Consider the following 143,771-nt stretch of genomic DNA (forward strand, 5'->3'; position numbering starts at 1 on the left):
TCCTTTAGACCTTAAAAAAATCAAGGCTCACTTCTAATTGTTGTTGCGCTTTTTCCTGGGTGGTTGTTCTTTTTGCAGTGAAATAACAGCTAAGTGGGCTGCCCAGCACGGGTTAAAGCAGACTCGTTTTAAACGCGTTGTTACCTAGTGTGTATAATCTTGTTTATCTGGACTGTCAACTTAGGGTTCTTTTTCCCCCACAGAGAGGCAGAAACTTTCCCGATGTCTTCCGACGATGTCCAGATTTTTGTGCCAATGTCGCAAAAAAACAGCAACGGCCTCCCTGGGACAGCCACCAACGACCTGAAGACACCGAATGAGGGAGCCGTGTTAAGTTTTCATAACATCCGCTATCGAGTAAAAGTCAAGAGTGGCTTTCTGCTGTGTCGAAAAACAGTCGAGAAGGAAATCCTGTCAGACATCAAGTATGTACATGGGCTTTCTATGAGATGCTTTGTCGATCTGTGATGAGCCTTTATAGTTTCGCCCTTTACCAATAAGTCTGCTGCGAACATTTATGCACAGGTCTTTGTGCAGATACTCACACACATGCTTTCATTTCTTCAGGCTAGACTGGGATGAAATGATATTGGGTCACGTGTTTGGCTTCTGTTTAATTTTCAGAGGATCTGCCAAATTTTTTTAAAAAGCTTTATTTTATTTATTTGAAAGAGTTATGGAACAGTAGAGACAGAGAAAGAGAGAGAGAGAGAGAGAGAGAGAAAGGTCTTCATCTGCTGCTTCACTCCCCAGATGGCCCCAACAGCCAGAGCTGAGCTGATCTGAAGCCAGGAGCCAGCAGCTTCTTCCTGGTCTCCCATGTGGGTGCAGGGGCCCAAGGACTTGGGCCATCCTCTGCTGCATTAGCAGGGAGCTGGATTGGAAGTGGAGCAGCTGAGACTTGAACTGGCACCCATATGGGATGCTGGTGCTGCAGGCCAGCGCTTTAACCTTTTATGCCACTGCACCAGCCCCAAATTGTTTTTAGAAGTGTTATACCATGTACATCATCTTTTGCTTGGGCAACTGAACAATTAATGTGTCATTTGCTTTTTCCTGAATAAATCTTCAATTTTGATGGAAAGAGGCTGGCTGTTTGATTTACTGCTTTCTTTTAATAGTAAAAATAATTTTTTTACTTATTTATTTTAAAATTGTATTTATTCACTGGAGAGGTAGAGAGGCAGAGAAAGAGAGCACTCCCATTTGCTGGTTGACTCCACAAGTAACCACAGTAACTGGGGCCAGCCCAGGTAGAACCTGGAAGCTAGGAACTCTATGTCACGTGAGTAGCAGGGCCACAGGTTCTTGAGCCATCATTGCTACTGTCCATGGATGCATTATCAGGAAGCTGGAGTCAGGAGCCAGAGAGAGGAATCAAACCTAGGTACTCTGATGTGGAATGTGTGCTTTTAACCACTAGGCTAAACGTGTGCTCCGAGTGAAAATCATTTTAAACTCTCAGCTTCGGTTTTCTAATCTGTGAAATAGAAGTCTTTCTGATTTACTTTGTAAGTGAGGTGCTTTTTAGGTACTTGAACACTTTATGTCTTTTATGTTCTTGAAGCAAGGAGGTAGAAATGACAGTATACTGAGCAAGTACTTTGATTTTCTTTTTTTTTTTAAATTATTTTTTCCCAAAGAAATCTTTTATTTAAGGAATACAAACTGCATGCATTTCATAAGTAGAACTTTAGGAATATAGTTCATACCCGCCCTCCCACTCACACCTCCCCCACTTCCTCCCTCTCCCATTCCCAGTCCCATTCTCCGCTAAGATCCATTTTCAATTATCTTTATCACAGAAGACTAACTCTATACAAGGAAGAAAAGAATATATTTTGTGGGTGTATGTTTTACTTTATTAGTTGGATTAAGACCCCTCTCCCCTTTAATTTGAGGTTAAGAACTGTGTTGATATTTTCTTTTTTCTTCTGAAGTGTCTTATTCTTGTTTTTGGATTTCTTATTTTTTTAAATAATTTACTTATTTCAAAGGCAGAGTTACAGTGAGGGAGGGAAGGAGGGAGGGAAGGAGAAAGAGAGAGAGAGTGAGAGAGTGCTGGTTCACTCCCCAAATGGCTGCAATGGCCTGGGCTAGGTCAGGCAAAAGCAGGAGCCAAGAGTTTCTTCCGGGTCTCCCACATGGGTGCAGGGACCACTTTCTGTCACTTTAGCAGGGAGCTGGATCGGAAGTGGAGTGGTTGGAACTTGAACTGGCACTCATATTGGATGCTGGCTTTGCAGATGATAGCTTAACCTGTTATGCCATAATGCTAGCCCCTCACTTTTGGATCTCTATTTAAGATGTGGGTTTTTTGTTGTTGTTGTTCTTGTTGTTTGATTTTAGCAGTGCAAACACTGCTAATGGTATTCTACAATTCAGTGATTAATTAATTGTATAGAACTTGACTAGGTTGCAAGTGAGGTGGCCTGAAGAGGTTGATAGTGAAATAGTACTCAGAAGCTGTTCCGTCCTGATTCTGTGATAATAAGAGTACGTATAACAGAGATACTTCACAAGAAGGTTACTTTTTCTGGGCTGGCTTTGTGATGTAGTGGGTTAAGCTGTTTGCTTCAATGCCAGCATCCCATATGGGTGCCAGTTTGTGTCCCAGCTGTTCTACTTCCAATCAAGCTTCTTGCTAATGTGTCTGGAAGTAGCTGTTCTACTTCCAGTCAAGCTTCTTGCCAATGTGTCTGGGGAAGCAATGGAGGGTGGACTACATACTGGGGCCCCTGCACCCACAGGGGAGACCTGGATGAAGCACCTGGCTTCAGCCTAGCCTAGTCCAGCCATTGCAGCCATTTGGGGAGTGAACCAGCAGATGGAAGATCTTTCTCTCTGTCTCTCCCTCTCTGATTATAACTCTGTTTTTTTTTTTTTTTCTTAAAAGGTACTTTTCAAGGAATTGTGAATGTTGGATATCTCACTTTGTAAAAGCTATAAGAGGTTTGGAGAATAAATGAAAGGACTTTAGAGGACCAGAGTCACTTTCTTACTGTGATAAACATACTTTGTACGCTAGACTTCTGTTCACATCTTTTGTCTTTAAGAGTTGGTTGTGCTTGTTTTCTGTCTATAATCTCATTGAACTTCATTGAATATATTCAGCGTTCAGTGGAAAAGTAAATGAGTATGCTTTTGTGTTTACAGTGGGATCATGAAGCCTGGCCTCAATGCCATCCTGGGACCCACAGGTGGAGGCAAATCTTCGTGAGTATTAAAGAGTACAAGCAGGCGTCTGCTGTGCACTTGTCGTATGCTTTCCAGAATCACTTTCATGGGAGTTGGTTGTGCATTTGCTGTGTGCCCAGTCAGTTTCTAGGTGCTGTGGACACCGTGCAGTTGTGTTAATTTGTTGTTCTGTCCCAAGGAACAGGAGGTCTTACTAGGTCAGTGTTACTAATGAGACAGGATAAGTTGATTGGCAGAGGTTGGCCATATTAAGAGCTAATGGGTTGGAGGAGAGAGAAGAGGATCACATTGAAAGTCAGAGGACAGAGCCGAAGGCCTAAGTGAGCCTGAGCCTGAGCCAAAGGAACGCATTTCCTCTGTTGGGACCAACGAGGCCGGACAGCTGGCAGAGTCACTGGGGGGCTCTGTGCCAGATCAGTCGTGGTGTCTTGTTTTTATGTTTTGGGGCATTATTTTAGTGTATCATGAGAAAAGGAAGGTGAGAATTTAAATATACAAGTGGAGTTGACTGTGATCAACTTAGGGGTCGGGGGCTCTGACACTCTGCACAATTGGAAAGCTGTATGTAACTTTTGACTCCCTGCAGTAGCAATAGGAAATGTCTGCACATTTATTCCAGTTGTTTGTCTAACTTGCGCAGAGTTAGGATTCAGGTTTTGGTACATAGCCTGTGCTGGAGAGGAAGAGACCCCAACATCTGTGTCCTTTGATAGGTTGTTGGATGTCTTGGCTGCCAGGAAAGATCCACACGGGTTGACTGGAGATGTTTTGATAAACGGAGCACCACAGCCTGCCAATTTCAAGTGTAATTCGGGTTATGTGGTACAAGTAAGTATTCCTGGGTTGGCATTTCTCTATGGGCAAGCATCTTGGCTGCTAGTGGGGTGTGCATCCAGTCGATCATAAGTGTGCTTGTGGAAACAGCGTTTGTGATGCCAGATTTTCATGATCTTCCATAGGCTGGAGGGTGTGTTCCATGGAAAGGTGGGGGGACCTGGGGTGTGTCCCTCAGCAGGGCGGTGATGTCAATTCTGGTTATTGGGTCCATCCTACAGGGTACCACAGTTGTCCTCTTTGGTCCTGCCTTCACCCTTCCTCCTGGCCCCTGCTTAGAGAGATGTTTTGGCAAACCCTTGTGTAGGGCAGTCTGGAAATGGGTGCTGTGGTGGTGAGCATTCCTTTGTTCTACTTGGCCGTGCAGGGGAGGGGATGGACACGGTTCCCTGAGGCCTGCAGCTGCCTCTGCACACAGTTATCAGTGCCTTCCCGAAAGGGAAAGGACTTCACTTTAGGTGTGTTATTTCTGTGCATTAGTTACACACACCGGAGCGTGATGACCTTGGAAAAGACTCGCTAGGTCTCATTCAGACGCCATTTTCCCTTCAGGATGACGTCGTGATGGGCACTCTGACGGTGAGAGAAAACTTGCAGTTCTCCGCAGCGCTTCGGCTTCCAACCACTATGTTGAACCATGAAAAAAATGAACGGATTAACAAGGTCATTCAGGAGCTGGGTCTGGAAAAAGTGGCAGATTCCAAGGTAATGCGAAGGAAACGCGTGGGGTCAGAGCCAGCACGTTGGATCTCCCCTGAGTGGGCGACGGCACTCTGATTCAGAGCTTGCTATAATGTGTGTGGGCAAAGGTGGCTCATTCCAGGATGGGAAGGTTCCTGCACAGAACTCTTAACAATGGATGCATCCTGGAAATGGGGCGTGGCCCAGAGGGGAAAGGCTTTCTGGAGCTCTGCCACCCTCACTGGGGAGGTCAGGTGCACTGGTAGCTCTGCACCAACTTGTCCTCTCCTTGTTTGTCTCTTCCCTCGTTCACTGTTCTTTTCCCTGTCTTCCTTCGGGGACTGTGTTCCATGGCTTTTTGGAGGAATATTTCTGGAATTGATAAACTGCAAGAACCTCAGGATTCTTGGTCCGAATGCTTAATGTGGCTATAATTGGCTTGCAAAATTATATTTGGTCAAATAAGGATTTATTTCTGGTCTGTGTAGTGGCCAAGTTATTTTTCTGCAGCCTTCCTCTTGGCATTTTTGTCTCCCATCATCTCCTTCCGTTCTTTTCTTCTAACAATTTATATGTATAGACTGTTATATACCAAGCTGTCGTTGAGGCTTAAGAGATACAGTTGTGGGTAGGATTAAGAAAGAGTGAACAAAGTACCTTTTTTTGTGAGTTGTGCAGGACTAGGAAGAAAAAAAATAAGTGAACTATACAGTTCATTAATAGGTATGGAATTTTTGCTGAAAATCCACCTGATGCTTTGGGTGAAAATCAGCTTTTTATTTATTTTTCTTTTTTAAATTTGAGAGGCAGAGAGAGATGTTGTTACTGATAGGTTAATAGATCGGTAGACAGATGGATAAAAGCCGAAAGAAACAGAGACAGAAGGAGCTTCCGTTCACTGGTTCGCTTGCCAGATGCCTGCAACAGCTGGGGCCGAGTCAAGTTCAGTTAAGGTCTCCCACATGGGTGGTGGGAGCCTAATGACTTGGATCATCACCTGCTGCCTACCAGGGCCTAGGTTAGGAATCAGGAATCAGAGCTGGGAATCTAATCCAGACAGGCACTCTAATGTGGAACACAGGTGGCCTCAGTGCCGGACTAAACACCTGCTCCATTAAAACAACTGATTTGATTTGAGTTGTGGTTGGGGGGAGAAGGAGAGGGAGCAAGAGAAGTGAACTTCTGGAGTGTGGTGGCTATGGTTCAATCCCTGTGAGAACCCTCACTCAATGGCAGTGAAGCATGGGACACTTGGCTGGCTGCTGCTTCCTATGACACTGACCATGTTTTGCTGGATTTTGTTTGGAAGAGTAACTGAGAGGCCCCCATTTAGTCCTTATTTTTGTTTTCTGAGCTAGTTTTGCTTTGGCTTTGTATATTTTCAGTAAAGTCCTTTCTTCTACTCTGTTCTTTACCACTAGGCAGTCGTTACCCTAAGTTACTTGGATTCGAGGGGAAAATACACAGAGGCAGTTGGTGACGTCTTAGAATTCACGTGGTCGCATTGATTGAAATAACACATTTTAGATTTTTTTTACTTTTCATGGAATTTTAAACAGAAATGTAGAGAACATTGATTGCTGTATTAGTTACATGATTATTAGGTAATTAATACGAGTATGATTACTAATACTGTTCACCTAGATTTCTCAGTTGTTAACATCTTAGTCCATAATGACTTCAGGTTTTTTCTCACTGAAATAGTTTAAAGAAAGTCATACTTAACCCCTGCATACTCACTATGCATCTGTAATAAAGTGAGGACATTTGCCTACATTACCACAACACCATTATCAACAAAAGGAACAGTTTCTTCATAGCATCCACCGTGTCACACCTGCATGCATTCACATTTCCCAGATTGTCTCCAGGTGACTTTTGTAGCTTGGCTGATACTAGGATCCAGGGCACAAGGGCCGAGGTAGCATTCCATTCTCTCTTTGGAGACTCTTTTTTTAAAAATAACTTTTAAGAGGCCGGTGCTGTGGCATAGCGAGTAAAGCTGCCGCCTGCAGTGCCAGCATCCCATATGGGCACTGGTTCGAGTGTTGGCTGCTCCCCTTCTGATCCAGCTCCCTACTATGGCCTGGGAAAGCAGTAGAAGATGGCCTAAGTGCGTGGGTCCCTGTACCCATGTGGGAGACCTGGAAGAAGCTCCTGGGTGCTGGCTTCGGATCAGCACAGCACTGGCTGTTGCAGCTAATTGAGGAGGATGGAAGACCCCTCTCTCTCTCTCTCTCTCTCTCTCTCTCTGCCTCTCCTTCTCTCTGTGTAACTCTGACTTTCAAATGAATAAATAAATCTTAAAAAATAACTTTTAAAAGATTTATTTATTTCATTTTATTTGAAAGGAGGAGAAATAGAACGACAGAGAGAACGGTCTTCCATCCTCTCGATCTCTCCCCAAATGCCTGCAACCATTGGGGCTGGGCCAGGCTAAAGTCGGGAGCCTGGAACTCCACCCAGGTCACTCACATAGGTGGCAGGGACGCAGGTACGAAGCCATTGCCTGCTGCCTCCCAGGGTGCGCATTAGCGTGGGACTGGATGGGAAGCCGAGGAGCAGGACTCGAAGCAGCCACTCGAGTATGGGAAGCCGGCTTCCTGAGTGCTGGCTTAACTGCCGTGCCAGCTGCCCACCCCGTCTCTGGAGATTCTTAATGTAACAGTTGATTCCTACTTCCTGTCGCCCCAAAGTCATCTTCTGCTTTTCACTACCAAAGTGACATCCTCTGGCTGAAAAAGTGGAACCTATTGCCCTGTAGAATATCCTGCCTTCTGGATTTGTCTGAAACAGTGGACCAGGGTTAATTCTGCGGCGAGGCAGGGTGTGCACAGGGTCAGCCTGGGGCGCCTCGGTGCTAATAGAGTGTGGGAGAGAGTGAGCTTTCCTGGCTGCCCGCCGTCCAGTCTCCGTCCACCTGGCGACTGCTGATGTGAGGGAGGTTGATAAAAGACCTATCCATTCCTCTCCCATCTCTGTCTTCCTTTCTAGACTGTGATCCCACTGTATCAGCACCACGTTTGAGCATTCTAACCTGACTTAAAACTAGCTGACTTGGTAATGAACACTGTGAACTGTTAAACCTGGGCATCGTCAGCAGCTCTGACCTGAGCTGTAGTTCACACAGCAAACAAACCTTCCTCCTCCCAGGCTTCATGGTTTGCTGTTTGTATTGAATGAGCACAGTGAGATGGAAAGTCTCCTAAGCGGTGGTGATGCTGGGAGGTCCCGGTGAGAGTGACTGTGGTGGTTGTTTTGACAATGTTGATAAATTTGTGTTTTAGGTTGGCACTCAGTTTGTCCGTGGGGTGTCTGGAGGGGAGAGGAAAAGGACCAGTATAGGAATGGAGCTCATTACTGATCCTTCCATCTTGTTCCTGGATGAGCCCACCACCGGCTTAGACTCAAGCACAGCAAATGCAGTCCTTCTGCTCCTGAAAAGGTAAACTCTGTGAGGACATTGTTCTCTGTAAAAATTGTTTATTCATGTGGCCACCTCAGGGCTGGCAGGCCAAAGCCAGGAGCATAGAACTCCCTCTGGGTCCCCTACGTTGATGCCTGGTCCCAAGCATTTGGACCATCCTCCACTGCCTTCCCAGGTGCATTAGCAGGGAGTTGGATCAATCCAGGGCGTTAACTTGTTGCGCCTGAGCACCGGCCCCTCTAGTTACTTTTCAACATTGAATTGAAATTATTGATTGCCTGCCCTGATCCTCAGTGAGGCAGAATATAGTTGTGCACGTTGCTGACCTGTAGTAGGTGCTTAAAAATGCTAACATTGAAGTGATTCTTCTCATAAAATCCTTTGAGTAATACTTTTGAATAGTGATTTTGGCCTTTGTTTCTTATAAGTGCTAACTCTGCTGAAAAGGTAGCTTAGACCTGTCTCTGACATGGAGTTAGACCAGAGATCAAATCTAAGCCTTGCACCCTACTATACCAGGACACCTTGGCCAGTTTTGACCCTTTTGACCTTTTCTGTAAAATGAAAGTGGTAATAACAGTGGAACTCCCTTATAAGAGTCCTGTGAAAATTGAAATGAAGTTATCTCTAAGGCATTTAGCAAAGATACTCCATGTACTTGGTGATGTTAATCAAATCAGCTGTGAGAACTGGGCATACCACCATTGCGTTGATGCTAGTGTATAACTACTTGTCACACTGGAGCATACTCAGACAACCTGGAGTGCTGGTTAAAATTAAACAGGACTCCCTAGACCCATCTCCAGAGATTCTAATCCAGCGACTGGGAAGACTGCCCAGGATTCTGCAGTTTTAGTAAATGTTATAGTTGATTCTATACTCTCTATGCAGCACACTGTAAGAAACCCTCATCTTTTTTTTTTTTTTTAGACTTATTTATTTATTTGAAAGGCAGAGTTACAGAGAGAGAGAGAGAGAGAGAGAGAGAGAGAGAGGAAGAGACATGTAGGAGACCTGGATGCATGGTTCCAAGCACTTGGGCCATCTTCTGCTGCTTTCCCAAGCACATTAGCAAGGAGCTGGATCATAAGTGGAGCAACTGAGACTTGAACTGGTAGGATTCCGGCATTGCAAGTGGTGGCATAACACTGTGCCACGACACTGGCCTCCCTCACCTTTATTAATAATAGCATTGAAACCAGCTCTCTGCTGTGGCCTGGGAAAACAGTAAAGATGGCCCAAGTCCTTGGGTCCCTGCACCCATGTGGGAGACCTGGAAGAAGCTCTTGGCTCCTGGCTTCAGATCGGCGCAGCTCCAGCCATTGTGGACAATTGGGGCGTGAACCAGCAGATGGAAGACACCTCTCTCTCTCTTTCTCCCTCTCTCTCTCTCTCTCTGCCTCTCCTCTCTCTGTATAACTCTTTTGAGTAAATAAATAAATCTTTTAAAAAAATAATAGCATTGAATGTAGATTTCCTATCTATCGGGTAGGTAATATAAGATGAGAGGTTAGAGAAAAATCAAATTGAAGCAGGATCACATGTTCCAAAGCAGTACTAAATTATGTTACTAAGAAGTACACGTTTCAGCTACTGAATGACTTCTTTTCTGTCTTTTAACTTAGAATGTCTAAGCAGGGCCGAACCATCATCTTCTCCATTCACCAGCCTCGGTATTCCATTTTCAAGTTGTTTGATAGCCTCACCTTACTGGCCTCAGGAAAACTCATGTTCCATGGACCGGCTCAGCAGGCTTTGGAGTACTTCGCATCAGCTGGTATGGTTGACCTTTCCATGCAGGAAGACCCTGCATTCCCAGAATCCTGACAAGAACGAGAGGGGTCCATAGGAGTGCTGTCTGGTCTATGGGTGGACGCACCATGAGTTCCAGCCCTCGAGACCTCTGTGGCCAGTTGGTGCTTGCTAGGATTGTTCCTCATTCTGCAGCACTTGCTTATTGCTTGGGTTGCTTTGTTTTTCCTGTTCTATTTGAGTATGCATTCATGTGTGTGTCTGTGTGGTTTTTTTTTTTTTTTTCCTTCAAGATTTATTTATTTGAAAGGCAGAGTTACAGAGAGAAGGAGAGAGAGACACACACAGAGAAAGAGAAAGAGAGAGAGTTCTTTCATCCTCTGGCTCATTCCCCAAAGGGCTGCAGGGACTGAAGCCAGGAGTTGGAACTCCATCTGGGTCTTCCAAAAGGGTGTCAGGGGCCTATGTACTTGGGCCATCTTCTGCTGCTCTCCCACGTGCATTAGCAGGGAGCTGGGTTGTGTTTTTCTGTTGGGCCTATATCTCTGACCATTCCCTGAAAATTCAATAATTAACATACCTGGGGGGGAGGTATTATGGCATAGTGAGTAAAGCCACCACCTGCGACACCTGGCATCCCACATGGGGATTGATTCAAGTCCTGGCTGCTCCACTTCTAATCCAGTTCCCTGCTAATGTACCTGGGAAAGCGGTGGAGAACACCCCTTGTGGGAGACCTGGATGAAGCTCCTGGCTCTGGCCTGGCCTAGTCCTGGCCATTGTGGCTATTTGGGGAGTAAACCTGCAGATGGAAGATCTCTCCCTCTCCCTCTCTTTCTCCCCCCCCCCCCCCCCACACACACACTTTGTAACTCTAGCTTTCAGGTAAATAAGTGAATCTTTTTTTTTTTTTCTTTTATTTGACAGATAGAGTTAGACAGTGAGAGAGAGAGAGAGAGACAGAGAGACAGGTCTTCCTTCCGTTGGTTCACCCCCCAAATGGCTGCTATGGCTAGAACTATGCCGATCCAAAGCCAGGAGCCAGGTGCTTCTTTCTGGTCTCCCACGCAAGTACAGGTGCTCAAGCACTTGGACCATCCTCCACTTCTTTCCGGGCCACAGCAGAGAGCTAGACTGGAAGAAGAGCAACTGGGACTAGAACCTGGTGCCCATATGGGATCCTGGCGCTGGAGGCAAAGGATTAACCAAGTGAGCCTCGGCACCAGGCCCAATAAGTGAATCTTTAAAAAAATAAAATTTGACATATTGGACTCACAGCCAATTATTCTGTTTGTTGCACACTTTTGGAAAGGCCTAATATCACTGTCTTTTTGACCACATAATAGATTAGGTTTTATCACTTGTCCTCCTGTGTCTTAATAAGGACTCATAGAGATGCTACTTAATCTCCTAATAAGAGCAGATCACAGATTTAAGCCTTGAAAGGGTGTGAGTGACCCATCAGTTAACATGAAGGCTAGTCCTAAATTTGATGTTGATGGACCAACATTTTTCATAATTCAAGACTGTCTGGTTCTTTACATTTCAGATTAATTATGTGAGTTACTAAATGGTTCCTGTGATCTGCTCCAGTTGGATAATTTAGATATGATTATTGATGATTTTTCATAACTCCAAATAAAGTTTTAAATATTCAGTCTTTCTTAACTCATTTTAAAAATCTCTAACATTTAAAGTAATCAAGCATATGATGTTTATAAAAGTTTATAAAGATGGAATTAAGAGGTTTATTTGGGTACAAAAACAGTGCATAGTTTTTTTCATCATTTGCATTTTCCATAGACTTCTTGGAAATCCCTTGTATATGAGCCTGGCAGTCTAGGGCAGGCGAATCTAAGAGTCAGACTCTAGGCCCAGCTGAGTTCAGGTGATCGTGCCCTAAGAAGGTGTGAGGTCAGAGTTCAGATATGCTGTTTGCACACATCCTGACAACGCTGCCCTGTAGGCTAGTTCTCTCCTTGGCATTCCGGCAGCGTGGCCAATGGTGATGTGGACGTCTGCGTTCAGGAGAGGAGACGTCGTCTCTCTTCTCTGCCACCTCAGCCTTCCCAGACAGGAGGATGCACCTGGGCTGTTACTGTTTCTTTCCTGGGACCGACATTTAGCCTTTGGAAGAAGTACAGATAAGCAGCAGGACATATTGGCAGCTGTTTCTGTGAGTTAAGGTAGGGAAGGACTCACCGAAGATGCGGACCAGTCCAAGAGAGGTTTGGAACATACGTGTTCATGTGCACCGGAGACAGAGAATTTACTGAAATGTTGTGTGGCTGCATATGTGAAAGGAAAGGATGATTTAATGAAGGCAGTGGGCGACGTTGTTAGTTCTTGGCTCCCCTCTGAAGAGAATCCTCTCTTTTCCAAGGTCATCTTTGTGCTCTTGGGGTTGCCTTCTTTTGTAGGTTACCGCTGTGAGCCCTACAACAACCCTGCGGACTTCTTCCTGGATGTCATCAATGGAGACTCCTCTGCTGTGCTGTTAAGCAGAGAGGAAGAGGGCAGTGAAGGTAAGTGAGTCTAAGGGATTTTTGCCTGATTGATTGACTGAAGTTTAGCAATGGAATGACTCATTAGCCTGGGGGAGGGAGTGATGTACCTGGGGGTGGTGTGGATGCCTGGGTTTGCTGTCTGGCTCCAGCCTCCAATTCCAGTTCCTCGAATGCATTCTGGGAGGCAGCACTGGTGACACAGTCATTGGGTTCCTGCCACCGAGGTGAGAGGCCTGGGTAGAATTCCTGGCTCTGGCCCTGGTCCAGTGCTGGCTGTTGTGGGCATTTGGGAAGTGAACTGGTGGATGACAGAGTGCTCTCTCTGGCCTCTCAAATAAAACAAAAATTAAAACATGATTGATTTGCCAGTGGTATGTTAATGAATTTCCTGATGCCAGTTAACACATAAATTTTGTTGTCCATGAATGCTGTGGGTGTTTTTTATTTAATTTATGAAAGAGCATTTATATGATAGTGTCTATTCTAAGGGAAGAGTCCATTAAAATACTGTTTACATTGTATTTAAAATGAGAAACTTGGCAATTTATGCATTTGTGCATTGGAGAAAGCATCTTTTTTAAAGATTTATTTATTAATTTCAGATACACAGTTACCGAGGGAGGAGGGGCAGAGATAAAGGTCTACCATCTGCTGGTCCACTCCCCAAATGGCTGTATTGGCTGGAGCTGAACTTATTGGAAGCCAGGAGCCAGGAGCTTCTTCTCTGTCTCCCACATGGGTGCAGGGACCCAAGGACTTGGGCCATAGCAGAGAGCTGGATTGGAAGGGGAACAGCTGGGACTAGAATTGGCACCCATATAGGATGCTAGGATGCTGGTGCCACAGGTGGAGGCTTAGCCTACTACACCACAATGCTGGCCCCAAGGACTTCATTTTTATATTAGGAAATATCTGTGGATTGGCATTTGGCACAGGGGTTAAGGTGCTGCCTGCAGTACCTACATCGCTTAGCAGAGTGCCTGGGTTCAAGTCCCAGCTCTGTTTGTGATTTCAGCTTCCTGCTGATGTGTACCACGGGAGGCATCAGGTGGTGGTTCAGGTACTTGGGTCCCTGCTGCCCAAGTGGGAGACCTGTGTTGAGTTCTGCCCAACCCTAGCCCTAGCTGTTGAATGGAAAGCCAGCATATGGAAGATCTCTCTCTGTCTCTGCTTTTCAAATAAAGAAAAATAAAGTTTAAAGAAATGATTATATCTCTGTATGGTAAGCCATCTATTTTAAAAGAATGAGGTTCCAAATAATTGGAGCAAGGTCAGTTACGTTTGCTGCACGCCCAAGATTGTGGCATTAGTCAGGTCAAGGAGCTGTGTTTTGCTAACGTCTAGAGCAGTGACAGAGCCAGAAATGTTTTATACTCAAGCTTTAGAATTCGGATGTTTTGAGAATCCGAGAGAGGGGTGGCAGGGAGATGAGCCAAGTCAGCTGTTAGTTTGTCAGTAATGGTTCCCTTCCTTGTCTCCTTTTATTCCCAAGCCAACAGGACTGAAGAGCCTTCTAAGAGAGAGAAGCCACTCATAGACACGTTAGCCGAGTTTTATACCATGTCCTCCTTCTACAGAGAAACAAAAGCGGAACTAGACCAACTCGCAGGGGCTCAGAAAAAGAAGAGCATGGCCTTTAAGGAGATCACCTATGTCACCTCCTTCTGTCATCAGTTCTGCTGGATCTTCAGGCGTTCATTCAAAAATTTACTGGGCAATCCCCAGGCCTCCATTGCTCAGGTACCCACACGTCTGTTTGTTACTCCTACACCCTTGGGGATGTAAAACAAGTAAAACACAGTTATGTTTCTATTCTTGGGAATTTTGGTGGTTTTTTTTAGGATTTCTGTATTTATTTGAAAGTGTTACGGTGAGATAGAGAGATCTTCCATCCACTGGTTCACTCCCCAAATGCCTGCAAGAGCCAGACCTGGGACAGTTCTTATTCAGATTTATAAATACTGGAATGTTAGCTTATGAGGAAGTAAACCTTTTTTGGTAATAGGCCAGGTAAATGTAGGTTTTGTGGGTAATGTGGTATCAGGTTGTCATTCCTGCCACTTTAGCCTGAAAACAGCAGAGCTAATACCTAAATGAATGAACATGCAGTATTCCAGTAAAACCTTATTCATGGACACTGAAATTTTAGTTTTTGTATAAAGTTTGTATTGCAAAAAAATACTATTTTTTTTTTTTTTTACAGGCAGAGTGGACAGTGAGAGAGAGAGAGAGAGAGAGAAAGGTCTTCCTTTTTGCCGTTGGGTCACCCTCCAATGGCCGCTGCGGCCGGCGCATCGTGCTGATCCGAAGCCAGGAGCCAGGTGCTTCTCCTGGTCTCCCATGCGGGTGCAGGGCCCAAGGACTTGGGCCATCCTCCACTGCCTTCCCGGGCCATAGCAGAGAGTTGGCCTGGAAGAGGGCAGCCGGGATAGAATCCGGCACCCCGACCGGGACTAGAACCTGGTGTGCCGGCGCCGCTAGGCATAGGATTAGCCTGTTAAGCCACAGCGCTGGCCAAGAAATACTATTTTTATATACTCCCCACCCCCATCATTACAAAAAAATGTGAAAACCATCCTCAGTTAGTGGGCTGAACAAAAAATAGGTGGCCTGCTCTATTTGACTTATGGCTTGTTTTTCATCTTGTGTACTTTTTGCTTCTCAAAGTTTTTGAATATGGAGTTGTTAGAATGTTTAATGGCTTCCTGCTGATAAGGCTTGTGTCTTTTGTCTTACAGCTGTACTTTGGTTAGGATTAGTTATTTATTGATAGAACTCAGACTTGGCCTCTAACTAAAGGTTGTATTTGGAAGATCTTGCATTGAGATCTTTATTTTTACTTGAAAGGTAGAGAGACAGAGAAAGAGAGAGAGAATGGTCCCTTAATACTTGGAAGGTTTCCTGATCCAATCAGTTTGGAAGACATTCCCATAATCTCTTGGAGACACATTGTTTCTATGAGCATATTAAACATTTGACTATGGATAAATTTCCTTCTTCTTTTTTTTTTTTTTTTAGTGACAGTCAGAAACATCTCTCAGAACATACCTTGAGAAATGTCGGTTGAGCACATTTGAACATTTGTAGCCTTGTGTTTAAAACAAGCCAGGGATCAGAGATCTGATACACAGAAGTCACGGACAAGGTCACGTGCTCCATTGTATAATTTTTAGTTTGCCTGTTTGTTTTCTTTTCCTTCATGTAAGAAAGAATAACAAGCGCACACCTTGTAAATACGTGACACAATTAAATACTTTTACTACTTTGAAACCGTTAGGAAACCTCCTAATGATAATACTCACAGTGTTAGTATAAGATATCAAGTTTTGTGTGCAAAAGAAACAAAGTAATGTGAGTGGCCAGTTTGAAAAGCCCAAATATTATTTATTTATTTTTTTGGTAAGCAGAGTTTGACAGTGAGAGAGAGAGAGAGACAGAGAGAAAGGTCTTCCTTTTTCCATTGGTTCACCCCACAAATGGCTGCTAGGGCTGGCACGCTGTGCCAATCCGAAGCCAGGAGCCAGGTGCTTCCTCCTGGTCTCCCATGTGGGTGCAGGGCCCAAACACTTGGGCCATCCTCCACTGCCTTACTGGGCCACAGCAAAAAGCTGGACTGGAAGAGGAGCAACTGGAATAGAATCCGCCGCTCCAACCGGGACTAGAACCTGGAATGCCGGCGCTGCAGGCGGAGGATTAGCCTAGTGAGCCTCGGCGCCTGCCCAGCCCAAATATTCTTAAAAGTTATACTTAAGATGCCATTTGGGTTGCCCACATCCTCTACAGCTGTGCCTGGGTTCAGTCACAGCTGTGCTCTCCATTCCCGCATCCTGCAAATGGGCGCCCTGGGAGGCAGCAAGTGTCAGCTCAAGTCCTTGGGTCCCTGCCATCCATGTGGGAGACAGGCACTGAGTTCCAGGTTCTGGGCTTTGGCCTGGACCAGCCCTGGCTATGGCGGTGGTTGAGGAACGAACCATTAAATGGGAGATGTCTCCATCTTTCTGTCTGTCTCTGTTTCTCTGCCTTTCAGATAATAAGATACAAGGTTATACCATGTGACAGTGTACACTCTAGTAAAGATGTGAGTGCCTGCTTGTTGATAGGGTCATCAGCATTTATTTGGGAAGCTTAACCTGTTGCAGTGGCATCGTTTTTTTCTGAGGGTAATGAAATTATGCAGGCAATGGATTTCCAAATTTCTGTCTTATTAGCCGAGGAATTTTGAAAGGACATCTCCATAAGTGAGACATCTAAGTAGTGTTTTTTCCAGATTGTGCTCTTCACAGGTCCCAGTGCTCTTTTTCCACTTTGATTTGCTTCATGCCAGCCATGTCCCTGAGTGATTATAATGCTAATTGAAGTGTCCTTAAGAGACCCTGACTCCTAAAAACAGAAGTGATATTTGTCTGTTTAGAAGCTAGCCACACAGATTGAATGGGTGAAGGCAGATAAGGAGGTCAGAGTCTGCAGCCTCGGTGTGCAGCACGGGCTGTAGGGCTCCTTGGCTGAGGCTGGTGGAGCAGAGAGCCAGGGAGCAGCACTGGGAGCCCCAGGTGCCCACACAGAAAGCTGGCTGATGCTTTGGTGACCATGACCTTGCACTTTCCCAGGGCAGGCGTGCCACCCCCACTCCCCACCCAGAGCTTGGATAGGCAGACTTCAGAGTGCCTCTGCCTTCCCTGATGAGAAAAATTCCATTGTTAGATTTTGAATATGTGTGTTTTTAAACTTTTATTTATTTCCAAGGTTCAGAATAAGAACATCCTGTTTTCCCTTGAACCACTAGAATTATAAAACAGGGCCAGTTCAGGGGCACAAAGGGTGAGAGTTCAGCTTAGGGCGTGGTCCCTTGGACTTTTGATTCTTCTTCTAACAGCAGAGCCCTGGGAGGAATCTTCGCTTTTCTGATTTGTTGTCTTCAAACGCCAGAGAACTAAAGTTTTAATTTAATTTACAAAGAAGTCTCATGTGTCCTGTGTTATTCTGCTAAGGACTCTGGGCCAGGTCACTCACAGTGTCTAACCTGTTGGAGGCAGCTGACTGAGTAGATACATATGCTATAATAATCATTGAGTAGAAACATATGCTATAATAATGAATGGTTTACGTGCATTTTTACCTCTAACTGAAACTCTTTCTTTTTCTGTTTTTCTTTTTGAAAAGATAATGGTCACAACTTTATTGGGACTGGTCATAGGTGCCATTTACTTTGGGCTAAAAAATGATTCTACTGGAATCCAGAATAGGTAAGTCAGTTTGGACCTTGGATCTTGAGACCATGCTGATACTTTGTTCAAGATTATGAAAGTACATTTAAGAGTCTTAATTTAAGAAAAGTACAGGTACATGTCACTTTTTTATTGAGGAGTAAGGTGATTCAGTGAATTGAAAGCTTTGCTGTATACATATGTGTGTATGGATAAGTGATAAGACATGTGAGCATAAATTTTATACTTTTAACCATCTTTAAGTGTAGATTTCAGAGGCATTAAATACATTCACGTTGTTGTTGCAACCACCATCGCCACTTATCTCGACAAGTCTCATCTTCCTACATGGAAATCCCTTGCCCATTAAACAAGAGCCATGTGGAATCTCACAGTGTCTGGCTTATTTCCCTTGGCATAATGTCTGCAAAGTTCATCATATTGTTGGGTGTATCAGAGTCTCTTTGTCAAGGCTGAGTAACACTCCCTTCTATGTATAAACCACGTTTTCTTTACCCATTCATCCATTGATGGACACTTGTGCTGCTTCCACCTTTTGGCGTCATGAGTAATGCTGTCGTGAGAGCATTATCTGTTGGAGGTCCTGGTTTCAGTTCTTTGGGTGAATGTCCAGAACTAGAATTGCTGGGACATGGAGAAACACTGGGAAGTTTTGGAGGAACTGCCATACTCTCTTCCATAACTGCTGCACCATTTTCTATTCTTTTTTTTTTTTTTTTTTGTTTATTTGACAGGCAGAGTGACATAGAGAGACAGAAATTGAGAGATCTTCCATCTGCTGGGTCATTCCCCACATGGCTGGAATGGCTGGGAGTGGGCCAGGCCAAAGCCAGGAACCTGGAACTCCATCCAGGTCTCCCACATGAGTGGTAGGGGCCCAAGCACTTGGACGTCTTCCACTGCTTTCCCAGGGAGCATTAATAGGGAGATGGATCAAAGTGGAACAGCCTGGGCTTGAACTGGTGCTCATAGAAGATGCTGGTATTGCGGGCAGCAGCTTAACCCAGTGCTCTGGCGGGGCCAGGCCAAAGGCAGTAGCTGGGAACTCAGTGGGGGTCTCACACATGGGTTGTGCCATCACCTGTTGCCTCTCAGGGTGCACATTTGTGAGAAGCTGGAACCCGTAGCATAGCCAGGAATAGAACACAGGGACTCTGAGTTGGGATGCAGCTGGCTCCATCTGGCGTTCTAACTGGTGTGCCACATACCTGCCCGCATGATGAGACTTTTCCATGACCCTGTCATGTTCTGAATGCAGGTGCTCCACGGTGGCCCAGACCTCAGCGTTCTCCTCTAATCCGTGTGCTGAGATAGTCTGTGAGAGGAACCGGGGCTCTGTACTTACTTCCCCAAGGCCAAAGTGCTGGATGGGATCGTTCCATTCTACTACTGGGGAAGGCTGGAGAAGCTTAGGTTAAATCCATTTTGAGGTCTGGGGAAAGCCGATTCTTTTTGAAAGAAGGAATAAACATAAAATTTGATCTCATTCAGGTAAAATCCATTTTTTTCCACACGGAATCTGATATCTCATATCTCATGAGGTTATCATTGTGATGATTTTCCAGAGCTGTGCCATTGTTCATCCATTTACCTTCCCCGAGGACTAGAGTCTCTGGGTTGTTTCCAAGTCTACAGTAATGGATGGCTTATACTCTGCATAGATGCTGTTTCTTTCTTTAAAAAAAAAAAAAACAAAAAAACAAAAAACTAATTTATTTATTTGAAAGAGTTCTAGAGAAACGGAGAGGGAGAAAGAGATCTTCTATCTGCTGGTTCACTCCCCAGATGAATCCAATGGCCAGGGTTGGGAAAGGCTGAAGCCAGAGGCTGGCAGCTTCCCCCAGGTCTCCCATGTGGGTACAGGGGCCCAAACACTTGAGCCATCTTCTGCTTCTTTCCCAGGCCATTAGCAAGAACCTGGATTGGAAGTGGAGCAGTCAGGGCATGAATTGCGACCATTTGGATGTAGGCATCATTGGGGGTTGCTTTACCTCTATGCCACAGCACCCGCCTCAGATGCCATTTCCTATCCAGCATAGATGTCACAGACCCTATAGACCCTAGAGGCCAAGGATCTTTTATTTTGTGCAAAAAGAGGCATTTGGGAAAGTCAAATAAGAAATCTGTCTCCAAGTGAAATTTTAATGATGCGCTGGAAAGCTTGCCATTGAAACCCTTAATTAGTCTATGTTAAGGGAAAGGTATTTTGAAAAACTACTCTTTGGATCCTGTAATCCTGTCCCTGGGCATTTACTCAAAATATATGAAATCAGTTTGTCGAAAAGATGTCTGCACTCCCACGTTCATTGCATTACCGCTCGTAATAGGCAAGACAGGGAATCAGCCTAAGTGTCATCAGATGAATGGGTAAAGATAATGTGGCGCGTGTACACCTATACATGTAGTACTCAGCATGAAGAATAAATACTGTGATTTGTGATAGCATGAATTGAATTGGAGACCATTACGGTAAGTGAAGTAAGTGAGGCATGAAGAAATAAATATCGCGTGTTTTCACTAAGGTAGCATCTAAAACATTCAATCTCAGCACTGGCGAGTAAGGTGGTGATTGCCAGAGCCGGGGGTGGAGCGAATGAGGAGGTGATGGTCAGAAGGTGCAGAGCGTCAGTTTCTGCACAGTGTGGTAGATACAGCCCAGAATAATGCACAATAAAATAAAACATCAGATCAGCAAGCAGGTATGACATGTGGGTTACTACCTTGACAGGAATTAGAATGCATTAGGTTCTGTGCTAATAAAAAACCTCACTTACTATAAAAATAAACCATCTTGTGATTTAGAAGGAATTTCACTGTCTGCTGTTTCAGAATCATTGTGAATATTATTGTACCGTTAGATACATGACAATAAATTGAACTAGGCTGTGTCCCATGTTTTTGAAATTAGGTTTTAACTTGATATCATTAGATTCATTTCTGTACAGAAAGTTACATCATTATTTGTCTACTGGGCCTATTTTCCATTCATTTTCATTGTTGTACAAATATTTACTTTTAAAACAGCTTGTACACTTAGTTCTTCATTCCTTAAGTGTTAAAAACATTTTTGAGGGGCTGGCACTGTGGCAGAGCAGGTAAAGCTGCCACCTGCAACACTGGCACCCCATATTGGTGTGGATTTGAATCCTGGCTGCTCCACTTCTGATCCAGCTCCCTGCAAGTGCACATGGGAAAGCAGTGGAAGGCAGTCCAAGTCCCTGGGCCCCTGTACCCACATGGGACATCCAGATGAAGCTCCTAGCTCCTGACTTCAGGCTGGCCTAGCCCTAGCCATTGCAGCCATTTAGGGAGTGAACCAACCTGTGGATGGAAGATCTCTATCTGCCTCTGTTTTTGTCTCTGTAACTCTGCCTTTCAAATAAATATAAATCTTTAAAAAATAAAAATTTATAATAATTTTTTTTGGTGTCTATGAACTATTTTCCTTTCCTTCCTAACCTTCCCTCCCCTCTATTTCTTTCTTACCTATTTTAAATACAGAGAGATGCACCAGTTTACTCCCCAGCCAGGGTTGGGTCAGGCCAGAGCCAGGAGCCTGGAACACAGTCCAGGTCTCCCACACATGGGTGACAGGGACTCAACTACTTGAGCCATCACCTGCTGCCTCTCAGGGTGCACACTGGCGGGAAGCTGGAATTGAAAGCGCAGCTAGGACTCAAACCTAGGCTCTGTGATGTGGGATGCAGGTGTCCCAGGCAGTGTCTTACCTGCTAGGCCCAGTGCCCACCCTCTCTTCTTTATTTCAGCCAGGACAGTTTCACTTTTGGGGGCCTGTTTAATGTTGTAAGACATCCTTTGTGGAACAAGTTTTGTGAGTGGAAAATTGACCCACGAGTGTTGCGTTGACCGTAGTACTTTTGCTTCCTTCCTCTCCTGGCAGAGCTGGGGTGCTCCTCTTCCTCACCACCAACCAGTGTTTTAGCAGCGTGTCTGCCGTGGAGCTCTTTGTAGTGGAGAAGAAGCTCTTTATGTGAGTAGAGCTGTGTCCTGGGAAGGGGCACCCAAGGCTGTTGGTCTACCTGGTCACCTCCAGGATTGGGCCAAGGATGGGATCCTGGGGATTACTACTGGTTTTTGTTTTCTTTTCTGTTCTTTATTTTAAAAATTTCCAAAAAAGCATTGTATGTTATGTTCAACATGATGTTTTGCAATATGCGTGGGGGTACCCACTATTAAGTGAGAACATGCGTCAGAAAGGAGAAGACTTGTATGGTAGGGCACAGTCAGCAAACTCACCTGCTGCAGAGAAAGCGAGCAGTGCAGGAGCCCAAGTGTACCTTTTGTTGTTAGCAAATAGTAGGGCAGGATGACCCTTGAAGAAGAGGTTATGTGGCCCATTCAGCAACCACTTGGATGTGGGGAGGTAAAGTGGACAAAGAGTAAGCCCCAGTTCAGCCCTTCCTGGACTAGGAAGTGGGCAGAGCCAGAGGGCACTCTCCCAGTAACGAGAGGGCTGCTCTGGTGTTTCCAGAGATGGAGAGATTCACCTCTGCTCACATGTGGAGGAATCACTCAGGAGGGAAAGAGTGAAGATAGTAGGGGAATAATTTGGAGATGTGGGAGAATGCTTTCAGGAAGCCTGAGGATTAAGGTTTGATAACGGACAGGGATAGATGATTGACAGGCATGATCATTGAAGGGAGACGCCTTTGTTGTTGTTTTTAAGATTGTTTATTTGAATGCAGAGCAACAGAGAGAGAGACAAAGGGAGAGATCCTCCTTCTGTTGGTTCATTCCCCAGATGGCTACAATAGCCAAGTCTGGGCCTGGCTGAAACCAGGAGGCAGGAACTTGATCCTGGTTTCCCACATGGATGGCAGGGGACCAACTATTTGAGCCATCTTCTGCTGCCTTCCCAGACACACAGCAGGCAGCAGGATTACAAGCGGAGCAGCAGGGTCTTGAACTGACGCTCCTCCTGTGTGGGATGATAGCATTGCAAGCAGTGGCTAAACCCACGGTGCCACAATGTCAGCCCCAGGTTTTCTTTCTTTCTTTTTTTTTAATTTTTTTCCACAAGAGAGTAGAAGTAGAAAGTGTTTAGTAATGCGAAGCTGCATTGGGGCCTTGGAGAATAACAGTGCCACCTTCTTTGTGGTCACACAAACCTTCATGAAGAATGAGACAGACAACTGAAGGGGGACTTCATGGGTGTTCAGGGAGGAAGCTGACATCTAAGGCACTGCAGGGCGGGGTGGGGTTAGCCTGGAGGCTGTGAGGAGCTGTAGTGTTAGGTCCCTGTGGCAGCGGAAGTCTGCCCAGCAAGCAGTCTCACCTGGTCTGTGCCTTCTAATCTGGGCTGTGCAACATGTGCTTCTGTTCCGCAGACACGAATACATCAGTGGATACTACAGAGTGTCATCTTATTTCTTTGGAAAACTGTTTTCTGATTTACTACCCATGCGATCGTTGCCGAGTATTATATTTACTTGTATAATATACTTCATGTTAGGTAAGTAACGAGCAAAGAGGATGGGTCTTTAGTCTTGGGCTGGAGGGGCAGCCAGTTTCCCTGTGCCAACGTGGTTTGGTTCTCAGACCTAGAGACCAAGCCCTGGGATGGGGAAGTGTCAATCAGTGTATTGTCACTCTAAAATAGCTCTTCCCTGTTGACATTTTTGTCGAGGCTTTTTCCTCCCCAGGCTTGTACAGCTATTTAAAGTTGTATTTTACTGAGGTAGGCTGTGTCAGGCACAAGCAATGAAAGAATTTAAAAAAGTATTTGAGAGCCTGTGTTGGAGGAGCTGAGATATTATCTTGTTAGATAAATGTAGGCAACATCATTTGTGCATGCCCAAGCTTGCTCCAGGCTCAGTGTATCAGAATTTTCATGTATTTCACTGACACACACACACGTACTCAAGATCCTTATTTTTGGCCAGGTACTACAGCATGAGAATGCCTGATTAAGCTTAAGCCTTCCATTTTACCAGTGAGAGATATCTCATAATTAGGAGAAAGATCTTGACCCCTGGACTCCTGATTGGTATTCTTACAAGTATTACAAAATTTTTCAGACTGCGTGACCTGTAGAATTGGCTCAATATAGTATATAAAATATATTTTATGAAACGTGAAGTAGCACCATTCTCTCCGAGGTAGATGGTAGTTTGTCTGGGATGATTAGGTTATGGAAGCAGATAGTAAAGCCACTGAGTTCACGCAACCCTGATGGTCACAGTTTGTTTACTCATGTAGTTAGAGCAGTAGTGAGCAGTGCAGTGATGTCTGGGTAATGAATACACTACTGGTGGGTTTCCTATGAGAAGAGAAGGCAGTAGAATGTTGTCCAGTTGTGTTGCCTGTGGCGCCCCTTGTCAGGAACTCAGAAATTGTTCATAATTACACATACAAATATGCATAATACAAGAACTACTTATGTAGTTAAGTAGAAAAAAGAAAACTATATGGCAACTTTATGCAGTTACACAGAGGGAAGCAATGAATTTGTGACCCAGGGTAGTTAGATAGTAGATAACTATATTGCATTTTGATACTGGTTTCTGAAAATATTATGGTGTTACATGCCTAATACACAATCCCAAATTCATGGCGCCTAGGCAGTTGGGTTGACCTCTTGCTTTCTGTCTGACCCAGGGTTGAAACCAACGGCAGATGCTTTCTTCATCATGATGTTTACCCTTACGATGGTGGCGTATTGCGCCAGTTCCATGGCGCTGGCCATAGCAGCAGGTCAGAGTGTGGTGTCTGTGGCCACGCTTCTCATTAACATCTCGTTCATGTTCATGATGGTGAGTGTGTGAACTGTGTGAACTGTGCTTCTGCCTGCACACTCACTTGCCGTGTAAAACCAGCCTTGGGGGACTCTGTTTATGGGACTCTGGTGCTTAGAGGAGGATGTGTGCTGAAACACAGCCTGCGTGAGGGAACACACCGGCTTCCCTCCTCCTCCTTCTCCAGCCTTTTTGGCCACTGTTTCCAAATAGTCACTGTCGCTTTAGTTAATACACCACTGCGCGTGAGTTTTTGAAGCTGCTTCTTGGTGACACGTTATGAAACCTTGCTAAGTTTGATCTCTGGAAATCAGAAGTTTGATTAGAAGATTCCCTGACTAAAGTGACAGGTTATTTGCCTGACGTTCAGCTGGTTTTAAAGAACTGCCAGCTGTTTGACCAAAGTGGGTTTACCTAACTGTGGATTGAAAATATTTGGGGAAAAGTTGCTTGTGTACCAAACATGAACAGACTTTTTTCTTGTCATTATTCCCTGAACAATACAGTAGACAACTGTTTACATAGTATTTATATTGTATTAAGTATTGCAAGTGATCTAGAAATGATTTAAAATGTGTAAGATGTGTATACTTAAAGTATCAGGGTTTATATGGGTTATATGTAACAGTACACCGTTTGAAATCAGAAACTTCAGCATCTCTGTGTGTGCCTGTGGGAGCAGGGGGTGTCCTGGACCAGTCCTCCATGAATACTAAAGGACAGCTGTCCTTGATTTTCTTTTCTTTTCTATTCTTTTCTTTTCTTTATTTGACAGGTAGAGTTATAGACAGTGAGAGACAGAGAGAAAGGTTGAGAACAGTCTTGACTATTAAACATCTTACAAGTAAATGGAAGATCTACTATAGATTACAGGTATATTATCCGCCCTTTAAAGCCATAAACAACTTCAGAAATGTACAAATATGCAAATGGAAGGGAGGAAGCTTTAGCAGGCGTTTGGATAAGTGGAAAGAATATCCAGGAAGAGCTGGGCTGAGCAGGAGTGTGTAGCAGGTTGTGGGTGACTTGAGGGTATTTTCTAATCCTTCATGAAATCACTCAACCAGTTTTGACCCTGGGTGTTTTCTTTCTGTAGATTTTCTCGGGCCTGTTGGTAAATCTCACAACCATTGCATCTTGGCTGTCATGGCTTCAGTACTTCAGCATCCCTAAATATGGCTATACCGTAAGTTGTCCTTGGCTGTCACTGTGATTGGGTTCCCAAGCTAGGAAAAGCCTCTCCCCCTCATTTACCCAGCCATGGTCATGAAAATCTCCCATCTGGGAACTTCATTTTGGGAGCAATGTGTGAGAAATTTCTATCTGAGCTGCTTAGCGCAGGTCAGGGGTCACTGGGATTTTCTCCAGTCATCTCAGTGTGTGAGGGAGATAAGGGCAGGGAGGTATCTCCCCTTAAGGAAGACAGATTGAGTAAGTGGTAGAAAACATACGGCCGTGTTTCAGTTCAGTAAGCAAATAATTGAGGAGATGGTAGACTAGAAGTGATAGTTTATATTGAAAGTAGGATTAGAAAGAAAACCAAGACTAAATAATACACATAGCCGTATTTGCTTTGGCTAAAGAACACTGTCATTGTCTGAATATAGCATAATTGAGTTTCTAACTCTGTACAATCACAGCTGGATTTGATGAAAATCAGCAAGAGTGAAAGATTGTGGCAATAAATTAATAAAATCATATAAAATTATAAAGTTGAGAGAAGGAAAGAGCTATGGTGTAATGTAGCCAGAGGTCTCCCTCTTAGCCAGACATTTGCTTCCTTTGTATTGGACAAACCAAAAAGTCCTAAGCCTCGGCCTCTTCCCTGCCAGAGAAAACAGTTGCTTTAGTGTTAGAAAGACCGTGAATGTAAAACCTGGTATGTTTTTAGAAATAGCAACAAAGATCATAGTCAGAGGACATGATTGTGATAATTCTTGGGAAACTTTTTGAAATTTGAGACTATTTACATTGCCCTGCTCCCGTTCTGTTATAGGCTTTGCAGTATAATGAATTTTTGGGACAGAACTTCTGCCCAGGACTCAATGTCACAGCAAACATTCCCTCTGACTATGCTATGTAAGTTTGCATTCAGTGTCGTAATGCATTGGCTTCTTATTGTGGTGTGATGCAGAGAAGCTTAGAGCTGGCATGTGTTTTTCCAGGGTTACTGAACATTGCTGAACCTCTTTTCTCATCCACAAGTGAGTTGTGCACTAAAGCACAACTCAGGATCCTACTCTAGCCCAGCTGTGTTTCATGTGGGGAAGTGGTTCCTACGGGTTGCTCTTGCCTGCCTTGTGCCTTTTAAAAGATGGTGCTGACGTCTAGATTTTGAGTTAGAGTTCTTATTCTTGAGAATGGTTGAGTTTGAGATGAGCTGCTTTGCTATTTTAACAAGGGCTTAGAGTCCTAGAACTGTATGGACTATGGGAGCTCACGGGTTCTTGGTCTAACCCATAGACAGTAGGAGGTAAAAAGCAGCACTAGTATAAAGGGGGTGTGCGTTTTCTCTGTGAAGATCCTGGCACTTCTGCATCCCATGCTTTGGAGACATCGTGAAGTAAAAGGCTGCACAGTTGTCGTTCTTTGTTTTTTTCTTTTTTTGCTTCAACTGACTCAAAATACTCCTTACCAAAGGATGTATCCTCTAAACAAATCCACACATTTTTTACTGAGTTGAAAAGGAAATCTCATTTTTGCCTAATGTCATTAAAGCAGAAATGCAGGTTTTAATAAAATTAGAGAGTACTCTTTTAAAAAATTTAATAGCATGTCCTTTTCTATGATTATTGGGAAGTTTCACTTTTTTTTAAGATATTTATTTCTTTGAAAGAGTTACAGAGAGAGAGATAGAAAGAGAGGCAGAGACAGAGATCTTTCATCTGCTGGTTCACTCCCCAGATGGCCACAATGGCTAGGGCTGGGCCAGACTGAAGCCAGGAGGCAAGAGCTTCATCTGGGTCTCCCATGTGGGTGCAGGGGCCCAAGTACTTGGGCCATCTTCCACTGCTTTTCCCAGGTGCATTAACAGGGACTTGGATTGGAAGTGGAGCAAACAGGACACAAACCAGTGTCCAAATGAGAGGCCAGCATTGCATGTTGCAATTCTACCCACTATACTATATTGCTAGTCCCTGAAGTTTCAATTTTGATGCATAAATGAATGAGAGTGGTGTCTTAAATCTCTCTTGAATGTCAATAGGAATAATTATTAGTAATAGCATAAATTAGTATTTTGAATTATCATGTGAGAAACCTCTAGGGAGAGGAGAGAGAGATTTTTTCTTTTTTTTTTTTCCAAGATTTTATTTATTTATTTGAGAGAAGCAGTTACAGTCAGAGAGAGGAAGAGACAGAGAGAAAGGTCTTCCAACTGCTAGTTTACTCCACAAATAGCTGCAGTGGCCAGAGCTGAGCTGGTCCAAAACTGGGAGCCAGGAGATTCTTCTGGGTCTCCCATGTGGGTGCAGGGGCCCAAGGACTTGGGCCATCTTCTACTGCTATCCCAGGCCATTAGCAGAGAGCTGGATCAGAGTGGGGCAGCCAGGACTTGAATCAGTCCCATACGTGATTCTAGCACTGCAGGTAGAGGCTTAGCCTACTGTGCCACAGCACCAGCCTGGGAGAGCGGCTTTCTGAGTTCTACCCACTGTCTTGGGTTTGATCTGTGTGTGACTTCTTTGTAGCCCCAAGTCACTGCCAGCCAGCTGGTCGTGATGAAGTGGGTGGAAAAGTGGGACCCATATGAGGAGCCACCATAGACCTCATAGGACACATAAGCTAAGGCCTCGTCCTTACAGGACAAAGAAGGACACTACTCTTACAGTAAAGACAGGCTGTGGTTGATTGGGGAACTGCTGGATTCCAAGTGCTGCACTAACACATGGTACCCAGCAGTAACTGGGAAACCAGATAGTTTTTGTACCAGGCCGTGGCAGGGCCCTGCCATCCTAGTCTACTCCAGCTGCTACAGTTAAGGCTTAAACCTACTTACTGCCTGTGCTGTAAGTCTTGAAGCTGGGTAACCGCAGTGTCCATTGCTAGCTCTCTCTCTTTTTTTTTTGACAGGCAGAGTTAGATAGTGAGAGAGAGAGAGACAAAGAGAAAGGTCTTCCTTCCGTTGGTTCACCCCCCAAATGGCCGCTATGGCTGGCGCGCTGTGCCAATCCGAAGCCAGGAGCCAGGTACTTCCTCCTGGTCTTCCGTGTGGGTGCAGGGCCCAAGCACTTGGGCCATCCTCCACTGCCTTCCTGGGCTACAGCAGAGAGCTGGACTGGAAAAGAAGCAACCGGGACAGAATATGGCACCCCAACAGGAACTAGAACATAGGGTGCCTGTGCCGCAGTTGGAGGATTAGCCTAGTGAGCTGTGGCGCTGGCCATTTCTAGCTTTCAAAGGATTTTTGCACCAAAAGAAAGTTATCTTTTAATGCCATTTTCCCACAGTCATTTTTCCCTTTTATTTTATTTGGTGGTGGTAGTGGTGGTGGTGGTGGGATGGTGAGATATCTTAATTTTCCTGGTTCACTCCCCAAATGGCTGGAACACTCAGGCCAGGCCAAGGCCAAAAGCCTGGAACTCCAGCTGGATCTCTGATGGGCGTTGCACAACCCAGGTACTTAGGCCATCACCTGCTGCCTCCCAGGCTGCACATCTGTAGGAAGCTGGATGGGAAGCGGAGGTGCCAGGACTCTGATGGGATGTGGGAATCTGAAGAGGCAGCTTAGCCAACCCTCTGCACCACAACACCTACCCCTTTGAGAAGTACTGCATATGAAGGGAGAACTACTGAATACTTAGCTTCTTTCTTTAACTATGGAACATGAATGGATTGATGGGGTTTGATAGGTGCTAGCAATGAACTCACACTCTTGCTCTGTTGAATTTCAGATGTACTGGCGAAGAGTATCTGACCAATCAGGGCATCGATCTCTCGCCTTGGAGCTTGTGGAAGAATCACGTGGCTTTGGCTTGTATGATGGTCATCTTCCTCACAATCGCCTACCTAAAACTGTTATTCCTTAAAAAATATTCATGAATTCCCCTTTAATTTACCATGAGTTGTCCTAACATTAAAAAGGAGCTCTTTGATGTATTTTAAGTATTCAGTTAAGTTTTTTGTGTGGTCTTCTATTTCATTGCCATTATCCCTCATGGGTCAGCAACACTTATTTTCAACAAAAACATTCTTAGAAGTCACAGAGAATTGCATTATATGTGAAAGAACCCAAGTCAAAAACTAATGATGCTACTCATTGTCTATTAGTTCATCTGTCAGACAGTAACTGTGGGTGAAGTTTAGTCTAATTTATTGATGTAAAGAAGGAGAATTCAGTTCTAGAAACTCTGGAAAAATTAGTAATACTTCTGGTATCAGTTTCCTCATTTTAAAAATCCAATAGCTATGATTGTAGCCCTCCAGTTTAATTATCTTATGAACCAAAGATCTGCCATTACAGGTTGAGTATATCTTATCCAAAATGCTTGAGAATGGAAGTGTTTCAGGCTTTAGGTTTTTGTATGTGTGCATATAAACAATGAAATATTTTGAGGAAAGGACCCAAGTCTAAATATAAAATTCATTTTTGTTTCATTTACACCTGTACAAACAGCCTGAAGGTAATTTTACACATATTAACTGTGCCTGTATTTTGACTACAACTCACCAATAAGGTCTGGTATAGAATTTTCCATTTGGACATCGTGTCGGTACTTAAAAAGTTTGATCTTCGGGAGCGTTATGGATTTCAGAAACAAGTGTCTTTGATAGGTATATTAAAGTTGGAACTTACTGCCATTTCTCTGATGGCATTAAAATATTTCAGGAGTCTTGACTTGGGGCTTTAGATGGTTGAGTGCAGTTAGAGGGCCAGGATTCTGGTGATAGTGACTCTTGTGCTATTTCTGGGATGTGCTGGCTCTGGAAACTCACTTAACCTTCTTGTAGTGGTCCATACTCTCTGAGTGTGCATGAGAATCATCCGGTGGATTTGCAGAAATACCTGGTTCCACTGCATCCATGTCTACAGAATCACTGCTCTAAAGAGTGCTGGCTACTCCTGGATTTCCTCACTTCCAAGACCCTTCCAGACTGAAAATTTTAGTTGGGGTTTTTTTTTTTAAATTAATTTATTTATTTTTACAGGCAGAGTGGATAGTGAGAGAGATACAGAGAGAAAGGTCTTCCTTTTTGCCGTTGGTTCACCCTCCAATGGCTGCCGCGGCCAGTGCGCTGCAGCCGGCGCATTGCGCTGATCCGATGGCAGGAACCAGGTGCTTCTCCTGGTCTCCCATGCAGGTGTAGGGCCCAAGGACTTGGGCCATCCTCCACTGCACTCCGCGGCCATAGCAGAAAGCTGGCCTGGAGGAGGGGTAACCCAGACAGAATCCAGCGCCCCGACCGGGACTAGAACCCCGTGTGCTGGCGCCGCAGGTGGGGAGGATTAGCCTATTGAGCCGCAGCGCTGGCCCTTAGTTGGGATTTAATGACTTTTTCCTGTCTCAGTTTCCTGCTTACAGAACTGTTATTTCTGTATCTTCCCTTCGTTCTAATCTTTAGCAGGAATGGGAAAATGTTTATCACGAGCAGGGAAGTATTTTCAAATCCTATTTAAGGAGAATGTGTGGCAAAGTACAGTTCAATGAATTATAAAATGAACACGAGTATGCACCTGCCAGCCCTGGTCATGCATGGAGCATCAGCAGTGCCTCTCCCAGTCACCTGCTCCTCCCTCACCCTGGGTCATTTCTGAGATGACACTGGTGTTCCCCTCTGGTATTAGCAGAATTCACCACAGCTCAGTTTGTCTCCTTGTGTATACAGAATGTACTTATGTCTCCCCACTCTTTAAAGCAAACTTTTAGCTTTGAAGTCATTTTAGATTTATAGAAAAGCTGCAAAGGTAACATGGAAAGTTCCAGTGTACCTCTGCCCAAGCATCCCTTACTGTGAAAGTTGGATCTACCAGGGTATGTTTGTCCATGCTAAGAAATTCACATCAGTACATGACTTAAGTAAACCATATACTCTCTTCATATTTCACCACTTTTCCACTAACATTTATTTATTTATGTATGTATTTGAGAGCGAGACAGAGCTCCCATCCACTGGGTCACTCCTCAAATGCCTACAGTGGCCAAGTCTAGGCTGAACTGAAGCTAGGAGACAGGAGCTCAATCCAGTCCCTGATGTGTGGGCAGGGACCCAACCACTGCAGCCATCATTGCTGCCTCCCAGGGTCTGCACAGGCGCGAAGCTGGAATCAACAGCCAGAGTCAGGAGTCGAACCCAGGCTCTCCAAGAAGGGATGCAGACATCCCAGCCAGTGTCTAGCAGCTGTGCCAAATGCCTGCCCATCTACTCGTATTCTTTTATTGTTCCAGGATCCAGTTCAGGAGACCACAGTGCTTCTTGTGTCCCCCTTTAAAATACTTTGCAGTGTTCTTACAGGAATTAAGTGAGCTGGTGAATCCCTGGAGTGCAGACTGCCCGAGCGAGACTCCTATGACTGTGGCCGTCTTGGAGCAGTGGTTGGCCCGGCAGGAGCTGCCTTGCTGTATTCTTGCGACAGCAGGCCCTGGACACAGCATTCTCTTTTTGTCTTTGATCATGAGCATTTTTTCTTTTTATGACTAATGTGTCATCTTGTGACGTTACCCCATTTTCTGATTATTATGTGATCAGCAAGTTCAATCCATTATTCCTGTTCTTGGTACAATTTCTGCTTTTTTATTTAACTAAGGTTTGGTCATAATGACCTGTTTGCAGACTTCCCTCAGCCCATGGAGAATATATACCTATACTTTATACACAAAATAAATGTAACAGAAGGAACAATTTATTTTTAAGATTTATTTATTTATTTGAAAGTCAGGGTTACACAGAGAGAAGAAAGGAGAGGCAGAGGCAGAGGCAGAGAGAGAGAGAGAGAGAGAGGTCTTCCATCCAATGGTTTTCTCCCAAATTAACCGAAACAGCTGGAGCTGCGGCGATCTGAAGCCAGGAGCCAGGAGCTTCTTCCGGGTCTCCAATGTGGGTGCAGGGGCACAAGGACTCAGGCCATCTTCTACTGCTTTCCCAGGCCATAGTAGAGAGCTGGATCGGAAGTGGAGCAGCACCCATATGGGATGCCGGCACTTCAGACCAGGGCATTAACCCACTGTGACACAGTGCTTGCCTCATGGAACAATTTTTAATAACTGCTTATTTTAAAAACTTTGTATTTGAGGCCGGTGCCATGGCTTAACAGGCTAATCCTCTGCCTTGCGGCGCTGGCACACCGGGTTCTAGTCCCGGTTGGGGCGCCGGATTCTATCCCGGTTGCCCCTCTTCCAGGCCAGCTCTCTGCTATGGCCCGGGAAGGCAGTGGAGGATGGCCCAAGTCCTTGGGCCCTGCACCCGCATGAGAGACCAGGAGAAGCACCTGGCTCCTGGCTTCGGATTAGCGCGATGCGCCGGCCGCAGCGGCCATTGGAGGGTGAACCAACGGCAAAAAGGAAGACCTTCTCTCTGTCTCTCTCTCTCACTATCCACTCTGCCTGTCAAAAACAAAAACAAAAACAAAAACAAAACCCAAAAACAAAAGCAAAAAAAACCTATGTATTTGAAAGGCAGTGACACAGAAGGAGACACACATGGCCAGAGAGGGAGGAGACAGAGTGAGTGCATCACTACCATCTTCTGGTTCACTCCCTAAAGGAGTGAACAGCCAGGTCTGTGCTAGGGGAAAGCCAGGAGCCAGGAACTCCATCCTGGTCTCCCACATGGGTGGCAGGGGCTCAAGTACTCGGACCGTCCTCTGTGCCTTTCCAGGCTCATTAACAGGGAATTGGATTGCAAGTGGAGCAGCTGCTCTCTAATAGGGGATGCTGGTGTCTCAAGCAGTGGGTTAACTTGCTGTGTTGCAGTGCTGGCCCCAGTACCTACTGTTTGATTTAATAAGAATTTGGGTCTGTCATTGGGGTGCAGCGGGTGAAGCCACCTCCTGCAACACCAGCTTCCCAAGTGGGTGCTGGTTCCAAATCCTGGCTGCTCTATTCCCAACCCTGCTCCTTGCTAATTTGCTTGGGAAGGCAGTGGATGACCCGAGTACTTGGGCCCCTGCACCCATGTGGGAAACCCAGATGGAGTTGCCGGCTCCTGGCCTCCACCTGGCCCAGCCTTCACCATTATGGCCTTTTGGGGAATGAACCAGCAAATGGAAGATCTCTGTCTCTTCCCTTTTCTCTCTGTAACTCTGCCTTTCAAGTAAATGAACAAATTTTCTTTGAAAGAAAGTATTTAAATATATTCCATTGTGTTACTACTCCTTCTGTATTCTAATAGCCTTTTCCTATGCTCTTTTGTGGTAAGAAACATGAAACAAATTTAGCCCCTTAGCCATTTCCTTCTACCTCTCCCTCCTATCATAAGCATCTGGGATGATCACTGATTCTTCCTCGTCAAGCTTGGGAAATCTCAGCCTGGTGGATAGCAAAGAAATTGAGGAACATTTTAGAAAGCGAGTTTCTTTTCCTATACAGTGGAAAAGGAAATACTATTTCATAAATTTACTTGATTATGTACATGTTCTTTTGAATTTGTTTTTTTTTTTTAATTTATTTTTTCATGTCACAACTAATGTACAATGGAGGGAACAGGCTTCTACATCTGCAGCTGCAGGTTCACTTCAGTGCTGTGTTCAGAGTTGTTTGATGAACTAAGAGACGAAGCAGGATAAATAATAAAGTTTACGGTAACAGCACTAACTCTGGCCATTCAATACATCTCTTTAAGGCTGAAGTTTAAGGGCATTTCATTTGGATTTTTCTGGAAGCACTGGCTGCCTTCAAATCTTAATGAATACTGCATTTTTCTTTATTTCTTTTTAAGATTTATTTCATTTATTTAAAAGAGTTACAGAGAGAGGTAAAGACAGAGAGAGAGGTTTTTCATCTGCTTGTTCACTCCCAAGATGGCTGCAACAGCTGGAGCTGAGCCTATCCGAAGTCAGGAGCCAGGAGCCAGGAGCTTTTTCCAGGTCTCCCGCGTGGGTGCAGGGGCCCAAGGCCTTGGGCCATCTTCTATTGCTTTCCCAGGCCATAGCAGAGAGCTGGATCAGAAGAGGAGCAGCTGGGACTAGAATTGGCACCCATATGGGATACAGTGCTTCAGGCCAAGGGTTTAACCCGCTGTGCAACGGCGCCGGCCCCTGCATTTTTCAAAATTATTTCATTTTCTAAGGTACTTAATAGCTTTTAACTATTGCTTATAAATAGAACATAGCCTCCATTTTCTTGGAGGATCAAATTCTCCCAGTGTTTACTCCATTTGGTAGGTTCATAGTGAAAGGTACAGCATATTCAATTTTTCAATCTGCGTGCAGGACAGCTCAAGTGGGAAGCCAGCGTTAAAAATGACTGCTTCTCCTGCTGCATAACACCAACCCAGCAAAGCATCTTTGTAATGCAACCCTGAACTGAGAAGGGATCCTGAGACCACCAAATGAAGAAGGAAGCTCCACAGAAGAATGAAAGAGTTTATTAGGCAACTGACACATGGGACTCCAACCAGGACAGACAGGTGATCTGGTCAGAAGTTGCTAGCATGATTTTTCACAGAACAACAAATTCATACATTGAAAAATCAATAGGGGCTGGCGCCGTGGCTCACTTGGCTAATCCTCAGCCTGCGGCGCCGGCACCCTGGGTTCTAGTCCCTTTTCCAGTCCAGCTCTCTGTTGTGGCCCGGGAGTGCGGTGGAGGATGGCCCAGGTGCTTGGGCCCTGCACCTGCATGGGAGACCAGGAGAAGCACCTGGCTTCTGGCTTCAGATCGGTGCAGCATGCCGGCCGTGGCAGCCATTTGGGGGGTGAACCAACAGAAAAGGAAAACCTTTCTGTCTCTCTCTCTCACTGTCTAATTCTGCCTGTCAGAAAAAAAAAAAAATTAAAACAAAAAAATCAATAGGGAACCAGGGTAGAAACTTGTAAAATATTTCACTTGGGGAGTGAACCGGTGGATGGTCTTCCCTCTGTCTTCCTGTCTTACCTCTCTCAAAGAAATTAAAAAACAGAAACACCTAACATTCGGTTTTGTATGTTTTAGGAGTTGATATCAGATGTCCTGTTCATTTTCTTAGCCTAACCAGGAAGGCTTGTGATAACACTTAAACTTTTTGATTGTGCTAGCTAGGCTGGAAGGTGGTCAGCATCATTCAGAGAGAGAGACAACCAAAAATGGAGGGCAAAACTCAAGCTGGTGTTACTAAGGCTTATTATCCTGCACAACATCCCAGTTAAAAAATATATAAACTTGTGTGTATATTAACTAATAGGAGACTAAAATACATATTGGGTTAATCATTTGGCAATATCCGTACACTTTGTCTTTCAAATCATTTCCTTTTTGCTGACCGAACAGAGTTTTTTGTTGAACAAGTAACTGCTAGGTACCATTCTACCTCCTTCCATTTGTAACAGAAAATCCAGCTGTAGTGTGGTGTTTTGCCAACAGAATCCCATGAGGGAGACAATTCTCAGTTTACAATGAGGATAGAATCTTAAGAAAACGTGGACTCGTGTGTCAGGTGTCTTGGCACAGCCATATAGCTACTGGGCATACAGTAAGGACCAGAACCTTAGCCTAGTGTTATTTGCCCTCTTCTGTAGACTTTCCCTGTTTATGGAGGGACTGCAAAGGGAAAGTCAAGTGGTACAACTCTCCAAGGGCACCATTTGCATTGTACTCTAAGGGAGCAGAATTCCCTGGAGATGAGCCCCGTGGTTGTACGTCATGGTTACCGTGGGCCCCTTGCCCATATCCTGTGTGCTACAGCACTTCAGCCACCAGCTCCGCAGCTCTCTGTGGGCTTGCTCTGGGGCCAGCAGGGCTGCTCTTATGGAAGTGCTGGGAAATCACAACCATCCTCCCGGAGCAGGCTCCCCTTCCAAGCCCTAGCCCTCAGGTGGAGTGAGTCTGAACCGCGTGTTCTGCACTGAGTTTCACCACAGCGCCCTGCAGTGGGAGCCAGCCTGCTGACAGACCCTTCCGTGACACCTTTCCTTCCCTGTCTTCCCCCACTCCACTACCTCCACTGCCTACGCCTCCCAGATAAACCATGCTGTGCATTCCTTGTCTTGGGGTTTGATGAGGGAACCAAAAAACACGACATCATGAGTGAGAGCCCTGTGTTGAAGGCAGGGGTAAGGAATCTTTGTTCTGCCAAGGGCCACGTGGATATTTATAACCTCATTTGTGGGCCATATAAAACAATCAATTTAAAAAGCATATAGACTTAGTGAATAGACTTAGTGCTATAGACTTAGTGAATTTCGAGTCCTCCTGTGGTTGCCTTGGCAGGGCCAGACCAAATGATTTCGCGGGGCTCATATGGCCTGTGGGCCGGATATTCCCCACCCCTGCCTTGTTTGACATGAGTATTCGGTATAACATGGAAACGTGTCAACTACGGTTTTGGACATGGAGAGGGAAGCTGTGTTTTTCAAAGTCTGAGCCTTTACTATCTGTGTCATGATAAAAGGCACATTACCCGACAGCTTGTACTTAGGAAACAGATGGCTCTTACATCTGTGTTTGGTCAAGTGTTTATTAGGAAGTAAAGTGCTCCGTATTACACATTTATGAAATTCCTGATTGTTGCGAAAGACTTGCATATGTAACATCTTCATAATTATATCAACACAGAAGGAGAGGTGACAGGGAAGGGGTGAGGAGGGAATTCTTCATGGTAAAAACAAAGAATTCTGCCAAAGTTTACAAGTGAAATGAAAACCAGTATAATAGTATCAGAAAGACTTTCTAGTGACCATAATTGACATATGGCACATGGTCGATACACATGGATACCACATAGAGCTGCACTTCAAATTGAAGTTTGTTTACATGTAACAACATGGTACACACTCATAAACACGTACACTCAGTATCCCTGGAATGCAAACCTTAGTACCGAATAATAAAGAATTTTGTGTAGCATATTCAGAAGAAAGAAAAATAGAAAGGAACTAGTTAGGATTAACTATTAAAGAAACCCAATGTGGTTCACTTGTATAGAAGCTAACCTAGAGGAGGCTGTTTATTCCCTGGGAATTTGACTGACATATTTTACCAATTAAGTGGGTCATTTGTGCATTAAAAATACAGCATTAACCACAGGATTCTGTTCTATGGGTTCTCCAAGTGAGGATTACTCATGACCAGTTTGTTCTGTCTTGCTTGTCCCATTAACTCTCAAAAGGTCATGTTCCTTAACACTTGAAAGATAAGGTTTTTCTTTTTTTCACTGAGAAATAGATATGTCCTCATAAATTTGGTGAGCCTGTCTCCTAATGAAGACAACTGCTACTAACTCCCATTTGGGCTGATACTGCTGATAGATGAATTTTCAGCATGAGAACTTCCTTTTTAATGACTTGAGCTTCATTTGGATTCTAAACTCTAGTTCTGCAATATAGGATCGAGAATATTTGAGAATTACCTTAAGACAGCATAAACCCAAAACTTCAGTTTTACAATGCTTTATGAATTCTGAAATAAAAGTTTGCTAATAGTGCACACATTTGCTGAGTTAAATCTTTCAGTGCCTATTAAGACCTTTAGTAAGTCTGTTTTACTGGATTAATTATAACATCAAATTTAGTTGCAGTGAGTTGAGCCACATGGGAAAGACAACATATGGATAAATCTTTGTACTAAAATTATCAGAAAAAGCCAAATCTAATAACAACTTAGTGCTCCCTTACAATTCTCTTACAGTTAGAGATTTCATTTTATCTTATAACCGATCTTTGGTTTCATTTAATTCATTTCAAGTGAGGCAAAACAAGAAGAATGAAGCGTTACAGCGAGTTCCACAGACAATAGATATGGTGAAATAATAAGGAGGCATAGTACTCAACAGTATTCAACCACTCACACGAATGCTCGCACAATGACCACATACCCATTCTATGGTTTGGAGTTCTTTTCCAGTTCATGTTTTAGAAAAGTTTACCCCAGGAAGGTAGTTGAAATCACAGGCCCCTTTCTTCAAAGGAAGCTTTGTATGAAGCTCATGAGCTACTCCTGAGTGGAAAGGAATGCCCTACGTTCCCTTCACACACTGGACAAAAATGACAACACTGATTTTGTGGTTGCAGGTGACACTCAGAAGCCCTTTGACTGTTCTCTTGTAGCTTTTAGGCCACTTCATTGTCAACTGAGGAGACCCAGTCACGGTAGCAACTGGGAAGAACCACTCTATAAACTTTACAAAGAATTTGTTTTTCCTATACTCAATATTTACACCTCAATTTCTTCTACGAGAAAAAGAAAGAAATATCTTTGATCCATGGGTAAAGTTTACATAAAATAAATTAAAGTGCAGAAGATTAGCAATCGGTCCCAAAGACCAGCATCGATGGTGTTCAGGGCATATAAATACTCGTGGCCGCTTTCTCACCTGTTAGGAACACAGCTACCAGGGCACACCTTACACATGGACGTTGGAACTCCCATTTCCACCTCCACCTTCCACACCTTCTGCAGACTGGGAGGAAGAAGGGCGCGAGGTCCTGGGGCGAGGTTGACCATTCAGGCCCACTGGTGTGCCTAAGCCGTGGCTGAGCTGGGAAGCTGCATCATCAGATTCCCAGCGCTCCAACTCCTCCCGAACGAGCCGCTCCATCTGTTCCCTGTGGACGTCGCTCTCTCGACCCAGTCTTTCATCCTAAGAGGGAAAAACGAAACGAGGATGTTAGGGGGTGTGGTCATGCACCCTCTGGTATGCGCTCTCTTGTATTAAGAAACTGCCTTAGGAAATCCCGGCACTAAATAATCTATCAGTAGTTAGGTGAGAGATGTGCAGCAAATGATAGCAATTCTCAGTATCACTGGAGTAACTTTCCATTTCATTCCGCCCTCCAGTAGGTGCATCAGTGTGTGGGGTATTAGGAATTACCATCTGATCCTCGGTTATGAAGAAACACAAGCATCTCAGGATAAGGGTTATACAATATGACCACATGATCTTTTATAGCATCAAAGAGTTTCCGAAAAATAAAGTCTGAAAGTGAGACAAATTGCAATCAACATTGCGAGTGTCTATAAACTGTCCTTGGAACTAGCAAACGGTATCCACATCTATTTTTATCAGTACACCCTGGGGCTCAAGCCCACAGTGACTCTCACCTCGGCCACTCCGTCCAGCAGCCTCCCCAGCACCTCCCTTCGCTTGAGTTTGGCCCGCTCCATGATCTCCAGCTTCACAATCACGGCGTCGATCTTGGACACGATGCTGCCAATGGAGTGCTCCATCCGGTCCACGCGTCTCACCAGCCTGCAGGAACCACAGTGGGGAGGGGCCAAGCCACTTGTCAGTGTCTTTTCAGCCCAGTTGGCTTTTTGCATGGAAATGCTGAGATCTTTTTCTCAAACAGTATGATAATCTGAAACACTTTCTAAGGGGTCTAAGCCTTTGGACTCTCAGCCACTGCTAGTGGCAGAGCTAACTGGAAAACCTCGCCTGCAAGTCAACATTGTCTCAGAGGTCTTAAAAGGTGCATGTGATCCCTTCCTTCAGACATCCTGGTTTTTTCAGGTGTAACTTTAGCTAGAAGGATATACACTAAAGTGCTGGGGTCACTGAAAAATGGCTCAGTAACCAATGGACAGGAGATTGGTTAGAGGATTGTTCATTTATGAAACAGAATTCTAAGATGCTGCTAAAAATGCCAAAATTGAGTGGGACATCTTACAATGGAAACAGGATCAATCTATTAGGAAGACATACTGGAGCTGGCATTATGGTGTAGTGGGTCAAGCCAATGCTTACAATGCTGGCATCCCATACTGCAGTGCTAGTTTGAGTCCGGCTGTTTTGCTTCCCATCCGGCTCCTTGCTAATGGTTCTGGGAAGTCAACAGAACATGGCCCAAGCACTTGGGCCCCTGCCACTCCCATGAGAGACCAAGATGGAGTTCCTGGCTCCTGGCTTCAGCCTGGCCCAGATCTGGCTGTTGTGGGCATTTGGGGAGTGACCCAGCAGATGGAAGATCTCTCAATCTCTCCTCTCCCGTTCCCTTCCTCCCTCCCTTTCTCTGCTGGCCTGCCCTTCAAATAAACAAATAAATCTTTTTTATTTTTTTAGAAAAGGGAGATATCCTTTGGTCAGGGGCTGAATTATGAGGTTTTGGTCAACAATGGACTGTATATAGGACAGTGGTCCCATAAGGTTATCATGGACCTAGAAAACTCCTATGGCAGGGGCCAGAGCTGTAGCTTAGTAGATTAAGCCTCTGCCTGCAGCACTCCCATCCCATATGGGTTCCAGTGCGTGTCCCAGCTGTTCTACTTCCTATACAGCTCTCTCTATGGCCTAGGAAAGCAGCAGAAGATGGCTCAAGTCCTTGGGCCCCTGCACCCATGTGGGAGACCCAGAAGAAGCTCCTGGCTCCTGGCTTTGGATTGGCCAAGCTATGACTATTGTGGCCATTTGGGGAGTGAATGAGCAGATGGAAAATCTCTCTTTTTCTTTCCTTCTCTCCATCTGTAACTCTGCCTCTCAAATAAATAAGTAAATCTCTAATAAAAATTCCTACTGTCTAGTAATTTTACAGTACCCTTTTCTACATTTAGATATATACAGACACATAAGTACCATTGTGTTACAATTGCCTACAGTAATCAGTATAGTAATAGGCTATATAGGCTAATAGCCTAGGATCAATAGACTATAATATATAGCCTATAAGTAGGCTATACCAGTTAGATTTGTGTAAGTACACTCTATGAAGTTTGATGAAATTGCCTAATAATGTATTTCACAGAGTGTATTCCCATCATTAAGCAGCACATAACCATAATTACAAACATGTATACACCTAATAACAGAGTTCCAAAATGCACTAGGCAGACTCTTACAAAATTAAAGGGATAAACTATTTAATAACAACAGTTAGAGTGTTTAATACCCCACTTTCAAAAATAGAAAGAGGAAGAAAATCAACAGGGAAACAGGAGACTTGAATAACACTATAAATTAACTCTACCTAGCAAACATTACCAGAACACTCAACTTCACTCAACAGCCACAGAATACACATTATTTTCAAGTGCACGTGCAATATTCTCCAGGATAGACCACATGCTAGGGCATAAATCACAGATAAACACATGTATACAGAAACACAAAGACTAAAATATAATTAGCTATTTTGGATTGGTAGGAATATGGAACACTTTAATATATTCTTCTGCTTTTTCTCATTTGCTAATTTTCCTATCATAAACACAACCCTGTTATCAAAAGAAAATGACGACAGAAGTTAAAAAAGAATTGATGATTAGTAATGGAAAGGAGTGAGAGAGATGGAAGAGTTTTGTCTCCTTCGGATCCTTGTCAACTCGAATTCCGTCAGTTCATTCACACTTACACTTGAAACTCTTCATAAGAAACCCCACTGGAGATGCTGCCCCTCCTTCTGGAGCTGTGTCCACTGTCTTCGTCATCGTCCTCCTCAGAGTCGTCTAGACTTCTTGGGAAGCTGCGGCTACTCATGGGACGCGGTAAAGAGCTGTGATCCAAGTCCAGGTCCTCCTGAAGCACATAGCGTCAGAACGTGAGGAGCAGGAGCACTGAGACCACAAGGAGTTTTGCCATGGGTCGGGGCAATATGAAATGGGCATCTGCCATTTACCTAGGATTTCTTTGTGGTCAACACCAACCAGGTTTCCCACACTTCTCAATTCCAAGGATTGACAAATTCTCAAAACAGATTTTAACAAAGAGCAAGAAATTGCCAGCTTTTTGTTTGGACAAGCAAGAACATTGTAAACACAACAAGAAAAATGTAAGTGAAGAACTACATTTTCACTTTCGTCTCGTAAAAGATAATATTTAAGAGATCTAAAGTCTGGAGGGTTATAATAATTTCAGAATAAAAATTTGGGGGCTGGTGCTGTGGCACAGGGGTCTAAGCATTTGCCTGTGGTGCCAGCATTGCACATGGGCACCGGTTCATGTCCTGGCTGCTCCTCTTCTGATTCAGCTCTCTGCTTATGGCATGGGAAAACAATGAAACATGGCCCAAGTACCTGGACCCTTGTACCTGCACAGGAGGCCAGAAGGAAGTTCCTGGTTCCTGGCTTCAGAATGGCCCAGCTCCAGACATTGTGGCCATTTAGAGAGTGAACCAGTAGATAAAAGACTTTTCATTGTGTCTCTCCTTCTCTGCTCATAACTCTACCTCTCAAATAAATAAATAAAATCTTAAAAAAATTTTTTTTTGACAAAACACGGCCTCATGAAGAGCTTACTCATTGTGTGTGTGTTCATATCTCACTGTGGCTGGTAAAGTTTGCCACCTACTAGCATTGTTCTCTGGAACAGCATTTTAGAAGCTGCTGTTTTAGACTTCCCATAGGAAAGCGGTTTTTGTGTACAATATTCTTCTGCATTCTCCGTATGTCTCTCAGCCACCATGCATCTTTTAGTTTGTTAAACCACGTTTTTGAAAGCTATAATGGTAAAGCTTTGTAATTATTCTGTTTATAAAAGTTCATTTCAACTTACCTGCAGCTACTTTGTGTAAGTAATCAAATGGAAGGCAAATGTTAGTTTTATTTGCCTATAACTGATAACAAAGAACAACTAATGAGCCAGACTGATCTTATATTTCCTGATAAATCTTTGTTCTCTCCCTCACTCTCACTGACATTGTGAACTATACAACTTAAGCAAGCTTCTCTTTTCAACTGATTACTAGAAAGCTTAGGGCCAACTTTGACTTTTTATATTTATGCTAATTTATTGCACCTTCATAGAGCATTGTGTAATGTATCTTTATGGAATAAGTGGGGTACTAATATATATACCATAGAGACAGAGACACACACAAAGAGAGGAGTCTCAGTAGCCCCCCAGAGAGACAGGGTTTGACACACTGTGGGGGCTGAGGCAAATCACCTTTTCCTAACCTAGACCCACCCTCTCTTTCTCCAAGTCGTCTCTCATCTGCTGGTGTTCGTGCTCCGTCAGTTCTTGGTCTCCATCTTGGTCATACTTTGTGAATATTGCCTCGATCTCTGCATCAGTATGGCCCTTCCTGAAATTATTGAGAGGATACAGATGAACTCGTTCCTGTATATAATCCAGACCAAACACAGAGACATCAAAATGGAAGAAGGAAAAGAGGAAATCACTGAATGGGAGGGCCAGCACTCCTCTTCCTTTTTTTTTTTTTTTTTTAGATACAACTCCAGATTATTGGGCAACACAAATGTTGGTGTGTCACTACCTGTATTTAACTACGAGCACATCACAACCATAGCCGTGGTGTGTAAATGCCCTCACATGCCCTCCAATGCTTCCGGGGTGCCTTTCCACATCACTGGAGCTAGTTTAATGGGTACTGTCAGGTCTCAACCTATCTCTGATCAACAATTTTGAAATTTAGCTAATGGAACACCTACAGCCTCAATAAGGAAGTTTTTTTTGTTTGTTTTTCTTACTCTTCACTAATTAGTTCAAATATAATATGTAATGTTTTAAATTTTTGTAGACACCTTACTAAAATGACTAAAGGTTTCTAAAATACTATTAATGGGTAAAATATTAACCAAGAAAATGACAGAGTATTTTTGAGACTATTTTTTTCCTAACTAGAAAAGCTATGGGATTCACAATGAGCACAGATATAATGACGCTTGAACCCTGCCATTCTACAACATCAATAATAACAGTAAATGCATGCAGCACAGAAAAAAAGAGCAGGATTTCAGGAGAAAAATCTAGCAAACACGTGAATTTTGGATGCCTCAAATACAAAAGGGTTCACAGTGCTTATAAGCACTATCATTATTTTCATCCTCTAAGTAGCCAGCACTCCCCTTACAAAATGTTCCAGAAAGACACCCTCTTCTAAAACTAAGAATGTCTCTCTGTGAGTCCTTGGGCCAGACATTCCTTTATCTCCAATTTATCCTTAGCAGCAAGAATTTCCCTGGCCTTCAGGAAATGGGATTCTTACCCTTTGAGATCTTGTCGAAGTTCGTCAAAGTTTAGCTTGCCCCCCCCTTGCCGCAGACTCTCTGAAATGTCATCCACGGTATTCTTTTTCAGTTTCAGTTTTACCAAGGCTTTATGATAGCCCTAAATTAGGAGGAAAAAATACACAAAAATAATTAATTTTCCTTCTGCACATTCTTTACCTTTTGTTTACAATAGTAATACTACAAAGCGTGGTGTAAGTTGGCCACTCAGCAAGCAGGTATCGAATGAATGAATAATAAACGTACCTTAGTTTTCCATAAAACTCTTGCAGGTGAGCTATATATATATGGAAAGAGTCAGGGTCTTTCAATACATCAAGAACTAAGGGTCTCTTACTCATAGATGTTCATGTGACAGAAATGATAACAACTACATATCCCATAGCTGCCCCAGAGTATTTGGTTATGTCTAACAGTTCTTAAAAATATTATGAAACCAGAATGGCAGATGTCCTAAACTGCATTCTGGCCTCAGAATCAGCCCTTAAGGCATTTGGATCCAGCTAAAAAGCCCATGAGAGTATTTTAGGCATGGAAAGCCAAGACACTCTGGCAAAAAAAATAAAATAAAATAAAAATGACCTAAATGAAAGATCTCTGTGAATGAGATCCCAGCGGAAAGAATGGGCCATCAAATAAGGAGGTACCTTTCTCTGAAGGGAGGAGAGAACTTCCACTTTGAGTATGACCTTGTCTAAATAAGATCGGAGTTGGCGAACTCAGAAAGGCTTCCATAGCTTTCGCAACTTATGACAAGAGCCTCGGGTGATTACTGATGCCATAAACAGGAGTGTCAATTGTTAAATCAACAACAGGAGTCACTGTGCACTTACTGCCATGTCAGATCTCTGTCCTTAATGTGTTGTACTATGTGAATTAACGGCATAACTAGTACTCAAACAGTACTTTACATTTTGTGTTTCTGTGTGCGTGCAAACTGTTGAAATCTTTATAGTATATACTAAACTGAACTTCTGTATATAAAGATAATTGAAAATGAATCTTGGTGTGAATGGGATGGGAGAGGGAGTGGGAGATGGGATGGTTGTGGGTGGGAGGGAGGTTATGGGGGAAAAAAGACGCTGTAATCCAAAAGTTGTACTTTGGAAAATATATTTATTAAATAAAAGCTAAAAAAATACTATGAAACCTGAGTCATGAGTTATTTTAATATTTTAAAAAGATGTATTTATTTGAAAGTCAAAGTTACAGAGAGAGAAGGAAAGAGAGATCTTGATTCTGCTGGTTCACTTCTCTGATGCCTGTAACAGACAGGGCTGGATCAGGGTGAAGCCAGGAGCCAGGAGCTTCTTTCAAGTTTCCCTACATGGGTAGCAGGGGCCCAAGAACTTGGGCCATCTTCCAGTGCTTTCCCAGGCTACTAGCAGTGAGCTGATCAGGAGAGCAGCTGGACATGAATTGGCGCCCATAGGATACCGGCATTGCAGGTACTAATCCACAATGCTGGCCCCTAATTTTTTTTTTTTTTTTTTTTTTTTTTTGACAGGCAGGGTGGATAGTGAGAGAGAGAGAGAGACAGAGAGAAAGGTCTTCCTTTTTGCCGTTGGTTCACCCTCCAATGGCTGCTGCGGCCAGCGCATCACGCTGATCCGAAGCCAGGTGCTTCTCCTGGTCTCCCATGGGGTGCAGGGCCCAAGGACTTGGGCCATCCTCCACTGCCTTCCCGGGCCATAGCAGAGAGCTGGCCTGGAAGAGGGGCAACCGGGATAGAATCCGGCGCCCCAACTGGGACTAGAATCTGGTGTGCTGGCGCCGCAAGGCAGAGAATTAGCCTGTTAAGACACGGTGCCGGCCCTGGCCCCTATTTTATATTTCTAATATTATGTTGTTGTCAGAAATGTCCTGATATATGTTAAGTACGTTAAAAAATTCCCAGTGAAATGCGGATGAGGATTTATCAGGCAGACAGGGTGTTGCGTGCTGGGGCAGGACTGTGAACACACCCCTCAAGCTGGCCTAGTGCAGGGCAGTCTGAGTCACCTGGGGAAGATTATGATTGCTCTGTGACCTTTAGAACTTTGTCAAAACATTAACCACTGCCTTTGTGTCAGCTACAAAGGCAGAGAGCAATTTAAACCTAGAGCTAGTATGCAATACACTGACATTTACAACATTAGGAACACCAGGAAGGAGAGGACTCCAGTGCTTGCTTTTCTGTTCTCATGCCGTACCACACTGCAGACCTTAGGATACGGACTGGGAGGCCTTTTATGCGCATCACTTGTCAAACTCCTTTATAAAGGGTCCACTTCCAATATATTTTTTTGCACTGTTAATTTCACAAAAGAGCTCTCATAAAAGAGTTCCTCCACTGTGAAGTTTTTGCAGGTGGCACTTCCTTCAAGACATCTCCATCCTTTCCTTTATAACGACTTTCCTCATCTATGTCGATCAATTTGCTTTCACTATGTCTTCCCAGCTGCAGTGCTGCATCTCTCAAATGGATATTTGTGTCAATATTTCCATGGCCAACTACTCCTTTGATTAATCCAGTACGCTGTTTCCAGTGTCATAATTTCATTTCTTTCTTGTTCCTTGCTGGCTGCCTACTCTTTTTTTTTTTTTTAAATCATGTACTGTTTTGCAAATGTCACACAGATTTATTACAGGGAGTCAAGGAAACAACAACATGTGCTTTGTATGTGAACCCAAGAGTAGATGTTCAGTGACTAATCGGCAACAGACTGAAACTCAAGTCATGATTGGTCACTGAGCGTCACGCGTGTCAGTTACCTAGGTAACGATCTGGGCCCCAACAGCTGGCAGTGCAGTTCAGTACTCAGTACTCACAATTAGTGTATACTGATAATGGAACCGAACTCTGTGTTAAGGGCCTGGTGTTACTTAACTGCACCCTGGTAAAGAACGGCGCCAAGTGAGAAGGGCTTATAATGCACTGTGGGGAGCTGCTATGATGTCATCACTGTTACGTGGAATTCAGGATAACATGACTCTTTGGTCGCATCCAGCTGCCTTTGCTTTGAGAAGCTGAAGTTTTCTGATGAATAAAATCCACGGGCAACATGGCTTGAGCCAAAGACAAACACTACAGTGAAAGACCCAGTCTATCTCAGCAAACAACATTAGAGAACAAGCCGCACACTTTAAATGTAATTACTTGTTGTTGTGTTAAGTTTTATACCTTAAACCAAACAAAGAAGTCACCATGAGAAGAAGAATATGCACAACTTTCCCAGTCCTGCCCTCCTGTCCAACTTAAGCAGGTCCTGAGAAGGTACCCAAGGAAAGTTCCCAGGCCCCCAGGCGATGGCCTGAAACAATGCATCTTTTCCTTTGAATATTTTTAAAAACCACCCTGGAAGGTTGAGGGCAAAGGGTCAAACACCAAGCATTTCTGCTGAAGCCTCTCTTTTCTTTTTGAAGTTGTAACTGACATAGCGGAGGTGGGAACTACTTATACAATCTTCCTCTCCAGTTTATTTTAAACTTTGCATTTCCAAGTGGGAGCCAACTACACGGAGGTGTCAACAAAGCACGGAGGTAAAATCAACAGCCCAGTAGCTTCTAGGAGTCAAAAAGATCACTGGGAATTTCATTCCAGGGTATGTGAGGACTCCCAGAATCCAAGTCCAAGCTGGCAGTACACTTACCAAGCCTCCAAGACACAGAACACTTAAATTATTCCTGAAACAAAGCAATCTTTTTACTTTAATCAATTTGAGTGGTTCAATGTTGATTTGGAAATACTACTTTTGACATCTTGAAATAATGCTCATGTCATGTAGGAAACTATTCTGAGACATCGTTTTTCTTACCTTTCTGATAAGATCGGACAGTTCCATTTCAGCTTTCTGCTGAGCTAAGTCAGATTTCACTTCAGAGTAAGTATCATTGATGATGGCCAAAAACATATTCTGTTTGTAAGTCAAAGGAAGGTAGAGATTAAAGGAAGAAATCAAAATACATTTTACAAACATCAACACATACCTTTTTATTTATCTTTTTCCCCCAATCTGAGTGCTTTTTGAAATCACAAGTTAATAGTTTTGCTACTACATTTCTTGAAAAGTTGTTTTTCCCATTAAGTCATACCACAGGGAAAACATAATATATATTCTGACTTACAAAACCAGGTGTTTTGATATATATTGCAAAATCAGACAAGAATGTAATGTGACAAAGTACTAATGTATTTACCTATGCATAGCAGGATTATTTTATTATTTTTTACTCCTCTATGTTTTCTATGAATAAAAAGGTTTGCATAATTTACTATGGGTATAAAGATCTAAAACAATTCTTTGCATTTTAAAAGTGAACACAGACAAGCATAAGTCTATGCTTATTCAAATTCTGTTTTACAACCGTATCTGAGATGTATAGAACATATATTGAAGAGCTAAAAAGACCTCTGCAAATGGCAGGACATTAGGCTTGGCTGGAAGACAGGAAAGACAAGCTCTGTAGAAAAAATGTAGACTTTGGACTCAAGCAAACTTGGGCTGAGACTACCCTGTTTAATTTTTCTAAGCCTCATGTGAAAGATTGATGTATGTGTTGCTGCATTTGTAAAATGGCAAAACTGTAGCTCCCTTAGAGATCTGTTGTGAGAGTCAACCGGGTAATGTATAGAAAGTGCTTAGCAGAAGCCCAAGGCAGGGTAAGGGCTATGTAACTTATTACATTATTGCCCAGGAAAGCTTAGTCTATTTTCTATACTCTCCCCTTCCCCAGTAGAAATGGTTTGTGTTTCTAACAGGCTTTCTGAAAGCACTGCACTCCAATAGATCTTCAGGCCTGTCTTTCACATGTGCTTCCTTTGTTTTTCCTTTGGGGCACATAACTGAGGTTTGTAACTACGTTGTGGTGTATTTGATTATGTCTGTTTTCCCCACAAGTCCATGGAAGCATCATCAGGGCAGGGCCTCTGCTTTCCTTACCATGGTATCCTCAGTATTCAACACACCGCCTCACAGCACAGAATTCTACAACAAATGCTGGACTGTGTGTATACAAGGAAACTTCCCAAGGTCATACAAATGGAATTAAATGGTGAGTTTATTTTGGTGCAAATAAATTTTGAATCTATGCATATGAGAGATCTTCCAAAAGTACATGGACTGAAATACAGTGGCTCAGCATATATTACATAACTGAAGAATGAACAAATAAGGACTCTTATTTTAATAGGCTACTAAATGTCTCTCCGTAAAGGAAGAATATTTTATAAGATTCTATGGAACAAGTGAGAAGAGAATATAGAACACATACGAGTTCCTGGATAAAAATTCAATTCCAGGGGTGGATATTTATCAGGGCAGGGTGGAGTAACATCTTCCACCTTCTTCCTTCCAGCCCAGGCATCTCTTGTATTTTTGTTTCCAAATGACTGTGAACTAATGCCTGCGAATGTCTTCCTAGAAATGGATTAAGGAGTGGGTCCCCTGAGGAGGTGCTGAAAAATAGATACCAGCTAAGAAAGACTCCTGAGGGGATGAGGAGAGGAAGTGCACCCGCCCCTCCCTGCTTCCTGTCTCACAGGGGTCACTTAATGCAGATGGCCATTTACAGTGGGAGGTCCTTCCCTGATGGGGGGAGAAGGGGAGGGAGCTTCCAGGCTCAATTGAACCACTCCCACCAATGGCTTCTTTTGAATTTGAGTATTTCACATGGCCAAGTTATAACCCTTATTTGACACACAGATATACTATGAAAACCAGGTGTCCTGAGATCAGCTGAAGGGTCAAGCTGCAGAACTCTAAATTCCTGGTTTTGGTTTTCTTGGTAGAGATATGGATGCTTGGGAATCCAAACTCCTACCCATGTTAGTGAGGAACAAAGGTTTGCTTTTATTTTCCAATTTTCTTCTTCAAGTGTGAGAGGCTTAAATTTAAAAAACAGCCACGATACACTGGTTCAAGTCCTGGCAGCTCCTTCCTATCCAGCTCCCTGCTTTCCCTGCCTGGGAAAGCAATGGTGGATGGCCTGGGCCCTGGCACCCACATGGGAGGCCCAGAGGAAGCTCCTGGCTCCTGGCTTCCGTCTGGCCCAGCCCTGGCTGTTGTGGCCATTTGAGGAGTGAACCCGTGGACAGAAGACCTCTCTCTTCCTCTCTCTGTAACTCTGCCTTTTAAATAAATAAAATCAATCTAATAAAAAGTGTAGCAATGATACTTGCACACAGCAAGACTCAAATGGACACGTGTGCTATTCATGACCCTTTCACTTTTCTATTAAAGGATAGGTAATAATCAGTGAACACCTTACATCAACCAAAAATACCTGGACTGATTTTGGTAAGATGACACTGGATAACTGAAAATGTGATTATTTACTTCACCTATTACACATGTTCTTTGGAGAATTTATTGAAAATGGAAACAATTTTGTTATTTTCTTCAGATGACAGTTCACATGAAGAAAGTTGTAAATGTGAGTGTATAAATGAAAATCACCGCCTAAGTTAAGGTAACTTAATTTAATACCACCTGAGTGTACAGATGAACATATGAATGCTAAGACAAAGAACAAACATCTTTAAAAAAACTCAGATCACTTAGAGCAAAAGATGTTAATTTTTACCAAATTGAGAGTAAATGAATTTTTATAAAATAATTTTTAAAGCAACTTCCATTCAGTTAGGTTTGTAGAGTTAATATTTGAGTATTCTATGTAGGCAGTCTCTCGATGTGTGAACTATGCCTAAGTTAGAGCATTCACTTTGACATGTAAAGCATCCACTTAAACACTACTCTGGACATCCTGGACCTCAGCTGACTTTGTTAGTTCCTGTTTTCTAAAGAGAAAAGAAGAAGCAGAAAACTGCCGAGTCATGCTAGCAACGAATGAAAATGCTGACACGTGTGCTGAAGGAGAAAAGCATGTGAGCATATCTGACTTTTGAGAAAAGCACTATTTCGGGTAACTATAAATTTGTACTTGACCTACTTTTTGTTTTTGCATTGTATAGACACATATATGGCAAAAAGAAAGCCCACTGAAAAGACTTTTAACACTGCTTAGCAATACAATGTAAAATAAAACAAGTTTTCTCACATCCATTTTTTTCTACTTCTTGGGTCTTTATTTAAAATATATGGAGTAGGATGTTAGAGAAAACAGAAAAGGTGATCTATGAACATGGAACGGTTAAGTCCCCTCACTATGAACAAAAATGTACATACCAAAAGAATGAAGAACATAAAGAACACAAAGGTAGTGAAATAAAGTGGTCCCAAAACTCGATTAGCTTCCTCAATCTCTGCAAAGTTGATATCGCCCAAAATGATACGGAACTGAGTAAAGCTATAAAACAAAACAAAACACAACACAAAAACTAAGAATGTCCTGCAGCTGATGTAACTCTTCTTAAAGATGATTTCACATTTTTGGAACTTTTTAGCTGTTAGATAGCTGCCAAATAACAGAACGCCAACCCCTCCAGAGAACTATTGCTATATAGACCATCTATTGGAGCCTTCTGAAAGAATCTTAATATGTTTTCCTATTATGTATGTTATTTCCATTTGGTTAAAAAGAAAATATGATAATCATTAAATGACTTATAAAGCAACTGGCTGAAAAACTTCCTAATCTTGAGAAGAGATGATAACCTGAAATCTTCACAAAGGTCTTAAGTTAAAATCTTTAAAGAAAAAAAAAAAAACTTAAGAGAAACAATATCATATGTGTTCAAAGACCCAATATTCTTACATGTACCTGGAGTGGGATTCAAGTGGCTGAATGTTCCTAGTCTTGGGCCTTTGTCAGTAAAATAATTTCCATTCCTCATTTGCATCAAACAGCATTAACTAGTGACCCCTGTGCCAAAATTCTATCAGTTTTCATTTCCATGATCTTCTCCTTTCCTAACTCCTTTCTCAGTTGCATGGAAATCTGAGACTGGCTATTTTTCCGTTCTGTTTTGTTTTGAATTTTATATTTGGCAACTTTGGAAAAAGACTGAAAATTCCAGTAGTGGTCTGAGTTTCTCCTGGAACAAGAAATATATTTTTTTCCCCTTAGGAAATAAGCTGAAGTTCAAAATGTATGTAATGATATTCAATGTGAATGAAAGTATAGGCAAATGGTTTTTCCAAAGCTACCATCTGCATCTGGCAATAAGATGACCATGGCCTTTGTAATACTGTTGGTTGGGTATGGATGTTCTGTATCTTATGACACTGGGACTGCTGTCTTAAGCATCGGCATTTCTAAATGTATGTCTTTGGACTGGTGGGTCAATGTTTCTGGAAAAGGTAACTCATTTCTATTGTCAATAACTACTTTTAAATTCTTGGTGTTCAATAGCAACCCTGAAGATTTCTTTATCCTTAAGAAAGCAGTGACATCTGTGACCAAGTTTTTCTTCTTAATTCCATAGATACTTACATACACTCCTGAAAAGTACTGAAGTCATCAACCTGAGTGCCAAAGACAAGGTAAGCTAACTGAGCATATGCCAAGAAAATAATGAAGAACATAATAGCAAAGCCGAAGAGGTCTTTGGCACACCGAGACATAGTTGTGGAGAGCTGGCTCATGGTCCTGTTAAAATTGATGAATTTGAAGAGCTGTGAAAGACAGGAAGGACATCAGCATGTGAAGCAATTCACAAAATGTAGTCTACACATACAATGCACTTTTCTTTTTTTTTTTTTTTTTCTTTTTGACAGGCAGAGTGGACAGTGAGAGAGAGACAGAGAGAAAGGTCTTCCTTTTGCCGTTGGTTCACCCTCCAATGGCCGCCGCGGTAGCGCGCTGCGGCCGGCACACCGCGCTGTTCCGATGGCAGGAGCCAGGTGTTTATCCTGGTCTCCCATGGGGTGCAGAGCCCAAACACTTGGGCCATCCTCCACTGCACTCCCTGGCCACAGCAGAGAGCTGGCCTGGAAGAGGGGCAACCGGGACAGGATCGGTGCCCCGACCGGGACTAGAACCCGGTGTGCCGGCGCCGCAAGGCGGAGGATTAGCCTGTTGAGCCACGGCGCCGGCCATACAATGCACTTTTCTTTAGCTCTGGAAAGCAATGGAATTCTGTCACATGTGACACGGCTCTAGGTAAACATCCTGGTGGAAGAGCACATGGGGATCTTAGAAGTCAAGTCACAATCTCTGCCTCAAAGGACTTAATTGCAAAGTTTCTGGGGCAAGATATCTCCAAACAAAACACTAAACACAACAGCCTGAGTCACATGTTGGAGGATTTCTATAATTTTACCTAATGAAAATTTCTAGAGTTTTAAGATGCATTTGAAAGGCAGAGTTACAGAGGGAGAAGGAGATAACAGATTTTCCATCTGTTAGCTCACTGTTAAAGTGGCTGCGACAGCCAGGACTTTGCCAGGCTGAAACCAGCAGTCCCAACAAGGTCTCCCATGTGGGTGCAGTGTCCTAAGCACTTGGGTCACCATCTGCTGCCTTTCCAGGGGCATTAGCAGGGAGTTGGATCAGAAGCACAGCAGCTAGGACTCAAACAGGTGCCAATATGGGGTGCTGGCTATGCAGGCGGCAGCCTAACCTGCTACGCCACAAAACCGTTCCCATCTAGATTATTCTTATAAATTGTCTCTGGCCACAATGAAAAAAAAATTGAGGGTGGTTGTTACAACATGACTAAACAGAAGTCCTATTCATTTGAGATTTTGATTGTTATTACTGTTATATGCTGAAGGCTTGATGTGTTTAGTGATAGCATCTCTTGAATAAGCACCTCGCTGGATAAACAACATGAGAGGCACAGGATAAGGTCTAGGCCCTTTCAGAAACCTCAGGCCTTCCAGGAACAAATATTAAGTCAGGAAAGCACTTTCTAGAACAGTGCTGCTCCAAAGAACTTTCTGTGCTGATGGAAATATTCTATAGTTCCATTGTCTAATACATTAGTCACTAGCTACATGGACACTGAGCACTTAAAATATGGCTGATGGGATTGGGCAACTAAAGTTTTAATTGAATGTAACCTTAAATTTCAATTATTGCAAGTGGCTGGCAGCTACTGTCTGAATGGCATAATCATAGAATAGGCTGAGCGGCTGTCAGCTGCCCCAGAATTACTATAGTCCTGCACCTCCAGAATTGAGGCTCATTGTGTACGAATGTCCCAGCCTTTCACACACATGGATACAAACAACATGTCCTGGGAAAAGAAGGAAATGAGTAAGAGACTACCCACAGAAGTCTGTCCCAACCTCAGTCCTAGGTAAAGCTTCCCTCAGTCTCACCTGGAAAGAGGCATCTTTCTAGCAAGCACAGCATCTCTTCCTCTCCTCCAGGAGATCCCGCCCCTTCTCTCTAGCTCCCTTTCCTTCATCTGGTCACCCCCTATCAGGTGACAGTGGCACCTGCCGCTGTTTCAGAGTAGCCTGGGACTCTAGGCTCAGCTGACACACATTTGCTACAAAAGCAAATTCAAGTCCTACAATGTTTTATGTGACTCATGGTAATACAAAGAGAGAAAAAAAATAACAAATCCAGAACATGACATCTGTAAGTTACCTTAATCCAGACAAAAAATACTACGACAGCAGCTATGTTGTTGAACTGTATTTCCCAGTATGCCAGATGCTCAAAGTTGGGGAAAGTATTTTGATCCTCCAGAAACTGCAGCAGGGCCTCCACATTGGATGTTCTGTATATGTTAATTCCTATAGCTACCACCGATAGCTGGAAAAGAAAAGATCTCTGTTTGAATACAGTGTTTCAGCAATATGGAATTTACTTTAAAATGACTACTTTATTTGGTTCACCATGAACTCTAAAACTCACTTATCCAATGGCATTCACAAAAACTACTCACTCAGTAAAAGAACATGTCCCCTGCTTTGTTAGCAAATCCAGTGAATGCATGCATGCATGTGTGTGCACAAACATGCACGTACACACACCCACATCCATGTTCACAAGGGATGATGCTGTAACACTCAAACTCAAGCAGTTTTTTCTGCCACACTTATTTAATATCATTGTCCACTCTTTAGCTTTCTTGACCTCATCTTGTTTTCTGTCTTTGTTCACGGTTTTTAAAAGTAAACATTTTTTTTCTAGTTTCTATTCATTCTCTGATTTACAGCCATTTATGTTTTCTTCTGCCCTACAACTCCTCTGTTGATATCTATGGGACACAGCACTGTGTGTGTGTGGGGGGGGGGCTAGGAGGGATAAACACGAGCAATTTGGACAAAGCCTGCCTTCAAGAAACTTGTCACCAGTGGATGGACCCTCTCCCCCCCTTTCTCTCTGTCACTCTTACTTTCAAATAAATAAAATAAATCTTTAAAAAATAAAAATCTACATGCAAATGACCCATTCGCAGATGAAAAATGATTAACTTCATTGTTCATTAGGGAAATGCAAATAGAAACCATGATGAGATGCCACTTCATATCTACTTTGATGGCTATGACCAAATCAATGGAAAATAGTGTTGAAGATGAGGAGAAACTGGACTCCTTGTGTTTTGCTGATGGGAGTGGAAAATGGTGCAGCTATTTTGAAAAACAGTTTGGAGTTCTTCCAAAGGTCCAACATGGAGCTAACATGTGACTCGGTGATTCCACTTCTAGGTATATAACCAACAAAAAGGAAACTGCTTTATTCCTAATGATCAAGAAGTGGGAACAGTCCAAATGCCTGTCAACTGATGAATGAATGAATGAATGAACAAAAAATAGTCTATTTGTACAATGGAATATAATTTGGTCATCAAAAGAAACACTGATTCAGATCCCGGTTTGGATGAACCCTGAAAGCATGATGCTAAGTGAAAGAAGACAGACAGAAAATGTCACCTAGCGCATGCTTTCATTTATCTGAAATGTCCAGAGCAGGCAAATCCCAAGACAGAAAGTAGGTCAGTGATTTCCAGGGCTGGGAGAAGAGGGCGATTGGGAATGGCTGCTAATGTTGGAAAGTTTCTCTTGGGGGGAGGTAACAAAAATATTATGAAATTAGATTATGTTGATAATTGTGTAACTCTGTGGATACAATAAAAATAACTGAATTAAAACAAAAAGAAACTTATACTCTAGTGAAGATCAGATAAATGCAACAACTAAGTAATACATGTCCCCTAACTCACGACCACACAACTTCTCACATTTCTTTGGTCCTGGGCTATGCAACCAGATCCAAGGGCACACCAGCCCCTTTAGCGGATTGTTACTGAATTAAGGGACATGTGTAGACAGTCTGGCGGTTAATCATAACCTTGCTCCCAAGTGAGATGGGAATCTGCAGAAGGTGGCCTGTAACAGGTGCTCTGACCTTTGCAGCCTACTGCGTCTCTCTGCCCTTGGATGATGGCCAAAGACTGCAGGCCAGACCTGCACCCCAGGCAACTGCCACAGAAATGACCTGTGTGGCTGGGAATCACAGCTAAAATGATAACCTTACCATCTGCCTTTTCTATGAAAGATTTAAAGAGGCCATACTGTATTTCTATGCTGGGATAATTTCTGTGACTCTCTGGGCTACACCAAACATGTTTTTCTACATAGATTTAGCCAAGGGGGCTGAAGATGCCAGGCTGATGAAGTGACTTCAGTAACAACCTTTGCCCAACTCTCATAGGTACAATTTGTTATCTCGTCCGGTTGTTTTCACTCTGCACAGGACAAATGTTTATACAAATATGGAACATTTGGAACAGCATTAATGCAAGTTCACTACATTTCCCTGAGAATCTTCCTCCAAACAGAAAATGAGAGAAAAGAGAAGATGAAAGAGATGTTGTGAGCATTCAAGCTGTTGAATCCTGATTTTTCTTTGAGATTCTCACCCCTAGCTACAACAGAACTCTCTCTCTGTACAAGACATAAGCTTTTTAGGGCAAGAATTTTGGTTACTTCATGCATTCCTATATTCCCAAAACCTAGATCAGAGCCAAGTTCATTGCAGATGCTCAGAAAACATTCACTGAGTGAACGGCTGAGTCATTTCCATCGTATGGAAGTTGGCGATCAACAGCATTATTTAAGTTTAGACTTGCTGAGAGTGTTCTTCTATTAATTCCACTAGTTTTGAAAGACTGTGGCTGAGGACAAAAAGCCGATTAATGGAAGTCTGTAGACTTCACAGCATTGGAATATATTGGACAGAACCTCAAAGGATTTAAAGATGAAATATTTACATTTGGAATGTAGTTTCTTTTCAGGTTTCAGGTGGAAAGAAGCAAATGTAGGCCAGATGAGACAAATGCCTCGGCTCTTATAGGTTTAAAGGGCCCCTGGGGCACAGGACCGGCTTTGGGGGTGAGTAGGTGAGCCCGTCCTTCTCCTTGTTCAGAAAACCTTTCACAGGAGAATTGGGACTCCAGGAGCCCCTCCTTGCTCTTGATAAAAATACACTGTCCGATTGTTGTCTTGTCAGTACTAAGAGTTAAAACAAAACAAGGAGCACAGTGAAGCAAGTTTTCAAAGAAATGCTTGCAAAATGCTGTGGCTGCTGAGCCAAATAAACACTCTTCAATTTTCATGACATCATCGGCTATTTTCCCTGTGGTCTCCAATGGGGTGTCAGGTAGTTCACTGGGGTGTGGGAAGAAGGCATTAAAACTTCTAGAATGACTTATAATTTTATTAGTACTTATTTTTATACACTTTAATCTTATGTTTCAGATTTACCTGTTAAACCAACAAACACATACACATACGGTTTATAAATAAATTCATTAGGGTATATAGTCAACGTTCTCACTGATAGGTTGCAAGATCAAGGAGTTAAATACTACTGATTAGTCTTTGGTTGATACTGAAATATTTGGCAAAAAAAGGAGAAGCCTGTTATTAGCATAATATCACACTCATATTTTTATCATTATTCTTAATGAATTCAATATAAGTGAATCGCATAAGTAAAAAAAGCAGAGTTTACATCCATCAGAGTTCCAAATCAAATTATGTTCTAGATTAATGTTCAACTACAGAAATTGTACTTTGCCATCACTAAGTACAAAAATATTTTGAAAAACTATGTCCAGTGTTACTGCCTTTCCTACCTCTTTACATACTGAAATTACTTTGTAACTCTGCTCCTTAAACATTTGAAAATCAAGGAGCTGCCTTGATGTGATGCCACACAGCCATTGTGTTGAATGGCAAGTCTGAAAGCGCCAGGGTCTGATGGGTTCCACAGGTACTTTTCTGAGTAGAAGCTCTTTCTGGAGAACACATGTACATAATTTGAGAGGCAGTGGCAGAATGGTTAAGAGGGTCAATGTCTTCTTACATGGGCTTCTGTATATGCAAAGCACTTGGGGCTGTGACTAACACATAATAGCTTCTAAAGTGTTAGCTATTACTATTGTTATCAGTGGTAGCATTGTTATTGCCACACAAGAAGGGTACTGGTAGTTCTTTTTAACCACTTATGTGTTCTTTCACTCACACATGAACATTTTACTTTCTATATTTTGTTAATTCCAGTAGGAAATGATTGGGCAAAGACTTGATGCCAATGCTTCACAAAACACAAACTGATTTTTAGGGACAGAGAGACAAGAAGAATTTTTTTTTTTTTTTCATGAAGAAGGCTAAGGAAAGACAGAATGCTAATAGGATAAGGTGTCATTGTTGAGATTTTTGAAAGATCGTGTCTCATAGGATAGTGGGAAGGATTCACATAGAATAACACATGATCCAGCAATGTCACACAGCACTTTAAAGCACATAAAAATTGAGTGTGGTGTTATATGCTTAAATGTACAGCAGGGCTTGGCCAAAGGTGAGTAGCCATTGCTAAAGGGAGAAAGGTTTGTACAAATTCATGTTTATATGGAGGCCTCCAGAAGTGACTGAAATGATGCTTAATTAATTAATGAATAAGATGAGTGGAAAACCGGAGCTATAATAGCGTCCAGGATAGGCACCGCATCTACCAAGTGCTGCAGTCTTAACTATCTCAGGACTCTGCCAGATGATTTCCTGTACCTCATACTGAAAACCTACACAGACACAACTCCAATTTTGTACTCTGAATTATTCACAGAAAATTTCAAGCTGCAGGAAGTTTTTTCTGCCACTCAAGGTATTTTTAGGATGTTTCTTCTTGCCACAACTTCACACAAGTGCAGAAAAACATAAATTAATCTTTACTAGTAGTTGAAGAAAAAATAGCATTAGCAAAAGAGCAAAATAAACAAGATAAAACATTGTTTTCTCCTCTTTACCTCACACAGCATGCCAAAGCCAAACATGAATTATTGAGTTCTTCTCAATATGAATGTGGCTGCAAACTTACAGGAAATGCTGCTCCACTTCTATGTCCCGAAAGATTATTCAGGCAAAGTGAAAAAATAATTAGTAACACAACATAGCTGATCTACTGAGGGGAAGGCTGAGATTCTCTTTTGGGAATATCAAGACACACAGGGCTGCAGCGATCAGAGACTGTCATTCACATGTGTTTAGAACAGAGAGGGGAATTTGGAGTTGCCCTCAAACCTACCACAATGATCACAACATCCAGACAATTCCAGAAACTCCTGAAATAGTGTAGCTTGTGAATGCGAATCTCCAGTATCTCTTCCACCACATAGTAAAGGATAAAGAAACAAAAGATGATCTCACAGGCTGCCAGGAAGAAATCAAAAGTGGTGACGTAGCGGATCAGTTTTACAGGCTGAAACTGCCAGGATGGAACCACACCGCCTGTTGCTGGGAATTCAACCAATAACCTGCGTGGCAATAAGAACAATGAAAACAATAGCAGCAAGAGCAACACATGGAGGTGGCTAGGAACACATTCTTAACACATTCTTCTATTCTGTCCTGCAGTATAAAGTAGAGAAACTACTCCTACCAGTCACCCCCTACTAGTGGCAAAACATTTTTATGACAGCCAGTAACTCCATACTTGTAGAATTTGGGGCCCTAAAAGGACTAAGGCTTCCCAAGTTCTCTCACTCCAAAAGGATTACTTCCTCTTGAGCTTTCCCTCAGCTTTTTGATACTTATACTGCTCAAGATGCTTTATAATTTTTTACACATAAAAGTTCATCAACAAACAAGCCTTCTTTTTTTTTTTTTTTTCCTGACAGGAAGAGTGGATAGTGAGAGAGAGAGAGAGACAGAGAGAAAGGTCTTCCTTTTTGCCACTGGTTCACCCTCCAATGGCCGCTGCAGCCGGCGCATCTCACTGATCAGAAGCCAGGAGCCAGGTGCTTCTCCTGGTCTCCCATGCAGGTGCAGGGCCCAAGCACCCGGGCCATCCTCCACTGCCTTCTCGGGCCATAGCAGAGAGCTGGCCTGGAAGAAGGGCAACCGGGATAGAATCCAGCGCCCCAACCGGGACTAGAACCTGGTGTGCCGGCGCCGCAAGGCGGAGGATTAGCCTGTTGAGACACGGCGCCGGCCCAACAAACAAGCCTTCTAAGGACTTCTATTCACTGCAAGTCATTCTACTGCACAGCACAAAGAACAAAGAAATATAAACCATGTGCTCAAAACGTGTATGATCTGGTTGAGAAGTGGGATATATATTTTGTACATATACAAATATGGGACTGAATCTCTTATTCATTCATTAGTTAATGCCTCATTAGCATCAAAGAGACTGGCTTCTGGGGTACCTTTTTCTCTCACAAAGCCTTATCCTTAACAGGTATTCAAGAAGTACTTATCATCTGTAACCTCCATTATTTGACATTTGTTCTGGTGACACTGTATCAAAACTGGGCTGAGGATTTTTGGGGTCAAATTCCCACTTTGGAGATGTTAGATCATGAAAGTGAGAACCAAATATGCAGAAGAGCGACACTGAAGTGAGGAGCCTCATGACAGCCTCCATATGAGCTCGGAAGGGAAGGAAGTGGCCTCTGACTGTCCAGTCATCTCTCTCTGACCTCATCTGGCCCTGCACTTGCCACCATGTCAGCAACTTAGAAAGCAGGTAGAGAAACGAAGTAACTGCCTTGACCATGGTCATCTTTACAATATGGGGAGGATATGAAAGAAATACTCAAGGCATCTATCAACAGAAAGCTACTTAAGAGTCAATAAGAGCTACCTGTCTGTGTCTATCCTCTTTCTGTCTTAACTGCAATTATTAGGAAAAGCTCAATAATAACCACAATAGATTCTCATTCATCTCTAGCAACAATTACTATTTAATCTAATGTGATTTGACAAAAGTTTTTAAATACATGAACTGGGAATATTCAACTGCCATGTAAAGCAGTGTTGAGTTCAACCTCAAAAATGATGACAGCTTATTATGAGACTATGTTCTTCTCATTCTGCGTGTGAATGTAAGTACAGGTGCTCTGCACTCCAGTGTTTGGGTGTTGTGACATATTCACCAGGAAGATTCAAGTAGGCAAACTCTACTTCCCCTTGCCTTGCTCTACTATATCTTGCTCTTTCTAAATAGCATTTATCACCTTCTTTTAAATCTGGCTTATTTATTTGAAAGGCAGAGTCATGGAGAGAGAAAGATAGAGAAGATCTTCCACCTGTTGGTTTACTTCTCAAATGGTTGCAATGCCCAAGGCTGGGCCAAAAGCCAAAAGCTAGTAATTCCACTTCAGTCTCCCACGTGAGTGGCAAAGTCCCAAGCACTTGGGCTACTTTCTGCTTTCCCAGGTGCATTAGCAGGGATCTGGATAGGAAGCAGTGCAGCCAGGCATTGAACCAGAGCTCATATCAGATGCTAGCATCACAGGAAGTAGCTCAACCTGCTGTGCCACACTGCCAGCTCCATCATTTATTACCTTCTAACATACTATATATATGGTTTCTTTTGCTTATTGTCTATTATCTATATCTTCCTTATTGAACATAAGCTCTTCAAGGACATGGATCTTTGTCCTAAGAGACTAGAACAGTGCCTGGCAAACATTAAGCATCCAGTAAATGATGAATGAACGAGTCCTCAGAGAGGCTAATGGAATCTGTCAGTTTCCTCACCATCTTCCAGAGCAGTCATGATGGCAACGTCACAGAATGTGGGGATGGCACTTTATGGGCCATGGGTGAGTGCTGAGCATGAGCAGGTACCCAGGTATTCTACTGAATGAACACCAGGCGTTACCCCTGATAACTGCCCTTGTGTTCAAATAGCATGGGCACCATCTGCAAGCTGGACACTCAGGGAAGTGGTGCAGTATTTGACGGCTGGGGGACTTAGTGGATGGGGCATTCTTACAATGGCTCAGGACAAATATTAGAAAAACACAGTGGTTTCTAGAAAGATTCCAATATTGGGATGAACCTGGACTACAGGTTTTTTCCAACTTGTAATATGCTAGGATGGTTTTCTCAGTAAGCTTTCAGCTTTCACCCCACCCCTGTGATCAGTTTGGATCTTGAAGACAACTGCAGGCCAGGGTTTTCTGACCTCTTTCCAGAATAGGTTATACACATACCCACACAGAAATGGGAGGGCTACTGCCCTCAGTACTTACCTGACCACACAGAACAGGTTAATGTTGGCATTGTACACTGAAAAGTCAATAAACGTTGCCCTGGTTCCTCGGTCCAGCCACATGTTTTTCTTGAGGCCAGCAAGCTGGGCAGCTGTTTCCTCTCTGGTTCTTGACAAATCCAAATAATAACCAGCTCCACTATACGTGGCAATCACTCCCCAGTGGCTGCTCCCATTCAAGTCTTTTTCACTGGTGTAGATCCAACTAGTTGAGAAATAAAGACCAAAATAAAAAACCCAACGGTGAAAAATCAGTGGAACATTTGTGGCAACTACAAAGACAGCTGGCTCCTGGTTAAGAATAAGTTGCAAACACATCTTATCAGATTGGGTGGTGTGCTTTGCACAGTGTTTCCTGCATGTTTTCTTACTTAATTCTCATACAGTGGTTTGGCTTATTTTAGGATGAGGGTCCTGAGACTTAGTGCGGTCAATTTTTCCCCCCAGAAACCTTTTATTGAGTGTATACAAACTTCATGCAGTTCATAAATGCAACTTTAAGAACACAGTGACTTTTCCCATCCTACTCACCCTCCCCCCACCACACTCCCACCCTTTTTCTTATTCCCTCTCCTATTTTCATTTTTTACTAAGATCTATTTTCAATTAAGTTTATACACAGATTAATTCTATGCCAAGTAAAGATTTCAACAAATAGTATGAAAAAATATTCAACAATTTTTTTTTGCCTTCTCTTTTGATTTCTTCTATGACCTACTGTTCATCTGGGAGTGTACTGTTCAGTCTTCATGCGTATGCATATATTCTAGAGATTCTTGAGTTGTTGATCTCCCCCTTCATTTCATTGTGGGCAAGAAGATACATGGTATGACTTCAATTCCTTTGAATTTGCTGAGACTTGCTTTATGGTCTGGCCTGTGGCCTATCCTAGATAAAGTTCTATGCACTGGTGAGAAGAATGTGTATTCTGCAAATGTAGGATGAAAAGTTCTGTAGACATCCATTAGGTTCATTTGGTCTATAGTGCTGAATAACTATTGTTTCCTTGCTGATTTTCTGTCTAGTTGATTTTTCCACTGCTGAAAGTGGGGTGTTGAAGTCCCCCATTACTATTACATGGGAGTCTATGTCTTCCTTTAGAACATCAACATTTCTTGTAATAGCTGTAATTAGGTGTGTATACATTTATTATAGTCACATCTTCCTGTTGAATTGATCCCTTAATCATTGCACAGTGCTCTTCTTTGTCTCTTTTAACAGTTTTTCTATTGAAGTCTATTTTGTGTGATATTAGGATGGCTACACCAGCTCTTTTTTGGTTTCTGTTAGCAGGAATATCTTTTTCCAACCTTTCATTTTCAGCTTGCATGTAACTTTGTTGGTGAGATGTATTTCCTGTAGGCAGCAAATAGATGGGTTTTATTTTTTAATCCAGCCAGCCAGTCTGTGTCTTTTAACTGGAGAGTTGAGTCCATTTACATTCAAGGTGACTATTGATATGTAACAACTTGGCCCTGTTGTTTTTCCATAAATATTTCTAATGTTTACTTTGGATTTCCTTTTACCTTTAATGTGAGATTTTCTGCCTTCACCTTCTTTCATAGTGATGACCATGTTTCTGTGATTCTGTATATAGCATGTCCTTAAGCATATTTTTAAGGCTGGATGAGTGGTGACAAAATCTTTCAATTTTTGTTTGTTATGGAAGGTCTTTATTTCATCTTCATTCATAATGAGAGCTTGCAGGGTACAGTATTCTGGGTTGATATTTTTTTTTTTCTCTTAAGATTTGGAATATATTTGCCATTCTCTCCTAGGCTGTAGGGTTTCTGATGAGAAGTCCACTGTGGGTCTAATTGGAGATCCTCTGAAAGTAATCTGGCATTTCTCTTGTGCACACTTTAGAATCTTTTCTTTATGCTTTACTGTGGAGAGTTTGACTACAATGTGTTGTGGTGAAGTTCTTTTCTGGTCATGTTGATTAGGAGTTCTATGTGGTTTTTGTACTTGGATGTCTCTTTCTCCAAATTACGGAAGTTTTCGGTAGTTATTTCATTAAGAAGGTCTTTTAATCCATTCTCTCTTTCCATGGCTTCAGGAACTCTAGAATTCATATGTTGGGTCATTTGATAGTATCCCTTAGATCTCCAACACTGTTTTTTTAGTTTTTAAATTTCTTCTTCTTCTTTTTTTTTTTTTTGTCTGACTGTAAAATTTCCAGAGATTTGTTCTCTAACTTGGATATTCTTTCTTTTGCCCAACAGATTCTGTTATGGCTTTCCAATCATATTTTTTATCTGTTCTAATTGGATTCTTCATTTCCAATATTTCATTTTGATTTCTCTTTAAAACCTTAAGTTCATGAGAAAAATTTTCTTTCATGTAATGTATGTATTTCTTTACTTTGTGGATTTGCTTCTGATTACTTCTAAATAACCCTATGATCAATGTTTTTGAATTCTGTTTCTGGCATTTCTTCAATCTCTTCATTTTCACATTTCAGTATTGAAGTGTTGTTGTGTCCCTTTGAGGGTTTCTTTTTTTTTTTCCTTGTTCTTGTTTCTTGAATTGTTGTTTTTATTTTTAGGCATTTATGGGGATACTTGTTAGTTTATTTTTCTCCTATGATGGCTTTTATCTTTGGACTATGCTTCTGTGGATTAGTAGAATATCTGATCTTTCAGTGAATAACCTGGAGTATGTGCTGAGTGTGGCCAGGGAGTTCTGTTCAGTGCTCCAAGGTGAGGGGAGTGTCCAAGGTGACTCCCAAATTGGGTGTAGTAAATGTGGTTTTTGTTTGTTTGTTTGTTTGTTTTATCAGAGGAGATGTTTGTTCAGCTCTGTTGGCATAGTGTTGTGCTTATCTCCTCTCTTCCAAACAGATCAATGCCTGATTGCTAGCCCCAGTGGGTACAATATTCATCTGGACTGCCACAAGAACCACATAAAGGATCTGTGTAGTCCTTGGTATAAGCACAGATCCTGCAGCAATGACCCTCAACAGGGAATCAGGAAGCCCTGAGCATGTGGAGCTGCCCATAGTGACTGCCCAAAGACTCAGCTATACCCTGTACCCTCTCATGCAGCCACAGTGTTTTCACAGTCCCAGAATACAAGGTTCCCACAGTCACGAGCACCCAGCCCCCATCAATTCTCCCAGCCAGCCTCAAGTATGTCCTCCCAGCTGATTGCTGTGGGTGCAGACATGAGCTGGTGCAGCTGTTACGTCTGTTCAAAATGGCATCTGCCCACTCTTGGCTTAGTTACAGGACACCAATGCTGGGTGGTTGGGAGAGAGAAATGTGCCCCCATTATTTCCCTCTAGGTTAGCAGGTATACTGTCTCCCACAGGGTTCTAAGCCGGACTCATGCTAAGCTCTTACTGCAGCTTTGGGTCCTGAACTGTGCGTGTTCACACCTCCACATAGATCCACAGTGTCCCTCTAATTTGCATGGCGTTTCCTCTGCCGTTTTCTCCCTAACTCTTCCCTGAGATTGCAGTCTCTCCACGTTTTTAAAAATATATTCCCCTAGACAACAGCAGTAAGCTCCCTCATTATTCCTCCATATTGGTGCCCTTCCAGTGAGGTCAATTTAATCTCAAAGCTTTAGAGGATGGAGTTGAGACCCTACATCAGGACATCTGTCTCCAGAGTGCTGACAGATGTGGCTGCCTTCCTTGGGTAATCAGACTCAGGGACTGACTTGAGGCCCCCAAAGAGGGACAAGTTCATCAAGAGCCAGACTTTTCTGCCTCAGTGTTTTTCATATAAAATGGAGAAGACAGCTACTTTAGAGAGTGGTTTTGTAAAGGACGGATGACAGATGCATCTATAAACACTATCTGGCATGGGGTGGTGGGGGCTGTGCCTCTTTCTCTTCTGAGCAAACTACGGGACAGGTGGCACAGATGAAGGGCACTCTTATGCTTTGCAGGAACTAGAAAGGAAGAATTAATAAGTGCCATCACCACCTTCAGCTGCAAAATCTTTCAAGATTATTCATGCCCTTTGTTCCAAGTCTCCTGATTAATATTTTATTGGATTTGTTTCTTATAGCCTGGTACAGAGGCTATAAGATTATACACTATTGGGAGACAAAGAATCTGGTCACGAAAGGTGTCTGACCTATTGTCTTTCAAAAAACCTGGACTCTGGTTTGCCTAAGTCCCTGAGAAAAGGATGGAGGTAGACAAACAGAACCAGTTTAGGAAAGCTTAAAACAACACTGCCCACAGTGACTCAGGTGGTACACTGACCCCCAGAGTTCCACCCTGAGACAGCCTCCAAGGACTTCCCATTTCTTCTTTCAAGATTTATTTATTTGAAAGGCAGAGTTACAGAGAAAGGGGGAGGAGCAAGAGAGGGAGAGAGATATCTTCTGTCTGCTGGCCTCACACGTGGTCTCTTAACCTGCTGTGCCACAGTGTCAGCCCCAACTCTTCCCATTTCTTCATTACAATTATGTACCCCCCATTAAAATATAAGATATGAAGAAGAGGTACCAAGATGCACAAAAAACCTGCAAACAGTCACAGGTATAAATACATACTGTAGTTAAAACCATAAACACATGGGCTTTGACCCAGACAGAAAATGGCCTCACATGCTTACATTTTAAATAATTACATTCTGAGCAAAATCCTATTTGTAAGAGCTAATAAAAGAATTTCAGAAAAATTCCTACTAAAAAAATCCAGTGGATGATGTTACTGGATCTACAGAAACAGCCCCAGCAACTTAAATGCAAACTTCAAAGGCTCAGATACATTCTTTTTCATGGGTTGTACGGTCAACAAGTTAGCCTTTTGAAAAACAGGTGCGTAGAAATGGAACAGGGGTTCAAAGGTAGAGAAAATCTAAGAAACTGGCCATGGCACAAGGATAGGCACTGAAGAGCTCTGAAGGCATCCTTCCCTCAGTGACCTGTTAGAGAACAAAGGAATGAACTCAGCAGGAGGTTGGGAACGAATGAGTGAATGGATGTCACTGAGTAGCTGGAATCACCGACACTTACGCGGTTCCATTTCGTGGCCCAAACGGAGCCCTGTCTTCGCTACTGACAGAGTAGACGTCATAACACTCTTTAATTTCATCTCTCAAGTCCTGAGGGATGGAGCAGGAGCCGTTGCGGACTTTGAGTTGCCGTATACGTGGCACCCCCAACAGCAGGTTCTCGTAGAAAATGAAACTGCGGTTGTCAGCTTCAGTCTGGTTGTCAGGTTGTATCTTCCAGTACAGCCCATCCAACAAGGAGCCTTCTGTGAACTGCAAGCAAAGGTATTTTTGAAAACTCGCAAGCTAAGTGACTATCCTTGGTCCTGCCTAGACCATTCACACAGCTGAGTCCGGCGACTGTAGGAACACAGGCAAGTGCTAAGAATGGGTTTTGTCACCTGAAAGATTTGGGTTTGACTGCTGCTCCATAGCTTGCTAGCTGTGAAGCCTGGAGCAAGGGCTTCTGACCCAGGGATCCTGCCTCCGGAAAACTCGTCCTTTGCATGGTCACTGAACTTGACACAAAGTCACCAAGTATGTGCTTAACAAATGCTAACCCTGAGCTCTGTTCTAGGACTAAAGGTGAGGGAGGAATGGTGTTGCATAAATCCACAACCACAATCAATTCTTCTTTCCCTTGAGAAATAGCAACCCACATGGTCACAGAGAGAAGGCCACACTCTACACTCTGGTGGGTCTTTCATTTGTCTGGACTTCTTTCTTTTTTTGTTATTGTTTCTGAATACTGTTTCTATATTAACTTTGACAAAATAAGAAAATGTGATTATTTGTCTTTCTGGCTCTGGCTCCAGTTCCATTCATTTTGTTGCAATTGTTAGGGTTTCATTTTTTTCTGGATGAGTCATAGTCCATTGTGAACTGGGCTTTGTAAACATGGGCTTGCTCTTGCTACATGATGAACTCCGCAACCCCTGCCTAACCGTTTTGGGTTGGCATTTAGTGTCATGAAACTGTAAATATGAGAAGGCTCTTGGTAGTTTGCATAACTAAATACAGATCTAGTCATATTATCAGCATATTATTCTTATCAGAAGGATGATGAATAGATACAGGCTGATGGCCCTCCTGGGGTGATGAAAACAGCCATACTGTGAAGTATGGTTTGCCCTCTGTGAAGAGGCTCCTTCGACCTCATTTTATCAGTGTGTGAAATCAACAGCTGTGACCCAGGGTTTAGTAAAAATTTTCAAAAGTATCTCCCTAGAGAAAACAATCATTTCCTTCCCAATTTCCCTTCAGTTTTCTTAGATTCTTTTAATATTTTCCTACGATATTACTCATTGCTTATGTCCTGCTCCTATGCTGGAATCTGTGGCAACTGGGGAAGGGGCTGAGTTGACTTTTTTATTAGCAGGGCTTTGAAAGGACGTGATTACCTCGAATCAGGCACCACGCTGGGGCTAGCGACATACACGCTCATCAACAAGATGAAACAGAGAATGAAGCAACACAGAGCAATCTCACTGTTCTCCAGGGTCTTATGTCCTATGAGACCTCATTCACTATTTACGAGATCACGAACGACTGAATGAATTATAAACTAGAATGAAGAAGTGGTTGTCAGACTGGAAAAACGCCCACTATTCTTATTCCTTAGCCGTGTGACCATATCAACGTAAGCACCTTGAGTCTCCTCTTCCTCATTTACAAACTGAGGGCCAATTATTAGCATTTATCATGGAAGGTGACTATGGAGATTAAATCAGGTACGAGATAGCATGGTGCAGGCACATGCGTGGTTCCCAGTGAATGCTAGTTTACTCTTCTTGGCAGGTGGGAACAGTAACTTCTACCAACTCATTCAACTTACAACATCTCACAGTGCTAAACGCATAGCAGGCCCTGTAGGTACACATTCATGCACTGAATTTAGGAAGCTAAATGAACAATTTTCAGTGATAAAGATGTACTTTCAAAGTCATTTGCAAATACCTTCCAGAAGTCTTCCATCGAAGCGAGAGTTTTAAAGTTAGTTTTCTCCGATTTGGACACGGGGGTGTCCAGGAAGAGCTGGGACATTATCCGGGTGTAGTAGTACACATTGGAACTCATCATGCCGTAGGTCACTGAAACACAGAGGGAGCCCAGTGAACTCTACAAAGAAGCTGCACACACGTTGTTCACCCAGTCAAAAGCCCTCATGAAAGGACAGTTCCTGCTGAGGGGCAGTCAGCCACACAAGGTCTTCTCTCACCCTTGCCTTCCCTCTTCAGTCCGTCTCCTCATCTCTTTAGCTTAGAAACAAAACATGTTTGTTGGACTATGTGAAACAACACTGACTCACTATTGAGAATCAAATTAAGATCAGGGGCCTTCACTGGACACTGGGCCCTTCCAACAGGCCTGTTCAGTTTCACCTCCCACCTGCCTCCAGGACTGGAGCCTATGTCCCAGTTAGCTGAGCTGCACTGGCCCAACAAAAGTTGGGCTGAGCTCTTCAGGCTCAGTTATGCACCTGCTGCCTCCCCTCCCTACAGCTACTCAGGAGACCGGGCCCTGGCTCCCTCCAGATCAGTGCTTCAGCCATTCTGCTCTGCCCTGCTCTGCCCCTGAGGCTGGTTTCTGTGGACTGTGCCACTGGGGAGACTGGGCCCCTTGGGAGTCAAAGCGGGGAGGGGGGAGGGAGAGAGAGAGAGAGAGAGAGGTTGGTTTGTTCCCTCCACTCCTACATTCTACTCCCTCATGATCTGGATGTACCTGGCTGTGCATCCTTTAACGTTGGCCACTGCTTCCGGGAGAATCAGTTTCCCCCAGCTGCACTGGGTTCATGCCATCCCATCCCCTCCCTGAGTCCCTCAGTGACTCACCTCCCTCTTCTGGTTACATTAACCCTGCTTCCCCTATATAAATACTTCCTTCATTACACTTCTTTAATTACCACTCGGACTTCATATGTGACTTGGGCAAGCTCATTATACCTTCTGAGCTTAAATTTCCTTTTCTGTAAGAAGGACTAATTAGTTACCCCATAGGATTTTTTGGAGTTCTTAAAATAGCTAACATTTACCTACCAGTGGCTAACACTTGACAAATATCTGTTTTAAGGAAGTCAAATCTCTATACTTCTTTTCTCTGTGGTTCTCCCAATGCTTTTGAGATGGAACTCAGAAATCAGATGCAGTTTCCCCCAGGTTCTAGGATTCATTACTGCATTTACAAATGCTGCACCCACACCAGGCAGTGGCCCACACTGGCTGTGAGCCACCGTCCCTCCTGCGACGGTGATGCCGCTCCTGTTACCCTGAGTCCCAGGGCCTTGGACTACTGGGGCCACACTCGGCAGGCTGGCCCCAACTGGGGGTCCTGGCTGTCATTCCTCTGGGCAGTTCTCAGCTGTTTCTTCACCTGGGATGGACATGGGCTACGAGGTCTGCGGTTCCGGGAGCTGGCCTCCAGTCCACGTGGCCTCCACCAACTGACACCTTTGAGCCTCATGGGGGCATCCTCACTGGGAGCTCTGGACCTTAATTTGTAAATTCCTGTCTCCTCAATAAAAACATTCCCATAGGGATTGTGACTGAACTTGAAACAACAAGCAATAAAACATCTAATAGTGGAGGGTCTTCCTCCTTGCCGGGATTGCTCTAACACACCTGTTACAAATCTCAGCACCATGGCTGGCGCCGTGGCTTAAACAGGCTAATCCTCTGCCTTGCGGCGCCGGCACACCGGGTTCTAGTCCCGGTTGGGGTGCCGGATTCTATCCTGGTTGCCCCCTTTCCAGGCCAGCTCTTTGCTATGGCCAGGGAGTGCAGTGGAGGATGGCCCAAGTCCTTGGGTCCTGCACCCGCATGGGAGACCAGGAGAAGCACCTGGCTCCTAGCTTCGGATCAGCACGATGCACCGGCTGTAGCGGCCATTGGAGGGTGAACCAACGGCAAAAAGGAAGACCTTTCTCTCTGTCTCTCTCTCTCACTATCCACTCTGCCTGTCAAAAAAACAAAAACAAAACAAAACAAAAAACAAACTCAGCACCTTGACAAGTCCTCTCTTATGCTGGACTCTAATGATCACAGGTGTACTATGCTGTAATTCCTACAATTAGCTGATGAGAAAGCTTCAAAGGGAAGGAACGCATTTATACTTCTTTTGACAGTGGCCCTGAATTCCCAGCAGGTGACTAACATGGATCTCGTTCTGTAAGTCTTTAGGCATCACAAAATGCATATTAAACTTGTATGAAATTATTTTGGCATTAAATGCTCCCTAGTAAAGCTTGACTTCTTACAGCCCTTTCAAGCATCATAGAAAGTCAAGATTATGAAGGGAGAGGGTATCAGGATTCAGACAGGAGGCAGCTTTGGAGTTCTCCTCAAGCAGCCAATTAAGCGATGAGTATGCATAATACACACAACTTGTGCACTGCTCAGCTCCCTCACCTGCCAGCCCATGAGCCAATGTAATCAGGGTAAGTGCTGCCCTCTTCAGGCGCAGCATAGCATGCCTGCTGCTTCTCAAAACCGGACTGGGCCAGGGCTTGGAGTTTTAACATTCGTGGAACAGGTGTCAGACATGCAGATGAGCAAGCTGTCTTCTCTGCCTTCAAGAAGCAGCTCCCAGTGTCCCCAGGGAGGGTGTCCCCAGCTCCCTCAAAGGGATGGACCCAGGTACACTGCACCCTGCAAAGGGCATCTGTCCTTCAAGGGGGCACAGTTGATATGGAAGAGTAAGTAGCAAAGCCCCCCCCCAAGGCCTACTAAACAATTGAGTTGATTGTTTTCAGTTAACTTGAAATGCTAATGGACTTTAGATTGATCAGTTTGTATTCTGGAGTTTTTACCTGTGGGTTTGTTGTTAAAAATGAAATGTGAGCCATTGTTTAAATTTTTTATTTATAAATATGGCATCATTAAATGCAAGTATGAATATATAAGGATTTTAGCCCTGACTTTAAAATCTGTCTCAAAAACCCATACTGAGTTTTACTTTTGAAATTCTCAGGATCAGTGTTGGCTTCAATGGCTGTATTTATAGAAAGGGAAGCAACAAAGTTCCTTGGCTATATGGCACCCTCTGCTGGACAGCCAGAGAAACAATCCCTATTTATTCCCTCAGCATTAACTGGGTCCCTCCCTTGTGCCAGGCCTCGACTGGTCCAGGATATCCTTGAGTGACAGCTTCATACACTCCAGGAGTTAGCCAAATCATAAGCCTTTGTAGGTGGCAGCTAAATGATCCCTAGATACTGAGTCAAAATGATTTGGGTCTGAGTTTCAATTGGCTCAGTCCCATTATCTGCTTCCGTGTTTGTGATTCTGGGCCTTGCAGACTTGGCATCTTGGGCAACTACTGAACTCTCCTGAGCCTGATGCTGTGATCTAGAAAATGAGAATGGTGATATCTACAGTGTTTATGAAGCTCAAGTGGAGAAAGGCATGCGACGATATCTGCACACTCTAAAAGTAATGGAAGCAAGAAACTGCCACATCATTTCCCCTTTAGTGCCTGGTGGAGAACGCCCACTTGCAAGGTGGCATCCACTGTCTCTGTATGTGCAAATATTTCTTCTGCTATTTATCTCTTATGGTAACCCTGTTTCCATTTTTCTACAAAATAAGGCAGAACAAAATATGTTAAAACATGGCATCTCCAAACAGCTGGCATCTAAATTAACAAAAGCTGCCTTAAACACAGTCTACCATTTCAAAATAGCTCACGGATATTATTTTATTCTTGATACTGCTGAAAAACATAGGTTCAAATATTACAACAAATAACAGGTATGGTAGAAGCATATCTATTATATAAATGCCAAATGACTAGAATAAAAAAGCAAAGAAAAATTGTATAATTTACCAAAAGGAAAAAGGAAAACCACAGGAAAACATAAAAAAGAGAGAAAAAAAAATAAAAGTGACAGAGATTTGACAGAAGCATGAAATGTGAAGGGATTAAATTTATTAGGTTAGGAGTTTTAAATTACGGGTTAAAAAGATAAAAAAAATGCACCTCTAGAATTTTTTTTTTGACAGGCAGAGTTAGTGAGAGAGAGAGACAGACAGAAAGGTCTTCTTTCCGTTGGTTCTTTCCCCCAAATGGCCACCACGGCCGGCACCCTGTGCAGATCTGAAGCCAGGAGCCAGGTGCTTCCTCCTGGTCTCCCATGCGGGTGCAGGGCCCAAGCTCCTGGGCCATCCTCCACTGCCTTCCCGGTCCATAGCAGAGAGCTGGACTGGAAGAGGAGCAACCGGGACAGAACCTGGCGCCCAAACGGGACTAGAACCTGGAGTACCAGCGCCGCAGGTGGAGGATTAGCCTATTGAGCCGCAGCACTGGTCTGCCTCTAGAATTTTTAAAAGAAACCCATTCAAAATAAAGGGATGAGAAAATATATCAGGAACAAATATCTTTTTAAAAATGTTAAGTGACTGAAGTCACTGTGCACTTCTCCCCACGTAGGTCCTCCATCCTTAATGAGTTGTACTATGAGAATTAACTACAAAACTTGTTCCTAAACTGTACTCTATATGTTGTGTGTGAGCGTGAGTGCAAACTGTTGAAATTTGTACTTAACATAGAGTTGGTCCTCTGTATATAAAATTAAACTAAAAATGAACCATAATGAAGAAGGAGATAGGAGAGGGAGTAGGAGGTGGGACGGGAGTCAAGGTGGGAGGGTGGTATGGGGGAAAGAATCACTATATTCCTAAAGTTATACCTATGAAAAAAGCATGCATTAAATAAAAAGCTTTTAAAAATGTTAATAAATAAATCTATCAAGGAAAAAAAAAAGTGTTAAGTGGTGGGGCCAGCACTATAGCATAGAAGGTTAAGCCTCTGTCTGCAGGGCCAACACCCTGTAAGGGCACCGGTTGGAGTCCAGGCTGCTCCACTTCTGATCCAGCTCCCTGCTGATGTGCCTGGGAAAGCAGAAGAAGATGGCCCAAGTGCTTGGGCTCCTGCATCTATGTGGCAGACCTGGAGAAAGCTCCTGACCCCTGGCTTTGGCCTGGTCCAGCCCTGGCTGTTGTGGCCATTTGGGGAGTGAAGATCAATCAGTCTGTCTCTCTGTCTCTCTCCTCTCTCTTCATTTCTGCCTTTAAAATAAATAAACCTTTGAAAAAAAAGTGTTAAGTGGAATTGTAATCATCTGACTAAGGAGATGATAAGGTGAGAATTGAGTTTGATAAAAAGGTTACTTTAGAGTGAAAAATGATGCCATGCACTATGAGTGAACTATAATGAATTTTCATGTATTCAATAACAGGGCATCCAGACACATAGAACAATGCTTGCTAGGAATATAATATCTAAGCCATAATTGTGGTTGGAAACTTTAACCCTACCATCTCTCAACTTTTGAGAGAAAATTTACGTGGACTATTAAGGGTTTGAAATGAATGTATACATCAAACTTCATTCAGTACCAAAAGGGATTACTGACATTACTTTTCAAATATCTGTGGAACATTTACAAACATTGGTAAATATGCTGGGCCACACAGGGAGCTTCAGTAAATCCCTAAAACTAAAAAGCAACCAGGCAGGTGTCCTAAGACAACGTGTGCATGAAGGCAGAGGATTGGAGTGATGCAGGTGCACCCAGAGGCCACCAAGGACTTCTGGGAAGCCAGCAGAAGTGAGGCAGAGGCCAGGAGGGGCCTTGTGGGCTGCCGGGGGCACATGGCCCATCAGCATCCTGGTTTCAGACTTCTCTCCTTTCCAAGTGCAGGTAATACCTTTCTGTTGTTTTATACCATAAAGAGAAAGCAAACAAACCTCAAAAACCAAACAGGCAACATTTTTAACCACGAATTCTGAAAATGAACACAGGAATACACAAGTTTACACATACAAAATTAAGTCACTGAGGGATAAAGTATTTTTTTTTTCTCTTAATAACCCTTGGGCCAAAGAGGAAACCAAAAGTACCACAAAAATAGACCTGAATCTAACAGAAAGGGAGCACCAGATGCCCTGGATCGAGCCGTCAAGGCTGTCTGTCAAAGTAAAGCCACCAATGTTCAAGAGAAACCTAACTTGTTTCAGGAGTTGATGAAGACAAAGGACATAGACGCAAAGGGACTCTACCGACCACAAGTGCACATCTCAATGCTAGTGCGCTACACAAATTGAAGAAATTTCAGGCTGGAACTGGTTCAGTAGGTACCAGTAGTGGGAAAAAATTCCGGGCACTGGTGAACGAGGAGCATTAGTGGATAAGAGAGCTCATGGGAGTGGCCAACACTGTCAACATTCTGTGCCTGCCCTGTGATGTGCAAAAGAGCATCCTTTCCCGGCTTGCTGTCAGGGAGTCGGATGCATGGACTGGGCCAGCGATCCACAGGGAGGGGTGTACCTGACAGAGGTGGGTCCAGAGCGCCCGCAGCACAGCCTGCAGGAAGGGGCCGGTTCAGCTGGGTGCCAATAAAGGCTCTTCCTGGACCTGGCACTTGCACTGATCTTGAAGCATGAGGGGTGACAAAGATTGTTTTCTGGGCCAAACTGTAGGCAGGTCCCTGAACCTTCTCTGGGGCCATTCTGTGTGCTACACGGCAAGCAGGTGTGAATGGGTGGAACGATGACTGCAGGTTTTGGATTTAGGGATGAGGTACCCATGAGCTATCCCACTGGATATGTCCAGTAGAAGTTGGCTTGGGGTTTGCACCCATCAGAGAGGTGTAGTTACGGAGTCAGGAGCATACATGCGCTGGTTGAAGTGTGTCTGCAGAAACGCTCACCGCAACATAAAGTCCAAGATTCAGTCACAGAGGACACGCTGTCTGAACATGTTTAGAAGAGAACAGAGCAATGAGGGACACGGAAGTCACAGAACCCGGAGACAGAAGTTTCCAGAATCCTGAGTGCCATGCACTCAGATGCCAGAGAGGCTGACAACAGCCCACAGAACTTGACAACGAAAAGACCCCCATTCCCCAGAGGTCTGGGGAGGGCTTTTTAGGAGGCCAAAGTGAGATTGCAGAATCAATAAGAGAGTCCATGAAATAAAGGCAAACCCCCAAACATTTGAATCCAATTTGGGTTAAAATTTCAAAGAAAATTGTTAAGTAATAAGTTGTAGTAAGAATCTTTAAAGGGTGGAAGCTGTTAACACAAGTGGCTTTGAGAATGCCTGCACTGGGCTAGTTTCTTGTTTTGTTTTGTTTTATTTTAAAACAAGAAAGATGTTCACTATTGACATATATATGAGCAAGAAGACAAAAAGTTATGCAAGTAAAGGTCAAGTTTAAAGTAACAGCTACAGATCTGCCATTTGTTGTCACCACTTTTCTGAAAGACAGCAAAAGAAAGGAAGGACATATACACAGAGAGGGATCTATCCACTAGTTCACTCCCCAAATACCCTTAACAGATGGGGCATGGCCAGGCTGAAGTCAGGAGCCTGGAACTCCATCTGGGCCTCCCACATGAGTGGTAGGGACCATGCACTTGAGCGAGCATCTGCTGTTTCCCAGAGTGTACATCAGCAGAAAGCTGACATTGAAAGCGGAGGTAGGACTGGAACCCAGGTACTCCATTCCATATGGAATGTGGGGGGTCCCAAAGTGGCTGCACTACACACCGGATCCTAAAAATGAGTTGATTAAAAAGAACAGGGAACTCTCCAGCCATAGTCAAAGACATAAGTGGTTACTTCCCATGGACCCTCTTCAGGCTGGAAGGTGTTTGTTGTGGGAAGCTCTGTGGGAAGCAGGCAGGATGTTTACCACCAGGAATGGAATTGGCTCCCTGCTGGTGTGATGATTAACCCACTGACAGACTTCTGGGCCTTGCAAGCAACAACTCAATCCCCATGGACTTTCTGGGAGACCAAGAAAACTATCTGTATACTAGCATCCTGACGAAGCTTTCCTAAGTGAAATGAAAGGTCTTACTCCCCCCACCCTTTGTTTTTAAAAGAACAAGTGAAAGTCTCCATCCAAAGATAAAGAAAAGAGACACATACATTTCTTCCTAGAAGGGCTCTTGTCACAGGACACAGCCTATTGTGTTATGGTTTTGTTGTTCATTTCTCGATTTTCATTACTTGGGTACTCATGAGGTTAAAGACTTTGGCACAATAATGGATTATCTTTTACACCCTGTAAAAATTTACAGAAGTCCACTGTTTTTCTCAGGGACTTATGAATTTCAAATGTGTCAAAAAAAAATCAGTCTTTCATGACTTGACATTTGCCGCCTTTTCTACTTCTTAACTTTTGCCTATTTCTTTGACATAAAGAGGCACTACATCTATGATGTTGACTCAAGCAGTTTTTGTGATTTCTATTATTGAGTTTGAACTCAAGAGTTCAGAAAAATGTCACAGAATGACAGCACAGGAAAAGCAAAAGCAAAAGCATTTTCATCAGATTCACCAACCACCTCCCTTTGCCTTTGTCAAAGAACTTCCAAAATACACTTTCTTCCTTCCTTTACCTCAGCTGCTAACTCACACAACAGAAATACCATTGCTATTTTTAACAGTAACATCTATCTATCTATCTATCTAAAGTACTTTGATGGTGAATTCATAGCAATCTAGGTTTCAAGTAAGAATAAATCCTAAATTACACAAACTGGGACTACAATAATTTCAATGTCATTTCTAACCCTTGGTTAAGGCAGATTGATTTTTAAAATGCAATCTAGCATCGTGGTATAGCAAGTAAAGCTACCACCTCCAATGCCGGCATCCCATATGGGTGCTGGTTGGAGTCCCAGTTGCTTTACTTCCTTTTCAGCTCCCTGCTAATGCACCTGGGAAAGCAGTGGAAAATGGCCCAAGTACTTTAGCCCCTATACTCTAGAGGGAGACAGAGAAGAAGCTCCTGGCTCTTGGCTTCAGTTTGGCCTAGTCCTGACCATTATGGCCATTTGAGGAATGAACCAGTGGGTTGAAGAATTCTCTCTCTCTGTATCTCTGCCTTTCAAATAAATAAATAAATCTTAAAAAAAAAAAAAAAAGGAGAAGCTCCTGGCTACTGGCTTCTGCCTCACCCAGCCCCAGCCCTTGTGGCTACCTGGGGAATGAACCAGCAGATGGAAGATCTGTCTCTCCCTCCCTCTGTAACTGTTTCAAATAAATAAATAATCTTTTTAAAAAATGGAGGGGAGGGAGCTAATATTGGCAAGATGAAATATAAACTCTTTATAGGCACTTGGGTGCTCCGAGGGAACTGGAGTTTAGAAGCACAAAATCAGAACCTGTAGTTCTGATGAAATAACTCAGTCACTGCCCCCAATCTTTGGGAAGACTGACTTCTTACTACTGTTGTATGACAGAGAGCACCCAAGGGTCTTTTCACTTATTGTTTCTCATCTTCACAACAATCAAATTTGTTTTTTAGGATTTATTTATTTAAAAGGCAACATTACAGAAAGAGAGATAGAGATCTTCCATCCACTTGTTCACTTTCCAAAGGGCTGCAATGGCTGGGGCTGGGCCAGGCTAAACCCAGGAGCCAGAAGCTTCTTTCAGGTTTCCCATCTGGGTTCAGAGGCCCAAGCACTTGGGCCATCTTCTGCTGCTTTCCCAGGTGCATTAGCAGGGAGCTAGATCAGAAGTGGAGCAGCTGGGACTCGAACTGGTGGCCATATGGGATGCCAGTGCATGGTCTAACCCACTGTACCACAATGCCAGCCCCTTCACAACAATCTTTCAACAAGTACTTTACAGATGAGGAAACAAAGACTTGGAAACAGTTAAGTAACACGTCCAGGTTTACCTAGCTTGTCAGTGGTGGAGCTGGGATTTGAACTTAGAACTGTGTGATGCAAAAAACCCCACACTTCTCCCACTATGTCAAGCTGTCTTCCAGAGCCCTAATTACCTGATATTAACAGCTTTCAACTTGCAAAGCATAAGGTTAAATACAAATTCTAGCATTTGCACTCAGAGTGACATGTCTGATATTCTTGGTCATTTGGTAGTAATTTTGTTGTTAAGGTTTTAGAAGTCTTAGAAGGCAGCTTCTGAGCAGTGGGGGAAAATCCCATCACAAGGAGCCAGTAGGGCTGTGCTGGGTGGTTATCCTCACTTACTCTGGCCAACAGCTGACAGAAGAACGGTGGAGTTATGCAGACAGGCACTGAGAAAAAATTGTTTCCTATTATGCTGTTTCAGGAATGCTCAGAGCTGGATGATAGCATAATGAGGTAAACTCCACCCGAAGAGTATTGATTAATGGACTGATACTCGCAGGCTGTTTACATTTATTAGCTCACAGAGATAAGGACAAGATGAAACCCTGCCGATCCTGTAAGCTGAGAGGAATGGCTGATGTGTGAGATGGATCTTGATCCAAGATCATTTCAACAGATTGGAATGATGAGCAGATCCTACCGAGATGAATTTAGCACAGCGGAGAGGGAAGTCCCTCAGCAGGATCCAGGAAAAAAGTGCTCAGACATGAGCAGGGCGACACAGTGCGCTACAGATTCCAGGGAGGACACTAAGGGATCAATCATTTACGTGCTGAGGCCGCCTCAGCGGTCTGGCCGTGGTAGGATGCATGGACCTCAAGTCAGCGTCTGGCGGGGAAGCTCCTGGCCCCTTCCTCCTGGTGACATTCTTGCTCCTTGGGGACAGTGACAAACAGAACATGTGCCAGTTGAAGTTTCCCTTGTGTGTGGTATTCAAAATCTCGTCTCCAATCACATGACCAAGAGCTGAAGAAACTGGAAAGGTTTAATCTGGAGACTGGGTGTGTGTCTCCAAACTTCTGCGGGGTTGATGTGGAAAAGGTACTGGGCAGAGGTGAGGCTGGTGGCAGCGACTGGGAGCTGTCCCGGGGATTCTCTTCAGCTTCATACAAGGAAAAACTTTCTAACTCGCTACAGAAAAGTGAGGTGAATTCTTCCAAGCAAGTCACTTTTTCCACCTGGGAGTCCTGCTCAGAGGCAGCAGGACGGGCCATTCTGGGGGGACTTTCAGCATTCAGTGGAAGTCTGGCCATAGAATTTCTTACCCAGAGATTGCATAATATTCTGAAAATAAGATCTTATTTTTGTAAAGTATGGAACTACTGCTATAAGAAACAATGTGATTACTGTGAAAATGAACAAAAAGCATGATTTTTTTTTTTTTTTTTTGACAGGCGGAGTGGATAGTGAGAGAGAGAGACAGAGAGAAAGGTCTTCCTTTTTGCCGTTGGTTCACCCTCCAATGGCCGCTACAGCCGGTGCATCATGCTGATCCGAAGCTAGGAGCCAGGTGCTTCTCCTGGTCTCCCATGCGGGTGCAGGGCGCAAGCACTTGGGCCATCCTCCACTGCACTCCTTGGCCATAGCAGAGAGCTGGCCTGGAAGAGGAGCAACTGGGATAGAATCCGGCGCCCCAACCGGGACTAGAACCCAGTGTGCCGGCGCCGCAGGGCGGAGGATTAGCCTGTTTAAGCCACGGCGCCGGCCTAAATTCTAAGATGAGAAAGAAAGATTTGTTATGTGACGTCAGGCATGTTTTCTAAAACTCACGGTCTTTAGTTTACTTATCCAGCCTACTTCTTAAACTTATCAGTGCATCAGAAAATTCAGTTCCCTTGGTCACATCTTGGAAGCACTGATTTAGTTGATCCGGGCAAATTGTAATTTAAAAAAAAAGTCTCCTGGTGATTTTGATGCCCAGGTAGTTCAGGGGACCACTGAAATCCTAGCTGTACAGAGGTAAACTATTCTGTATAAGAAAAAACAGAAAAACCTCCATCATTGCGAACAGCCAGTTAATATTTCAGGCCACTGCAGTTTAATGTTTAAGCACCATTTCTGTGCAGGAGCCAATGTGACCTCAGCACTTCAAGCTCTAACAGCTTAGAACATAAAAGTGAAAAATACCACATCTCTTGCTTTGCGGCTCTAACTGCATGAATAGCTTGTCAGTATTTCTGCGTTAGATAATATGTTTAAAAAATAACATCATGCCACTTGTGGGAGATTTTGACACAGAAGAGAAATAAACAGATCTTAGATCAACTATGAAGATTTTTACTGATTCTAAACAAGTAGGTGAACTGTCTGAATTTGGCAGCCCTGATCGTTCAGAGTGGCTAACAGGGCAACTGTGGAAATATTTTTCCTGACAGCTCCATGCTGCTGTGGAAGTATGCGACACCAGCAACAACACGTATTAAAGAAGACTGTTAGGATGTATCCTTATCAGACATATTCTATAGGGAAAAAAACAGAAGAATCTAAAACAGTCAAACTCACAGAAGTAGACGGCAGAATGGTGGGGCACCAGGAAGGTGTTAGTCAAAGGGGACAAACACCAAGAACTCCTCCACCGGCAAAAGCCAGGAGGGTGCAGCCAGCAGAACGCCAAGTGAAAGTGTCTGCAGGAGAAAGGGCGGTGCTGACTCAGTTCAATGCAGCCAACAGAGCAGAGTTTGGGGGATAGTTTGGAGGTGGTGGAAGGTTTTGAAATTGGATTGTGATAGCTGCTCAACTGTACACTTAAAAATAAGAAGCCATTGGGGCTGGCTCTGTGGCGTAGCGAGTAAAGCTGCTGCCTGCAGTGCCAGCATCCCATATAGGCGCCGGTTCAAGACCTGGCTGCTCTACTTCCGATGCAACTCTCTGCTATGGCCTGGGAAAGCAGTAGGAGATGGTCCAAGTCCTGGGCCTCTGTACCCCATGGGAGACGCAGAAGAAGCTCCTGGCTTTGGATCGGCACAGCCAGCCGCTGCGGCCAATTGGGGAGTGAACCAACAGATGGAAGACCCTTCTTTCTCTCTCTCTCTGCCTTACCTTCTCTCTCTGTGTAACTCTTTCAAATAAATAAATCTTAAAAAAAGGAAGAAGCCAATGGGAGCTAGTGCTGCTGCATAGTGGGCAAAGCCACCGCTTGCAGCACCAGCATCCCATATGGGCACTGGTTCGAGTCCTGGCTGGTCCACTTCCTATCCTGCTAATGCACCTGAGAGAGCAGTAGAAGATGGCCCAAGTGCTTGGCCCCTGCACCCACGTGGAAGACTTGGATGGAGTTCTTGGCTCCTGGCTTTAGACTGGTCCAGCCTGGGTTATTGAGGCCATTTGGGGAGTGAACCAGCAGACGGACGATCTCTCAATCTCTCTCTCTCTCTGCCTCTTTCTAACTCTGCCTTTCAAACAAATAATTAACTTTTTTAAAAGGAGGTCTCAGGGCCGGTGCCATGGCACAGTGGGTTAATGCCCTGGCCTGAAGTGCTGGCATTCCATGTGGGCGCTGGTTCAAGATACGGCTGCTCTACTTCCAATCCAGCTCTCTTCTATGGCCTGGGAAATCAGTGGAAGATGGCCCAAGTTCTTGGGCCCCTGCACCCGCATGGGTGACCCAGAAGAAGCTCCTGGCTCCTGGCTTTGGAGTGGGGCAGCACTGGCTGTTGTGGCCAATTGGGGAGTGAACCAATGAATGGAAGATCTCTCTTTCTCTCTCTCTCTCTCTCTCTCTCTCTCTCTCTCTCTCTCTCTCTCTGCCTCTCCTCTCTCTGTGTAACTCTGACTTTCAAATAAATAAATCTTTTAAAAAAAAAAGTCTTAAGGGTCATAAATATGGTTCCTTATCTGTTCTCATAAAAGGTTTTACAGAGGGCAAGAATGAAATGCACCATCCAACATGCTCAGATTCAGCAGAGGATAGGTCCATTGCCTATGAATTTCCAGACTTGGAGCAAATGGTTTTTAGCTAAGGTGTCCCTACACTACCCCACTGGAGGATATTGGGACAAACTGAAGAAGAGAAGAAAACAGACAGACAAAGGTTTGCATATATTTCCAGTAGGTAAAAGCCCAGTAATTGCTGAAGAGTTAAAAGAAATAATGAGGTAGACTGATAGGACATATCCAAATCCCAAAGCCGGGGACTTTCAAACATCCACGATCTACCTTACTCACACCGTTCCCATTGCCTGGGATGTGTACTTCTCTCCAAATACGTGTCAAAAGCAATGATGTTTGGTAATGTTATTTGTAATTCCTGACAGTGAAATGTGATTTTGCTGCAGACAATTCTTAGGTAGAGTTTCATCTGTTGATCTAATAATAGTGGTAATATATTTTTACAAAATCCAATGCAAAAAATCCTTTTACTTAGCTTCTTCATTTCTGGCAGGTTGCCATGTGCATTTATTAGCAAAAATGGTCACAAGTGACAATGAACTGACCATGCAGATTTTTAGTTAATGTTTGCCAGAGGGCAGAAGAGAACTTGGCCAAATTCTAGACTGGAACTGGCAACGAGACTGGGTAGGCAACTTCTAACTAGAGTCTTCTGGTGCACGTACAGGTCCTTTATTTTAAATATGATATTTTCAAGTCAAACACTTTCAAACATTCCCATATTTCGGAAGGAAACAGTCTACTTACAGATGCACAATACAATGAGAAAGAGGAGGTATGTGACCAGTTCCCGTAAAACGCTTTTAAGGTATTTCTCTCGATTAGTGCTGCTTTCCTCCATGAGTCTTGTTCCCCAGAGACCTTCAATATAATGGGAAAACATCATTTTAGTTAAGAAATCTTATCAATGGCAAAAAGGAAAAAAAAAAAAAAAACAGAATACACAGTATAATCTGTATGGCAGATTCTCCCGTATCTGGAATGCAACTGAGACTCTGACTTAGCAGGAGAATCTGTTACTTCGCAATCTTCCCCCAAAATGTGCAAAACACAAGGCAATGATTGATCATTGTCTAAACTCTCAAGACCAATGTGGATATCTGAGTAAAAGTTTAGAAACAGAACAGGAAATGAGTTAAAACTAAGATTAAACAGATGTGCCTAACACATAGCTCCTCCTATCTGGGCGAGGATCCCACTTGTTATCTTCCCACTAAACCCATCATGACTACATTACGCATAATATCTTTTAAGTCACCGTTGATTCAAAGAAGCCTCAGATGGCTCAAGTCGACAAGGAAGCAATCAATCAAGCATCTAACATACTGCTCTGTGCTGGTCTTTGTCCTGAAACAAACTCAATGGTGACTGACTGCACTACCTATGCTTGGTTGAACAGATTTTTCAAAAGCCAATTAACATGCTGTTTACATTAAGAGCAACAACTTATCCAACTTCTGTCTCCCCCTTTGGAGAAAGAGTAAAATCAGCAACCATGTTCTCTATTTTAGCAGATGGAAAAAGAGTGGGGCTGGCTAAGTGCAGATGACATAACCCTCGGCGAGCTTGCTGGAGAGTTCCTGCAGTTTGGGATAGGGCTGGCAGACAGACATGGTGGCTGTCCAAACCCGTTAATGAATAGTGTGGTCAAGTCACATTGCTGCTTACTTGGAAGAACCTTAACCTTTTCCAAAAAAGACAAACTTCTCAGGGCTTTCAGACTGGGTTGACTGTTAGTGGAAACCAACCTGGTCCCTGCATATTGCTTCGCACTTTTATCCCACACATCTTAACTCTTTCAATCATGGAAACTCAGCACTTAAGCCACAATCAAACCACACCAAGAAGAGGGAAAAATGGCATATGGTCTTTCACATCAAAGAAATGACTTCATCACTGTTTATGTATTTTTTTAAGTCATAATAAAATATTAGTTCTACTCCTAAATTTGGGTTTTTTCATTTCCTTTTCTCTCTAAATTTCCTTTAGGAAAAATCTGTATCTGAATTCAAAGACACCGTATTACGCATCCTAAATTTCGCACACTGAAAGTGGAGCCTAACTTATGACCAGATTTGCTTCTGCCAAGATCTGGTAGTTGTCAGGAATTACTCACTCAGAAGAAATGCAGCAAGCAGAATGTTTGTTCGTTAAAACTCTATCATATTAAGGAATTATTACAAATGTAGATGACATGGAAAATTACAACTCAGAATAACACAGAGGCAGCCAAGTGTTAGGCTCGGTAGCCCTGTAACAGCCACACCACCATTTCTTTGGGAAAGATTTCTTTGGCAGCCTAGTCTAAAATATGCATGTAAATAGAGATTGTTAGACTACCATCATGAAAGACTTCTGCCCTGTCCCACTTGGTCCGTGATTTCAGTCTTTCCCATAGTTTATAGATAACCACGCACTAAGGAATAGTGTGGCTCTTAATATTTACAAATGGACTTGTGTGGCCTACATGTAGGAAAAAAACAAACTCTTATTAAGTTTTATTTAACCTAAACTTGCAATAGTCTAGGGCAATTGAATCCTAGCCTTTGAGATAAAATAGTAAAAGAAACCATGAAAGAAACACGTCCCCTTACTTATATTCTCATATAATACACTTGTATGAATTTACTTTCTCTAAATTACTCACTTCCCTAAATATTTACTGCTTTAAAATGTTCATTCTGTTTTGCCCCTGGAACCTGTTCATTTTCTGATGGGTGAGAAACGGCAGCATCCACAAACAGGAAAAATAGTTACTTCCTGGGTTAAGCAGAATGGATAGGATAAGAATGGTTAAGGATGGAGGCCGCGACCTAAAGGATGACATTCGTCAGAATTAACTGCGGTCTTTTCCCACAATCCCCCTGGTTAGTGTGCAGTACCTTCCCTGCATTCTGGGTACTCACGTCCAAGTAAACAGGGTATCTTCAAGAGTCAGGGAGACAGTGGAATGGAAGGGACACTGGGCAACTTTCCAGCTTCCTTTAGTTTCAAGAGGGCGCTTTGCTAGTGCCAGGGTCTGCAGCCAGAGGACATCACCTACACAGCGTGTTCTTCTGCACGCTGTTACTTAATATGAACCCTCTGTGGACTCTCTGAGATGGATGACTCAAAACAAAAGATGTCCCAAACATAAACAGTTGACTTTGAAAAAAGGGTCACCTCCCCAACAATTTTCTCCTAGGTTTCTCAAAACCTTTTTATTTTGGAAAACATGAAAAAGAGAGAATGATATAATGCACTCTTATTATCTATTATCAAGCCCCACAACTACCAGCTCAGCAGTGACTGTGCTCCACTGAAACTCTCACACGTACTCCTCAACCACTGGGGAACCAATCCCAGCGGTGCTATTATTTTTTCTGTAAATATTCCAGTTCCATGTCAAAAGGTGTTCAGCATAGATTTTATGCTTCACACTAACCCAGCCACCTATGAGCTGTGAGAATTTACCTAAGGTCATGACCCCCAATTGAAAATGGAACAAGAGAACTACTTTGTGGAAGTTCCTGGGAATTAGAAATACCATGTATAAAGCACTGAAGAGTGCTTGGAAGAGGTCTGTTCATAGCTCCAGAAACAAATTCAAACCTATAAAATGTCCTACTTCGGACACCCAGCTGGTCCAGATTTCAGAATCATATCAAGATCCAGATCTGAATAGACTTTCGGTTCATTACGAATAGTGTGACCCGACTCTCTGGTGTCTTAACATGATGGGCGAATCCTCTAAGAAACATGCGGGCTTCTTTAGACAGACAGGGATTAGACAATCCCTCTCAATACACATTTGAATTATAAGACACATTTAGAAAGGGAGTGACATTTTACTAGTTTTAGTCCATTTTCTAGTCTAGTCAGTTGCTACTTTCAATGATACTAGCTCCTGAATCTTGAGTTCTGAGCCCTCTCTTGGGGTGCAAACTTGTATATAAGGGTCCTTCAAAAAGTCTGTGGAAAAATGGATTTTAAGCATTATTTTGATGCAAGATCATTTTTGAAACCCATGTGTAGTTTCTCGTAGTACCCACTCCCAGGATCCTTTTGAAGACCCTGTGTACACAAAGGCTAACAGTCGGTTTCACCTGCATTCTCTGCTGACACCTCACTCACATGCCCCCCAAAGGTCTTACTTTTTCTTTCTCAAGAAACCCGTTCTCCCTGTTTGGGTCAATGCTACCAAGCCAGAACCCTGGGCTGCACCTAGAACACGCCTTTCTCTTCTCCCTCACATGGAGTTGGTTCTATAGTTCTTTCCTCCAGTTCCCTGCCATCCCTCTCACTTGCCCAGACACAGCCCTCCTCACCTTCCCCTGCAGGCTCACCCCCTGAGCTGGACTCCCAGCCACGAATCCCACCCACTTCACTCCCAGACAGGTGAAGATGTCAGCTCCCTGCCTGAAGCTTCCACTGACTCCAAATGCGTACTTGAAAAGGTTCCGATTGCTTAGTCTTGTTCTTCTTGTTTTCCCCTCTTTGAATTTCCCTTCATTCTTCAAAGTGTAGCTCAAGTTTCACTCCCTCTGGAAGCCTCCTCTGACTTCCCCAGGTGCAGCAGATCCTTTCTTCTTTGGGTTCCTCCCTCACCTGTGACTTGCACTGCACTTACGTGTACTTCTGTTGCCCCTACCAAACTCTGAGCTGCTTCAAAGTGCAAAGCTTGTATTATTCATCTGTATCCATGGGACCTAGGATCTACCACTGAGTCGATTTTTCAAAAAATGTTTGTTGACTGCATGAATTCTGTCCCTAGCCTAACATTATCACAAATCCCAAAGGTAGCAAAACCCCCTCAAAAAAGTCCCCATAGTCATGAAAATATTTAAGCTCCTTTGCTCAAAATTACAGTGTAAATTAAAAAAAGAAAAAGATGAAGACATGGGTAAAGTTTGGATTAAAAATAAAGGGAGAGCCAGAGTAGCCCAAAAAGGATAGGTAAATACCCCAAGTCTCCAACAACAAATGAGTGGAAAACCGAAACGTGGCATGTACATTCATGTACATACAGTGGGATAGAATTCCGTCATGCAAAGGGATGAAATCCAGATACATGCTACCATATGCAGGAACCTCATGCTATTTGTGATGAACCCCAAATCCACTTAGAGCAGGATCTCTACATCATTCTGAAATGGATACCAATGGAGTGACAGATCATCAGGCTAAGTGACATAAGCCAGACACCAAAGGACACACACTGTCTGACTCCACTTGAATCGGATAGGCAGGGTTGCGGTAGGGAAGGGGGCGGGCAGAGATGATGTCATGTGCATTGCAGGATGTTTGTCAGCAGCATCCTTAATTTAATCCAGGGGTTAACAGGAGCTACACCCCTCCCCCTGCCACCAGCTGGGAAAATGAAGTGTGTTTCCAGATCTTTGCTTTTCATTACTTTGGGGATTCTCTTGTGGGACCGTTGCTACCCTTAGCGAATTCTGCCAGATGTTTTGAGGGGCAAAACTGTCCTCTACACCCCGGATAACTTCTAATTTGGGAAAATGCTCAGCTGGGGATGAAATGAGACTCAGCTCTGAAGCCTCAGGGCAGACCAGATTTATGAGTCACTGTACGCGATCTGCAAGAAAGAGTGGTGGGTTGGATGTTCGCAGTTTCTGTGTGGCGCCATCACCTACAGTCAGGTTCTGATCTTTGAGTCTCAATAATCTTTCCAGTTGCTGAATATGCTCCCTTTCAGACAGCAAAAGGGAAGGCAGGAAAAATGCAAGTTAAATAGATCATGGCAAAATTAATGGTGACCAAGCTTGTGTCAGAGGTCACTTCAACAGCATGCCCATTTCAATGTCAAAGTCGGACTTGTGGAGAACAGTAGATCTACTATCTCACTAGAGCCCTAGCAGTAATGTGACAAAAATTCTTAACTTTACAAAATCCATCCCTTTCCTTCAGCACGTGTGCCTGCCTTCTAGTCTCCAGCTGCCCCTGCAGGTCCCCGTGGTCACACAGTTAAGAGCCTTGCCAACAGAGCTGGACTGCAAGAGACGCAAGCCAGATCCAGGGTGAGGGCTTTGTGTCAACGGCCCTGGTGAACCTTCCTGAAGCTCTTTGCATCAGAACCCGGATGCGGCTGTCCAGCCTGCACTACATGGATAAAGACAGCACTCCTGGGAGAGTCACTGGAGGGAAGGAGCTTGGGTGCTGGAACAGAGCAAAGGAGCTAACTCAGAATACCCTCCTAGGAACGATACAGGAGCAAGGGCACTGAACGGAAGCTTAGCCTACTCCAACCCGTGTAGCTGACATGTTGTTACTTCTCCAGGAACAAAAAAGCAAAATCACATACACAAAGTCTAAGAATATACACATATGTCTATAATAACAAACAGGAACTGACTTCAACAAGTTGATACACCCCTAAAACATTCAACTGTAGGAATTCCAAAAATTTGGAAACTCAACTAGAATGCTAGTTTTTTATCTTTACCCTAAAAGGCATTTGTTAAAAAGGGTGAATAAGATTGCTGGAGACACCTGTAGGTCCGGGCACCCTTTAACCTTTAAGCCATGCCTTGCTTCCTTTTGTCCTGGCCTTCGTCACCTTGTCCCTGGCTGTGTCCTACCTGGGTTTCTGGCCTCAGGCGTGTCCCTCTGAAAGCTCTCCTGTACCCCACACTACTCACTCAGTCTCCTTCAGCACATTGGTGCCTGCTCAAAAGCTTTCAAACATTTGGGAGCATATTTCTAATGCCTTGGTTAGAGATGATGCAGCCCACAGCCAAACATTTTCCTTTCTTTACTATCTTTCTTCTGCTAAGGACACACATGATCCATTGTCCAAGGGGCAAAAACCACCATTTGTTGTCCACTTTGGATTCATGTACTTAAACCATCCAGGGGCCAGGTTTTTGGCACAGTGGTCCGGCTGCCAGTCAGGACACCCACATCCCAGATTAGAGGGCCTGGGATGGAGTCCTGGCTCAGTTTCCAATTCCAGCTCCCTGCCAATGCACACTCCAGGGGCAGCAGGTGATGGCTCAAGTACTTGAGTTTCTGCTACCCATGTGTGGCAGTCTGACTTGCGTTCCTGGCCCTTGGCTTCAGACTGGCTGTTGCAGATGTCTGGGGAGTGAAGCAGCAGCAGATAGCAGATCTCTCTCTTTCAAACAAAACAAATACACTAGAATTTAAAGAACCTAGAGCACAGTGAAGCTGGAAGGAACTTGGAGATTAGGTCCCACTCCCCTACTTGATGAACGAGAAGCTGAGGCCCAGAAGTTTTGAGTAAATTGTAGGAAGCCATAAAAGTAGGAGACCTCCAGGGAAGGTCCTGATCAACTCCAAACTTGTCCTATCTCCCCCCAGTTAGATTTGCTAATGTTGGTCGGCGCCGTGGCTTAACAGGCTAATCCTTCGCCTTGCGGCGCCGGCACACCGGGTTCTAGTCCCGGTCGGGGCGCCAGATTGTATCCCGGTTGCTCCTCTTCCAGGCCAGCTCTCTGCTATGGCCCGGGAAGGCAGTGGAGGATGGCCCAAGTGCTTGGGCCCTGCACCCGCATGGGAGACCAGGAGAAGCACCTGGCTCCTGGCTTCGGATCAGCGAGATGCGCAGGCCGCAGTGGCCATTGGAGGGTGAACCAACGGCAAAAAGGAAGACCTTTCTCTCTGTCTCTCTCTCACTATCCACTCTGCCTGTCAAAAAAATTAAAAAAAAAAAAAAAAAAAGAAAGAAAGAAATTGCTAATGTCACTTTGTGCTGGTCCGGGGGTACTGCTTTGGTGGTGCATATGAGCCCAACAAGGTAAAAATCGCAGCTTGTTCTTGGTTATTCATTTTACTTTCTGGGTTTTGTCTGCAGGAAAATGGTGATGTGCTATTCATTTCTTTTTGTAGCTGCTAGTGCTGCAAAATCTTTAATAAACATAGCCTTTCTGATAAATGATAAGAATATAAACTACACCTCTTCATAAAGGAAAGTTTTTTAAAGTTTCTTAAAATTAAAAATGTAGTCTGCCTGTCAACAAATTAAGACCACTGATGTGGTTTGACTAGAAGTTTTAAGGCTGATCTCATTCAATATACATTTTCTGACATCGATGAAAATATTTATTTGAAGGCAGAGTTAGAGAGAGAAAGAGCAATCTTCCACCCATTGGTTCACTCCCTAGTTGGCTGCAATGGTCAAGACTGGGCCAGTCCAGTCAGGAACTCCATCTGGATCTCCTTCATGGGTGCAGAGGCCCAAAGACTTGGGCCATCCTCCGCTGCTTTCCCAGGCGCATGGGCAGGGAGCTGGCTGGGAAGTGGAGCAGCTGAGACTGGCACTTCAGGTGGCAGTCTAACCTGCTGCACCACAAAGCTGGCTCCTCTGGTATCTTTTCAAGAGAAATAAATTTGTACATACACTCGTTTCATTGTATTCCATATTGAGTTTATTCCTACTAGGTTAAGTGGTTTGTCGAATGCTTAAACTGAGCTAAAACGATCATGTGACCTACCATTATTTATTAACTTCTAAGAAACTTTTTTCACTTCAGTGAATATTTTTATAGAGTACATTCTAAGTAGTGTAAAATGATATATAATTTGCTTTTGAACCTCGAGAAGTACTTGTATTTTATGAACATATTCATACAAGTTTTCCTGAATTAACTAGAGTACTATTATAAAAGAAGCACCAAAACGTATACTTTTATCAGTTTCTGATGTAGTCTCAACATGGCAAAGACTTGCTGCACATTTTATAAGTCTTACCTAATTTAATTTTCCAATAAGCCTCACAGTAAGTATTAGGAGCATCTCTTTTCTTTGTTTAAAAAGGTGCAAAACTTCGGGCTCACAGAGGTCAAATGACTTGCTCAAGGTCACACAGCCAATGAGTGGTAGAAATGGGATCTGGGCTCTGAATGCAGGAACGCAGGTCTGACCTGGTCTTCAATCATGCTGCCGTAATAGCACCAGGATAGCCTTTCAAAACTGACAACAAGCAGAAGGCAGGGAATAGTGCAAAAGAAGAACTCTACAAAAATGGAGGTTAAAATAATCTGGAAGGTATGAGCCAATGCAACGTTTTCCTGATGATGCCTCTGACAAAACTGTAAAAACAGCATCCCCTCTGCTACTGGAAAATTCGAGTCCTCTTACTCAGCACTAGCAATTTTGCAAATTCTTTTCCTGCCTTCCGAAGAGTTGGGGCACTGAGTTCTGACACATGCATCAGCTGGTATATGGTGACTTCATTCTGACAGCATTTCAAAGAAGATGAATTTAGTTACGTAAAAACATACTTCCAAATGTTTTTAAGCAATGGAGGCTTTTCTTTGCAACTTGTTTTTAGGGAAAAAAAAAAAAATTGTCTCGAATTCGAAATGACCAAATCACTGTTTTCAGGTCATTTCTCTTCTATTCGTGGCATTCCCAACAACTCTTTCTCCCCAAAACATCAACAAAGCACCACCAAAACAACATAGGGACAACCCCAACGAGGCAGACCCCGCCCACTCCCGGGATAACCCGGGCGGTCACCCTTTCCAGGCTGGGATGGAGCACCGGGACCTGGGCAAGAGCGCGGGTGCCGTGCCGGTGCAGAACTTCCCTTGGGTTTTCTGGCAGAAGCAACAGCGTGCTTGCAACCATCCTCAGTTATACTAGGAAGCAATATTCAGTTTCTCCCCCATGCAGCAGACAAGCACAGGCGGACCCTTTCATAACCGGGCCTTTCCTTATTTTCAGCAGTACAACAGAAAATGCTCACACATCCCAAAGAGGGAGGCACTGGCTAAGACCGCACCAAGGAGGGTGCAGAGGCATTCCGCGCCGGGTACCGGAAATGGAGCCGAACGAGCAGAGGCGCTTCCAAGGGAGGCGGGGACGCGGCGCGGGATGCGAGCAGGAGCCCGGACAGCTGCCCGCTCGGCCGGCGCCCGCGGCTCTGGGCTGCGCCGCGGCCGCTGCGGAAGGCGCTCTTACCTCGCAGCCCGCGAACCAGCCTCTCGGCCCAGGCCACTCGGGGCGGCTGCCCGTCCAGGGCGAGGTGGCGATGCAGCGGGTCCCCGCCGCCTGCCGGGCTGGGGCACGGCGGGCCCTGGTCCTCTCGCCGGCGCCGCCTCCCGCTCGGGTGGCCCGCGCCGTGGTAGCCCCCCAGCCCCCGGCCCCGGGCGCCCGCCGAGCTCACGGCCGAGGAGGCGGCCGACCTCCGGCTGCCCGGGCGCCACTCCACGTCCATCTCCACCACCATGCCCCCTTCCTCCCCTTCCACCTCCTCCTCGTCCTCGTCCTCCTCGGCCTCGAAGCCCGGGTTATCGCGGCTCCACGCCTGCCTGGAGCACGACGAGAGCGGAGGAGAAGGGGAAGCCGAGGCTCCGGCCGGGGGGTCCCGCGCGGCCGCCTGCCGGATGCGCTCCATCTCGATCTCCAGGCCCCTCTGCTCGCGGAGGCCGCCCGGGGCTGCGAGGCCGGCGCCCGCGGCCGTGACGCCAGCCGCCAGCCGCCCGGGGCCCTGCGCTCGCGGCGCGGGCGGCCGCTTGGCGTCCCCGGGCTGCTGCGGCTGCACGCGGCTCGAGTTGACCATCGCGGTCACTGGCGGCTGGCGCGCGGGCGCACGGCGCGGCGCTCGGCGCTGCCCACCGCCGGAGCCATGTTCTTTTCTCCCCGGGCCCGCCGTCGCCTGCTCCCCGCCCCCGACCGCCCCGCAGCCCGCGGCCCCCGCCCCCTCGGCCGCCTCCCCGCCCCTCGCCGCGCCCAGCGGACCGCGCGCTCGCCCCGGGCGCGCGTTCCAAGTGGAGCCGGAGCCCTGGCGGGCGCGGGCGCCCACATTCCATTTGGGTGGAAGGCTCGGGAAAGGAGAGAGTCGCCGACCCGCCGGCTCGCCCGCCCACCTGCGGGGAAAGGGCTCCTGAGCTGTGGCCCCCCTGCCCGACCTTGGCAGGATGCGTGCGTCTCCGTTATCCGTCAGCCACTCCTGCCTCGATTTCCCAAAGTGTCGAGGGGGCGAGCGAGAAACCCCTTTTGTAGGATGGTGCGGACGAACGAAAACCAGCCCGAGCTGGGGTCTGCAGCGGGACCACAAACGTCCTTCCCTCTTGGCAACGAGCCTTGAACTTGCAAACACGCACTTGCTTTGCACACACTGCCTCTGCTCCCTGACTTTGCGGCCTTTGGGGGTGGTTTCTTCTATCTTTGCTGGGTTCCCACCTCCACACCTTGTGGGGATCCCAGGGGTTTGTCCTGGGACTGTCAGATCCTTGGTGTCCCCCTCCTGCCCTCGCCCTCACCCCCTGGTGCCCAGTGGTGGTCTTGGAGTGACACAGACGCGCCTCAGGCCCTAGGCCCAGAGCTCCGATTGACTGGGTCTGGCGCTTTACAAAATCTTTGTCCCTCCTTTCAAACCTGCTCCACGCCCCCTTTCACCAGCTGAGGTTTGGGACTTCGCTGTCCCCTCTCTTCCCAGGCTGCCCTTCGGCCTGATACCCTTGCTGTCTGCGCTCCTCCCCTCCCCAAATCCTCTTCCGTCCGCCCCAACAATTCCTGGTTTCTCATTGGAGCCTTATTTCCCATGCGGTTCCACACGGATCGATTGATCCCTGTCAATTCCGCCTCCATCCTCCACTGCAGCACCCACAGTGTTCCCAAATTGTGTTCCAGAAGCAAAGGTGCTCATTGGTCATGTTGAGTGTGTAGACACCTTTGTGGGCTTCCGGAAGCTTAGAGCATAAAATTTAATTTATGTCGTGATTCGGCCCAGTTTTCAGAATCATCTCCTGTATCCGTTTGTTACGGCTGCTGTAACAGAACCTGGAAGGCGGGGCTGGAAGCAGAGACGTTGATTTTCTCCTGAGCTGTGGGCAGGGTGGGCGTCTCTGCAGGCCTGGCTGCTTGGTGTGCAGGAACCCCTCTGTCTGTGTCCTGACATGGACTTTCCTCTGCACAGGGCTGTGTCCTACTTTTCTCTTCCTGTAGGGACAGAGAGTGGTGCTGAAGGAGAGCCTACCCTGATGCCCTCGTTTTAACACGGTGACTTCTTTAAAGATACTTAATTACCTCTTTTTTTTTTTTTTAAGATTTATTTATTTGAAAGACAGAGTTACAGAGAGAGCTAGAGACAGAGAGAGGTCTTCCATCCGATGGTTCACTCCCTAGATGGCCGCAATGGCAGGAGCTGCGCTGATCCGAAGCCAGGAGCCAGGAGCTTCTTCTGGGTCTCCCACATGGGTGCAGGGGCTCAAGGACTTGGCCCATCTTCCAGTGCTACTCCAGGCCATAGCAGAGAGCTGGATTGGAAGAGGAGCAGCCAGGACTAGAACCGGAGCCCATATGGGATGCCGGTGCTTCAGGCCAGGGTGTTAACCCTCTGCGCCATAGCGCCAGCCCCCTTAATTACCTCTTTAAAGACCTAGGCCCTATACCCCGGTTAGGACTTCTGCATGGCAGTTTTTGAGAGGACCCCGTTTAGCTGTAACAGCTGCTGATCTACTTCCCTAGTGTGGCCTCCCACACTGTGTATTTGTGCAACTGTACTTGTTGGTGCCCTGTGCTCATAGGGTCCACTCCTACTGGGGTCGTTTTGGCTCCCTGTCGCATGATCCTGCTATGGCTCTACCTAGGGATAGGTGTTCTTCACTTCATTTTGGCTTCTCGAAAGGCAAGGCCGGCCAGGGCTCATGCTCTTTAGCAATTCATTCTGAGAAAATGCCTGGTGCGCTGAATTAGGAGGTAGGCATGCGAAGAGTTCAGTGGCACAGCCCTCGGCCCCCAGCAGTCATGGGGGAGGGCTACGATGCCTGCCACGCAGGGACCTCCTGCGATGAAGATGCTCCAGCTGTGCTAGCCTCCCTGCAGGGCCCAGAGAGGAGAGGCAGGCCCAGGAAGGGGGAACAGACCCTGAACCCAAGGGCTCAGACCCTGGCGAACAGGTCTAGTGCAATCTGGGTTTTTCTCTCTATTAAAATCTGAAGCATTCTTCCTGAGACTATATTCCTACCCTTAAGATAATTCAGATGGACTGAGAATGTGTCTACATATCCCCCACCCAGACGTTGTTGTGTGCCTACCCCAAAGTTTATTTCTAGAGCGTCACAAGAAATGTTCCCAGCCAATTTTGTGTACTGTTACTTGAAGAGTAGTTGTTCCGTGGCTCCTGGATCTTATATTCCAGGAGTTCCACTGTATTAATTTCGATATTAGGCTTCACAAAGCCCACACAAGCCGTGTATTCCAATGCATGCAGTCTGTCTGGTTTCTTACTGTTCCCTTTTGTGTTTGTATCTTCCCAGGACTTTCCCCTGCAAAGAGTCTCTTCTTTGCCCGAGCTGGCCCTGAGGCGTAACTTCTCTCCCTTTCCACAGAATTCTTTCCTTTATTACCCATTTTGAAGCCCTGTTTCTCAAAAGGTTTCTCTTACTACCGACGTGTGATACACAAAGTTGTATTATTCTGCATCTGCTTGCCACATCCTATTTTTAAAATTTTTATTGACTTATGTTTATTTATTTTGAAGGTGGAGAGGAGAGAGAGAGAGAGAAAATATCTCCCATCTGCTGGTTTACCCTCCAAATGCCCTCCACAGCCAGGGATGGGCCAGGCTGAAGCCAGAAGCCAGGAACTCAATCCAAGTCCATGAGCTATCACTACTGCCTCCCAGGGTATGCATTAGCTGGAAGCTGGAAGTGGGAGCTGAGCCAGGACTCAAACCCAGGCACTCTGACAGGGGAGTAGACGTCCTAAATGCCATCGTAGCTGCTATGCCAAATGCCTGATTCTCACAATCCTGTTTTCAGATGACGAATTCTAGCAGTCTATAGGGTGTTCAGTATTGAATAGCATAGATAGCCCAGTCCACACACTGGTTCCATTTCATCCAAGTGGTAGATTTTTCTGGAGACATGTGCAAACCCTATTTCTTCATCTTGGTGCCACGGTGGACATTCGAGGAAGCCATTTTAAAAGGCAACCTTAAAAACACAGTCTAATTTAATACAAAGTAGTCTCCATACCTCTAGCTTTTGTCTTATTAGAATTGTCTCCTTGTTTTGCTTTTATTTTCAAACGTGAACTGATGAAACAGGCACGAGCTGATGCATCCGTTGGTCTCGCAGTCTCCACCTTCAAAAGGAAATCCAAAAGGAGTTTCTGGCTGTGTGGTGTTGCTTAGCAATTCACCCAAACAAACATGTTTCCCCCTCATTTTTTTCCCCAGGCCTTATTTATTCAAGAACACTGTAAAATACGGTTTTACCACTTGACATCTGTAATCATTAGTGGTGTTTGGGGCTGTAGAAGAAGAACTTCTGAGCACCGTAAAAATGTTTTCTTTATTCTAATTCGCATTTTGCTGCTTTTTACAAAAGCGAGTCTTCTTCGTGTCTGGATTTTGGTTTGGATTGGCCTGTGTGTATTCCTGTCTCTGCAGGGATAGTGTTGGCATCGTCACTGGCTGGGGGTGGCGCAACTTTGATGACCTAAGCTGGCTGTGTCCGTTTCCTTCCCTGAATAGGAAGCTAGACAGCCACCTTCCAAATCCACCGTGGGATTCTTCTTGAAGAGCTATGAGGGAATATTAACGAGTTCATCAAACACTTATTGACTGTCTCTAGACATCAGTACCATATTGGCTTCTGGGGAAGCAAAGACAAGACATGGGTATTAGTTCACTTTCTGTTGCTTTTTGCACCATAGCACAGTAAGGTTTAAAAGGAAAAAAGCTTATTTTGGTTCACAGTTCTGGAGGTGCAAGGTCAAGGCACCATGTGGTAAAGTCCTGGCTGGCAGAGATGTGAGGTAGTGCATTTCATCCCGTGGCAAAAGACAGGCAGGGCACCAGTGCAAATGTGTCTTCTCATAAAGCCACCAGCATCCAAACATGGAGGTTCCACCCTCAGGCCCTTGTCTGATCCCAATCACCTCCTGAAGACCCCGCCTCTAAACACCACAGTCAGATTGAGTTTCCACCCTCTCAAGCCTCCCAGTGGGGATTTGACTCCAGCAAGCGGTGGTGGGTACAAACCACGCGACATGATCCCTACCTTCAAGGGGAATCAAGTCTTGGAAATAGCTGGAAACCTCCTCATGTGACTCCCACTTCCTCTTCTACACCACACACAGACAAGAATCCTTAGCCATCAACTCCCCCTGGACTCTCCCGGGGCCACAACCATGGCCTCCCCGTGAACTTGCTTATCCTTTACTCTGTAAACCCTTCTCCCAGCACTTACCATCTTACATCAACAGTCGTCTTAGTGAGTAGAGCATAAGCTCCTGGTGCGAGGGACCTCTGGCTTATTCAGTTGTTCAGAGGCTCAGCAGCCAGCCCCCTTTCTAATGACAACAGCAACCACTTTTTTTTGAGAGAGAGTGGACCACCTACAAGCATCTGTGCTTGTCTCAGCTGTGGTTGACATTACCACCAGCTCCTGAGTGACAAGACTGGACAATAGTCAGGGTCAATGACAGCATTGTGTGCCGTGGCCCTTGTGACTGGTGTTTCACAGCAAGTGGAGTGTCTGGTTCTGTTCGGTGAAAATCAGGCCAGAACTTTTCCCCAGTCGTTGGAAGAGAAAAACGTGTTCTTCCTAGAAGATTTGGAGCTGTAAAGATGTAAGTCTAGACAAGCTGGCAGCCAAAACGTTGATACTCAGAAGAAAACTGGAGCCAGCAATATAGGCACGAAAAAAGAAAATATGCACAATGCAGACTGGAGGAACACCAAAACTGAACACATGGTTTGGTGAGCATGTTGTTCAAGAACATTATAAAATACACTCTTTATCATGTGTCATCTCCTAATTTTATCAGATGCAGGTATTATATTTATCATCTATGTCTTTTTCCAAGTTCAAAAGAATGTTGAACAAGGTGGAGCCAAGAATAGAGCTCTTTGAAATGCTGTGTGAGGTTTTTTCCTCACTAATTCTAATTTATCCATTAATACCCTTCAGGTCTAATTGTTTTAAGAAACTTGAACTCCAGCTATATTTACACGAGCCCAGATGTCTCCAAAAGCTCATCAGAATTTTTTTTCCAGTGCCTTTGATGCTAGCATGAGTGAGGCTCACAGCATTCCCATAGCTATCAGACTTGGCAGTGGACCTGTTCTGTGCCCATCTGGTACAATCTTAGATACGATTCGGGTGCAAAAAGTTGTTCTCATCTGCAAGACACTTGTAGTTAGCTTGCTATACACAGACAAATCATTTTACCAGTAAGAGCTTTGTGGCATTCTTTTGGGAAGGTGTTTCTGTTTTATTTTAAATACAGATTTTGGAGTCTAACTTCTAGGGATTCTGACTCTTCAGGCCTTAAGTAGGTCCTAGGAATCTGCATTTTAAGACACTGTGACAAGGGTAGCTGTGGCATAGAGGGTAAAACTGTCACCTGCAGTGTGGGCATCCCATATGGGAGCTAGTTTGAGTCCTGGATGCTCCACTTCTGATCCAGCTCTTTGCTGTGACCTGGGAAAGCAGTAGAAGATGGCCCAAGTTCTTGGGACCCTGCACTTGTGTGGGAAACCTGGAAGAAGCTCCTGGCTCCTGGCTTCAGATAAGCCCAGCTCTGGCCATTGTGGCCAATTGGAGAGTGAACCAGCAGATAGAAGACCACTCTTTCTGCCTCTCCTTCTCTCTCTGCGTTACTCTTTCAAATAAATAAATAAATCTTAAAAAAAAAAAAAGACAAAGTCGCAAAGAGATGTAGAATGATCACATTTTGATGAGATTGAGCTCTTCATTGAACCAGTACTAAATGAAGTTAGATCCATCTCTGGACTTTATGAGTCAAAAATTTTTCCTTTTTGGTTAATTTATTTGAGTTAGGATTTCTATCATTTGCACCTGATATTGTACTAAGTAATAGATTGGAATACAGACTGGTGGGTGTTGTGTTAGTCATATGCACAGGCAGACATAGGGAAACATGGTTGGGCCCCTTGTCTGAGTTACTTAGACAGGTAAGTTGTATGGGATGGCTGGAAGGCTTCCAGTCTGCAAGCATTAGGAAGTGAGGCACCTTGGGAAGTGTATACTCTACTTTCCCTTTTAAATATCATTAAATTACAACTTTGAAATCTTTGCTGTAAACAGTGTCTCAAAGACCCTTCTAAAAGTATCCTTTCATCCACTTAATGGTACTCTTTTGAAGTTTGTAATTTTGATTCACTTTAATTTATACATTTTTTTCTTTTTGATATCCTCTCTAAGAAATCTTTGTTTGACCCAAGACCACAAATATTGTCTCCTAGAAGATTTGTCATTGAGGTTTTAAAGGAAGGCATATGATCCACTTTGAGATACTTTTTGTATATGGTGTGAGGTATGGATGGAAGGTTTTGCTTTTGCTTATCTTTTTGCAAATGAACATCAAATTGTTCTAAAACAGGTGAAAATACTATCCTTTTCTCCATTGAGTCATCTCTGTACCATTGTTGAAATTCTATTGACCATATCATATATGTGTGATTGTATTTCTGAATGTTCTGTTCTTGATATTTGTATTTGTATTGGCCCTTTAGCTAACACCATCCTGGCTTGATTGCAGAGGTTTTCTCATTTGCTTGCCTACTGGATACATAAGATATTTTAAATTTATAAACTTTAATGTTTTAATTTTATGTAATGCCTTTTTCTGGTTATAGTCCATACTTTGGTCTGGCTCATAAAGGACTACAATTAGTTTATTAGTGAGGATTAGCGAGCTGTGTTGGGTTTCTGTCTGAATGATATCTAGAAATGAATGTGAATTTCAATATCAAGATTTTTTTTTTAAATTAAACTTTTATTTAATGAATATAAATTTCCAAAGTACAGCTTATGGGTTACAATGGCTTCCCCCTCCCAAAACTTCCCTCCCACCCGCAACCCTCCCCTTTCCCACTCCCTCTCCCCTTCCAATCACATCATGATTCATTTTCCATTCACTTTATATACAGAAGATCAGTTTAGTATATATTAAGTAACGATTTCAACAATTTGCCCCCATATAGCAACACAAAGTGAAAAAAAATACTGTTGGAGTACTAGTTATAGCATTAAATAAGAGTGTACAGCACATTAAAGATAGAGATCCTACATAATATTTTTTAAAAAAATTAATTAATTTTCTATGCCATTTCCAATTTAACACCTGGTTTTTTTTTATTTCCAATTATCTTTATATACAGAAGATCGATTCAGTATATAATTAGTAAAGATCACATCAGTTTGTACCCACGCAGAAACACAAAGTGTAAATATACTGTTTCAGTACTAGTTATAGCATCACTGCACCTTAGACAACACATTAAGGACAGATTCCACATGGGATGTAAGCACACAGTGACTCCTGTTGCTGACTTAACAATTTGACACTCCTGTTCATGGTGTCAGTAATCTCCCTAGGCTCTAGTCATGAGTTGCCAGGGCTATGGAAGCCTTTAGAGTTCGCCGACTTTGATCTTATTCAGATAGGGTCATAGTCAAAGTGGAAGTTCTCTCCTCCCTTCAGAGAAAGGTACCTCCTTCTTTGATGGCCCCGTTCTTTCAAGATTTTTAAAAATTAAAGCATGATTTTAAAAGTAGACTAATTTTTAGACTAGTTTAAGTTCACAGCAAAATTAAGTGGCAGGTACAGAGATTCCCCGTACATCACCTACCCCCATGCATGCACAGGCAGCATTATCCACATCCCCATGAGGAGTGGTGATGCAACATTGACACATTGTTATCACCCAGAGTCCATTTTTATATTTGGAGTCACTGTTAATGTTGTATTTTGTGTGAGTTTGGCCAAATGTCTGGGGACATGCAGTCACCATCATAGCTCATACAAAACAGTTCCATTGTTCAAAGATCCTCAGTTCATCTCCTCCTCCCCACTCTCCTCTGACAATTACTGAGTTTTTGTTTTTTTTTTTAACGGAGTCTGTAGTTTTGCCTTTTCTATAATGTCATATAGTTGAAATCATATAGGACATAGCATTTTAGATTGACTTGGTAAAAATAATATTCATTTGAGAGGGAGGGATGGATGGAGGGTCAGAGAGGGAGAGAGGGAGAGCAGAAAGAAAGAGAGCGGAAGGAAGGGAGGGAGAGAGAGACAGAGAGAATGAGAATGAGAGAACTCCCACCTGTTAGTTCACGGAGCCAGAAACCTAATTTGGGTCTCCCACATGGGCAGCAGGAACCCAATGACTTGAGACCCTCTCAGGGTCTGCATTAGCAGGAAGCTGGAGTTGGGAGCCAGAGGAGTGCATAAAACACAGGCACTCTGATATGGGACCTGGGCCTCCTAACTAGTGCCTTAACACTAGGCCAGACGCCAGCCCCTAGACTGGCTTCTTTTACTTAGGAAACACACATACATTTTGATTTTTCCCATGCTTTGCTAATTAGCTTACTTTTAATACAGAATAGTATTCTGTTTCCCAGATGTGCCACGATTTATCTGTTTACTTGTTGAAGGAAGTTTTGGTTGTTTTCAAGTTTTGGCTATTGTGAATAAAGCTGCTACTACCATCTGTGTGCAGGTATTCGTGTAGACATAATTTTTCAATTGCTTTAGGTAAATTAAAAAAACCCACCTCAGTTGCTGGGTCATATGGTCAGAGTACATTTAGTTTTCTAAGAAATTGCCCAACTCTTGCAAAGTGGCTGTACCATTTTGCACCCTGGCCAGCCATGAGTGAGCGTTTCTGTTGCTGCACATCCTTGCCTGTCGGGGTCTCAAGTCCAAGGCTGGCCCCTGACCAGCAGGGGCCGGTACAGACACTCCTCAACAAGGCGAACAGGAAGGGTAAGGTCGACGGGTCAAGTACACACCACAAGCACCCGGGAGTTCTGTCGAAGCAGGAACCGCTTTATTGAGGAAGTGTGCAGGCTTATAAGGCTTACAAAAAGACATACACAGCAGGGGAGCCAATCAGCGAAAAGGTCATGCAGGCATGGATAGACCACACACAGGGGCACCTTAAGCAAAGTATAGGGATCATGAACTGTCCACGTGTCCGGAACTAAAGCAGACCTATCCCTGCGGGTGGTACGATCTTATGATCTTATGTAGCTTAACCGAGGCAGCCGTAGACACGCCCCTCTGTCAGGCGCCATATTGTAATGGAGATTTTTGGCAATGCCCAACACTTGCCGGCTTTGGGGTTGTCATGTTTTAGAGTTTGGTCATTCTAATAGGTGTATGGTGGTATCTCATTGCAGCTTTAACTTGTAATTCTTTAATGCCACATGCTGTGGAGCATCTTTCCCCACACTTGTTTGCTACCCATATGTCTTTTTTAGGGAAGTGTCTGCTTAGGTCCTTCACCCATTTTTTAATCGGGTTGCTTGCTTTCTTATTGGTGAGCTTTCAGAGTTCTTTTGTGTATTTCAGGTTACAGTCCTTTATCAGATAGTGTTTTTGCAACTATTGCTTTCTAGTCTGTAGCTTGTCTGCAATTAACGTTTTGTCATTTTTAATAGCTTTTTCCTCATCTTCTTAAAAGTAAGAATGTTAACAAATGTATATTTTCTACCAACATGTAGACTTAAAAATGACTAATAACTCACATTGCTAAAGTCTATAAACATTGATTTTGTTAGAAAACAAAGAATATAATAATTTGTCTTACACAATTAAATGTACTCATTGCCCACTGCCAGTACTTTTGAAACATGGATTCAACTTCCTTAAGTTTTCTCCTGACTCAGGTATTCCTGGATAGATTTTTCACTGGGTAGATTTTTTTTTTTTTGAAGATTTATTTGAAAGCCAGAATTACAGAGGAGAAGGAGGCAAAGAGAGAGAGAGAGAGAGAGAGAGAGAGAGAGAGGTCTTCCTTCCCCTGGTTCACTCCCCAAATGGCTGCTACAGTCAGAGCTGAGCTGATCCTAAGCCAGGAGCCAGGAGCTTCCTCGGGGTCTCCCATGTGGGTACAGGGACCCAAGGACTTGAGCCATCTTCTCCTGCTTTCCCAGGCCACAGCAGAGAGCTGATCAGAAGTAGAGCAGCCGGGACTTGAACTGGTGCCCATATGGGATGCTGGCACTGCAGGCAGCGGCTTTACCAGCTATGCCACAGCGCTGACCCCGTTTTTTATTTTTTTTTAATTTTTTTAAAGAAGCATTCATTAATGTTTTATTATTCCCAGAATCTGTACAAAGTTAAGAATATTTTTGTGTTGCCATAAACATAAAGCAAATAGCTCGGAGCATAATAGTCTTGGTTCAATTTTCCACCTTCTTTTTAAGATTGTGTAAATGTTCCTCCACTTTTTGTATTTTCTTTCCATCTACTAATTTTGGGTTTGGTTTATTTTTGCTTCCTCAGTTCCTTGAAAGCCATCATTAAGTTATTTATTTGCTATATTTTTATTTTTCAGTGTGGGTTATATTGCCAAAGACATACCTCTTAGTGACAGTTTTGTTGTGTTCTATAACATTTGTTATGTTGTGTTTCTGTTTTGGTTTACTTTTCAAGAAATATTTAAATTCCCTTTTGATTTTTCCAATGACCCATTATTTGTTCAGAATCATGCTGTTCAGCCTCTGTATATTTGCGTAATTTCTAAAGTTTATTTTGTTATTTTTTCTAGTTTTATTCCATTTTTATTCAGAAAAGTACATGATATTGTTTCTTTATTTAAAAATTATTTATTTGAAAGTCAGAGTTGCTTCTCTCTGTCTCTCTCTCTCACTGTCTAACTCTGCCTGTCAAAAAAAAAAAAATTTAAAAAAAGGCCGGTGCCGCGGCTTACTAGGCTAATCCTCCGCCTGTGGCGCCGGCACCCTGGGTTCTAGTACCAGTTGGGGTGCCGGATTCTATCCTGTTGCCCTCTTCCAGTCCAGCTCTCTGCTGTGGCCCAAGAAGGCAGTGGAGGATGGCCCAAGTGCTTGGGCCCTGCACCCGCATGGGCGACCAGGAGGGAGCACCTGGCTCCTGGCTTCAGATAGGCGTAGCTCTGGCCATAGTGGCCAGTTCGGGGGTGAACCAACGGAAAAAGAGAGACCTTCTCTCGTCTCTCTCACTGTCTAACTCTGCCTGCCAAAAAAATTAAAAAAAAAAAAAAAGAAAGAAAGAGTTGCACAGAGAGAGAAGGAGAGGCAGAAAGAGAGAGAGAGAGGTTGTCCATCCGCTGGTTCACTCCCCAATTGGCTGCAATGCCGGAGCTGCACTGATCTGAAGCCAGGATCCAGGAGCTTCTTCCAGGTCTCCCATGTAGGTGCAGGGGCCCAAGGACTGGGGCCACGTTCTACTGCTTTCCCAGGCCACAGCATAGAGCTGGATCAGAAGTGGAGCAGCTGAGTCTCGAACTGGTGCCCATATGGGATGCCAGTGCTTCAGGCCAAGGTGTTAACCCACTACGCCACAGCACCAGCCCCCATGATATATACAATATATATTTATATATATATATATATTTTTGACAGGCAGAGTGGACAGTGAGAGAGAGACAGGGAGAAATGTCTTCCTTTACCGTTGGTTAACCCTCCAATGGCCGCTGCGGCCTGCGCACAGCGCTGATCCAAAGCCAGGAAGCCAGGAGCCAGGGCTTCTCCTGGTCTCCCATGTGGGTGCAGGGCCCAAGGACTTGGGCCATCCTCCACTGCACTCCTGGGCCACATCAGAGAGCTGGCCTGAAGAGGGGCAACAGGGACAGAATCCGGCACCCCGACTGGGACTAGAACCTGGTGTGCCAGCGCTGCAGGCGGAGGATTAGCCTATTGAGCCGTGGCACCGGCCGGCCCCCATGATATTATTATTATTATTTCGACAGGCAGAGTGGATAGTGAGAGAGAGACAGAGAGAAAGGTCTTCCTTTTTGCCATTGGTTCACCCTCCAATGGCCGCTGCGGCTGGCGCATCGTGCTGATCCGAAGCCAGGAGCCAGGGCTTCTCCTGGTCTCCCATGCGGGTGCAGGGCCCAAGCACTTGGGCCATCCTCCACTGCCTTCCCAGGCCATAGCAAGAGCTGGCCTGGAAGAGGGGCAACCGGGATAGAATCTGGCGCCCCAACTGGGACTAGAACCCGGTGTGCCAGCGCCTCAAGGCGGAGGATTAGCCTGTTAAGCAATGGCGCTGGCCAATATTATTTCAATTTTTGAGTTTATTGAGACTTATCTTGTGACCTAATATGGGGTCTGTTCTAGAAAATACTGCATGTTCTGATGAAAAAAATGTGTATTCTACAGTTGGTGAATGTGATTTTTTTGTAAATGTCTGGTAGGTTTGTTTGGTCTATAATACAGTTTAACTCATGATTCTTTGCTGATTTTTTTGTTTAGATGATTTGTCTAATGACAGGAGTAGGAGGTTCCAGATTCACACCATCACTGCATTGTAGTTTATTTCTTATTTTAGATCCAGTAATGTTTGCCTTACAAAATTGGGTGCTCTAGTGTTAGGTGCATACACATTATAATCATTGGGGTGTTCTTGTTGAATTAATCCCTTGATCATGGTGACTTTCTTTGTTTCTTTTCAGTTTTGTCTTAAAGACTATTTTGTCTGATACAAGTTTATCTACTCCAGCTTGCTTTTGGTTTCCATCTGCATGGAGTATCTTTTTCCATCTTTCTACTTTCAGTCTGTTTATGTCTTTTCCAGGCCACTAGGTTTCTTGTAAGCAGTGTATTATTGGTTCTTCCTTCTTGTCCATCCATTTAGTCTTTTTTTTTTAAGCTTTCATTTATTTGAGAGGTAGAGTTACAGACAGAGAGAGGGAGAGAGAGAGAGAGAGAGAGAGAGAAACACCTTCCATCTATCCACTGGTTCACTCCCCAAATAGCTGCAACAGTCAGGGCTGGGTCAAATTGAATCGAGGAGCCAGGAACTCCATCTAAGCCTCCCACATGGGTGCCAGGGCTCAAGTATTTGAGCCATCTTCTGTTGGTTTTCCAGGCACATTAGCAGTGGGCTGGGTCTGAAGTGGAGTAGCCAGGGCTCAAACTGACACTCATATGGGATTTTGCCATAGCAGGCAGTGCCTTAACCCACTGTGCCACACTGCCAGCTCCAGTCTTTATTTTTAGTTAGAGAATTTAGTCCATTTGCAATCAAGGTTGTCTCTGATAAATAATTTAATCCTGTCTCTCTGTATCTGCCTTCCAAATAAAATGAATAAATGTAATTTTTAAAAAGGGTTCTGTCATTTTAGGTAACTTCTCCTGTTTGTTTCTAATATCCTGTAGTATTTTTTTCCTCCTCTTTCATTGTTCATCTTTGGTTTGATTGTTTGCTCTATTAATAAGGTTTGATTCTGTTATTTCTCTTTTGGGTATCTGCTCTTCTAATGGGCTCTATATTTATGCATGTTTTATGATGGTGGCTATCTTTTGTTTTTGGATATCTGATTCCCTTAAGCATTCTTTGTAAGGTTGTTCCGGTGGTGCTGAATTTCCTCATTTTTGCTCATCTTGGAAAGAATTTTTTTCTCCACTATTTCTGAAGAATAACCTTGCTGGGCATACTATTTTTGATTTGAAGTTTTTTTTTTTAATTTTTTTTATTTAATGAATATAAATTTCCAAAGTACAGCTTATGGATTACAAAGGTTTCCCCCCCCACAACTTCCCCCCCACCCGCAACCCTCCCCTTTCCCACTCGCTCTCCCCTTCCATTCCCATCAAGATTCATTTTCAATTCTCTTTATATACAGAAAATCAGTTTAGTATATATAAAGATTTCAACAGTTTGCCCTCACATAGCAACACAAAGTGAAAAAATACTGTTGGAGTACTAGCTATAGCATTAAATAACAGTGTACATCACATTAATGACAGAGATCCTGCATGATATTTTTTAAAAAAGATTGATTACTTTTCTATGTAATTTCCAATTTAACACCAAGGTTTTTTTTTTTTTTCATTTTCAATTATCTTTATATACAGAAGATCGCTTCAGTATATACTAAGTAAAGATTTCATCAGTTTGCACCCACACATAACCACAAGGTGTAAAAATACTGTTTCAGTACTAACTATATCATTACTTCACCTTGGACAACCCATTAAGGACAGATCCCACATGGGACGTAAGTACATAGTGACTCTTGATGTTGATTTAACAATTTAACACTCTTTTTTATGGCATCAGTAATCTCCCTAGGCTCTAGCCATGAGTTGCCGAGGCTATGGAAGCCTTTAGGGTTCGCCGACTTCGATCCTATTCTGATAGGGCCATAGTCAAAGTGGAAGTTCTCTCCTCCCTTGATTTGAAGTTTTTTTTTTCCTCTCAGAACTTGTAATATATAATTCCGTTTTCTCCTGATCTGTAAGATTTATGTTGAAGACTCTGACATTAGTCTACTGGGGGATAACTTAAATGTGACTTGAACTTTTGCAAATTTTAGAATTGTCTCTTGTGTGCTGCTTTTGAGAGTTTGATGATCAGACCTCTTCTGGTCATGTCTATTTAGAGTCCCATGGGACTCCTGTACCTGAATGTCCACATCTTTCCAAAGACTGGGGAAGTTTTAAGCTATAATTTCATTAACTGGATTTGATCTCCCTACTAGTCCTCTCGTCTACTTTAGGGAAACCCGGAGTGCGGATATTTGTTCATTTTGTGGTGCTGTGGAGGTCTCAGAAGCTGTCTTCATTATTCTCTTGTCTGACCGAGATATTTCAAAAGACTTGTCTTTAACATCAGATATTCTTTATTCTGCTTGGTACAGTCTGTTATTGTTGTTCCGACTTTATTTTTACTTGTTGTTATTTCCAACATTTCTGTTTGTTATTTTCTACATCTATTTCTTTACTGAATTTCTCATTTGTGTGATATGCTGACTTCTTCCTCTCATTAAACGATTTATATTGCTTTGTATCTTACTGGGTATATTTGTAATCATCCTTTTAAATTTTTTATCAGCCATTTCATCATTTTCCTTTTATTTGGAGTTTTTTCGTTAAAAGATTATTGTGCTCCTTTAGTGACATCACGTTGCCTTGGTTTTCATATTTCTTGCATCCCTACTTTGATATCCACATAGTTGTTGGATCAGTTGTTCTTATTGCTTTTGTTTATTTTTTATTTAAGGTAAATAATTTTTTAAAGATTTTATTTATTTATTTGAGAGGTAGAGTTACAGACAGTGAGAGGGAGAGAGAGAGAGAGAGAGAGAGTCTTCCTTCCATTGGTTCACTCCCCAGATGGCCACAATGGCCAGAGCTGTGCCGATCCGAAGCCAGGAGCCAGGTGCTTCTTCCTGGTCTCCCATGTGGATGCAGGGTCCCAAGGACTTGGGCCATCTTCTACTGCTTTCCCAGGCCATTGCAGAGAGCTGGATTGGGAAAGGAGCTGTTGGGACTAGAACCGGCGCCCTATGGGATGCTGGTGCCACAGGCAGAGGATTAACCTACTGCACCATGGAGCCGGCTCCAAGGTAAATAAATTTTATGAAATTTTTTTTTTACTTAAGGTAAACAAATTTCATGTATTTGTCTTAATTGCTTCTAAAGGGTGGCTTTCTCAAAAGACTTATCCTGAAGATAGGTCTTTGAGGATCAGTTTGGCAGGATGGGCAGCCCAGTGGCCATCTGAGGAGCCAGGTTGTAGGCACCCAGGGCAGCCTTTCCAACGTACATCATCACAGAAGTAGCAGGAGATGCCTTAGATGATGGGAGAGGGATGAGAATGGGTGATGATGGGTCTCCAGTTTGAGGGGGCAAGTGCCCCTTCTAGTGTCCTGGGTGCAAGATCCCCCTGCTCTTCTTCACCTCTTGTCCTGTTGTGCACAGCTCTGTGTGAGCTGGGGTGCTGGGTTATGCCTGCTCTGTTGCATCTAGTTGAGTTTGTGAGGTTGCCGTCTTTTTTTCCAACTGCGGTGGAATGTCTGTGGTGTGTTAGGGCTGGGGATAATCAGGGGTTCTGTCAGCAGTGTGAATTCCAACAGTGACCACTTTCTCAAGATTATACCGCCTTGCTGCAGCCTGTGCTTTGAGAGTTGGGAGGGGACAAGAGAATTGGAGTTCCTCCTCCCCAGGTACTCCCTTAGAGGGCTTCACGTCTGTGATGACTGTGGATCCTTCTGGTAGCTAGGATTGCCAGGGTAAGGGGCTCATGCACATGGGCTCTGCTGCGGCTTTCCTTTCTACCCTTTCTCCTGAAATGGGGATTTGCCAAGCTGGGGGGCCAGGGTCACAGTTGTCATAAGGTGTTGTTCTCTTTATGCTGCCATCCTAGGTCTCTGTGTCCTAGAGGGTTCCTGTGTCTCCCTTACTGAATTCCCATGTTCTCTCTTGAAGGGCCACCTCAAAATGAAGATGGTTGTTTGTTATTCTGATTCTTCTCTGTCGAGGAGGAAGGTAATGCTGGACACCTCTACTGGACCATTAATTTTTTTGTGTGTGTTTTATAGTGATTTGAGTCTGTTTAACATTTTTTACAAAAACATTTTGTAGATATTGTTGCAGCCTTCTTGTTGCATCACTTTTTTTGTTGTTGTTGCATCTCATAACCCCATTAGTGAAACTAAATTTTAATATTGGATGTAGATGGTGACCACCAAATGTCTTTAAAAAAAAAAAAAAAGCACCATCTTCCTGATGGGATTTGTGAGTAATTTGTAGGGTAATATTCTGAGACCAGGTGAATCCCTGTTCTCAATCACCTTTTGGGCAGTGATTTTAATATTCACCAGTGATAACCCCCTGAGTAAATTATTGTGATGTGTCTTGCAAGGTGAATTTGTAGTATGATCATTCCTATGCATTCATATTAGGTGGCATTCATCTATGAATAAGAGCTTTCTTTCATGCCTCTCTCATTCTCTCTTTAAATATCAGCTACACTAATGGACTTTTAAAAATTCAATTTGTTATGGTCCCTTCCTGCCATTACTCTCTTGACTGCGCAAGTTACTCTAGTTTTGGTCAATGGAGGCTCCCTTCAAGCCTTCTGGTCCCTTAGCTATGACTTCATTTTGTCTCTGAGTGCTTGCTTTCATTCTATCATAAAAAGATACCCTGGGTTCATTTTGTGCAGGAATTAGCCTTTTTTTCCCTGATGAATGTGTGCTGGCTATCAGTTCACTGTCTCCTTGCTCCAAATTCATTGCTTCTGTCCTACTTCGTGATCTCGGAGTTGGAAGTTGTAAACACGGTTCCTGTGCCAGCTGGCACCTGGCAATTTTCGCCAGCAGAGGGCGATGGAGAGACACTACGGGAAACAGGCTGTTCCTGATATCTTTGTCTTCTTAACTCTTAACGGCTTGGCTGCCTGGTTGCGGGGCTATTCCGTGTCAGGCAACAGAACACCCTGTGGCACTCACTTTATCTCATTTCTTGCACAGTGGTCCCATCTTGTGGTTTTCCGCTCCTCTCCAGCCTTGTCCTGCTGGCATCCCTGTGGGAAGTATCCTGTTTGCTAACTTCAGCCCACCAGCTGTGCACCAGGCTCGACCCAAGATAACACAGAAAACTTCTCTGCCATTCCTTAAGTTTCAGAGTCACCCTGAGTCTCAGCTTCCGGGAGATCATAAAGAAGTGCCACACGGAGCACAAGGGGCTTCTGCACTTAACTGGGGGTGTCCACGAGCACCGTGGCATTTTCTTCTACAGGTAGAAAAGCTTTCCCCACACGAAGACTGCAAACCCGCTCAGGCAGTTGATATTTTTTCTTTTAGTTCCATTTTACCTTTGGATCTCTGATCTATTTGAGACTATTTTCTTGTATGGTGTGAGATACAGATCCAATTTTATTTTTGTCCAAATGGATATTCAGTCTCCCAGCACCATTTATTTAAAAGTCTCTGTTTTCTCAAGTGATCTTCGACATCACCGTCATCATACAGTAGTTTCCAACAGAGCCTGGATCTATTTCTGGACTTACTGTTCTCTTCTCTTCCACTGACCATTCACGTGCCAGTCCCACAATGTCTTGATTAGAGAGGTGTCACAGTATGTTATAATATTTGTTAGGATGAGTGCTTTAGTGCTTTAATTTGTCATCGCTTTCCTTCACATTCTATGTATGCTTATTTTTCTATACAGAAAAATAACTTTGGAATTACTTTGCATAGCTCCAGGAAAAGCTTACTTTTAAAGATTTTTTAAATTTTAATTTCATTTTCAAATATGTTCTATTATTTATTTTAAAATATTTACTTATTAGAAAGTCAGAGTTAGAGCCGGCGCCGTGGCTCAACAGGCTAATCCTCTGCCTTGCGGCGCCGGCACACCGGGTTCTAGTCCTGGTCAGGGCACCGGATTCTGTCCCAGTTGCCCCTCTTCCAGGCCAGCTCTCTGCTGTGGCCCAGGAGTGCAGTGGAGGATGGCCCAAGTGCTTGGGCCCTGCACCCCATGGGAGACCAGGAGAAGCACCTGGCTCCTGGCTTTGGATCAGCGCGGTGCGCCGGCCACAGCGCGCTGGCCGCGGCAGCCATTGGAGGGTGAACCAATGGCAAAAGGAAGAACTTTCTCTCTGTCTCTCTCTCTCACTGTCCACTCTGCCTGTCAAAAATAAAAATAAAAAATAAAAAAATAGAAAGTCAGAGTTAGAGAGAGAGAGAGAGAGAGAGAGAGATCTCCCACCTGCGAGTTCATTCCCAGATGGCCCAAATGGCCAGGGATGGGCCAAGCTGAAGCCAAGAGCCAGGAGCTTCATATGGATTTCCCATGTGGGTGGCAGGGCATTAGCACTTGGGCCATCTTCTGCTGCTTTTTCCAAGTGCATTAGCAGGGAACTGTGCTGGAAGTGGAGCAGCAGGGACACAAACCAGAGTCCAGCTGATATACCAGCATCATTTAAAAAAAATTTAGTTATTTATTTGAAAGAGTTACACAGAGAGAGAAGGAGAGGCAGAGAGAGAGAGAGAGAGAGAGAGAGAGAGAAAGAAAAAGGTCTTCCATCTGCTGGTTCACTCCCCAATTGGCCACAATGGCCGGAGCTGGACGAATCTGAAGCCAGGAGCCAGGAGCTTCTTCCGGGTCTCCCACGTGGGTGCAGGGTGGCACTTTCCAAGGACTGGATTCATCTTCTACTGCTTTCCCAAGCCATAGCAGAGAGCTGGATCAGAAGTAGGGCAACTGAGACTCAAACCGGTGCCCATATGGGATGCCAGTGCTGCAGGCAGCGGCTTTACCTGCTATGCCACAACGCTGGCTCCTCATTTTATTTTTAAAGATTTATTTATTTACTTATTTGAAAGTCAGAGTAACACAGAGAGAGGGAGAAACAGTCTTCCATCCACTGGTTCGCTCTCCAGATGGCTGCAACCACCAGGGCTGGTCCAGGTGGAAGTTGGGAGGCCAGAACTCCACTGGGGTCCCTCACATGAATGACAGGAGCCCAAGCACTTGGGCCGTTTTCAACTGCGTTTTCCAGATGCATTAGCAGAGAGCTGGATTAGAAATGGAGTAGCTGAGACCTGAACTGGCACTGTGAAATGGGATACTGGTAGCGCAGGTGATGGCTTAATCCACTGCACTACAATGCTGGTCCAAGCTTACTTTTATTTTGACTGGAATAACATTCCATTTATGTATTACTTGGTGAAAATTAATATCTTTATAGTGTTGAACAGTCTTATATAAAAACAATAACAATGTATTTTGATTTGTTGAAGTCTTTTTTTGCATTTCAAGAGTTCTCTACTAATTTTGTTTTTCTGATTTAGTTTTTTTTTAATTTAAGTTATACAAGTTTCATATATTCTTTCTTTTCTTTTCTTTTCTTTCTTTCTTTTCTTTTTCTTTTTTTTTTTTTTTTTTTGATAGGCAGAGTTAGACAGTGAGAGAGACAGAGAGAAAGGTCTTCCTTCTGTTGGGTCACCCCCTAAATGGCAGCTACAGCTGGTGTGCTGTGCCAATCCGAAACCAGGAGCCAGGTGCTTTCTCCTGGTCTCCCATGCGGGTGCAGGGCCCAAGCACTTGGGCCATCCTCCACTGCCTTCCTGGGCCACAGCAGAGAGCTGGACTGGAAGAGGAGCAACCAGGACAGAATCTGGCGCCCCAACCAGGACTAGAACCTGGGGTGCCGGCGCCGCAGGTGGAAGATTAGCCTAGTGCTGGCCAGGTTTCATATATTTCTTATATACAGATTTAGGAACAAAGTGGGGCTTCCACTCGCTCCAATTCACATTCCAATCCTCTCTTTCCTCCCTCTAGGATTCTCATTCTTAATTTTTACAATGATCTATTATCAGTTTGCTTACTACTCAGCTGCAAAAAAATCACCAGAAAACCAAAAAACAAAATCCTGTCTTTTGCAGCAAGATGGTCACAAGTGGAATCCATTATACATAGTGAAATAAAGCCAGTCCAAAAAAGACAAATATCATATGTTCTCCCTGATCTGATGCAACTAATAGAGTACCTGAAATGTAATGTATTTGAACAAAATAGACATTTGGAGAATGAATAATTGTTTATAGTCAGTCTTTGTCTCCTCCATTGAGGAACAATCTTTTGTTTAATTTTGCTTTATTTTGTTCTGTTTTCTGATATAGATTTATCTATCCTAAAATACTTTATCCTTTTAAAATTTCTACATCAAGTGACATATATCTTCTAAATGCTTGTTGTTTGTGCTTTTAAAAAATCTGTTTTAGGTAAAATTTGTATCATACTGTCTTACTGAATTTATTAGTTCTTATTGTCAATAGTCATTCCCTGTTTTCCTGGTATAATGTTCTATCACTTATGCAGAAATATCATTTAATTTTTTCCTAATTAGTTCTTAGGTACATTAGCACCTAACAAAAATTGTAGTGGAGTTAGAGAACCTATTTGCTTTGTCCTTGATTTTAATGGGAATGCCCCTGTGTTTCTCCATTAAGTATGATGCTGGTTTTGAGTTTGAGATATACAATTGTTCACCATTTAAGAAAATGTCCTTTAATTATAACTTTATTTTATAAAATCACGAATGTGTGGAAATTCATCACAAGCTTTTACAGTTTTATAATTTTCTCACAAGTATTTCCAGTTCCCCTTCTTTATCATGATGCACCATGGGAGGGGAACATTTTATTTTCTACTGCCATTGGATTTGACCATATGACTTGCTCTGAACAATGGGTTTTGATTAAAAGTGGCCATGTTCCAGTTCTGAGCCTAACACATCAGGTCTCGTTCATTTCTCTGATGTTTCTTCCTCCACCATTGGTAGGACATGTCCTGGGTGGATGTGGATTCCTAACTGGAGAGAAAAGAAGCAGACCTGAATCCACCCCATGGCCTGAAGCACAGGAAACCCTGGCCAACCAAGAGACTGTTGAGAGAGAAAAGTAAATACTACATGTTGTAGTCACTGAGAGATTTTGAGGGTGTTTGTTACTTATTTTCACAGCAAAAACTAATACAAAGTCCTGTTTATTTTTGAGAGATCTATTCATGCATTTTTCTCCTTATCGCTAGAAATATGGTGACTTCTAAGAATGAATCCACGGATAACTGAAGCACCAAAGTCCTGGCATAGGCCTTACTTAATTATGATTTGTTCTTTGCACTTGCTTTTACACCTGTTTGTGGATATTTTATTTAGAATTCTTCCATTGCTAGTCACGTGTAAGACTGCAGTATAGTTCTGTAAGTGTGTGGGCACTCTTCTTCAGATTTACGGGTCAAATTTACACTTGTTTTGTATAAATCACTTGGGGATTTTCCTTCTTTTTGTATCCTTCTACACTTTCAACTACATTAGAATCATCTGATCTTTGAAGATTTGATAGAATTCCCCATAAAATATTTAGTTATTCTTTGATAATCTTTTTCTCATTACTCTATGGAAATATATTTGTCTATGCTTTTTATGTATACAAAAGTTGATTTTGGTGTAGTATCATATTTTCCAAGAAAATTTGTCAAATTTCTATTTGGTTTGTATAGAATTGTGCATAGTAGTTTCTTGTAACTTAAAAATTCCCTTAATTTTATTGGTTATCTTTTTCTTTTTATTTTCTATTTGTGTTATTTTAGAAAAATTACTAGGTTAGTTAGTGGGTTATCTATTTTGTTGAAGCATAATTTTGATTTATTAGTTTTTACGGTTTTCTATTCTCGACTTCATTATTTTTAATTCTAACTTTATTTCCTTTATTCTGCTTTCTTTGAAGATATTTTTATTTTAAAAATGTGTGCTTAATTTACTTATTTTTTTAGATTCTTGTAAGAATTTAAGATTATGGATTTACATGTTATCATTGGTATCATTCTATCCTATAGATTTTGTTTTCAATATTTCCTTTTTTAGAAATTGCACAATTTAATATTTTTCCTTTAATCCCAAGGGACAATGGAAGATTTTTAAAAACTTCCATATGTAATATCTAGTTTTAGAAAAAGCAGATTAATAAGACACAGAATTAAGTCTTCCAGAAATTTTACTTAAGTCTTCCAGAAATTTTAGTTTTAAATGAAACTGAGGATTCTGATTATCTTCTGACACAGAATTTAAACATTTTCCTGTGTGTCGGTCTTGTGGTGCAGCTGACTAAGCTGCAGCCGAGTAAGCTCAGCCTGAGATGCCAGCATCCATATGAGCACCGGTTCAAGTCCCGTCTGCTCCATTCTGACCCAGCCCCCACCTGGGAAAATAGCAGAAGATGGCTCAAGTGCTTGGGCCCCTGCCACCCCTATGGGAGACCTGGATGGAATTCCAGGTTCTTGGCTTTGACCTGGCTTGGCCCAGCCGTTGTGCTCATCTGGGGAATGAACCAGCTGATGGATGATGTCTTTCTCTCTCTGTCTCTCTCTCTCTGTAACTCTGCCTTTCAAATAAATAACAAAATCTTTTCTTAAAAAAGTAATTTGAATAATTTTCCCATTACAAATGGACTCTATATTTTTAAAATTATCTGGGAGTGGTCAGAATAGTTACGGGATCTATACAAGGTTTCATCAAGGACAGGAAAGCACACTAATGGAGTAGTAATTACTGAGCACATTAATGGGTAGTAATGGGAAACAAAATTGATTTCTGATTGCATCTAGGCTTTCAGTAATTTATCCATTAGCTTTGTTAAAATTAGAAAACAGCCCTTTCTCCTGGGAGGCTGTGGCCTCTGGGGCCCTGTGTGGCTGGAGTAGTTCTAACTGAACTTCAACTCCCCTCGCCCCCTGTCTCCCTGACAGGGAACTGCAGCTCCGTCAGTAAACTGAACAGCTGATCTCGCTGATCTCCCAGGACCTAGATTGCTCTCTACTCAGTCCCCTTTTGTTAATTCCCACAGCTGTGGGAAACCCCCCAAGGAAAGCATCTGATATCACCAAACTCTCATTACACTCAAGATAAAGATTTATTCACAGCAAAAATCACAACAAAATATACACTAATTTGAAAAACAAAAGACGATAATGACATAAAGTGTTACATTTTTTAAAAGTGTGTAAAAGTATTTTGTCTCCTTCTCCATAAGTTTCTACTCATAAAATACAACCAAACATTAAAATGCAGTGATAGTTTGCATTTCTTCTGTGGCGAGAACTTAGACAAAATGCTGGAGCTTTTAGTTTATGAAGGAGTTAACACAAAACAACAAACTACACTACTGATTAAAAACATTCTCTATTTCCAGATTCACTTACGTATACATTCATCCACCAAAATGAGAAATCAACATTTCATATTGGCTGGCATCTTGCTATCATGTATTTTTTTTTTCTTTTTACTAGAAGCAAAATCAGAAATTATGCTTTGCTTCTCTTTTTTAATTGATCTCTGAAGATGTACTATCTAATTCATGAGAAACACGGAATTTTCTGTGTTCTTCATCCTCTTCACTCTTCGTCTCGATGGTTAGCTGGTCTTCGTGGCTGTGAAATTCACGGCTCTGGGATTCCTGGCTGACTTTGGAACTTTCCTGACTATCAATGCTGTGGGAATGCTCAATGCTGTTATCATTGGCCTCACGCTTATATTGTCTGGCCTGCTCGTGACTTTGGGTTTCCACGCTGTGGTCATCCATCTGGCTTACGTCATGGCTGTCCTTCCCCTGGCTGTCCCAATCAGAAGGTACATTCAGGTGCTGAGCCACTGGGATGGCCTTGGGTGTATCATCCAAGTCCTCGCTGTCCATGTGTGAGCTGAGGTCTTCCTCTGAAGCACCAGGATACTGAATAGGAGCACAAACAGAAATAGAAGTATTTGGACAGCCACGGGGGAGACACTATCATTCCTTTCATCTTTCTAACTTCTAGACCAAATTATACTGAAAATTGTCTAAATTTGGTTGAAGTAAAAAAATACATACCAGCATGCTACTTTGTACTTTACACAGCCTTTTCATGTCAGTCATATCCTTAATTTAAATAGGTACATCACCTATATATAATGAGGCCTGTGAAATAGGTCTCACTATCTGTCTTACTTAAAGGCAAAGTGAATTATAAATTGAAATGTAAAGTGCATAGTCACTGGCAAACTATGTCAAATCCAGACTCTTTGACTGAAGGCTCAGTGTAATTTGCAACTCTATAATTCCTCAATGGTAATTAACCTCAAAACACAACCCTTATGTAGTAAAAACAATTATAGTTTTCCAAAAATTTTTTTGGGGGGGGGGTTCGAAAAAACTGAGCACAATAAATGCTTTAGAACAAGAATTTGAAAAAATAGAATTGTGTGTGAGAGACAACGTGAGGGGAAAATCACATAAACTCAAACAAAAGCCACCAAGTGGAAGAAAGTTTTGCACTCAGTGTCAAGAAAGGTTACTAATAAAGGTTTGCCTGCCAAATGCAAGAATGAATGTGTAGACTCTGGTTTCCGAGAGCTGAGCTCTGCTCACAATCATCAGATGTGCTTGTTAGAGGATTTACCTGGGCACTAGAGACGTGGAACATCTTAGATTTTGACCTCTTCAGTCTGTAAGCCACACTGTCACCACGGCCGTCGTATGTTTCTACTGTGGGAAGAACTTCAGTGAAAACTGTGGTTGCTGCATCCTCAGTGGGGGACACAGTGACTTCATCAGACTCATCAGATTGGTGGGACTCGTCAGAGTGGTGAGAGTCATCGGGGTGGTCGGCATCATCGGATTCCTTGGAGTCCTGGTTATCCACGTGGTCCTCGTCCTCATCCTCATCGATATCATCCATGTGGTCGTGGCTTTCATTGGACTTACTCGGGAGGGTCTGAAAATCAAGTTGGCCCAGAAAGTTAGTCTATGGGCTTTTATTTTTCCTTAGACTTTAAATACATTAGTATTCTACTGTCTTCCTTTTATTTATTTTCAGAATCTTTGCACCTGCAGTATACTTAATGGCTTTTAGGCACCAAAGTGGTCATGTTGTAACGTCTTCTTTATTGCAAGGATAACTAGAATAATATTCTCATATACTTTTCTTGCTTTTCAATAAAAATTGTTTTCATAGATCTCTTTGACTCATAAATATAACATTCATATTGATAAAAACGTTTCTTGTACATATTAGATATTATTTTACTAAATTCAATAATGCAATAGATGCTGATATAGACTTGTGAGAATTCCCGATAGTTCAGAGCATTAATATTTTAATGCATATTAATGCATATTGCCAAAGCCGATAACTGCCTACCTTCTATAGAGATGATGAAAAGGTGACCTTGTTGTGCATGTGTGTGTGAACTGCAGCTCAGTATGAACCAGTTCGTCTATTACGGCTCAAATCCGCAAGTACAATGAGTCATTTATCTAAATAGCATATTCAAACGGAATCTTAAGGAAAATAACATTAAAAGAAGTCCAATTCTTTTTATTTATTTAAGAGCCAGAGGGAGAAGGGTCGGGAAGGTGGGGCGCTTGCTCCCATCTACCAACTCACTCCTCAAATGCCTGCAGTGGTCAGGGAAGAACTGAACCAAAGCCGGGATCCAGTAACTCAGTCCAGGTCCCTCATGTGGGTGGCAGGAGCCCACTAACTTGGGCCATCATTGTTGCCTTCCAGGGTCTACACTAGCAGGAAGCTGGCATGAGGAACCAGTGCCTGGTATCAAACTCAGGTACCCCAGTATGGGACACAGGCATCTGAACCACCATCTGAACTGCTAGGCTAAATACCTGCCCCAGAAAATCCGTGTAATTCATTCCTTTGCTCAGCAAGACATATTAATAATCCCAATGAACAGAATAATTGTCAAGTAAATTCTTATGTTAGGAACAGAAACCCTCCCGGATACACTCTTGGCCTTGGAAGGCATTGATTAGATACCTTTATATATTAGATAAGACATCTACAAAATACCATACATGAATTGCAAGAGGCTGAGTGTTTCAAATAGCAGGCATTATTAACATTTCCTGCAACACTAAACTTATCTGAAGAAATGTAGTATTAATGACATTTAATAGATATATGTTTTCTTTCTGAGCAAGTTTTAGGACTGATGTTTTCCTGGAAAACTTGCTAATGGAATTTCTTTAGAAGAGAGGCCCTGCAATGGGTTTTCCTGTCTCTGCAAGGCGTAACGCTTCCTAAACGGAATGTGAGACCTCACCTCTTGTATAAGGTCCTTTTCTTCCGAGGACACAGCATCCTGAGGAAGGAAGGGCATGTATCAGTATACATCATATATCCAGAGCGTTTGATTCAAAAATTAGTCTTTCCAACCCAAAGCAAGCCTTATATTTCAATCTCATTGGTCGTTGCCTTAGTACAGGAAGAAACCAATGTGGCAGATCAATTGGTCTCTTAAGTACACATTTATCAAAAGGCAGGAATGATCCATTTATCCAGCCCTGGTGGCCTGCTTGGAAGCTGTCTTTTGTTGTTTAGTTTTGAGAAGTTTAAAAATACCTGCGGTGTTAGGAGATTCTGCTTCTGAGATGGGTCAGGGTTTAGCCATGTGGCCAGAGCATCTGGGTGTTTATGGTAAAGCTGTCAAAAGAAGTTGCATGCTTGTCATTATTAGCAAAAGAAACAAAGGTCTGTAAGAGATCACCTGAAAAAACAGCTATGCTTCACTGAGCCTCTGGATGGACAGACACAGTATGCATTCACGTAGTCAGCCAGAGATTTAGAGTCTGTTTTTATAATTTAATTTGCTTACAGATTCATGTATAGAACTCTTAATAGCACTTGCCGTGGGCCAGTTATTCTTTCCACCTGCTTTACAAATATGAATTCATTGCGGCTTCTCAGCTGCCTGCAGGACAGGCATCGCGAGTTTGCCCATTCCACACATCAGGAGACAGCCACAGTGAGCTAAGTCGTAGTAGGGGCAGAGCTCAAACCCAGGCACACTGGCTGTTAGCACCAATCCTAATACTGTGCTTTCCTGTCCTGTCTTTGCCGACTGGATTCTCGCCTTAGATAAAGAACTGGAAGCAGGGATGCCTGGAATTACTGCCGATCTTCCTTGTTTCCCTTTTGTGGAGCAAGGAGAAACTCCCTAAGGCTGCTCGTATGGCATCCACTAGCCACACATGGCTATTTCAGTATAAGTTAATTAATATGAAAAAAATCGGGTGCTAGATCATGTCCTGGCTGCTCCACTTCTGATCCAGCTCCCTGCTAGTAGTCTGGAAAAAGCAGCAGATGAAGACCCAAGTACTTGAGCCCCTGCCTGCCACCCACATGGGAGACCTGGAAGAAGCCCCTGGCTTCCACCTGGCCCAGCCCTGGCTGCTGTGGCCATTTGAGGAATGGATTCTCTCTCTCTCTCTCTCTCTCTCGCCCTCCCTCCCACCCTCTCCCTCTGTAATTCATTTACAATAAATCTTTTATTTTTGCTGGGCAGAGTTAGACAGTGAGAGAGAAAGACAGAGAGAGAGTTATAGACAGTGAGAGAGAGACAGCGAGAAAGGTCTTCCTTCTGTTGGTTAACTCCCCTAATGGCCGCTACGGCCGGCGCTGTGCCGATCTGAAGCCAGGAGCTGGGTACTTTCTCCTGGTCTCCTATGCAAGTGCAGGTCCCAAGCACTTGGGCCATCCTCCACTGCCTTCCTGGGCCACAGCAGAGAGCTGGCCTGGAAGAGGAGCAACCGGGACAGAATCCGGCACCCCAACTGGGACTAGAACCTGGGGTGCTGGTGCCGCAGGTGGAGGATTAGCCAAGTGAGCCATGGCGCCGGCCTACAATAAATCTTTGAAAAAAGAAAACATTCCTCAGTTGTGTTAGCTACTTTTTTTTTTTAATTGAAAGGCAGAAAGACAGAGTTAGAGATGAGATAGTGAAAGAGCGCTGCTAGCCATTGATTCACTCCTCAAATGCCTGCAACAAATGGGCTATACTGAGCCTAGAGCCTGGAACTGGCAACGCAATCCAGGTCTCCCAAGAGTGGCAGGGATCTGATCACTTGAGCCATCATTGCCACCTACCAGGGTCTGTATAAGCTGTTAAGTTGGAATCAGAAGCTGGAATGGGGCTTAAACTCAGGCACTCTGAGATGGAACATGGAGTCTTTACCCAGCATCTTAACCACCAGGCCAATGCGGTGCCATAGTCATGTTCTGAGTGCTCAATAGCCATGTGTGTCCAGTGACTGTCTTATCAGACAGTACAAAATATATCAACATTGTTGCACAAAAATTCTAGCCAGAGACTTATTTGTCTAGAAAATGACTATAATATGCTAGGGGAGAGAGAGAGAGGGAGAGAGAGCAAGAGAGAGAATTTCTCCTAGCAATGGTACATGGCTTTAATGACATAATGTCACGGCTTATTTTCCTTTCATCCACGTACCCTTGCCAGATTTTATTCTGTTTTAAAAGGCACCAGTTCTTTCCTTGAATAGTATGGCTCGTTCCTTCTTTGGTGATGTTAGCTTTTCTACTTTGTTATTGTGATTCTATCTGTGTTCTCAAATCAACAGACACATGTACACACATGCACAGCCACACACACACACACAGAGCACCTCTCTTCATGTCTTCATTAAGCAGTCTAATGGCCGTGACCCCAGGCAACTCTGCATTGGCCTCTATTCTATTCATCTGGAATTGAACTCTGTGTGCCTTTTTGTCCAAGCTTCTCGGAACAAGGCCCATTTGTTGTGTGGCTGGCACAGCTTCATCTATTGTGGAGGGGCAGGTACCTCTATGGTGTTGGTCAAGTCATTATAATAGTTTGGTTTGGTCTTATGCTTGGTTAGAAAAATGTGATCTAAAGTCAGCTGACGAGCACAATAGATACAAACAGCACAAGTAGACTTTCTTTGCACAATGGGTGTCCTACAAATATCTTAGGCGATATTGTGGTCAGACAACAGTCCTGAGCCATAGCTGAGGTGAATATCAAACATAGCTTTCCCCTAAGTAAGGCAAAGGATGGAATTTTCTGCTTCTAGAAAAGCAGGCTGACTCATGGAAAGAAAGTCACACCACTTCATGGAATTCACTTCACATGTGATTATGACCCAGATAATTATTTTATCATGTTAAAACAAGCCCAGCTTGCTTTTAAGAATATGCATTAACAAAAACTATCTGTGCTTAGGATGGGTCTAGATTCATAACAGAGATCAATTAGCAGGGTTGTAAATGAATGGGCTTGACCATGAAGGTAAGTCAAATTGCAACAAAGATGTTTGGCTACTCCTGGCAATGAATACAAGGCCAATCTCACTAGATGCCAGACTTCAAAGGTGCTTACCTGCTTCTCCTCGGAACTGCCCGAATCAGCGTGTTTAACCTTTCAAACAGAAGAGAGGAAGCAAGGTTACTGCGGGATTGTGTTCTAGCACAAGAAGGCGCCCAGTTCACTTATTCCTGTGAATTTCCTAGAAGAGTAGCAGTACTCACCGGGAGGGTGTAGGCCATGCCCAGGAGACAAAAGCAAATCACGGCGATTCTCATCGTGCTGATTGTTCCTGCAAAATATTTTGTCAGAACAGCTTCATAGGTTAAAACGTAAGAATCTGCCACATTACAAAATAGTCACAATCACAAGCAAAACATATTCTGTTGAATGTATTCTACTTGTTGGACAACTTGTCCGTTTATAACATGGTCTTTGGAAGTCGTGTTTGTCACTTCCGTTTTTCACTTCACTGTTAGACAAGGGAGAGGGGAATTTTACAAGTCTCCATTTTATTCAGTTTTTAATTTAGAGTTCCAGAGATTATATCACCACTACCCGATATCTAAACCTAAAAGCATTATCAACAGAAATTTAATTAAAATAAGCAGCATGCATGGGAGTACCTAATACTCAGAGAAGAAAAACAAAAAGGGCAAAAAAAAAAAAAAATGAAAGAAATTTGCTGTCCCCATTTCTCCAGCATGCATTTAAAACACATTCTTACACCCAAATTATTAAGAAGTTGCTGCTTAGTTGAATTATAGCTATCTCTCAAGTTAGTTATTTAGGTAAGGTAGTCTAGAAATTTGAAATGAAAAAGAAAATAGTGAAAGCATACAGGTTTTAAAAAATTTCTTGTTGACATTTTTAACAGCTAAACACAGAAGTAAAATATGTAGAAAGGATTTTTTTCCTTGAAAATGAGATAGACCAAATCATTTAAAAAATAGAATTATCATTGGCTTACATTAGCACAAAAGATTATTCTTTATTTAATGCCTCCACAGTCATCCAGCCATTTAAAAGACACACACTCATTCCAAGGGGGCATAGAATTTTACTTTTTTCTGATTGGAAGCAGTTGCTTCAGGTCTTTGGAGAATTCAGTGGGTATGTTTCTAAGTTTTGCATTTGGCTTTCAAAATACCTGAGCACTTAGGTTCCAGACTTGTAATGTATCTGATCTGCTTATTCAACAACAACAAAACAACTGCAGTCTAACTGTAACAGCCTCACAGCGTAAACTATTTTCCTTACAACTTGAACTTGCCCATGAAATTCAATTCATTGTCCACGAAAGCATGGACAGCAACACAGCCGGAGCAGGCTGCAGGCTTACCTTGGTCGGCGTGTGGCTGAGAAGGCTGCAACTGGCCTGAGATGAGTCCAGTCCCAGAGGATGCTGCGCTCTCTGCCTCCTCCTGCTGCTGACAGCCGGAGCCTCTCGGGATTTAAATGCTGCTCCAACATCCTCCACCAACACAGGGAGGCGGAGAGATGTGTCATGAGGTTGTTTGCCACAGCCCAGCCCACCTGCTCCCACACTTCCCCTTCTGGTTTTGTGGTTAAAAACAAAAAACAAAAGAAACCAAAATTGACACACACACACACACACACATACATGCATTTATGCACAATGTTAACTGGCTTTGCCATTTACTGGATTGGCATTCAGACTCCCGGAAGAGCACTTAGGAGTTTCCTAAAAGGAAGGGAAGGTAACTAGTCCTTACAGAGATTTTATTTATAATTTCTGAGTTAGGCGAAAAAATACACATGTAAATCAGCCTGGAATGAAATCAAATAGTAAGGGCTTTTGTTTCCCCAAGTAATAGATGAAGGTGATATCCACAACCACAGTTGCCATTCTGTTTCCTGAAGAACTAGAAGGCTACTGTCATCCCTCTGTCCCTTTCTACTCAAGCTCCGTTTTGTGACTTCAAGTCGGCAGCAGCTTGTCCTTTAGACAAACGATCTCAGTGACACTGAGGTCCCTATTCATGCCTGTTCCATTGGAAGACTTGCAGTGACCTTTCAAAGACATGGAATTTTGTTGCACGGTCCGAATTGTTCAGAGGTGATGAATCTGGTAAATGCATATAAAAACCGCATCAACTAAGAGAGTGAGCAGCAATTTACGGTGGATGCTGCAGCGGTCCGGCCGTGTCTGACAGAGAGCAGGATGACTGCCTGAGAGGGCTGCTTCAGGAGCCACACTGCCCTTGAACCCTGCACTGCCTCAAGTTGCTGGCATGACCTTGAACACATGACTAGCCTACCTAGTCCACATCTGTGAAATGCAGACCCTGTTAACCCAGCTCCCGGAACTTTTGAGAGGTTACGTGAGTCAGTATATGTACAACAAACAACGTTGGGTATGCATTAGAGGCAAACGTCCTAGTGTGTTTTTCAATTGAAAAATACAGATTTTTTATTTATCAGGGAGAGGGAGAGGGAGAGGGAGAGGGAGAGGGAGAGGGAGAGGGAGAGGGAGAGGGAGAGGGAGAGGGAGAGGGACCTCCCACTTGCTGGTTTAGTCTACAAATGCCTGCAATGGCCACGACTTGGCTGAGGCTGAAGCCAGGAGCCAGGATAACAAACCAAGTTTCCCAGGTGGCTGGCGGGAGCCCAGTTGCTGGAACCCTCTCTGCTGCCGACCAGGGTCTGCACTGATGGGAAGCGGGAATCAGGAGCCAGAGCTGGGCTCAGATGCAGGCACTCCAGTGTGGGATATGAGTGTCTTGACTGCTAGACTAAGGGCCTGCCCCAGGCTATGCATATTTTAAGGGACAGATTAGATTTCTGAATTGTGTTTTTTCCCAGTTTTTCTTCCAAAATATATGAATTTGGTTATTTACTAAGAAAAAATAATTTGTATATTCAAAAACTTTACTGGGTATCTACGCAGTATTTGAGAGAAGAAAAATTACAGTTCAATTCTGAATATTGGGGTAGAATAGAAAGGTAGCAGATATTTAATATCATCCCTAGCTTACTTCTCCTCTTTAGGAAGTTACTTAGCTGTGAAATGAGGATTGAAATTTTCATTTACCCTACACTTCCATTGCAAGCATCATATGTGAGTTGAGATTAAAGATAAATGATGCTGTTTATTATTAGTTCCAAGGTGTCAGTCCTATTTACAAATATTTCTTTCAATATAAATATAGATGAAATTTCTTGCAGTGCTATTAGTATAACTAATAGCATGGTCATGGTGGGGATACGTCCCTTTTAAATTGCTTGTGTTCCAAATGAGTTGGTATTGTTAATTTGTAGCTTATAAACACACACTTAAATAATCAACATGGCACTTAGCTCTATAACATATAAAAGACACAGGTTTTAAAGTTGCAAAATAGATTTCTTAGTTCTGCTTTTAAAAATGATTTGTTTTTTCCCTTTAAACACATTACCCACATGAGCTTGTCATGTTGTCATTTTAGTGGAGGGAAGTCCACAAATTCTAAAAACAACAAGATTTCCACAGGATTCGTTGTCGTTTACTCTGTGGCCAAGGGGATGATTCAACATGAATTTGGAGAGTTATAGGAATAGAGGTCATTGGCGCCCAGCCATGGTGGGAGGAACCCTGTGACCCTTCTCAGGACTCTTGTGGGCATAGCTACAGAGTACCACAGGGTGGCAGCCTTTGTGAAAAGGACTCCAGGTCTCAGTCTGGTTCTAGCACTTTCTTCCATCAGGGTAGAACATCCGTGCATTGTACGACAGAAATGCCACACAGCTGTGAAGCCTCCATTTCCTGGAATGCTGGATGAGGAAGTATTTCCCAGCAGCAAGCCACTACACCGTCAGGGACAGGGACCAGGAGGAGCGAGGCGTTCTTGTTCAGCTCTGTTGGTGCCTTTAGCAATCCCAGGTAGACCCTGTTGTCCCACTTCCCCCTTGCCTACACTCACCCTGAAGGTTACCAACCCGAGGTCTCACTCCCAGTACAGCCTTGAGAATTTACGCCTGAAGAATGTGTCTGGGATGCTTCTGATCTGAACAAAGTCATTTGTAATGGGAGACGATTCTGTAATGTCTGGAATGGACAGTGTGTTCTTCTGATTCCTGAGGGGGATTCATATTTCTTGATTTTTGTACACAAACTTTTGCTGACATTTTTTCTGAGTAGGATTTTTCAATTGTCAGAATTAACAGGCTGAATAATTCAAATCACAGAGGCTTAATCTGTAATGTTGCCATTCTTGTTTAGTCTAATGGTTGTTTGTTAGAATTGAAAGGTCAGACTCTCCAAATGTTCTATAAATCCATGTAGGAAGAAAAATTCAAACGGTGATTTGTGATCTGAAAATACTAGGATACTTAAAAAATTCATGGAAAATGGAATTAAAAGAGAAGTTGCTTTTGGTGCAAAAATGTGAAGTTTGTGCATTGAGGGTCTTTCAAAAAGTTCATGGAAAATGCATTATGAATAAAACTGCATATATTTTGATTTTGCACCAAAATAACCTTATTTTTCCTTCCATTGTCCGTGATTTTGTGGGTCCTGTATGAAGGTACTTTAAAAAGTTCACGGTCACTCACTGTTTATAAGGAAGAGATATTTTGTGACAATGAGCAACCAGTAAGAGGCATTTTGCAGGACGTATTTGAGGGGAGATCAAGATCAATTTATTAGAACTCTTACTTAATATCTGGTAGTTGAGTAACTTTTGGTAGAGAACTTATAAGGTTTACATAAAAAGGTGACCATTTCTATGTAGAACAGAAAATCGAAAGAAAGATTAAAAAAAAAAAACTAGACAATCAAAGAAGCAGCTAAATACAAACATATGGCGACAGGGACTGAAGCATTTGAACAATTACTTCTGCCTTTTGGGTGCACTTTTTTTTTTTTTTAAGATTTTGGTTTTGTATTTGAATGGTAGAGTAGATAGAGGGAGAGACAGAGAGAGAGGTCTTCCATCTGCTGGTTCACTCCTCAAATGGCTGCAAACTGGAGCTGGAGCAATCTGAAGCCAGGAGCCAGGAGCTTTTTCTGGGTCTCCTATATGGGTGCAGGGGTCCAAGCACTTGGGCCATCTTCTACTGCTTTCCCAGGCCATAGCAGAGAGCAGGATTGGAAGAGGAGCAGCCAGGATGTGAAACAGGGCCCATATGGGTGCCAACGTCACAGGCAGAGGTTTAGCCTACTGTGCCACAGCACTGGCCCCCCGGGTGCACATTAACAGGAAGCTGTAATTGGAAGCAGGATCAGACCCATGTTCTCCAATATAGAATGCGGCAATCCTCAAACGCATTTTTTTTTTCTTTAAAGATTATTTTGTTCTCCCTTGCCTGTAGCAGGGCCCAAGAACTTGAGCCATCATCATCTGCTGCCTCCAAGGATACATTAGTAGGAGGCTGGATCGGAAGTGGCGGCAGGATATGACCCCAGGGACCCCTATATGGGATCTGTGTATGGCTCAAATACACCTTATCTGCCCTGCTACTCCACAACACCCACCAGGAAGCAGGGTATTAGCTGCGGCAGAAAACATCTTTCCCCTGATAATTATTTTCAATTGCTCTCACAAAGCTGCAAATTAAGCAGCTTCTCTGGATTCTGTTAAAAGTAGCTCTCAGCTCACACCTGAGAACTTCTGCGCCCAAAGACTGATCAGGTGAAGGCTATTTCTTACATAACATGAGGTCTGCTGGGGTCTAGCCTACTTCCAACTCTCTAGCCTTGTTTTTCACCAACTCCTCTCCTTGCGCTCTCTCAAACAAGCCTCGTGGGGTTCAAGTCTCTGTACCTTTGCTTACATTGCATGGTCCTCATGTCTGGAATATCCTTTTAGTTCATCCAAGCTTGCTACTGAAATGCTCACACATCTCTCTAGGCGTAGCTCATGTCAAGCATGAAAGCATTTTAAATTCTGCATTGGTAGAACTAACCTCTCCCGCCTTTGCGTGCCTCATGCACCGTGCACTTGATCTAGCATGGCACCTAGGATATCTTATTGCCTCATATGTTTGTCTCCTTACACTGAAAGGTAAACTTCTTGCAAGGCAAGGCTGGGGTTTATTCACATCTGGATCCAGATTCCTGCTGGATAGTCAATATTTGATGGGACAAATGAACAAAGGAGTGTTGTTTTAATAACGCTTAATCCTATGGAAGTGACATGTAACATTTGCATTTAATTTCAACTCCAAGGAGCTGGAATATTGCTGGGTTCTTACATTGATTTATAAAAACTTTGAAAAATACCATTGCAGAATGTGAAGAATCTGGATTTTCTCCCTCTCCCTTCTCCCCTTTTCTCTGGGGTTCTGAAAATTCTTTACACTTATCTGGGTCTCCCATTCCTTATTAGAGTTAACTTGGATCACTTACCAGGTCAGTTTCAGCTCTAAAATTCTGTGATTTTTATGTTTCTGCTTTAAATTCATGAGGAATCAAATATTGACATTACAATGGGAAGAGCAAATGGGTTATGGAAAGAGAGGTGGCATGGAGAATGTGAGAGAAGTTCAAGCCAAAGACCAGGAAGGGAAAAATTTGCCACAAAGAATCTCCAATAGAGCTACAGGTGGTGAAAGTTGAAGAGTTGAGATGTGTTTAAGAAAAATACCATGTGTGTTCACTACACTGGAAGTCACAGGTAAACACAGAGGAGTATTCCATTAGCAAAAATAAAGCTTTCTTTAAAGGAGGGAAATCAGTCCCAGCATCCCACTTTAAGAAGTCAATCTTTCATGTACTGGAGATTTGCTATCCTTTCCTCCCACAATTCCACACAATGGGTTTTCTAGACACATTTTCTCACTGTGGGTCACATGCGTGTCTTTCAGGTTCCCTTGCACCAGCAGTGGGAGGCTGAGGAGAAACTGACTGAGGAGGCTAGCTGGCTTCTTTCCTGGAAAAGGCTTCCTGTGGTTTTAGGGGCAGCTTCATGGTCAAACAGATCAGGCGTATCGTAATCTGGAGATGTTTTTAGATTTTTCTTTCCCGTATTCACATCCTCTTCATTTCCAGATATCTTTGTATGTCACTGGTCTAGACAACTTTGAATTTTACTTAGTACCTGATGGCATTGTTCAAGAGTTTATCCACAATCAAAGTTTGTAACCAGATTTGTCCTACCACAATTTCTCTTGCTTGTTTTTTATCCCTAAGAAATATTTCCTTGTAATTATTATGCCCTCTGTGGTAATAAAGAACAAAGCTTCTGCCTTAGCTTATTGAAGGAGAGATGTTAAAAATATTAATAGTAATTATAGTAAGATAATGATAGCTATCTATGTTTTAATGGAACACCTATAATGTAATAGATTTGAAAATAAACACTAGGTCTAATATTTCTAACAGCTATATGAATTCAGTATTAGGGCCTCGATTGTTTCAAATCATCATAATAGAAGCCCTTTGCTCTGACAGTCACATCTGTTTACCTGTTTTTTTTTTTTTCATTCTTTGTAAAGACATCCAAGAATATATTTCTGGGGCCCCGTTCTGTGGTGTAGTAAGCTAAGCCTCCACCTGTGGTGCAGGTATCCCATATGGGTGCCAATTTGTGTCCTGGCTGCTCTTCTTCAGATCCAGCTTTCTGCTGATGGTCTGGAAAGGCAGTGGAAGATGATTCAAGTGGTTGGGCCCCTGCACCCATGTGGGAGACCTGGAAGAAGTTCCTGGCTCCTGGCTCCTGGCTTCGGATCAGCTCAGTTCCCATCATTGGGGTCATTTGGGGAGTTAGCCAGCAGATAGAGGACCTTTCCCTCTATCTCTCCCTCTGTTTATCTATGGCTCTAACTCTCAAATAAATAAAATATTCAAAAGAAAAAACAAAAAAATCTATAAAAAAATAGAGTATATTTTCAGGTCCAGCAGGGAACCAGACGAGGAGATGGTTAGTTCTATCTGTCATAGTTGGGAAGATCTTCTAAGAAGATGCTAAGTTGCAATTCAGTTGAGGAACCCACATTTAGGGGACAACTTCAAAGATGTGAATAAAAATCAGAAGCATCCAATTTTGGCCAAAGTTGGTTAAAATAAAAACCAAGCATACAATGAGAGCTATACATTATAATAAGATTGATGAGAGATAGCTTGTAGAATGAGTGAACAGTCTTGGCTCTAACAGGTTCAGCTCTAAGAATAATGCAAAGCTTTGTTTTTCTACATAGCCCTCCTCCTCAGGTAGTATCATGCTATGGCCTTGTGCCATTCAGTGGGAGGGAGGGAATGTTACATCCCTGCTGATCTCAGGCTGCTATGAACCATCAGTTCCAAACACAGCTACTGATTGTGGGTTAATACCACTATCTTCATATTTAATACATATAATGGCCTTGAATATTAGCTGACTGATTTTCTACACTTTGAACTGATTGCTCTATTTTAACAGGTACCATATATCTAGAGAAAGGCGCGATCCACAGCTGGCCTCAAGTCTTTTCTCCATTTGAGTTCTTCGTAGCATCTAGCATAACAATTGTGCCAGGCACCTCTGACCGGACGCTGGAGATCCATCTTCTTCAGAGCAGCTTCTGGGAAGCAGCTGCCCAGCTGCAGCTGCACTTCTCAGCATCCCCTGCATTTGGATGTGACCCTGTGACTCGTTCTTGCCGAAAGACTGTAAACTCAAGTGATGTGTTTTACTTTCAGGTTGATGTGCCTAAAAGCTAAGTGTGCCTCCTCCACAGTCCTCTTCCTCACGTTTTGGCTAAATGGGGAGGTCTCTGAAGCATTTTTGGAGGTCAGAGTTTCCAAGGAAGTCATAGTTTGAGCTGTATGCTAGCCAAGAACCCTGTTATTAGGTACTTCATGAGGGAGAACTATGCTTCTATTGCTGTAAGGATCTTGGTGTCTGTTACAATAGAAGGTGTTACCTTAATTAATGCAATATCATACACACAGTATTGCTCAAAGCACAGCCTTTGAATCTTAGTATCTATGTTCCAGGTCACCAGACCCCAAAGAATAAGTTTAAATTATAATGCCATAACTTTATATGTATATATTTTGTATTAATTTTTACTTACCTATTTTGAAATGCAAAATAAGCCCATATGAGGTTAATATGTTAAAAATTGGGTGTAATTATTTTATATATTAAACATGCAATTCATTTAATTTCATATGGAGGTAGTGTGTAATGTCAGTAAATATTAGTGACTAGGATAGCAGGTTCCTCTTGTTTGTTTTTGAAAATGTTTGTATGTATTTGAAAGGCAGAGTGACAGAGCACAAGAGTGAGAGAGAGTGAGAGCAAGAGCAAGAGCGAGAAAGATCTTCCATTACTCATTCACTCTCCAATTGGCTGCAATGCCTGGGCAGGGCCAGGCCCAAGTCAGGAGCCCAGAACTCAGTGCGGGTCTCCTACTAAGCAGCGGCTTATTCCACTCAATGCCCACCGTTTTCTTGTCTGTTTTTGTTTGTCCCATTTTTATCAGATTAGTCAGCTTTGTACAGATTTAAGTGGAGAGAGTCCTATGTTGGGGACCAGGGCACCTGACATTTGTGCTGTCTCTAGCACAGAAGTCATTAAACATTGCTTAGTTAGTTTGGCTCTGCAAAGGAGGAGGCTACAGCTTTTACCTCCTACTACACGGTAAATCAATCCTGAGACTTCTGAATTGTTCACACAGCATCCTTTGGTTTTACTCCTTAACGGAACTACCAGTTTTTGGGACACCTTTCACTTTTTGACCTGCATACCAAGGGGAAGACAGTGGCAGGTAGTGATGAGAGCAAAATCGACCCATCCAGTTATATATAGTGGAGAACGAAGGGTCATGTTGTCTGCAGGCTTCGCGTGACTTCCGCTCACTGGCAGGGATGTGCTTACAGGTTAATTTTAGTCTTGGTTGCCTCTCACCAGATCAAATATTGTGTGGGTGGTAAATTCTAGGAAACTTGAAGGATTTTAAAACACTCTGCCATCCTAATATGGGGATGGCCATAATTAGAGGGAAGAGTCAGTTACACTATAAACTGTTTATGGCTGGGAGCTGCAGTTCTGACCCTTTCCTGTACATTTCATTGCTATTCCCCAACCCTTGGTGGTCTCCTGGTGTGTGGAGGGCTTAGCCAGGGTTCTTAGTGAAGAAGTAGAAGAAGTTCTGCGTGGCTTCTGAGCAGAGCTGGTGCACCCACTCGTCTGGGCTGTGCAGGAAGTGCGGGCTGGGGTCATCAAGGGGCCTTTGTCTGCTTTTAGACAGTGCCAAGGCGTCTCAGATTGGGCTTCAGCTTTATTTTGGTTTTTGTGGAGGTGGTTCAGACACATGTAACATTGTGGTGTCTTGACCCCCACTGAGATTTTAAACATATATCTTGTTTCACCAATCTTCGTTTCTTAAGAATCCAGTGTATATCTTAGAGGTGATAATATTTTGAATTCAGAAGGAAAAGGATCTGAGACTTTCATTTACATCTTTTAATCTTTGACTCTTTGGGATGTGAATGAATTAAAATTGTACTTTTTAAAAAGAAGGCTAAGTCCTACATGCAATAATTTATTTGAGAAAATCTATCTTACCTTCATGGTATTTTGTAAAATTGGGCAACTGATTTATTTCACATGGTCCTATTTTCTTTTTTAAAACAAATTTTAAAAATTATGTTTTTATGTATTTGAAAGGCAGAGAGAGAGAGAGAGAGAGAGAGAGAGAGAGGAGATAGGTAGATGATAGAGATCTTCCATCTACTGATTCACCCTACAAATGCCCACAAAAGCCAGGGTTGCTGGGCCAGAGCAAACCTGGAGCCAAGGACTTTATCCAGGTCTCCCATATAGGAGACTGGGACCCAACCGCTTGAGCCATGACTGTTGCCTTCTAGGAAGTACATTAGCAGGAAGCTGGAATGGAGAATGGAGATAGAACTCAAACCGAGGTACTTCCATACAGATATGTGTTTAAGAGGCAGGGTAACTGCTATGGCAAACGCCTGCCCCTCTGTGGTCCTATCTTCTATCGTGAGTGTTTACTTAGTGGGCAGGAATAGGACCAGGAAATAAAATCAGTTAAACTTTTATTATATCAGGGTTGAGTGAATGCATAGCTATATATGTGTAGCTCTTCCACACAAAGGGTTTGAAACTTTTGTTTTTACAAAAATTTATAAGCGTTAAGAATATATGGTAAGCATAAGAATATATGGTAAATTAGGCATTTGGTGGAAAGAAAGCTAAGAAATCAATGAAGTTGGCCGCTGCCATGGCTCACTAGGCTAATCCTCTGCCTGTGGTGCCGGCACTCCGGGTTCTAGTCCCGGTTGGGGCGCCGGATTCTGTCCCGATTGCTCCTCTTCCAGTCCAGCTCTCTGCTGTGGCCCAGGAAGGCAGAGGAGGATGGCCCAAGTGCTTGGGACCTGCACCCGCATGGGAGACCAGGAGGAAGCAGCCGGCTCCTGGCTTCAGATTGGCACAGCATGCCGGCCGTAGTGGCCATTTTGGGGGTGAACCAATTGAAGGAAGACCTTTCTCTCTGTCTCTCTCTCTCACTGTCTAACTCTGCTTGTCAAAAAAAAAAATCAATGAAGTTTGTAAGTGTTGGAGTGAAAAGAAACATCTTGTTCTACATATTAGCTTATAAGAATTAATTTTAATGGCCAAATCAGGGTTCACAATACCATTTGCCTGAATATCCAAAATTCTTCTCTTCTATTTACTTATTTGATCACTTATTTATTTACTACACAAATTATTTTATTCATTTACATTATGGTGTAATGTAATGGTGTAATTAAATGGTGTTGTGGCGTAGCAGGTTGTCTTCACCTGCTATGCCAGCATCCCATATGAGCACTGGTTTAAGACCTGGCTGCTCCACTTTTAATCTAGCTCCCAACTAATGTGCCTGGGAATGCAGCAGAGATGGTCCAAGTCTTTGTGTCCCTGCACTCACATGGGAGACCTGAAAGAAGGTCCAGGATTCTGGTTTTGGTCTGGCCCAACTCTGACTGTTGCAGCCATTTGGAGAGTGAACCAGCAGATGGAAGATCTCTCTCTCTCTCTCTCTCTCTCTCTCTCTCTCTCTCCTCCTCTCACTGTAACTTTACCTTTCAAATGAAAAAAAAAAAACTAAAAAAAAAAGAAAGTAAATTTTTAATTGCTTAAAAGAATGATCTGTGTTAGTTTCTCCACTGATATCTTGCTAACCTCATTGGATGGCCATCTCCACCCAATTTGCCTGGTTATTAATTTATTTTTTAAAAAAGATTTATTTATTTGAAAGCCAGAGTGACAGAGAGTGAGGGAACGCTATATTTAAAGATATATTTTCCATCCACTGGTTCATTCCTCAAATGGTCACAACAGCTGGCCAGGCTGAAACCACAACTGGGAACTCCATCCAAGTCTCCCTGCTGGGTAGCAGAGACCTACATAGTTGAGTCATCATCCTCTGCCTCCTATGCCCATTAGCAGGGAGCTGGGTTGGAAGCTGAGTAGTCAGGATTTGAACCAATACTCCAATAGAGGATGTGGCATTTGTTTTTTTTTTTTTTTTTTGCCAGTCAGAGTTAGACAGTGAGAGAGAGAAAGAGAGTTGTAGACAGTGAGAGAGAGAGAGAAAGGTCTTCCTTCCATTGGTTCACTCCCCTAATAACTGCTACGGCCGGCGTGCTGTGCCGATCTGAAGCCAGAAGCCGGCTGCTTCCTCCTGGTCTCCCATACAGGTGCAGGGACCCAAGCACTTGGGCCATCCTCCACTGCACTCCCGGGCCACAGCAGAGAGCTGGACTGGAAGAGGAGCAACCAGGACTAGTACCTGGTGCCCCAACTGGGACTAGAACTCTGGGTACCAGCGCCGCAGGTGGAGGATTAGCCAAATGAGCCACAGCACCGGCTTGAGGATATAGATGTTGCAGGGAGTAGTTTAACCCATTGTGCCACAACACCTGTTCCATAATCTATTTTTCAAACCACGATAAAACAGAAATTTGTATTTAACCTTGTGGTATATGCTATTGTTTGAATGTTTTTGCCCCCTCTAAAATCCATGTTGGTTCTTAATCTCCAACACAACAGTGCTGGGAAGTGCGGCCTTTAGAAGTGACTGAGCTATGAGGACTGTTTCGTGAATGACATTAGGAGCCCTTACTAAAGTGCTTGACTGGAGGAGGGCCTTTGACCAAGGAAACAGCCCTTTCGTCTTATGGAAGGAGCAGCAACAAGGAGCTGTCCTGGAAGCACAGAGCAGTCGTCATCAGACAACCAACCTGCTGGCATTTTGACCTTGGACTTCCAACCTCTAGAATTGTGGGGAAAATGTCTGTTCTTTTTTTTTTTTTCTTTAAGATTTATTCATTTATTTGAAAGGCAAAGTTACAGAGAGAGAGAGGGAGGAGGAGGAGGAGGAGGAGAAGAAGAAGAAGAAGAAGAGAGAGAAAGAGGAGAATCTTCTATCCATTCATTTGCTCCTCAAATGGCCACAATGGCTGGAGCTGAGTAGATCCAAAGTCAGAAGCCAAGAGGTTCTTCCAACTCTCCAGGTGGGTTCAGGTGCCCAAGGACTTGAGCCATCTTCTGTGGCTTTCCCAGGCACATTAGCAGGGAGCTGGATTGGAAGTGGAGCAGCTGGGACTTGAACTGGTGACCATATAGTATGCCAGCACTGCAGACCATGGCTTTAACCTGATATGTCACAGCGCTGGCCCCAAAATGTCTGTTCTTTATAAATTTTTTGGTCTCAGATATTTTTTTATATTAGCACAAATGGATTAAAATGATGAGGTGGCCAGATTTAGCAAATAAAAATATAGAACATCAGCTAACTTTGAATTTTAGCTAGATAATGAAAAACATTTTAGTCTAATTATGTCTTCAATATACAAACATTTTTATACATAAATATTTGGGACTTATTGATTTAACAAAATTGTTCATTATGTATCTAAAAATCACAATTAACTAGGTATATTTATTCTGTCTGGTAACCCTATGTAAAGGACAATGAAAAAAAAGCAGTGTAGATTTTGCTTGGCAGAATTTAAAATCATCAGCTTCTCTCCATTATTTTCTATGATATCCCAAGATCCTCTTCTCTTTCTGATCTGAGGACTAATCCTTTAAAGATACATTCATGAATGCCTGTTTGGTGTGCAACACTGGACCAGGTGCTGGAATATGAAATCAGCTAAGACCCATTCTCACTTTCAAGAATCACAAAGTCTTTGTTTTGTTGGCACTTGTTACAGGCACTCTTGTAATGTGCCTAAAGACAAAAAGGAGGCAAATCTATGCCGAACAGGTCAAGTCGTTGGAAATGCCTCTTATCTCCTACTTTAGGATTTTTTAAAAATACATTTGAGGCTTTAAAAAATAACAAGATATAATGGGTGTTTAAGACAACAGTATTTTTGAAAATTGGGAAATTAAAAAAAATGCTTTAAAAGTACCTTGCATTATTGGTTTTTTGGGTCCTCATAATCTCTTCAATTGTTTTGAAATAGTCATTGAAATATCTCTGTGGAAGCATAAAGAGATAATATAATTTGGCAGAATGTGATTTACCAGTATAAATTTGCCAAATTTGGCTTGATGACTATATTCTAGGAAAGCATAAGATGAAAACTCAATCAGGAAACAGTCTACAACTAAATTTTAATAAGTCTTCCAGAACATGAAGCATTCATGTCAAGGTCCCTTGCACTTTATTTATTTATTATTTTTAAAGATCTATTTTATTTATTTGAAAGGCAGCATTACAGAGAGAGGCAGAGAAAGAGAGAGGGGGGGAGAGAGAGAGAGAGAAAGAGAGAGAGAGAGAGAGGTCTTCTGGTTCACTCCCCAGATGGCCACAACAGCCAGAGCTGTGCCAATCTGAAGCCAGGAGCCAGGAGCTTCTTCCGGGTCTCTCACGTGGGTGCAGGGGCCCAAGGACTTGGGCCATCTTCTACTACTTTCTCAGGCCACAGCAGAGAGCTGGATCAGAAGAGGAACAGCCAGGACTAGAACTGGCGCCCATATGGGATGCTGGTGCTTCAGGCCAGGGCTTTTAACCATCTGTGCCACAGCGCCAGCCCCGTCCTTTGCACTTTAATTTAGTAGATTTTCTTTCAGTCTCACACATGTTATTCCTTGAACTTTATCCTCATGTCGTAACATTATTGGATAATTCAGCAGTTGTTACATGAGCTCTAAAATTCTTCGCATTTTGAGTTATAGCTTTTTGGTGGGAGAAGGGATGACTAGAAATAGCGACATGCAGGGCCGGCGCAGCTCTGGCCGTTGTGGCCAGCTGGGGAGTGAACCATCAGATGGAAGACCTCTCTCTCTCTCTGCCTCTCCTCTCTCTGTGTAACTCTTTCAAAGAAAGAAAGAAAGAAAGGAAGAAAGAAAGAAAGAAAGAAAGAAAGAAAGAAAGAAAGAGGGAAGGTAGGAAGGAAGGAAGGAAGGAAGGAAGGAAGGAAGGAAGGAAGAAAGAAAGAAAGAGGGAAGGAAGGAAGGAAGGAAGGAAGGAAGGAAGGAAGGGAAAAGAAAAGGAGAGGAGAGAAGAGGTGAGGAGAGGAGAGGAGAGAAGAGGAGAGGAGAGGAGAGGAGAGGAGAATAGCGACATGTTTGTGGAAGAGAGAATGGGAATGTGACAACCAGAGCTCGATTGTCCTTGGATCCAGTTCTCCCATTCTCCTTTCTCAGCTCTGGATCAGAGGAAGACACCTCTGGGCTGCATTTCTCAAGTATCCATGGCCTTGGCTTTAGTCAATGAGTGGTGCTTACGGAGACAGGCAGGCAGGAAGAAGGGAGAAGCCCAGTGTTTCCTATTCCCTCTCTGTGCATCCTGCAGCATCTCTGACCAAGCGTGTGTCTTCCTCATCCCTCCAGCTTTTAATTCATGCCAGGTCCAGGCCTCTAGTACCATTCCCTTTCCTTCCTCTGGTTTTGGGGGTGGGGGAGTGGCTACCTGATGTTGTTGTGTCACCACGCCCATTTAACTTTTCAAATCTTTCATCTTCCATAATATCAATCCCCAGTGCTAAATTCTTTCTGTTAAAATAGTTTCTGGCTTCCTTGTGAGAGTTTGATCAATCCAGAGATAATAGATTTTGGAGAACATACAGAGATTAAGGATCCATCATTCTTGTCTCCTTGGTACCCTCTTCAGGGAATTTCACATAAAAAAATCAGCAACTGTTCCTTTAGGCCTAGTGCTTTCTCTGTTTCAAGGATCAGAGACTGCATAGTTTCCAGATTTCTAAGAATGTTTTGCTTATAGAACATAACTGTGCTTTGCCTCAAGCCAAGGTTTTCTTCATTTTCTCCACAATATGTTCTTTTAATGGAGGGGGTACTGTCATTTCTAGATAAATACTTCTTAGAATGGATGTGTAAGGAAACAGAGGACAAAGAAAGGAAGAATGGAATGGAAAAAAATTAAATGATAAGGAAAAGAAAATAGGAAGGTGATGCAGAATCAGATAATATAACTGTACTCTTTGGGAAGGACAATAATTTTCATTGAAAGAGAACTTACAAGACACTATTTCCCCAGGAATGTTGCTCATAACTGTGTAGTTTATTGACATAGTTCGGAGATTTGCATGAAATCATAAACCATTATCCAGTATAGGTCATGGTGTTTACTATGTGCCTTAAGACTGTTAATGACACAATTTCTCAATGAACCTTTCACCAACAACAGAGAGGGGAATATTTCACAGCGAAAGCAGTGAGCCTGACAGTTGAGCAGCCAGCACACTGATGGTGAGGAGGCAGTCCCACGGTCTTGGTCTACGTGGCTGTAAAATGCCTTGCTGCTGGTTGGGTCCTTACAACTTTGTGAGCTCAGGGCCTTGTTGGTTGAGCTGTTAGCAGAGGTCAAAGCTTGAATTAGGATTTGCCTGAATCACAGACCCTCTGATTGCTTTCTGGCTTCCAGTGTGAGGAAGACACTTAGTTGTCTCAAGGCATCCCTGCTAGACAAGGTAGCAGAAACATTAAGAGCAAGGACTTCGTGGTAGCACTGTGGCATCCGTCACTTCTTTATAGAGGCACTGAGTCATTCACCGTGCTCAGGCTTCCATTGTCAGCTAAGGACAGAAATAGCACCTTTGTCCGAATGTAGCTGTGAAGATTAAATGAGATCAGGAATAAAGAGCTGAGCCAAGTACCTGGAGTTTAACAAGGCGACAGTGAAGGTTCAGTGTTGTCATCTCTCAGAAATGTTAGCTGTGATTCTAGAGCTTGTGTGGATTCAAAGCAGGCCAAACATGTTTTACAGAAATGCATGAAGCTATATCCCACATTAAATGCAGGAAATCACGCTGACTTCTTTCTTATTCTATCTTATAAGCAAAGGAGAAAGAAGAAAACAAACTGTGGCAGCTGGGAGATTTGACAAATAGGCAACCATAACAAATATTTAAAAATGAAACTTTGTGCCAGGCACATTCAATTCTGTATATACGCAATGAAGAGGAATGTGACTGCTATAATGTCAAATAAACAGGCTGGGGACTCGGCCGCCAAATACACTCACTGCATTTAACTGGCAGTATATCGGGAAATGTGAAGTCTGAAACTGTGGTTAGACTTGAGCTCATGTTCTCTCTGTTTCCTGGGAGTTTTTAGCTTACTGAAGTCAAATGACTGCTTTTATGGATGGAAAATTATGAGCTGTTTAGGGAAGTAAGCACGTGTCCTAATTGGGTGAGACATCACCTTTTCCGTAAGTGCAAAGGAAACTATTTTTAAAAAATAGTTTAGATAGAAAGCATTTCATAGAAACTTTGGTTCTTCTTTCATTTTTCTCTCCTTATATCCCTCTCTCTCCCTCCATCCCTCTCTCTCTCTCTCTTTCCTACCCACCCTCCCTTTCTGCCTCTGTTCCTTGCTTCCTTCTGATAAATGGTAGAACCAATCCTCATTTTAACAAACATGAACCCAACAATAAAAGGCTACAAGCTGCAGTTTTTTGGTAAAGAATGTGTTTTTTTAAAAGATTTTACTTATTAATTTGAGAGGTAGAGTTACAGACAGAGGGAAGGAGAGAAAGAGAGAAAGGTCTTCCATCTGCTGATTTACTCCCTAAACGGCCCACGAAGGCTGGAGCAAGGCTGATCCGAAGCCAGGAGCCTGGAGCTTCTTCTGGGTCCCCCACATGGGTGCAGGGTCAAGCACTTGGGCCATCTTCCTGCTTTCCCAGGACATCAGCAGAGGGCTGGATCAGTGAACCTGTGCCCACATGGGATGCAGGCTCCACAGGTGGAGGTTTAAGCTACTATGCCGCAGCACCGGCTCAAGCTGCATTATTGAGTGTGCATCCATGACAGTATTATCATTGTGGCGACACAAATTTTGTAGCAGGTCCCAAGTCCTGCTTGGATGACTTTGATGGCTGATAGTCCTTGCAGGATTTTCTATATGAGAACCGTGGAAACTAGAGGCTTAATTTAAAAATAGCTAAGTGGCACTATTTATTCAAATTTAGGAAAGTGCAACTATGTGCATACTTTCAGCAAATTTAGGATCATACTTTCCCCTTCCAGAACAAAGTTAATACGTGTTGACTCAAATGAGCTGGCATTACCATCTCAGCTGGCTCAGCTGGCTGGAGTAACAGGTTTACACGCTACCATGGGGATGGCCACTCTTGCTTCTACAGAAAGATAGGAAGTGTGTCATTGTGATTTTGAGCTATTAGACCCTGAACAGCAGTGCATCTTCCTTTTGCTTCTTCGTAGTGAAGCCATTGATCTTGTGGCACTTAATGCCAAACACAGGCCGTGTTTTGGCACAAGGCTCTTGTTTGAATTTGGAAACACTCTTACCTTTGGTAAGTTTAATGCTGCACCTGCTCAAGTATGCAGTGGATAGCCCAGAATATTTATTAAAGATGAGCAGTGTTTACAAAACTAGAGATAAGAACACAAGATGGTGGTCATTATGTGCTCAGGCTTGAAGGGAGAGGGGTTTCAGGGGCATCCAAAGCCCAGATCACTGACTTTATCCTGGGTTTATTGCTACAGTGAATGGGCCACTGCCGCACCCTGAACCCTCTCCCACCGTGAGACTGCAAGTACTTGAAGGGAAGAAGGGCTCAGAGTAGCTAACACAAGTGAGATTAATCACAACTTTTGAGTGAATTCAAAAGTTAATGAGCAGAGAAGAAAAATGAGTGTAGCAAACACAGTGAGGATTGGCAACTGGGCAGCCATAGCACCAAGCTGATGGAGGACAGGAAGCTGGACTCCAGTGGGGTAAGCAGAGGTCACACTGGTTGCATGGACAAGATGTGATGTCTCTCCCTTTGTGGTGGGAAGGGACAGCATCTGTCCTAGAAAACCTTCCTGGTCATCCCCAAAGATGATTCTCTCTCCCCTTGAAAAGGCCAGAGAATTTGAAATATGCTCCTTTTCATGGGGACTAACACCTACTTTCTCTCTCAGGAGATGGGGACAGGGAGGAAATGGGAAAAATACCAAAACAAAACCAAGCAAAGAGCTGGATTCAATAATTACAAATAAGTTATGTAGATGGTGTGGTCAAAGAAGGCCTCTCTGAAGAGGTGAATAAGGAAGTGGCTATGAAAGCAGGGGAAGGAATGAGAAAGGGAGTGAGAGAGGGAGAGAGAGAGGGAGAGAATTGAGAGAGAATGCTGCGGGCAAAGGCCCCAAGAAACAAAAAGCCCTGTGCTTTGTACTGAAGAAGGAAATTTCGGCCTGTATGACTGGAACTGAGGGAAACTTTCAGTGAACCAGAGGACCCAAGTACTACAATTAATTTTGTTGGTCAAAAATGATTACAAAAATGTGCTACATTTTTCTGGAATATGTTGCTTGACCAGACACAGTAGATTTAGCTGTATTATTTAACATATTTCATCCAGTGCAAAAAAATACAGGAACTACTTCTACCAAATTACTGATCACAGAAAGTTTAAATCGTAAAAGATAATATCAGAGCTGGCACTGTGTTGCCAGCATCCCATATGGGCACTGGTTCGAGTCCCGGCTGCTCCACTTCCTATCCAGCTCTCTGCTATGACCTGGGAAAGCAGAAGATAGTTCAAGTCATTGGGCCCCTGCATCCACGTGGGAGACCTGGAAGAAGCTCCTGGCTCCTGGCTTCGGATTGGTGCAGCTCTGGCCATTGTGGCCATCTGTGGAGTGAACCTGTGGCTAGAAGACCTCTCTCTCTCTCT

The 143,771-nt window shown here is 43.4% G+C and overlaps 3 protein-coding genes across 4 annotated transcripts; 1 reads left to right on the forward strand and 2 right to left on the reverse strand.

Moving 5' to 3' along the window:
• Positions 1–207: 207 nt before the first annotated feature.
• On the forward strand, positions 208–29,459 carry LOC133766077 (broad substrate specificity ATP-binding cassette transporter ABCG2-like). Its single transcript, XM_062199883.1, has 15 exons — positions 208–425; positions 3,157–3,216; positions 3,912–4,026; positions 4,585–4,737; positions 8,001–8,158; positions 9,766–9,917; positions 12,313–12,417; positions 13,892–14,139; positions 17,560–17,642; positions 21,526–21,615; positions 22,973–23,097; positions 24,243–24,397; positions 25,476–25,565; positions 26,376–26,458; positions 29,272–29,459. Exons 1-15 carry the CDS (start codon positions 223–225, stop codon positions 29,417–29,419), a joined length of 1,968 nt encoding a protein of 655 aa, XP_062055867.1. The 5' UTR covers positions 208–222; the 3' UTR covers positions 29,420–29,459.
• A 5,420-nt stretch (positions 29,460–34,879) lies between these two features.
• Positions 34,880–93,849, reverse strand: PKD2 (polycystin 2, transient receptor potential cation channel). 2 transcript variants are annotated; one of them, XM_062199887.1, is made up of 16 exons: positions 93,249–93,849; positions 84,072–84,185; positions 69,723–69,856; positions 67,789–68,039; positions 62,792–63,016; positions 59,836–60,064; positions 54,889–55,056; positions 52,783–52,964; positions 51,576–51,696; positions 48,207–48,305; positions 44,388–44,509; positions 43,346–43,463; positions 41,793–41,956; positions 39,550–39,697; positions 38,822–39,088; positions 34,880–35,287 (listed from the first exon to the last, which is right to left on the reverse strand). In XM_062199887.1, the coding sequence occupies exons 1-15, from the start codon at positions 93,847–93,849 to the stop codon at positions 38,852–38,854; spliced, it is 2,913 nt and encodes a 970-aa protein (XP_062055871.1). In that variant the 3' UTR covers positions 34,880–35,287; positions 38,822–38,851. The 2 variants fall into 2 exon arrangements, with proteins under 2 accessions (XP_062055871.1, XP_062055868.1); XM_062199884.1 differs by lacking the exon at positions 34,880–35,287 and having other exon boundaries at positions 36,925–39,088.
• A 23,602-nt stretch (positions 93,850–117,451) lies between these two features.
• Positions 117,452–125,117, reverse strand: SPP1 (secreted phosphoprotein 1). Its single transcript, XM_062199888.1, has 7 exons — positions 125,014–125,117; positions 123,896–123,963; positions 123,747–123,785; positions 120,950–121,030; positions 120,651–120,689; positions 118,991–119,305; positions 117,452–118,284 (listed from the first exon to the last, which is right to left on the reverse strand). The coding sequence occupies exons 2-7, from the start codon at positions 123,947–123,949 to the stop codon at positions 117,880–117,882; spliced, it is 933 nt and encodes a 310-aa protein (XP_062055872.1). The 5' UTR covers positions 123,950–123,963; positions 125,014–125,117; the 3' UTR covers positions 117,452–117,879.
• Between the last annotated feature and the right edge of the window lie 18,654 nt (positions 125,118–143,771).

Source organism: Lepus europaeus, chromosome 8 (genome assembly GCF_033115175.1).
Source record: "Lepus europaeus isolate LE1 chromosome 8, mLepTim1.pri, whole genome shotgun sequence".
Taxonomy (NCBI): domain Eukaryota; kingdom Metazoa; phylum Chordata; class Mammalia; order Lagomorpha; family Leporidae; genus Lepus; species Lepus europaeus.

What these genes read in the sequence shown, in the direction of transcription:
- PKD2 (XM_062199887.1), bottom strand. Translation starts at nt 93,849, where the DNA reads ATGGTCAACTCGAGCCGCGTGCAGCCGCAGCAGCCCGGGGACGCCAAG. An exon ending in TGGATGTTGTGATCATTGTG is followed by an intron (nt 55,057 to 59,835) that starts GTAGGTTTGAGG and finishes TTTCTTTTCCAG; the next exon opens with CTATCGGTGGTAGCTATAGG. An exon ending in TCTTATGAAGAGTTTCAAGT is followed by an intron (nt 39,698 to 41,792) that starts GTAAGTGTGAAT and finishes TGGTTCCTGCAG; the next exon opens with GCTGGTGAGACGCGTGGACC.
- SPP1 (XM_062199888.1), bottom strand. Translation starts at nt 123,949, where the DNA reads ATGAGAATCGCCGTGATTTGCTTTTGTCTCCTGGGCATGGCCTACACC. An exon ending in AAAAGGACCTTATACAAGAG is followed by an intron (nt 119,306 to 120,650) that starts GTGAGGTCTCAC and finishes CTTGATTTTCAG; the next exon opens with ACCCTCCCGAGTAAGTCCAA. An exon ending in TCCACGTCTCTAGTGCCCAG is followed by an intron (nt 118,285 to 118,990) that starts GTAAATCCTCTA and finishes GCTCCTATTCAG; the next exon opens with TATCCTGGTGCTTCAGAGGA.
- LOC133766077 (XM_062199883.1), top strand. Translation starts at nt 223, where the DNA reads ATGTCTTCCGACGATGTCCAGATTTTTGTGCCAATGTCGCAAAAAAAC. An exon ending in TCTACTGGAATCCAGAATAG is followed by an intron (nt 17,643 to 21,525) that starts GTAAGTCAGTTT and finishes CTCTCCTGGCAG; the next exon opens with AGCTGGGGTGCTCCTCTTCC. An exon ending in GTGGAGAAGAAGCTCTTTAT is followed by an intron (nt 21,616 to 22,972) that starts GTGAGTAGAGCT and finishes TCTGTTCCGCAG; the next exon opens with ACACGAATACATCAGTGGAT.